Source organism: Haliotis cracherodii, unplaced genomic scaffold, assembly GCF_022045235.1.
Source record: "Haliotis cracherodii isolate W230 unplaced genomic scaffold, xgHalCrac1.p SCAF_4, whole genome shotgun sequence".
In the NCBI taxonomy this organism is placed as follows: domain Eukaryota; kingdom Metazoa; phylum Mollusca; class Gastropoda; order Lepetellida; family Haliotidae; genus Haliotis; species Haliotis cracherodii.
Genome location: NW_027266297.1, coordinates 58,292,310 through 58,436,488, shown reverse-complemented (window position 1 = coordinate 58,436,488; position 144,179 = coordinate 58,292,310). Strand labels below are relative to the sequence as shown.

The window sequence follows — 144,179 nt, the reverse complement described above, 5'->3', positions numbered from 1 at the left end:
TCAAAGGTTTATCTAACTATCTATAAATATGAACATTGTTGTGGCTAACGTGCTCTAACACAAAATATATACATATTATTTTGAGCTTTTAAGCCTTATGAAAAATTGTGAAAATATTTAATAGTTAATTTCACATTATGCCTTCATGTGCCGCAGTAGCTGAGGTTGACAATTACACGTTTTCAAATCTAACGATGCGGGTTCGAACCCCGCGGGTGACACATGTTTTCGGAAAAAAATGAAAATATTCACTTGTAAATAAATGTAAAAAAATAGTTCCGTCTGTTCCAAGTGGAAATTAATTCAAATGTTGCTTCAAGATAATGTACAGTTGACAAGCAACTCTCCATTCCTGAAAAATAATGGAGCGTTCAAACAAAGGAATGTCGTCACAGATGTGTTTTAATCAAATGTATAAAAACAGCTCGTGTAAATACCCAATGAAACTTTTCAGCATGCATAGAAAGCAGCTGTTTTCCGAAACACAATTACAAGCTAATTTACTTTCCAAGTAAAGCCTATATATTCAAAACAGTAATTTACATCTAAAACATTATTTCATTTTTCAAAATCTTAAAATGTTCACTACTTTTGGGGAAAAATCCAATATAGTGGTTACCCAATGGAAAATGTAATAACCCAATTAAAAAAGAAACCCTAGAGTAAAAACTCAGTTGCTCAAAAATTTATCCGGAGCTCTGACTTTAGTTATCAGACTGATGAAGGAATGTATGTAGGAAACAGTGTTCCACATCTAACAATCCTAACCAAAATCTTAAAAAGTTCACTAATTTGGGGAAAAATCCAATATAGTGATGAATAGATGAGTGAAAAAATTGTGGTTACCCAATGAAAAATATAATAACCCAATTAAAAAAAGAAACCCCAGAGTAAAAACTCAGTTGCTCAAAAATGTATCTGGAGCTCTGACTTAAGTTATCAGACTGATGTAGGAATGTATGTAGGAAACAGTGTGCCCCATCTGGGGCATGGATGGCCCCGTCGTCTAAGGCGCCATGATTCGCAGTGCAGAGTTGCTTCCCTTGGGCACGCAAGAGACCTATGATTGTGGGTTCGCCACGATTATGTCTCTAAGTTTGTCAGCACCATACCCGTGCTCGTGGGTTTCACCGATGTGGTAAACGTCTGAGACCTGCATCACTTCATGCTTTCCTCCCACATTAAGCTGACATGCCGCAGTATAACTGTAATACTGTTAAAAGCGGTGTTAAACCCAACTCACTGACTGAGTGTGCCACATCTAACAATCCTAACCAAGCAGCTCACCAGTATGAAAGAAGGAAGCATGCTTGCAAACTCACATGTTCCTCTATGGACATTGTACAAAGGTGTGTCAGGTCACTTCAAATATTGACATGACCTCAATTGTATGTATGTACTTTGTACTAAACCTGTCTCTCCACCAAAACTGGGATATATTAATAGCAAAAAGGCAGTTAGACAGGATTACATCCATCTTCTGTTATACAAGGCTTGTAAAGACCTTTTGTTCAAAATAAATTGCCACCAGAGCTTGCTACGTCAGTTTTAAGAAAAGAAGTCACATTATGCACACAATTTAGCAAGAATCTGAACAGAACTTTGGCTGTTGAAGTGGAAGTAGATTAGTATATGACACAATATAATACATGTTTATATGTAAATACATGTTTTTACAAATGTTGCATAAGACATGGATTTGGCAGTGAAAGAGAATTTGCTTAATAAATGGGTCAGCAGTTGGAAAAGTTTTCTTGACCCTTTGGGATAAGCAGTAAGGTGAGGTGAGGTGAAGTGGGGTTTAAAGTCGCGTCCTAGATTATTCAGCTTATATAGCGATGAATACCCCACTCAGACACAGTACACTGACTCCGAGCTGACCAGTCCTTGTTTTAGCCCCTTAATGCCGAGCGCAAGACAGGGAAACAACAAATACCATCTTTTAACGTCTTTTGGTATGGGCGCCCCAGGATTGAACCCTGGACCTTCTGCTCTCCGGGGTGGACGCTCTACCACTAGACCACAGAGGCGGTCAGTTACAGATAGTTACATAGTGCATGGCAACTTCTGGACATGGTAGCACTCTGAGCGGACTTTTGTGTTTTCCGTAACTTTCCTGTGAAGGTGCTTCCGCTCTCTGGGGAGACGCTCTACCACTAGACCACGATGGCGGTCCATAAACACTGAGGCTGACCAGGTGGAGTTAACCCTAGGCTTACATTAAAAAAATAAAAACTATTACCCATGTATCCTACTTCAGCCTCTTAGGATACATGGGTTAATAATCATTTTAATTCTTTTGTACAGCTATAACATGTATGCCTGTGCATTAAAGGCAAAGTAAAGTCAACATAACCACTTTGTGGATTTTAATACTTTACGGCTTACTTAATCAAAATTGGTGCATGCTTGACCACAAATAAATTTGAAAAACGGAAAACACGTTAAAAAACAAAACTTATTTCCAGATTTAAAATAAATGACATAATGTTCTAAAAATATAGGCTTGACTCGGAAAGTAAATTAGCTCGTAATTGTGTTTCGGAAATTAGGTCCCTTGTACGCTTGCTGAAAAGCTTCATTGGGTATTAACGCGAGCTGTTTTTATACATTAGAGTTTTTCATTTAATGCATGCTTTTCTGTATGCAAGTGAATTGAAAGTAATTGAGTTTTGAATATTTTGAGGGGTATTTTAAGCAAATACGCTGCTTATCTGTAGCTTTGGGTTAGAAAATTGGGTATTATGTGAATATCTCACAAAATATAATGACACAACTACATGTAATAGGTGAATATCTCACAAAATATAATGACACAACTAATAGGTGAACATCTCACAAAATATAATGACACAACTAATAGGTGAATATCTCACAAAATATAATGACACAACTAATAGGTGAATATCTCACAAAATATAATGACACAACTAATAGGTGAATATCTCACAAAATATAATGACACAACTAATAGGTGAATATCTCACAAAATATAATGACACAACTAATAGGTGAATATCTCACAAAATATAATGACACAATTAATAGGTGAATATCTCACAAAATATAATGACACAACTAATTTGTGAACTATATTCACATAAACTGTACTAAGTGAAAACTTAGAAATTTTTTATCAATGAGTGAGTGAACGTATTAATCATTTAAAACGATTTGGGCTACAAAAGGAATTTCAGGCAAGAAACTGTATTCCACTATGGCAAATGTGTAGGTTGTTTTACAGTTTATTCCAAATTTTAACAGTGGTAGGCACATGTTTTTTGCGGAATATGGTTCATGATTAAGACTGGGTGTTCCATGCATTGGAATGTTCCCAAACAGGATGCCCCAAACCACCATTTACACCAACGCTGACCTTGTCACGAAGCACAATATAAACATATCACTGAACAGTGGGTGACACCAATAAATCATGTTAATAGGTGGCTTCCAATCTGTACAAATTCATCTAAATTCATAATACTGTGATCACAATCCAGTTAGTTTAATGCCACCCAAGTAGAAGAAGTTTAAAAATCTAGACAATGCCCATCAGAGGGAGGGGCGCCAACTTCTCCCAACCAGAAACCAGTTAACATTATCACAATGCTGTTTCACTGTTATTTGGACTGTGAAATATGTAAATTTGAGATGTGAAGGAAAAATGTATCTATTGTGTATCTTGTGACGCAAATCGTTATCTATGAGTCACAAGCATCCGCTGGTTCCGTACAGTGTGTGATATGACCCCCCAGCTTAAACAAACATGATTGGATCATTCTTTGACCAGTTGCTGGACAAGTAAGAAGACACCATGTATGGTACCCAACACAAATTTTGGCTAGCTAAGGCAGTTCCTTTTCTGAGTACAGGAAGCTAAACACACCACCTAGTTCTGCACCAAATGTCACCTGCTTGAAAATATCTGTGGTCACATTCAGTCATCATTTTGGAAAAGACGTAACTAAATATGGTAAAAATATGGCCAGTTTAATTACTGGAAATATCTACATTAAAAAAAAAAACAAAGCCATTTAATCACAGCAGCCAGATTTCTGAGTCTCCTCTATGAAAACTGCTGGCCAAACGACTGATTCAGATTTATTGTAGAAGAACCTAACAAATCTGACCAAGGGGAGATAATCCTGTGCTTACATTAAACCAGAAACAAATCTGACCAAGGGGAGTTAACCCTATGCTTACATTGTCACAGCTTATCAGGGGAGTTAACCCAAAGCTTACAAAGCAGAACGCAAAGTCATGCAAGAGTTAGCGTGCTTACCTTGTCATGCAGGTTATCCTGGACACATGGGGACAACTCGTCCGAAGGTGCTGGGTTCAAATGCCATCATGGGATTCGAAAATGTCATGGCCGCTACACTTACATTAACACAACTGACCAAGGGGAGTTGACCTGTGTGTGTGTGTGTGTGTGTGTGTGTGTGCGCGTGGGGAAGATCTACCTGTCGTACAGCTGCCAAAATGCACAAGACCATGACCTTACATGACCTTTGTGATGCAGCTAAGGGGAGATAACCGTGTTCTTCCATTCAAATGATCTTCCGCCCCAAATCCTACCTCCATATTAAACAGTTGACCAAGGGGATATCCTTACTCTCATTTCCACGTACATTTCATCCTGTCAAGGGGGGTAACCCCGCTTACATTAAAAGAGAATAACTGGACCAAACTGGAAGAAAATATCACAAACCAAAACTATAGACATTTATATTCCACAACAACAATTTTACAATCCAAGTAAGTTCGCCTGCGTATACACTTTAACATTTATCAATTTGTCATGTCATAAAAATATTTGTCAACAGGCTATGACTACGAGACGGGTCGGTCGGGCAGCCTAGTGGTTAAAGCGTTCGCTCGTCACGCCGAAGACCCGGTTTCGAATTCCAACATGGGAATGTGTGAAGCCCATTTCTGGTGTCTCCCGCCGTGATATTGCTGGAATATTGCTAAAAGCGGCGTAAAACCATACCCGCTCACTACGAGACTGATGCATTCCTGTAAGACAACAATACTGAAGACACTTCACACATACCTGCCAATTGAAAGCGCAAGATTGAAGAAGTCGTGGTTCTTGCTCTTCTATTAGCCATTAGTCATCGTTGAATAATTCCATGCACAGTGTGTGACAGACAGTGACAGACTGTAGAAGTTACGTCACTAGCAAATCCTAAACAGCCACACACTCTTTTTTTCTTGTTCTTGCGCAAACAACCCGCAGATAGAATTTCTGATTAAGTGTTCCCTTGTCTGGGGACATACTTAACTATAAACTAAATAAAACGCTATCACCTTTACTGTATCTTTTTTTCTTCTTCAGTAAACAATATCCTACTAGATCGCTTTGATGTTTGGGGAACAATAGACCGATGTGTGTCAGGTTTCCCCCAAGCCATTCTGTCACCTGACCGCAAGTTCAGGGTTGTTGCGTACGTAAGCCTTGAGATTGATAGTTTAAATGCCGTACTTGCAAACGAATGTTATCCACAGCCATTTCTGGTTCATCGGACTTTTGTCGTGGAGTCTCTACACCAACAGCAGGACCCCATTGTAGTCATAGCTAATTCTCTTCAGTATCGTCAAACAATATGTGGGGCGGTCGGGTAGCCTAGTGGTTAAAGCGTTCGCTCGTCATACCGAAGACCCGGGTTCGAATCCCGACATGGGTACAATGTGTGAAGCCCATTTATGGTGTCCCCCGCCGTGATATTGCTGGAATAGTACTAAAAGCGGCGTAAAACCATACTCACTCATTCAAACAATATGTTACGTTGTTGTGGAACTGGGTCGGAGTCCATCAAGTGAAAGGGTATCGGATACGTATCACGGAGTAACTAGTGGTCAAGCAAAGATTTGTGCCAGGATCCGAAGATCGTGAGTTCGTCCCGACTGTGGGCCATTGTGTGTCAGATACATATCCATAAATGTCTAAGACCTGCCTCACAATGTTGTATACGTTTGGCGTTATTTCCACCTCACTCGTCACTACTTACCTAAGTATTTATGACTTTTGGGGTAAATGTATTTTTCATGAATATTAAATTCAGTTGTTCATGATAAGTCTAAAGGCAAAGTACTCCCTACCTCGTTCACTTGATTGGCCGCCGTCAATACTTCAGTAAACAATTGTTAAGCCTTTGAAGTCATGGCTCGGATATGGTTTCTTGTGAACGCAACACAACACAAGGTAACGATGTAAGTGGACATTTATTCACAAAATAAGGGCAACTTTGTATATACATTTACACGCAATACAGTAAAATGTTCTGATATAAGTGACCTAATTTCGCAATATACAGCAGTCCTCGAGCAAATCATGTTTGCCGTTAAAGGCGATTATGCTTTGTCGTAAGAGGTGACTAACGGGATCGGGTAGTGAGGTTCCCTGACTTGGTTTATGCAGGTCATCGTATCCCAGTTGCGCTGGGTTGTCTGGTCCAGACTCGATTATTTACAGCCCGCCTTCATAAAGCTGGAATATTGCTGAGTGCGGCGTTAAACTAACAAACAAACAAGCAGTAGTCCTCGCGTGAGGGGCCCTTCAAACAAAGGCAGATGACTCCAAAAACATCTCTTATAGATTTGGCCTTAGAGTGTAATTACTGACTTAGCCGTAATCAAGACATTAATTGTCTCTGTATAGTTAAGATAATCATTAACTTCCAGACCGATATGCGTCATTAAACTTGGGTTAGCAGACAAATTGGTTTAATCGAAGAGATACGGTATTCTGCTAATTAGCTGTCTCCAGAGAATTAGGCCTTGAGTGAAGGAATAACAGTATCAGTGCCAACATTGTGCATCACATGATAGATAGACAATATTAGACATACACACAGCACCAGCAAATACACATAGAGGGGGATGTATGTTTTCAATCTACAGATAGACCTGTGAAGATCCGGGGTACAATAGGTCTTCAGCAACCCACGTTTGCCGTAAAAGGCCACTATGCTTGTTGTAAGAGACGAATAGCGCGTTCAGATGGTCAGGCTCGCTGACTTGGTTGATGCATGTCATCGTATCCCAATTACGTTGATCAATGCTCATGGTGTCAATCACTGGATGGTCTGGTCCAGACTCGATTATTTACAGACCGCCGTCATATAGCTGGAATATTGCGGCGTAAAACAACAAACAAACAAACAAACAAGCTACAGATAAAACTGAAGCTCCAATAAAATCTGTATGTTCGTTCTTGTATTCAACTTCAAAATTCATCCGTGCTTTTATAGCCAGACTCCGTAGACACGAAATAGTCTGAGAATAAACTGTGTAAGTACGCAAAGGTTGGCCGACTTTCTGGTTGCATCTTCCAGCAATGCATCATGACGTCATAGTAGGAATCTGGGAAACTCATCGGTCCGGAGGGTTTGGGCATCCGATAACCCGCTCCAATTTGTCGTATAACTTCGGGATTTGACATACCTACAAGCATACACATACAATATACATGTTAATCACATAGAAAGAGTTGGGTAGATCGGCCAAGACTGAACTAAAGTACACGTGGCTTTCCTTCAAGAATGGACGTCTTCCTTGCATCACTAGTGGGCTGTCGGGTAGCCTAGTGGTTAAAGCGTTCGCTCGTCACGCCGAAGACCCGGGTTCGATTCCCGACGTGGGTATAATGTGTAATGCCAATTTCTGGTGTCACCCGCCGAGATATTGTTTGAATATTGCTAAAAGCGGCGTAAAACCATACTCACTCACTTGGTTGGTTGGTTGGTTGGTTGTTTAACGCCGCACTCAGCAATATTCCAGCTATATGAGGGCGGTCTGTAAATAATCGAGTCTGGACCAGACAATCCAGTGATTGATATCATGCGCATCGATCCACGCAATTGGGATCGATGTCATGCATCAACCAAGTCAGCGAGCCTGACCACCCGATCCCGTTAGTCGCCTTTTTTCGACAAGCATAGTCGCCTTTTACGGCTAGCATGGGTTGCTGAGGACCTATTCTACCCCGGAATCTTCACGGGTCTACTCACTCACTATAGGACGCCTAATAAAACTAACCTGGGTACGGGACACGCCCGAAAGTGACGAGTTCATACAGGAGAACACCAAATGACCACACGTCCGACTTGACGGAGAACTTCCTGTAATTAGCTGCTTCTGGTGCAGTCCACTTAATGGGAAATCTTGATCCTGGAGCAAAATAAATTGTAAAATAGCTGCACGCGGTATTTGTAAAAGCATCGGTCTTAACGTTTCTGCTTTGAATGATTTCTGTGTTTCAGGGCTTTCGGGGAATTAAAACATGATGTATGTATGCATCCATTAAATGTTACTGTTTGTTTGTATGTTATTTTACGCCGCACTCAGCAATATTTCAGCTAAATGACGGCGGTCTGGACCAGACAATCCAGTGATTGATATCATTAGCATCGCTCAAAGCAAATGGAATGCGATAACATGCATCAACCAAATAAGCGAGCCTCACCACCCGATCCCGTTAGTCGCCTCTTACGACAAGCATTGGTTGCTGAAGACCTATTCTAACCCGGATCTTCACGGGTCAGTTCTAACATGTGCCAAGATGCTCATGTACCTAACGGTACATGCCCCTTGGTTTCTGCCAATGGATCACCTTACTTGCATCAGCCGTATAGTCCACTCCATCTTCAAGAATTCTTGCCAGGCCGAAGTCCGCTACCTTGACGTTATGCTGATCTCCGACCAGAATGTTTGCTGTCCTTAAATCTCGGTGAACAAAGTTTTTGCTTTCCAAGTACTCCATGCCCTCCGCAATCTGTGGGGATGTAGACGGTGTGGGCGTTATAAGGTAATCTACTCGACTTCCGCCATCTGTGGGGATGTAGACGGTGTGGGCGTTATAAGGTAATATACTCGACCTCCGCAATCTGTGGGAATGTAGACGGTGTGGGCGTTATAAGGTAATATACTCGACCTCCGCAACCTGTGGGAATGTAGACGGTGTGGGCGTTATAAGGTAATCTACTCGACTTCCGCCATCTGTGGTAATGTAGACGGTGTGGGCGTTATAAGGTAATCTACTCGACTTCCGCAATCTGTGGGAATGTAGACGGCGTGGGCGTTATAAGGTAATCTACTCGACTTCCGCAATCTGTGGGAATGTAGACGGTGTGGGCGTTATAAGGTAATCTACTCGACTTCCGCAATCTGTGGGAATGTAGACGGCGTGGGCGTTATAAGGTAATCTACTCGACTTCCGCAATCTGTGGGGATGTAGACGGTGTGGGCGTTATAAGGTAATCTACTCGACTTCCGCAATCTGTGGGAATGTAGAGGGTGTGGCGTTATAAGGTAACATACTCGACCTCCGCAATCTGTGGGAATGTAGACGGTGTGGGCGTTATAAGGTAATATACTCGACCTCCGCAATCTGTGGGAATGTAGACGGCGTGGGCGTTATAAGATAATCTACTCGACCTCCGCAATCTGTGGGAATGTAGAGGGTGTGGCGTTATAAGGTAATATACTCGACCTCCGCAATCTGTGGGGATGTAGACGGTGTGGGCGTTATAAGGTAATGTACTCGACCTCCGCCATCTGTGGGAATGTAGACGGTGTGGGCGTTATAAGGTAATGTACTCGACCTCCGCAATATGTGGGAATGCAGACGGTGTGGGCGTTATAAGGTAATGTACTCGACCTCCGCAATCTGTGGGAATGTAGACGGTGTGGGCGTTATAAGGTAATGTACTCGACCTCCGCAATCTGTGGGAATGTAGACGGTGTGGGCGTTATAAGATAATGCACTCGACTCCATTGTTGTATTTACTCATATAACCTATATATAATATAATAATATTCTTCTTGGTATTCTCCTGTATGAAACAACCTTTACTTTAAAATCATACTCTTCATTTACCGTGGGATAAAATCAACTATTCCTTGTTTTTGTTCAATGATGAACGCAATTGTTGTTTCTAAATATTGATTCATAAGACTGTTACATAGACTATAAGTATAAGAAATGTGTTAACATAAATAATGATCGTATTTTTACATTAAAATACATAGTGAATAGAGATATACATAATCTTAACTTACGGATCGGTTGGACCAACCATAGCCTTAACTGACTATCATCTTAATCTTAACTTAATCTTGCTGGGGGCAACGGGACCTGCCAACTTAAGTAAACCTGGAAAGGGAGCATTTGAAGCGAGCTCTGTGTAAAGTTCGGGGCCGCCTCCGTGGTCTTGTGGTAGAGTGTCCGCCTGAGAGCGGAAGGTCCGGGGTTCGATCCCCGGCCGCGTCATACCAAAAGACGTTAAAAGATGGTACTTGATGTTACCCTGTCTGGCGCTCGGCATTAAGGGGCTAAAACAAGGACTGTGTCTGAGTGGGGTATTCATGTTAAACTGCAGCATGGTATCTCAGTGAGCTAGCACTATAAATCGACATTAGTCCGGACTAGTACAAGCAGCCACACACACACACACACACGTGCATGCACGTCGCTATAAAAGTGCAATAATCTTGGACGCGACGTTAAACCTCATTTCACCTCACCTCACCTTGTTAGACAGGTCTCCAGAACTTCGTGATATCAGGAGTGTTACCTGGTCTCACTTTCAGTAAGAGTTCACATTGGTTCCGCACGTGACAAGTATTTAGCAAAGTGTACTCCATAGTCCACGCATGGGGTCATGTATTATAGGGATGCTATAGTTAAAACACGTCTCAATGGTTTTACATTTTCACCAAAACTGAAGAAACTATTGGGATACCATACGGTGAACCAATATAGTAGTCGCGGTATAAAACGAATTCGATGATGGACGAAAGAAAGACCACGTGCAGCATGCAGCCAACTGAAGTCATGACATATAAGATTGAACACCCTTTCATCACCTGTCCCGGTGCGCAGTGAGAAGACAGTTACGAAGTGAGTTACAATACTGAACATGATATGTGAGGTTCGATTCAAGTCATGGAACTTTCGTGTGAAGGAAATTGTGACCTTTAGCAAGTCAAAAAGCGACATTAGACGCAAATTTAAATGCTGTTAAAATAACTCAACTGTAACTACAAGGTCCTTCAATTGAAATGTAGAAATTTTCAAGCAGGTCTTACAATTCAAATGCAAAACATCTCAACAGGTTTCGCTTGAAATTAGTACCTATCTAAAGATTACTATGAGTCAGCGAGGTACCTTCAATGCTACAGGCAAAAGTGGCAGTAGGTTTATAGAAACACGCAGACACAAGTTTTCACACGGAGATAATGGAGATAATGATCACATCAACATCCGAAAAATGAGCCCAACAACAGCCGACTCACCTGACTTGCCATATTGATTAAATCGGGGAATTTAATGCTGCTTCCCCTATCCTTCCTGATGTAGTCCAGCAGGGCGCCATTAACCATCAGCTCTGTGATGATGAGGATGGGCTCCTCACTGCTGCACACGGCCCTCAGCTGGACCAGCTTCTTGTGACGCAGCTGGTGCATGATATTAGCCTCCTCCAGGAACGCCTCCGGGGACATCGTGCCCGGCTTCAGCGACTTCACGGCAACGTCAAGAATATTCCACAGTTTGCCTGAAATTGGTAAAATCCTGCCATGCAGTCATAATTTCACTCAGATTATGCCAGCTAATTTGCGATTTGGGTCGTAGAGTGAGTGAGTGAGTTTCTTTGCGCCGCTTTTAGCAATATTCCAGCAATATCACGGCGGGGGGCACCAGAATAGGCTTCACACATTGTACCCATGTCGGGAATCGAACCCGGGTCTTCGGCGTGACGAGCTAACGCTTTAACCACTGGGTCGTAGAAGTGTGCTATTAACACTGTTATGTCGCACAAAGTTAAATCATTGCCCATCAACTTCGCAGTACCCATTCACTCCAAGAGAAAGCCTATTCCAAACTGGGACAGTGAACATTTCTGTTGTACCGAATTCTTCAAACTCTCGCCATGTCGTACTTCATCACCTCTACATGTTCTTAATATAGTGCTCAGCAAAAAGGGTAAAAGAAGTAAGTGTTAATGTATATTTCCTTCGCATGCTTTCAAAAAGAGTTTTTTAGTTGGTCCAGACTCGATTATTTACAGACCGCCATCATATAGCTGTAATATTGCCGAATGCGGCGTTAAACAACAAAGCAAAGCAAACCAAACCAAAAACATCCAACAGGGGTTTTGAATTTTGACCAGTTTTCACCACCTACCCCGAGCCTGACAAATATTTACATTTACATGACAAAATAATTAATGTTAAAGTATACGTGGGTTAATGTACTTGGATTATAAGATGGTTGTTGTACATTTTAAATGTCAAACCCGAAGTCCCCAATGGGCCTCGAAACAAAGTGCAGTAAACTACGTTTATAACGAACACGCATATAACGAACTGTTTTTTCCCCCCCGGGCATTTGCCGTGCATATGTTGTATATGTGCTTATAAGGAACAACGGTTATAACGAACTAACATTAGTGATGCCTTTGAGTTCGTTATAACCGTAGTTTAAGGGAGTCACCTCTCTAGATCGTGCGGTATATGCATTTAATAAGACTCAATAAGTATCAATCTACCTTGAAAGTATTATTGAGTAGATATGGAACACTGTTTCACCAATTAACTTCATGGCCATAAAAAGAACAAATGAATATGTACGTAAAGCAAATATCACATACACACTCCTTAATTGAATTTATTACATTAACACTCCCTACTCATATCGCTTTGCATTACGACTCGTGTTTTACAATATACTATATGACTGACAACTGTCTGGTCCGTTGGTTGGTTTGTTGTTTAACGCCGCTCTCAGCAATATTCCAGCTATATGACGGCGGTCTGTAAATAATCGAGTCTGGACCAGACAAACCAATGAATGACATCATGAGCATCGATCCCAATTGCGTGACTACCCTATCCCGTTAGTCGCCTCTTACGACAAGCATGGGTTGCTGAAGACCTATTCTACCCCGGATCTTCACGGGTCGTCTGGTCTGAATACCGGAATTACAGTGCCGTGATGAATCGGCATGAACATAAACATTATTAATGTGCGATTTATTTCTTACCTTTCCACACCTCACCGAAACATCCTTGCCCAAGCTTTTGTTGTGTCTGTACCGCGCTCCGATCCACCTGTAGTTCCCGGAAGTGAACTGGTGGTGGTAGCTTCGGACACGCCCCTGCCAGCTTCCTGCTTATCCCATCTGGATGTTCTGGTGAATATACAGTAAACAAGACTCATAGGACTGATTGTATGCAGAGTTGCGTCTCCTGGGCACGCCAGAAACCTTTGACAGTACAGCCGTATCATATGCTACGGGGCGCGGGTGACCAAGTCGTGTAAGGCGCCGCAATTCGCTGTGCAGAGTTGCGTCCGGGATAGAGTAGGTCTTCAGCATCCCCCGCTTGCCGTAAAGGCGACTAACGAGATCGGGTGGTCAGGCTCGTTGACTTGGTTGATGCATGTCATCGTATCCCAATTGCGTTGATCGATGTCAGTGATGTCAATCACTGGATTGTCTGGTCCAGACTCGATTATTTATAGACCTCTGAATATTGCTGAGCGCGGCGTTAAACAACAAACAAAGGACAGAGAAAGAATTAATATGGCATAGGGAGTGTTGATAAGATTGATGCTCATGATGTCAATCACTAGATTGTCTGGTCCAGACCCGACCATTTACAGACCGCTGTCATATAGCTGGAATATTGCTGAGTACGGCATTATACAACAAACAAACAAACATCTCGACGATCTCGGCTACAGCGACAAATCATAGAAGGACCTCGGCTACAGTGACACATAACAGTATGGAATGTATTGTAAATAATATCAAATATTTATATATTTCTTTAGGACTCAGAAAAGTATATCTTTTACATGTTACTTATAACGATGCGCCTGGCAAGTTCCACCGGGACGGTTTCATTAAACCTAATATTAAACTGAATATGACAAAATGGACTTGACAAGGAAGACAGCGGAATACATACGTTTATGGTGGTTTACAAGATCTATCATGCTTGTGAATGGTGTCTTCGGGTTGAGAAAGAATTCTCCACTGTCTAATTTCTTTATTCGGTAATGCTTGACACATGGCTTCTTGTGTTGGTCTGTGTCTCGTATAGACAACACGTGGGTCGATTTGTCTGGAACATTAGGAAAACAATGGATGAATGATTTTCCTCCGCTTTTAAACAGTATCTCAGTTATATCACGGTGTTTTTTAGAGGAAAGTCCAAAGTAATGGAGGATCTAGATGTTTAGAAGTGTCTCTTTGGTGAAACCCATGAGTACGGGTATGGTGCTGAAACCCAGAGTTCTAGTCAAATCTGATCATCAGATTCTGGGACCCATGAAGATCCGGGGTAGAATAGGTCTTCCGCAACCCATGCTTGCCGTGAGAGGCGACTATGCTTGTTGTAAGAGGCGACTAACGGGATCGGGAGGTCAGGCTCGCTGACTTGGTTGATGCATGTCATCGTATCCCAATTACGTTGATCGATGCTCCATGATGTCAATCACTGGATTGTCTGGTCCAGACACGATTATTTACAGACCGCCGTCATACAGCTTGAATAATGCCGAGTGCAGCGTTAAACAACAAACAAACAAACATCAGATTCTGGCCCGACTAAGGGTGTATTCTCTTCACGGCGAATTCCGATGCCTCAGACTCCGGGGTAGGTATGAACGACGTAACCTATTCCCCAGTGGTAAGATCGATTTGATTCACACAGCATTGAAGTACGAGTTTCATAGCACATATTTTGTAAAAGACATGTTCGATTTCTTTTTCGTAAGTTATTTACTGAGAGAGAGGACAGGGTCAAGTGTGTGTCCATCTGCTTAACCCCTTAACATTATCCCTCATTTATGTTTTGGAAAATATATCATTTTTAATATTAAAGAGGAAGAGAATAGCAATTAAAACAATACAAATTAAAAACTCCGACCAGTTGCATTATATATTTACATGTAGTGTTCAGAAGGTGTTCGCGCCTCTAAAGCTATATCAATACTGGTTGTATAATCTATGTTCTTTAAATTTGACAACATGGGAAGTAATCGATTTAATCGATCATGCTTTTCGGTGCAATTCTAATACATTCAACATGGGCAAAGTGCATGTTTTGCTGTTTAAGGGTGCTGTGGTATAATGTAGTGGTGAAAGCGTCCGATCGTCACGCCCAAGTCCCGGTTTCGATTCCATGCATAATATTGGTACAATGTCTGAAGTCCATTTCTGGGGTCATCGACTTAATGTCGTTGCAATATTGCTTAACGTGGCGTAAAACCTCCCTCGCTCCTCCACTCACTCACTCACTCACTCACTCACCCACCCAAAGCCCACTCACTCACTCACTCACTCACTCGCGCACCCGCCCGCCCGCCCACCCGCCCACTCACTCACTCACTCACCCAAAGCCCACTCACTCACTCACTCACTCACTCACTCACTCACTCACTCACCCACCCACCCACCCACCCACTCACTCACTCACCCACTCACCCACCCACCCACCCACATACCCACATACCCACTCACTCACTCACTCACCCAAAGCCCACTCACTCACCCACTCACTCACTCACTCACTCACTCACTCACTCACTCACTCACTCACTCACTCGCTTACTCACCTGTGGACTCTCGGATAAGGAATGTTCCGGGTTTGTTGCCAGCATGAAGAAGCATGTCATTCGAATCGTTACGATTAAAATCAAACCACCAACTGAAAAATCAAATATTGAATCTTTTATCAAAATTAGCCCTGAACAGTTCATAAGATATCAGCTATGTTAGATGTTTGAGCTCCATCATTCCATGGCAATGTCTCAACACAACTGTCAGCACCAATCCATGATACATTGGCCTCCTTGCACGTACTGTACGTAATTACTCGTACAAACAAATATACCAACGTGCGAATACATACGACCCGTGAAGATCCGGGCTAGAATTGGTCTTCAGCAACCCATGCTTGCCGTAAAAGGCGACTGTGCTTGACGACTAACGAGATCGGGTGGTCAGGCTCGCTGACATGGTTGATTCATGTCATCGTATCCCAATTGTGTGGATCGATGCTCATGGTGTCAATCACTGGATTGTCTGGTCCAGCCTCGATTATTTATAGACCGCCGTCATATAGCTGGAATATTGCTGAGTGCGGCGTGAAACAACAAACAAACAAATCCTTAGGTGCGGACTTACTCTTGTGCTTGCGACGAATCATCGTCCTTGCACACATAGTTTAAGGGGATGTATCCCTTCTTTCCCGTCACGATGTTGGTGGCCATCCACCAGTCGCTGTCCTGACTGAAACAACAATGTATGAAAATGCAAGTGTCACACAAATGTGGTTACACGAGGAGGTGATGCTGAATTTGCTGAATTTACGAAAGTGCTACAGAAGGTTTGTATCATACGAGGGTGAAATTCTTAAATTCATATAAGTAGTAATCACGTCATAATCCATCATAAATATTTTCTACACTGAAGAAGCAGCATTGTCTGCAGTAGTACTAGAATTGGCAACCAATACATTGTCGTAAAAGGTTGGTTGTTTAAAGCCGCACTCAGCAATATTCCAGCTATATGACGGCGGTCTGTAAATAATCGATTTTGGACAATCCAGTGATCGATATCGTGAGCAATTGAGATACGATGACATGCATCAACCAAGTCAGCGAGTCTGACCACCCGGTCCTGATCCCGTTAGTCGCCTCCTACGACAAGCATAGACGCCTTTTACGGCATGCATGGGTTGCTGAATAACTTTCCTACCCCGGATCTTCACGGGTCATATGGATAATAAAGATAGTTACGAAATCAAATATTCATATTCATATATTGAGTAGTGTCCACCACGTCGGTGCAATATGTCCGTTACATACAAGTTTGCTCTTTGGAATTCACCATTCCATTTGGAAATCATCAGATGCTGAGCAACACCTGTAGACACCTGAGCAACACCTGTAGACACCTGTGTAAACCATATACAGGTACCTGTACATTCCGAAATAGGACGCTAGTGTAAGTGTTTCACACGTGAGACACGCATTGTTATGAGACAAAATAAGCTCGACTGGGATTAACAATTTCATTTGATATCATAAAGTCGTTGTACTCATATCACCGATTCCCGGCCGCGTCATACCAAAAGACGTTAAAAGATGGTACTTGTTGTTACCCTGCCTGGCGCTCGCCATTAAGGGGCTAAAACAAGGACCGGTCGGCTCGGAGTCAGTATTCTGTGTCTGAGTGGGGTATTCATGTTTAACTGCAGCATGGTATCTCAGTGGGCTAGCATAAATCGGCATCAGTCAGGACTAGTACAGCGGCCACACAAACGCAGACACACACGTGCATGCACGTCGCTATATAAGTGCAATGATCTTGGACGCGACGTTAAATCCCATTTCACCTCACCCCACCCGTTGTACTCATATACAATCAGATATTCTAACTTAACACTGTATTTGAACCTTGTTTCATCCACCCGAAAGCGGTCTCCCAGTTTGAAGGGCAAATCGTCTTGATGTGTTCCTTTATAGTCGTACATAGCCCGATATATGGTCTCTGGAAACAGTAAGAAAAGTAAAATAGTAAAAGAAAGCATTTTGAGTTTGTAATTGAAAATTGAGTAAGTGAGTATGGTTTTACGCCGCTTTTAGCAATATTCCAGCCATATCACGGCGGGGGACACCAGGCTTCACACATCGTACCCATGTCGGGAATCGAACCCGGGTTTTCGGCGAGCGAACGCCTATACCACAAGGCTACCCGACCGCCCAAATTGATGTTGATAAATGTGATTAATATGTCTTTTATTGTCTATTGTAAAAAGTAATGTGTGTCTGGTAATTTTGTGTAAAAATAAATGGCTTCAATGAAAAAAGGGATTAAAAATGAATTTGCAACCAGAATACTCCTACCTTGTTTGAAAATTAAATTTGTGCCGAAAAAGCCAAATTTCTTGATTTTCAAAGATAAGCTGTCTGAGTTACCAATCAGCAGATGTGTATACTGCGAAATTGTTTGCAGTTTTAAAAGTTTTCAATCAAATTATATGTTTTAAAATAAATCCATGTTGGGGTATTCTTTGCCTGATGACTAAGCACCATTAGAGTTCATTATTTTCTAAAATACCTTAGACATTTTTAATTGAAAATCAAACATATGATAACATCCACTGATAGGTCCCGGTTCGCCCCGATTATGTTTCTAGGTTTGTCAGCACTATACCCTTGCTCGTGGGTTTCGCCGAAGTGGTAAACGTCTGAGACCTGCATCACTTCGGGCTTTCCTCCCACATTAAGCTGACACGCCGCGATATAACTGGAATACTGTTAAAAGCGGCGTTAAACTCAACTCACTCACTCACTCCACTGATAGGTGTAGTTTCTTTTGCTTCACGGGCTATATGAAACAACGTGGTCATTCTTTTATTACAATCTCAACACACACACACACACACACACACGCGCGCGCGCGCGCGCGCATTAAGCTGACACGGCGTATTACAACTGGAATATTGATGATAAAGCCAACTCACTCATTTAATCAGACACGCTAAACATCTATCATTGAACATGTGGAGATATATGCATGTCTCGCCCATATTGCGAGCTTGAACTGGAAATGGGTGAGTGTTGTTTTACACCACAGTCACCACATACAAAGGCAGACTGTAAATAAACAAAGCTCGGTCAGGAAAACCAGTGGTTGACGGCACGAGCAACGACCCGAGCCGTCGGGGCACAATGACAATAATCAGTAGATGCACTCAGCGGAACACAATCCTGCGCATGCGCCCCTTTCAACAAAGCGATCATAGCTCTACGACTTTTTAAGTCTATGTTAAAGTATGGGAGTTACGATCATCTTTGAGCTACGCTCGCTTTGTGAAACAGGTCCAAGCTGATACTTGTCGGCTCATACTAAAATAATAGGATACCTTTGATCTATTCTATCCAGGAATCACCATGGAGACTCTTGTCTTAATAGTTAAACACGTTTCAGTAAAATTAAGAAACTGAGACATTTTAAAACTACTCACGCTCTTGTTTCGGATAAACAGTGATATCATCCATACTGATACTGTTAAGTTTTCCATCTTTTCGGCACTGACAGTTCCCCATAGTGCCTAAAGAACTGGTTCACAAAATGCAAAACCTGGAGAAAAAATTCTGTGTTTAATATCACTGACGGACACGATAAAACACTAACGCAACAAAATATTAACAAATCATGGGCACTATTATGTGATTAGAAAGGGCGTGTACCATCCAACCATGACCAACGCAAAAAATGGCACAAAGTAAAATAAAATCGATCAATGAATTGGAGCACTTTACTCAAATTATTTTTCCAATATGGCCAATAGCGTTGTATCTATGTGAGCCAACGTTTATTGTGTATCATTGCCTGTATCTATACATGTTTGTTTGTTTGTTGTTTAACGCCGCACTCAGCAATATTCCAGCTATAAGACAGCGGTCTGTAAATTATCGAGTCTGGACCAGACAATCCAGTGATTGACATCATGAGCATCGACCAACGTAATTGGAACCGATGACATGCATCAACCAAGTCAGCGAGGCTGACCACCCGATACCGTTAGTCGCCTTTTACGACAAGCATGCTCGCCTTTTACGACAAGCATAGTCGTCTTTTACGACAAGCATAGTCGTCTTTTACGACAAGCATAGTCGCCTTTTACGGCAATCTTTACAACGGAGATCCATGCCTGTACCTGTTTGAAACAGCGAAATAACCGCGGTGTTTCAATCACATAGTGACCCGGGTTAAATAGGTCCCCACTTCACCATTGACACTCTGTTGTTTAACGCCGCACTCAGCAATATCCCAGCCATATGACGGCGGTCTGTAAATAATCGAGTCTGCACCAGACAATCCAGAGATTGACATCATGAGCATCGATCCACGAAATTGGGATCGCTGACATGTATCAACCAAGTCAGCGAGCCTGACCACCCGATCTCGTTAGTCGCCTCTTACGACAAGCATAGGCGCCTTTTACGGCAAGCATGGGTTGCTGAAGACCTATTCTACCCCGGGTTTTCACGGGTCGGGAGGGGGGTAGGGGGCGTATTGTAGCCACCCTCCTCGAGTTCACATAACCTATATAAAGCTTCCATATACGCGAGAGGCTAACCCTTAGTTGAAATTATCCGAATAACGACGTCCTCCGAGTCGATGTCATATAAACAAGCTATCTACCTACTCATTTACTCACCCAAATATGTCCGTGTTGGGAGACAACTTTCGTTTCATTGAAAGCTTTCGTCCATGGAGGATGTGTGCGTCATATATTGCTACGTGCCTACCTATTACCTGAAGGTAACTGCGGCTAAAACGCAAGTGGGAACTCCATAGAAAACAACGTCCACGTCACTGACTTTATGCAAGTTGGGCGTCTGTAGGTCTTTATTAAGTGAAGTTCGACAGACGCAGTTTGTTGTATGGAGCGAGTGACTGAATAGTCCGGGCGGTAAGAAGGAAGCAGTGTGGTCTTTGTAATAGCTATCGCCAAATAGCTCTTGTATAGAATGGAGAATGTCTTGCAGTTCATGCCTTAAGTTGTATTCTATTGAAAGAGGAAAACATTATCATGTTAATATACGGGTTTGGCACTTCGGTGTATATGCACTCTGCAAAATGGTAAATTGCTCTCTGCAAAAGTTACTTTAGTTCTGATCAAAATATCCCACAGATACTTTAAAAATTATCAAACACGTCTACGTTCTACGCAACTCCATTGTAAATAACGATATCAGAGCTTATTCATGTTTATTTGTTTTGTTTGTTTGTTGTTTAACGCCGCACTATGACGCCAGTCTGTAAAATAATCGAGTCTGGACCAGATAATCCAGTGATTGACATCATGAGCATCGATCCACGCAATTGGGATCGATGACATGCATCAACCAAGTCAGAGAGCCTGACCACCCGATCCCGTTAGTCGCCTTTTACGACAAGCATAGTCGCCTTTTACGGCAAGCATGGGTTGCTGAAGACCCATTCTAACCCGGATTTACACGCTTATTCATGTAAAAAATAATATGACGATGTGTGACTCGGGTGTTGTTGTTTCCTCGAACCCCGGGATTGGCAAATTCTACAACTAAACTGACGGGCAAAAGAAACTATACCAAAGTATTTCTTATTTAAAAAATATCACATCAGCACTGAACTGCAGTTTTCATTGTCAAACAAAATCGCATGAACGCAGCTTCATCATTACCGAGTTTAAAAATCCTGCTTCTTCCCGAATATGGACTTTAGCGAACTTTTTCTATTCAAAATGGGATGCACGTGCATCAAGACAAAATGGCTCGGAACGGTTTAAAATCCGCCAATCTGTATGTTTTACACCACAATCGTACCGTCCACCACAGCTGACATGCCGAGACTGACCGCACAAGAGCGAGAGAGAGAGCAATTGGGATGTTGCAGTTGGAGCACGCCATGCCCATGTTGCTCGCATCTTCAACTGCACCAGGACAACGATAACGAGGCTGCAGACACGACTCACACAAACAGGTCGTACAGATGACAGGCCAAGAAGTGGAAGACCCAGGGTCGCAACCGCCAATGAAGATCGGTACCTCCGCATCTTACATCTACGTCTTCGACAACACGGTATTCGGGCTTACCGGCCCTTTCGCGGGATGACCTTGAGCCGTCGTGACCGATGTAACCGCCTCCATTGGGCAAGAATGGTAAAGCGGTGGCAAAACAGGAACTGGCAACGAATTCTATTCTCTGATGAGAGCAGGTTCCAGTTGTATCGAGCTGATGGCCGCGTGCGTGTGTATCGTCGGAGAGGAGAGAGAACAGCCCAATGTTGTGTTCAGGAGACCGTGCCATTCGGTGGTGGAAGCGTCATGGTCTGGGGTGGGATTTGCAGGGACCGTACAACAGACCTGGTTGTCTTTGACCGCAATTCAAATGCTCAAGTCTACATCGACCACGTATTGCGTCCTGTGGTGCTTCCCTTCCTCCAGAGGAATCCCAGAGTAAGCTTCCAACAGGACAACGCTTTGAGGACGAATATCATTTTGTGCTTATATGCAATGCTTATAGTGATTTAAGTGATTTTAATATATTCCTCCTAAATATTTTACAACCCCTTCTAAAAATAAATTTAATACTCTTATGTCATCCACTAACTTTAAAATAATACGAAATCTAGCAGTCTACGTTTACAAAGCTTTTCGACTTCGTTCATTGCATACAGTCTAAATATTTATTTGTATATATGCATGTGTATGTGTATGAATGCGTATGGCTATGGATCTACATGTAAAATAGTGGTAATTCTTTTTTCTCCCTCTCTCTGTAAATGGTTCTGTGTAATAGGCCTACGGCCTAACACTTTTTTGTGAATAAACAATATAAGTTGTAACAGGACAACGCTCGCCCCCACATCGCCAGGATCACCAGAGACTTCCTAACTGCAAATAATGTAAACCTTTTGCAATGGCCAGTAAGATCGCCTGACTTATCACCCATTGAGCACTTGTGGGACTATCTGGACAGACAAATAAGGGAAAGAAATCCCCCTCCGTCAAGTCGTCAAACGTTGATTCAGGCACTGTTGGAAGAATGGCGAGCCATCCCCAATGACGTCATCAGGGATCTTGTAAACTCCGTGCGGCTACGTGTCCAAGCCTGTATTCAGAGCAATGGAGGCCATACAAGGTACTGACAGTAATGTATTTGTGCAAAAAAATGCGTTTTCTGTTTTCGTTCAGATGATTTGTTTATTTTGCAAATTGTCATTTACCCTCTGTGCCATTCCTTACCTGATATTGAAGTTCCTGTAAATGCCACCTTTGTGGAATTTGAATCAGAACATTGTCAGATACATTTTCTTTCCAACTCGCAACACTATATTTTTGTGATATATTTGATAATGTTGTAAAAACAAACAAACAAACAACACAATTTTGATTTGTTTCTCTCCCGACTTAAATGACCCTTGATGAAAACCAATTCAGTATATTGCAAACATCATTTAATAACAATAAACAAAACAATAACAACAAATGTTTTATAAGCGCTTACCTAGAGAAAATTCAAAGAGAATTGTATGAATGACCCATGAAGATCCGGGGTAGAAGAGGTCTTCAGCAACCCATGCTTGCCGTTAAAGGCGGCTATGCTTGTCGTAAGAGGCGACTAACGGGATCAGGTGGTCAGGCTCGTTGACTTGGTTGAAGAATGTCATCGATCCATTTTTGTGGATCGATGCTCATGATGTCGATCACTGGATTGTCTGGTCCAGACTCGATTATTTAAAGACCGCCGTCATATGGCTGGAATATTGCTGAGTGCGGCGTAAAACAACAAACCAACCAGCCAATGGGCGATATTATTGACATTAATACAACGGGAAAGTGTACGGTATGCCACATATCACGGGTGGCGTATATAACTACATACAATAATTCATACTTGGTACAGTTCGATGTTTAACTACATACAATAATTCATACTTGTACTTGGTACAGTTCGATGTTTAACTACATACAATAATTCATACTTGTACTTGGTAGCCACTTCTTTTATTCTTTATACAACGTTTCAGAGCTGCTCTTGCGTCTTCACCTGGTGAAAGCTTGGTAAGTTCATACACCTGATGAAGGAGCAAGAGTGAGTGAGTGAGTTTGGTTTAACGCCGCTTTTAACAGTATTCCAGTTGTATCGCGGCGTGTCAGCTTAATGTGGGAGGAAAGCCCGAAGTGATGCAGGTCTCAGACGTTTACCACTTTGGTGAAACCCACGAGCACGGGTTTGGTGCTGACAAACCTAGAAACATAATCGGGGCGAACCGGGATCGAAGGAGCAAGATGTAGCTCTCCAACGAAGTATAAAGAATAAAAGAAGTTGCTATCCATAAAAAAGTGTCATGTATTCATGTTCTCCCAATTTCTAAATGCCTATCACGTTTTCTAATTTACCTCATAGATGGGTCATAAAACCGATAGCACTGCCACGAATCATACCAGAATATATCTAACCACGTTGTCTCACTCAATAATCCCACCATTTTTATGGTGTTCAAATCTTCCATCATCATTAGGCAATTTCTCAGCACCAGACTCTGAATCTGATTGGCCCAGAAGACCTGGAATACACAACAACCTCTTCCAGCTGTTGCGTCTATACCCGCATTGTATCAATGCATGTAGCACCTCTGGTGATTTCTTTGAGGAACAAAGGTTAATCCTGGAATTCACATCATTAATTTTCATCCCGAGGGATACACATCTGAATGCAGCGTTCGAATGTCCATCCCTGCATCCCATCCATCAATCTCCTCACAGCGATATCCCGTTTGCGGAGCTCTCAATTACCATCACTGCCACCAGTCACAACTCCCCACAGTGATGGATGACCAAAACCATGCTTGGAGTTGAACTCGTCGCCGATTGACCGTTATGTTTACAAATAGGTGAAGACTGTCGTCATACCGATTACACTTACCCCTGCTAAATTACTTTCTTTGTTTGTCAATTTGAATTTCTATTTCATTAAAACTATCATGTAATTGACAAGGTAAGAATGTAAGGGAGAAGTTGGTTGACTGTCCATTCGTCTGCAATCTCGAACCAATCTGATTATACAAACAACAAAGTAAATTCATCTGGAAAACATGGTCAGTCGTTTACCTTTTCAAAATGAATTTTCAAAATGGCATTCCCAAACACGTAAACAAAAGTAGTGAACGTTACTACATTTGGGGTTAGAGGGCAAATTTCAAGAGTCTTGTAATGGCCGCGCCCACACTGGTGGCAGCGATGTTTACCGAGAGTGTAACGAAGGTGTCACGCGCTGGGATGGAGCTTACCCTTCCACGTGAGGCTTCAGTTGCATTCGTCACCACTCGCCCCTTTCCGTAACCTGCAAGAAGACTCGTCCCCCTATCGATGGAATGTTACGTTCGAAAATACGACAAACCAATCAGAATGCGCTTATGATTTCAAGTTCTTCGTCAAAGAATCCCTCAGAAATATTTTTTGATTTAACATATGTCTTGCATCCAAAATATACCAAATACACAGTTAAATGTGTCAATCATACTGTATAATTCCGCACGTCCCGATGTGCTTTAAATTGCATCTGAAATATATGCAATATATGGTGAAAATGTGTGAACCATTACGCAACGAGTTGACAATTGTTTTAGGTATGCCCGTTTGCGCTAAGACGGAACCCGGTCGCTAAAATGGCCACGGGAGGGGCACGAGTCGCTATTCGGCTTGTCCCGGAATAACACGAGTTGGTCACGAATGACTTCAGTTGATGATCACATAGCATCTGTAGCACTGTATGCCGACTCTGTTGAGACGAGGTAATCAGCAAATAACTCGTGGAGGGATGCGAACGTTGGACGATCGTCAGGGTACTTGTTCCAGCACTTGAGCATGACGTCATAAAAGGAATCTGGGTAGACGATTGGTCCAGTCGGCCTGGGCATCCGGTAGTTACCATTGTCAATCATATTTAGCACTTCGGTTCCCCTCCAACCTGGGAAATATATATATGTATGACGTAATTGTGAACTGAATAGCAATGAGGATAGGCGTCAATATAATCAATACAATTAAGGTAAAATTCTGATGATTTCAGTATATAACCTTAAGTGAGTGAGTGAGTTGGGTTTAACGCCGCTTTTAACAGTATTACAGTTATATCACGGCGTGTCAGCTTAATGTGGGAGGAAAGCCCGAAGTGATGCAGGTCTCAGACATTTACCACTTCGGGGGGACCCACGAGCATGGGTAGGGTGCTGACAAACCTAGAAACATAATCGAACATGGATTCGAACCAACAAGCATAGATTCCTGGCGTGCCCAAGGGACGCAACTCTGCACAGCGAATCGCGGCGCCTTAGACGACTGGGCCACCCGTGCCCCTTATTACCTAAAGCACATGTAGGGTTAACTAACGTGTTTTCAGGGTAAGTTAAATCTTCAGTAGGGCATCCTATGATACTGCTTACTACGTCTTCGACTTGAATGAGTGACGTCGGTTTAAACGTCGCGTTCAAGCTAGCGTGTATGCGTGTGTGCGTACGTACGTGTGTGTGTCTGTCTGCTTGTACTATTTTAATGCCTTTTAGTGCTAGCCCACTGAGATATAATGCCGTAGTTTCACATGCATACCCCACTCAGACACAGTATACTGACTCCGAGCCGACCAGTTCTTGTTTTAGCCCCTTAATTCCGAGAGCCAGACAGGGTAACAACAAGAAACATTTTTTGACGTGTTTTGGTATAGGAAAGAGGGTCCGAAATCACACATCTTTTTGTTTACTGTTTACTGGAATCTACGAGTACAGGGACCACAAGGCACAGCTGTGCAAGGAGAAGGGCGGTGCCCCGTGCCACCCCACCCCGTGCCACCCCACCTCTCCCCTTTATGAGAAAGTGGATACTGACCTGGGTATGGTACCTTTCCAAACGTGATCATTTCGTACAGGACGACACCAAACGACCACACATCCGACTTGACTGAGAACATCCTCAGTTGGACAGCCTCAGGAGCCGTCCACTTGACAGGGAACTTTGTATCTAAACGTGGTAAATAACATTAGTTTTATCTTTCAGTAGTGAACGTATGCAAGGTTTGGTAGTTTCAACCATAGCAAACTTAGTTAACCCCGCCAAGACTAATTTATTTAAAACTATCATCAATGGTGGTTTTCATGAATTTTTTTTTTATTATTTTATTTTATTATTTTTTTTTTTTTTTTATTTTATTTATTTTTTTTTTTTTTTATTTCATCTTTTTATTTATTTATTTATTTATTTATTTATTTATTTATTTATTTATTTAATTAATGTATACGTACATTCTGTGGCCTTGTAGACTTCACCATCTAGAATTCTTGACAGGCCGAAGTCGGCTACCTTGACGTCATAGAATTCTCCTACGAGTACGTTTGCCGCTCTCAGATCTCGATGGATGAAATTCTGACTCTCTAAATACGCCATACCCTCAGCAATCTGTATAGATATGGAAAACATACCGCGTTTTAAAAAGTTTTGAATTTTGTTTATTAATTATAGATACTATCATAACAGAAATTTATCTACACCAGCTTCATGTCGCACTGTTAATCCAATTTCGGTGTGTGTATCTGACCGTAACCCTTGACTCGCACTGACAAAACATGGACCCGTTCAACAAAGCTATCTTAGCTACCGTAAGGCAATGTCACACAAATGGTGACCACAATCGTAGAACTAGGATCGTTTTAATGAACGAGGTCAAGGTCAGCATGGTAAATTATATAAATATACGTCAGACTTTCTCCGCACCTGAGGGGGGCACTGGTGGCCCAGTCGTCTATGGCGCCGCGATTCGGTGTGAGGATTCGAACCCGTTTCTTTGGTGTGACGAGCGAATGCTTGAATCACTAGTCTACCCACCGCCCCATATATGACAGTACAACCGTACCATGTGCTACGGGGGCACAGGTGGCCCAGTCGTCTAAGGCCCCGCAATTCGTTGTGCAGAGTTGCGTTCCTTTGGCACGCCAGAAACCTATGATTGTGGGTTCGAATCCCGGTTCGCCCCGATTATGTTTCTAGGTTTGTCAGCACCATACCCGTGCTCGTGGGTTTCACCGAAGTGGTAAACGTCTGAGACCTGCATCACTTCGGGCTTTCCTCCAACATTAAGCTGACACGCAGTGATATAACTGGAATACTGTTAAAAGCGGCGTTAAACCCAACTCACTCAGTCACTACGCACCTGAGATGCCATGCTAATGATGTTGAGGAATCGAATCTTCTGCCCTTGATCCTTCCTGATGTAGTCCAGAAGGGAGCCATTAACCATCAGCTCCGTGATGATGAGGATGGGCTCCTCCTTGCTGCACACGGCCCTCAGCTGAACCAGCCTCTTGTGACTCAGCTGGTGCATGATCTTAGCCTCCTCCAGGAACGCCTCCGGGGACATCGTGCCCGGCTTCAGCGACTTCACGGCAACGTCGATCCCGTTATATAATTTTCCTGAACACAACAGACAGATAATTGCAATGATTACTGTACATTTTGTTAAGTATTCTTCATCACCAAACGATTAAAGGGAGACTCTCGGCCTCCAGAGTACCACAACCTTGACCTCCAGAGTACCACAACCTTGACCTCCAGAGTACCACAACCTTGACCTCCAGAGTACCACAACCTTGACCTCCAGAGTACCACAACCTTGACCTTTACTCACTCGTTAGAGCGATTCATGAATGTATGTCCAAACTGTGGATTTTGTTTTGAGTACCCTGGGACATGGCTCTTTTATTAATTCAACCACTTCGGAAATGTTCGTGTAAACCAACAAGGCATTAAAGCACCTATGCAGAATAACAATAGAAGATACAAGTACATCAGTAACGTGTAAGACGGTGCAGATCCGGGGTAGAATAGGTCTTCAGCAACCCATGCTTGCCGTAAAAGGCGACTGTGCTTGTCATGAGAGGCGACTAACGGGATCGGGTGGTCAGACTCGCTGACTTGGTTGATGCTTGTTATCGGTCCCAATTGCGTGGATCGACGCTTATGATGTCAATCTCTGTACTGTCTGGTCCAGACTCGGTTATTTTCAGACTGCCGTCATATAGCTGGGATATTGCAGAGTGCGGCGTTAATTAACAAACAAACAAACAGTATAATCTGAACTGACATGCAAATCAAGATATAGTGCACGACCAATACCAGTGAGTGTCATCATCTTGCTTAGAATTAATATATAGTTGCCGAAAAAGGCGACTATGCTTGTCGTAGGAGGCGACTAACGGGATCGGATGGTCAGGCTCGCTGACTTGGTTGATGTCATTGTATCCCAGTTGCGTGGATCGATGTCCATCATATCAATCACTGGACTGTCTGGTCCAGACTCGATTATTTACAGACCTCTGTCATATATCTGGAATATTGCTGAGTGCGGCGTTAAACAACAAACAAAGAACAGAGAAAGAATTAATATGGCATAGAGAGTGTTCAATAAAGCAAAGCGGGAAGATCGTGCGACTTCGTTCTGATGATTCTAATCATTGAAAGGTAATGCAGGAAATCCACCCACCTTTCCAAACCTCTCCGAAGAATCCAGAACCAAGCAGTATTGACGTCGTGACGGCATCTCGCGCTACTTCCAAATCCAGGAAGGCGACGTCGGGTGCGGACTTGGGACACGCCTTCTTCAGCACCAGACACACACCGTCTGCTTGCTCTGGGGAGTAGGCATGAACATTACAAAGTATCCAAATGGTAAACAGTTGGTTGGTTGTTGTTTAACGCCGCAAATGGTAAACAGATGATAACGAGTGAGTGAGTGAGTTCGGTTTTACCCCGCTTTTAGCAATATTCCAGCAGTATCACGGCGGGGACACCAGAAATGGGCTTCACACATTGTACCCATGTCGGGAATCGAACCCGGGTCTTCGGCGTGACGAGCGAACGCTTTAACCACTAGGCTACCCGTCCGCCCGATGATAATGAGACCGTATAGAAGTTCACGTGTGCCCTTATTGCAAAGCTTATGTGTTAGTCGTTATTATATACTGGCGTCTTCACATTCATATTGAAGCATGTATGACATTTAAGAATGAATATATAAATTATCAATGCAAGAGAATAAACAGCCTTGGTATTCTGCCGAAACAAATTCCACTTGTCGTAAAGGGCAAATAGCTGTGGAAATTATATGAATGGACCACAGAAAATTAGTGATGACACCAGGTGTTCGCGAAAAGGGTAAGCGTGCCCTGCCCTACCGGTAGTACCCACCATGCCAAATTGGACTTACTCTTGTGATGGTTGATGAGATCTACCATGTTAGGAAATGTTCTCTTTGTGTTAATGTAGCAGCCGCCATTGTCTAGTTTTCGGATGCGGTAGTGTTTGACACTTGGCTCCTTGCCTTGGTCTCTCACAGATAGCACAAAGGACGTTTTGTCTGAAACAAAGATGAATGATAATCAGTGCCTACTCCTGGAGCATGATGAGAGATTGCGAGGAAAAGTGAGTGAGTTTCTCTACATCGACAACATTCGCATCACAAAGTGAGAAGGCGACTATGCTTGTCGTAAGAGGCGACTAACGGGATCGGATGGTCAGGCTCGCTGACGTGGTTGATGCACGTCATGGACGGATACAGCTTTTTTGAAAAGGGGGGGGGGGGGGGGGGGTGCACAATTAAGATCTATTTATTGTCTTTGGTGGTAATTTATATAGAAATAATGATTATAATGATTGTTTCGAAATAAAGGGGGGGTGCGCACTCCCGCACCCCCACCCCCGCCCCCCCCCCCCCCCCCCCCCCCCCCACCCCTTCTGTATCCGCCCATGCACGTCATTGTATCCCAATTGCGTGGATCGATGCTCATGATGTCAATCACTGGATTGTCTGGTCCAGACTCGATTATTTTCAGACCGCCGTCATATAGCTGAAAAATTGCTGAGTGGGGCGTTAAACAACAAACCAAACCAAAACCACAAAGGGAGAGCTACTACTACCTGTGTGATATTATTGTTCAATATTACTCTATTTACATGTGGGTGTCACGTGCTAAATGTGAGGAATACATGTCCTCAAAGAGACGGCGAACACTTGAACCTGATGCCACTCGAGTAACAGATAATATGGTTAGACTCTACACGATGCTTCACGAGTAACAGATAATGTATTCATACTAAAACTGATGCTTCACGAGTAACAGATAATATGTTCATACTTAGCCTGATGCTTCACGAGTAACAGATAATGTGTTAATACTTAACCTGATGCTTCACAGGTAACAGATAATATGTTCATACTTTGCCCGATGATTCACGAGTAACAGATAATATGTTCATACTTTACCTGATGCTTCACGAGTAACAGATAATATGTTCATAATTTACCCGATGCTTCACGAGTAACAGATAATATGTTTAGACTCTACACGATGCTTCATGAGTAGCAGATAATGTGTTAATACTTAACCTGATGCTTCACAGGTAACAAATAATATGTTCATACTTTGCCCGATGATTCACGAGTAAAAGATAATATGTTCATACTTTACCCGATGCTTCACGAGTATCAGAGAATGGGTTCATACTTTACCCGATGCTTCATAGGTAACAGATAATGTGTTCATACTTTGCCCGATGCTTCACGGGTAACAGATAATGTGTTCATACTTTACCTGATGCTTCACGAGTAACAGATAATATGTTCAGACTCAACACGATGCTTCACGAGTAACAGATAATGTATTCATACTTAACCTGATGCTTCACGGGTAACAGATAATACGTTCATACTTTGCCCGATGCTTCACGAGTAACAGATGATATGTTCATACTTTACCTGATGCTTCACGGACCAGGAACGTGCCGGGTTCGATGCCAGGAGAAAACAGCAAGTTATTAGAATCGTTGCGATCAAAATCAAACCACCATCTGCAAACAAGAACCAGAACATGAGCACGTGGGGAATGTCTTAATGTCTTCACAAACAGACATCAATGATTGGTCGGACATTTGATACGACCATATGAGGGCGACATCGCTTGGTGTTCCTGACATCTTCCTAGGGACATATGCTCCCTCAATAGACATTTGAATATTCTGTCGACTAATAAAGAAGTTCCAAAGGTTAAACAAACTCAAATTTAAATCTAAACGCCATTTTCATATGTCTGTATTCGTTTATATCAAATATGTGTTATTGCTGCAGATATGTTTACTAATCTCTCGTTTTGATGATACAACCATGGACTAGACAAAGTTGCGGCATCCAGCTGAATCCCTCTTGTCTACTGATGATACGAGTGAGTGAGTTGGGTTTAACGCCGCTTTGAACTGTTTACAGTATTCCAGTTATAACACGGCGTGTCATCTCAATGTGGGAGGAAAACCCGAAGCGATGCAGGTCTTAGACGTTTACCACTTCGTTGAAACCCACGAGCACGAGTATGGTGCTGACAAACCTAGAAACATAATCGGGCCGAACTGGGACTCGTGCCCACAATCATAGGCTTCTTGCGTGTCCAAATGACAGCGATATGGACGACTGGGCCACCCGTGCCCCCACTGATTATATGGCCATTGACAACCTGTATGTTTCGCGTCAACTACTTCCCTGTCCAAAGGCCCCACGTTGATACCACATATACTTACTCCTTTGTCTCCTTGGATTGATCGTCCTTGCACACATAGTTGCTGGGAATGTAGCCCGTCTTCCCTGTCTCTATGTTAGTTGCCAGCCACCAGTCGTTGTGCTGGCTGAAATACGTACACACAAAATGGGGAATATGAAATTCACTTTGGCATAGGTTACAGACCGTTATGTAGAATATAGTACTATCATATATCTAACCAATAGGTGATCGCTGTGTATGGTGTCTGGTGCATAATATTTTTGATAAATATGGATGCTTGGTCTTGGCAATGCATTCTAGAAGCGTGGGGGCTTTTTATTATATGGTGAGACATTGATCAGAAAGCATATATATTAAATCAGAAATGAATGACAGACACTACGTCTATTGGTGTTACGTGGATTTTTGCTTGAATCACGAGGGAAAACACCTACAGTTTCCAGAGCACAAGATGCTATTTTTAGCGAACACTCACTGTGTGTTAATGTGGGTTTTTTGTTATTGTTTTGTTTGTTCTTTAACGCCGCGCTCACCAATATCCCAGCTATATGACGGCGGTCTATAAATAATCGAGTCTGAACCAGACAGTCCGGTGATTGACATCATCCGCAACGATCAGCTACGCAACTGGGATACGATGTTTGTTTGTTTGTTTGTTTGTTTCTTGTCTAACGCCGCACTAAGAAATATTCCAGCTATATAACGGCGGTCTGTAAATAATCGAGTCTGAACCAGACAATCCAGTGATTGGCATCGATCCACGCAATTAGGATACACTGACATGCATCAACCAAGCAAGCGAGTCTGACCACCCGATCCCGTTAGTCGCCTCTTGCCATAAGCATTGTCGCTTTTACGGCAAACATTGGTTGCTGAAGACCTATTCTACCCCGGATGTTCACGGGTCTGAAGTAACTATAGACATAGTATAGTTCTCACAAACAGCTGCGAAGACATATGACATACGTTATATGACATGTCACAATATGCATGAATAATCGCGTTTACTCTTATTGTTTGAGGTAACAAAACATTCGCTATGACAAGACTGACAAGAAGCGGTCACAAACCTCGATTCATCAACGTGAAAATAATCTCCTTTCTTGAAGGACAAATCGTCTTCGTTTGTGCCAACAAAACTAAACTGCGCCAAATATTGCAACCCTGCAAACAAAACAAACATATAATTCATTGTGCCTAGTAAATCTTGACATATATTGAATAAATTTCATATTGTCTCAGTTAATTATTTTAAAGTGGTTTGACACTAGCCCTAGCAATATGCTTATTCATCATGTAAAAAAATATAGCAGGAACTTTCCTTATTACATGTATATTCACGATATGAAGGACATAAGATCAATCAATAAGTCAATGTTATTCCTATTTATCCAATGTGTACTACTCAAAAGAAGTTAGGGAACAGCCGATTCTTTCATATTACGGGACCGTCTCCGTGGTTCAGTAGTAGAGCGTTCGCCCGGAGAGCGGAAGGTCCGGGGTTCGATCCTCGACGACGTCATACCAAAAAGACGTTAAAAGGTGGTACTTGTTGTTACCCTGTCTAGTGCTCGGCATTAAGGGGCTAAAACAAGGACCGGTCGGCTCGGAGTCAGTATACTATGTCTGAGTGGGGTATTCATGTTAAACTGCGGTATCTCAGTGAGCTAGCACTATAAATTGACATCAGTCAAGACTAGTACAAGACAGCCTTTTAAACCCAATTTTACCTCACCTCATACTACGATAGCATGGCAGATTAATTATAGTAGTTGGAGTGACTGAGTGAGTTGGGTTTAACGCCGCTTTTAACAGTATTCCAGTCATATCACTGCGTGTCAGCGGGAGGAAAGCCCGAAGTGATGCAGGTCTCAGACGTTTACCCACGAGCCACGGATATGGTGCTGACAAACCTAGAAACATAATCGGGGGCGAACCGGGATTTGAACCCACAATCAGAGGTTTCTGGCGTGCCCAAGGGACGTAACTCTGCACAGCGAATGGCGGCGCCTTAGACGACTTGGCCACCCGTGCCCCCCCCCCCCCCCCCCCCCCCCCCCCCCCCATAGTAGTTGGAAGACTCGAGTGTTCCTTGCCTTCTTTTGAGTAGTATAATAAATCATAAATATATGTCAAGCTGCTTACTCTGAGGCAGGGCCTGGAAGGGGTCGATCAGAGGTAAACTTTGTTTGTTTGGCGCCGACATCCACAGTGCCATCAGGGCGCATCCTTAGTACCAGGATTCGGGTCCTCAGTGCCCACCAGCCGCAGTCTTCTCGGTACCTTGGGGGTTCATTCCACGATTGGTTTCCTTTGATGATTTATTTCCCATTGCCTTTTCGGGTACCGGTTGTTCCCTATAACGAGTTATTATGTTTTACCCAGACAAGCCACGATGCTGCTTGATAAATAACTTATTTAATTTGAAATATGCTTTTCGGGACAGTGTATGTCTTGTGAGTTATGTGTGATATTACATATATGTGAGTCATGTGTGATATTACATATATGTGAGTCATTTGTGATATTACATACATGTGAGTCATTTGTGATATTACATATATGTGAGTCATTTGTGATATTACATATATGTGAGTCATGTGTGATATTACATATATGTTAGTCATGTGTGATATTACATATATGTGAGTAATTTGTGGTATTACATATATTCGAGTCATGTTTGATATTACATATATGTGAGTAATGTGTGATATTACATATATGTGAGTCATGTGTGATATTAGATATGTGTGAGTCATTTGTGATATTACATACATGTGAGTCATGTGTGATATTACATATATGTGAGTCATTTGTGATATTACATATATGTGAGTCATTTGTGATATTACATATATATGAGTCATGTGTGATATTACATATACATATATGTGAGTCATTTGTGATGTTACGTATGTGGGGTTTTTTTTCGAAATTAGTATACAATGAAACTCTCCCACATACACAACAAACAGACACAGGCGTTTATCACAAAAAGTAAAGTGACACGAGATCCTATAATTGTACGAACTTGATTGTGTTAAGTCTTACACGGAACTTTTTTAAAAACATCTAAAAACTTGAGTTTTTCTGTTAACATCATGCTACGCGGATTCATACAGTTTGCACATCGGTTTTTCGATTCATACCTCAATGAACCGAAAAAAATATAAGTCAGTCCTTAAATAAATACCTTTCAACATTGGACAGTAAAACGGTAAATTTCATAGTTTAGGATAAAGCCAACTTCAGATATCAGGTTGTTAGCATTTCAAATTATTATTTCTATGCTTCTCTTAAGGCTTATTTGTTCGAATACTAATTCTCTTCTTAGAAAACGCTACTTAAGTTCCAAGGTTCTAAAATCTCATGTCACGTGGTTGCAACTTACTTCTGATATAATACGATTATTAATTATCAGACACCATCATTAAATACTTACTCGTATCGTATATCTGTATACCTGAATCTCTGCGTGGCAGCGCGGTCTAAAACCCAAGGACGGGATTGTATAGTAAGCTTCAAGTGCGTGTGTATGTGTTTGTGTGTTGGAGGGTGACGGGGCAAGGTATGGCAACAACGGGCGTGACTCATATTGGAAAACCAGGTACTATATATAGTCCACACATTATTCATTGTTACTGCAGTCACGTCACAGCTGTCAGTCAATGTTCGGTGAATATAAAACTCATTTGAAAAAACCTGTAGGTCAAGGCTGACACCAGAGGCACATCCGGGTGAGGATGTGAGAGATATTACGCCGTTGGACGCGGGTTTTACAATGGGCATTCAGTGTGTTATGTATTGCAATTCAACTATCAAATTGAAAGTAACTGACAAAGATTTTATAGTCTTCTCTGTAAGGAGTGTGGCATACAAACAAGCGTATGTTGAAATACACCGTTTAGGTAGCTACTCGGGTTAAACACTCATCCATATATATTATATGTATATAAATATGAATTTAAAACTATTAATATATGTTTTTCGCATGATGTTGTCATTGGGTTTAAGTTTGTGTTTTTTCTTATTTTATCGCTGTGACAGAAATACGAATGACGATTTAATTTGATACACATTTAGGTTAAAGTTGACGATGAACGCATGTATATGTTTGTTTGTTTGTTTTGTTTGTGCTGTTTCACTCAGCAATATTCCAGCTATATGACAGAGGTCTGTCAATAATCGAGTCAGGACTAGACAGTCCAGTGAGTGACATCATGAACATCGAAGGCAATTGGGATACGATGACATACATCAACCAAGTCAGTGAGCCTGACCACCCGATACCGTTAGTCGCCTTTTACGACAAGCATAGTCGCCTATTACGACAAGTATAGTCGCCTTTTACGGCAAGTATAGTCGCCTTTTCCGACCAGCATAGTCGCCTTTTACGTCAAGTATAGTCGCCTTTTATGGCAAGTATAGTCGCCTTTACGACAAGCATAGTCGCCTTTTACGACAAGCATGGTCGCCTTTTACGGCAAGTATAGTCGGCTTTTACAGCAAGTATAGTCGCCTTTTACGACAAACATGGGTTACTGATGCCCATAGGCCAAATAGGGCTCGACATTTTATTAAAGCTATAAATTAATTGATTGAAGTTGAAATGAGTTGGGACCGCCTCCGTGGTCTAGTGGTAGAGCGTCCGCCCGGAGAGCGGAAGGTCCGGGGTTCGATCCCCGGCCGCGTCATACCAAAAGACGTTAAAGACGGCTACCACTATAAATCGGCATCAGTCCGGACTAGTAAAAGCAGCCACACAAACACACACGTGCATGTACGTCGCTATATAAGTACAATAATCTTGGACGCGAAGTTAAACCCAATTTCACCTCACCTCAACTCACCTCGAATGAGTTGCATTATGTGTCATGATACTTGTAGACACGCGTTTATCTTGTAGCAAAACACAAAACTTCAGTTATGAGCAAATGAAGATATTCTCGTCCATGGGAAAGATATCTTTATAACGCTAAAATTAGTTGAATTAAGATAAAATGAGTTGAATTATGTTTCACTTGTAGATACACCGTTATTCATTTCCAAAACAAAAAAAAATGGGTTTTGAGCAAATGAAGATGTTCGCCCATGTCTCAAAACAACCTTTGAGCAAGAGTCATATAACGCTCTTTGAAAGCTTCATAGAAAGAGCATACTCGATTTTACTTCAGAAATCGTGAAATGTAGACACCACAGGCTAGAGCTGGTGGCTACCATGAAACCTCACATGTATAAAGCGATGCTGACACGCCCTATCTCTGTAAAGAATAACTTTTACATTTTATCAAAAGTGTTATCAACAAAGAGCACATATTATTAATTAAATGATGGTTTCCTACCAGAAATCAGAGACTGCCAAAGCGTATTTGAAGTACTTAAAGCCAAAAGTGTTTTATTTCAAAAGCAATGCATAAGAAAGTGAAATTAAACCAAAATGTTATCTAGCACAACCAACTGGGCGTATCCGATCCCGACTTGATCCGTCAGAAAATGAATCGTGTCCATCGACATCTTCATCCCAAGACTCCCTCTGTACCCAACCATCAAGTGATGAGAAGATTATATTTTTATTCAGGCAAGAGATTCCATCTACACCAACGACAAACTTACCACACAAATGATCAACAACAAAGTTTCATTTTCATACATTTATTTACAAAGCTTGAATAACAAATATATTTCCATCAATATTTTAAAACATAATGTCAATATATTATTTCTTCAACATATTTACAGACTAAATTCAGGCTAGATGCATCGAAGCTTATTGGCGTAAAACGTTTAAACCTGAACAAAAATGTCGAACTTGAACGTGACATAAACAAAGTAGCAGTCGCTAGAACACCCTCAATATATACTACTCAAAAGAAGTTAAGGATCACCTGATTCTTTCATATTACTATAGTTAATCTCTCATGCCATGACAGATTAACTTTACCAATATGAAAGAATCGGTGATCATTAACTTCTTTTGAGTAGTATATAAATGCATGTGGTTTTGAGGGCATGGTATAAAGGTATTGTCTATCATATTGAAATGATAAAAAAAATAATCTAAAAGCTTTAACTCGATAGTTTGATGATTATCTCCGAAAACAAATGGTGGATTATTTACTCTTGGCTTTGTCTACCACATAGCATTGATAACGGTATGAATACTCAGTCTGGTTCCACTGTTTTTGTTCCAACTGATGGTTGGATTCGGGTGCATAACCGGACTGTTAGAAAGTTGAATTGAAGCAGAAATATGGAGAGACTTTAAAGGAAACCATCGATCAATAAACAAAGGCTGGAAGACCTAAAGTAACTCGTGACCAAAAACGTCACAATTGAATTCCGTTTCTGCACACGACTCCAGTTTTATAAGTACCATTATGTTTAGAAAAACCCAGTGACGAAGAAACTTTTTCGATAATGGCAGCCTCGTTCTGGGATAACGCGACAAAACCCTTTCCATACCCAGTAGAAATCTCGTCGATTGTACGATTCCGACATATCATGAGCATGTGTTTAGGAACTACTATCAAATAGTAATGATAACAGGTGTTCGCGAAAAACTGAGCGTATCCTGCCCCATCGGTGGCACACGTCACAAATACATGCAAAGGCAAGTCAATTGTTCGCCTGAAAAAACACGGACACATGAAGCATTTTTGTCACTGATGCGTCAGATTTGAATATACAACTGATGGTTGTTCTGATAATATATGCTTAAATTCACGCAATGTGTTTGTTTAATTATAGATTCTTGTAATTGTATATTACTAATTCAACCTTATTATATTATGTTTTAGGGAATTATCATCCAAAACCATATTGTGGTGGAATCTCCATTCATAAGAAAGCTCTGCTAAAAGCCGAGTCGGGTGTACGTTTCCTACTATTCCATAATCTAATTGAAAGGAACTATTTGACTCCTGTAACCCTACAAATCATTAACGTCCTTTTACCAAGCTGACTTACTGTGAATTAACTAGACAAGTAACCTTTTGGGAATACATTAGGAGGCGTGGCTTTTTTGGTAGATGTCAACGACTGAGGCATCCAAGACATATATACCCGATTTGTTTTTCATTTTGCTACAGTTACTATGTCATGGCCATGACAGACTAACTATAGCCATGTGAAAAAAACGGGTGTTCTTTAACTTCTTTTGAGTAGTATATTTTCGATTCCGAACCTAACAAATAGTGGTTGATATTGCAAACTACGTTCAGCACCATTGAGGTACGATGGTAGGTAATCAACCAACTCACCACGCCTGACCAACCGACTCACATTAGTCAACTCTTGGGCAAGGAAAAGATTCCCAGGATCCAATCTAATCCGGGCCCCTATCCATGGGGTAAGAAGATTGTCGACACATAATGACGTCAATAGTTAATCTGCACTTCCGCAGGGGAGGTAACTACAGACGGAACGACTTACCTCCCTTCTTTCACTGATCATATTTTGTAACCCGAACAGAAATGGTGTCCAAACATAGTTCCTACAACATGACTTTGTTGATTATTCGGTTTTGTGCAAGGGTTACAACCTCTAATGAACCCATTTCCAATACGGATCCTTCCAAACGCTAGCCTCGAAGACGCCATCTTTCCGAGGCAAGGGAGTTTTGCGACTATAAAAGTCCAGTTTCCACCCTTGACGAACTAGGCAGGAAATATGGAATTATATTTTGGTTGGACTAACGAGTCTATGCATAGTCCAATCAAAATCGACGCCCGCTTCGTAAACTCTAGTGCTGATTTACGTCGATTGCAGGTTTAGCAAAGCAGTTGTACAGTCAACTTGGTGTCAATAGATACTTTCCTAAACTTTTCATAATCATGGCGCTCAAGTAATCTGATGTTCTTCGTAAGGTAAGACCCGTTTAGTAACAATATAGATCTTGATTATGGATCAAATCGTCCTTACTGGGGGCCACCATCCTGTTTGAAGCAAATGCAGGCAATATTATAGCTGGAATCAGATTGGTCAAAAGGAAGGACATAAAAGGGACAAATTTCGAAATAGACACTGGTGGAAATTGGACTTCAGTCAGTTAACTCCCTTGCCTCGGGAAGATGAGATGTCGTACGGGACAGATGAGTGGGGTGGGTAGTTTCTCTTCGGATTGCTTGTCCGACATGATTTGACAAGATAGAACTGTTTCTCTTAATCAGTGTTACACCGTTACAGCTATTATTCTGACCTTTATCGTATGGTATTATTACAATATGTCTGATATATAAGAATGATTTGATAAATTACCCAAGTGATATAAACATAAAAAACACCTAAATACAGACGTGTAATACTTTAAAACAAACTAACACAAAATAATCTAACAATGGATGTGCTTATGATGCTTGTCATGGCTGATTTCAAAGCATGCTGTCTCCCTGAACCTTCTGATTTGGTTAATAACATATGCGCGCACCAATCAAATCTCTCCACAGCCATATTGCATATGGATTATCGTTCCTTCTGGCATAGTCTATTGTTTTTTGTAGGGGTGACAGGGCGTCATCACATGGCTCCTGTCTCGTTGTAGCTGTTTTCAGTTGACACAATGAAGTCGTCAAACACATCATGCAGATACGCGAACGTTGGACGATCTTCGGGTTTTCTGTGCCAGCACGTGAGCATGACGTCATAGTACGAATCATCGTAGCTGATTGGCCCCGAGGGTTTGGGCATCCGGTAGCCTTTATCAACCTTGTGAAGGACCTCCGAACCGCCCATACCTACGGAATGTGAATGTATCAAATCATCGAAGGCAAATCATTTCAGGCTGTAGCACATGATACGGTTGTAACTGTCATATACGGGGCGATGGGGTAGTTAAGTAGACCCGGGTTCGATTCCCGACATGGGTACAATGTGTGAAGCCCATTTCTGGTGTACCCGCCGTGATATTGCTGGAATATTGCTAAAACCGGCGTAAAACCATACTCACTCAATGTCATATACATACTGTACTGTTAGGGCATATCAAACAGTTTCAGTTTTGATGCGTTGCTCATCAATTTTATGCTTCAAAATTGTTTCGGCTGCAACTCAAATAGTCCGTGTCGTGAGAGTCTAAAGTTGCCCTGAACAACAATGTCTATAGTTGCCCTGAACTACTGATTTCTGTCGGAACTGTAGCAGGATTGTTGAATAGAACATATTCCACTTGGCTTTGTTGGGTGAACTTTGAAGACCGACAGCGCACTAGTAGTTTAGGGAACACTCACCAGGGTAAGGACCACTCACCAGGGTAGGGACCACTCATCAGGATAGGGACCACTCACCAGGGTAGGGACCACTCACTGGGGTAGGGAACACTCACCTGGGTAGGGACCACTCATCAGGATAGGGACCACTCACCAGGGTAGGGACCACTCACTGGGGTAGGGAACACTCACCAGGGTAGGGAGCACTCATCAGGATAGGGACCACTCACCAAGGTAGGGACCACTCACTGTGGTAGGGAACACTCACCAGGGAAAGGACCACTCATCAGGATAGGGACCACTCACCAGGGTAGGGACCACTCACTGGGGTAGGGAACACTCACCAGGGAAAGGACCACTCACCAGGGTAGGGACCACTCACCAGGGTAGGGACCACTCACTGGGGTAGGGAACACTCACCAGGGTAGGTACCACTCACCAGGGTAGGGAGCACTCACCAGGGTAGGGAACATTCACCAGGGTAGGGACCACTCACCAGGGTAGGGAACACTCACTGTGGTAGGGACCACTCACCAGGGTAGGGAACACTCACCAGGGTAGGGAACACTCACCAGGGTAGGGAACACTCACCAGGGCAGGGACCACTCACCAGGGTAGGGAACACTCACTGTGGTAGGGACCACTCACCAGGGCAGGGACCACTCACCAGGGTAGGGACCACTCACCAGGGTAGGGACCACTCACCATGGTAGGGAACACTCACCAGGGTACGGAACACTCACCAGGGTACGGAACACTCACCAGGGTAGGCAACACTCACCGGGGTAGGGACCACTCACCAGGGTAGGGAACACTCACCGGGGTAGGGACCACTCACCAGGGTAGGCAACACTCACCGGGGTAGGGACCACTTACCAGGGTAGGGAACACTCACCAGGGTAGGGAACACTCACCAGGGTAGGCAACACTCATCAGGGTACGGAACACTCACAAGGGTAGGCAACACTCACCAGGGTAGGGAACACTCATCAGGGTAGGGAACACTCACCAGGGTAGGCAACACTCATCAGGGTACGGAACACTCACAAGGGTAGGCAACACTCACCGGGGTAGGGAACTCTCCCGAAGGTGACCAGCTCGTACAGGAGGACACCAAATGACCACACGTCAGACTTGACAGAGAACTTTCTGTCCAGAGCAGCTTCTGGTGCTGTCCACTTGATGGGGAATTTTGTATCTGGAAAGTACATTATATATCACATTCCAAACGATAACATAACATAAACTGACAACCTCTATTTGGCCTAGTCTATTGTTTTTGTAGGGATGACAGGGCGTCATCAAATGGCTGCTATCCCGTTGTACATATTTTCAGTTGACACCATGCAGTCGTCAAAAACATCACGTAGATACGAGAACGTTGGACGATAGTCGGGGTCTCTGTGCGACCACGTAAGCATGGCGTCATAGTACGACTGATTGTAGTCGATTGGCCCCGACGGTTCGCAATTGTTTTACATTTTTTGTTCTCCTCTTGATAAACAAGTCTCATCATGTGTCATGTCGTCTTAAGGGAGAAACGATGGGTGACGAAGGGCAGCCGCATAATGTGGATGGATGGACAGATCTTTATAGCTTTATGTACACTGTTTCAGTCAGTCGTTGAGGAATAAGCGGCATGTCTCAACACAAATAAAGTCAATAATGGAAATTGCTCACATTAAACAGTGTCATTTAGGTGATCAAGCCATATTCCACGTTTCGGAGAGGTTATTTGTGTATGTTTGTTGTGTAACGCCGCACTCAGCAATATTCGAGCTATATGACAGCAGTCTCCAAATAATCCAGTCTGAACAAGACAATCCAGTGATTGGCATCATGAGCATCGATAATTGGGATACGATGACATGCATCAACCAATTTGCAGGAATAATCACGTTTATTCTTATTGTTTGAGGATCTTCATGGGTCTGTCAGCGAGGAAATGTGTTTTGATGATGACTACAATTTTCTAATAGTCAACTTTCCCTTCATATTAAGCAATATTCCTGCAGCTGCAGTCTACATCTCACATTTGTGGTACAATGGAGTTTTATGGTAGGCATATGAAGGACTTTTCCAGTGACAAATATGATGTTCGATGCAATTCCCTATTCTGACTTGTGCCCATGTTTTTTCTGGTGAATAATTAAATTTGCAAATGCCTTGTTTGAATGGTCTGTAATGAAATAATTCCATCAGTGCCAGTGGTATTTACGTTGTTTACTTACTCTCTGTGGCCTCATAAATATCCTCATCTTGGAGAATTCTCGCCAGACCAAAGTCAGCAACCTTGACATCATTGTTCTCCCCAACGAGGATGTTCGCAGCACGGAGATCTCGGTGGACAAAGTTCTCCTTCTCCAAGAAAGCCATTCCGTCTGCAATCTGGCCACATAAAATGAAAAGGCCGTCAGAAGAAAAACAGAGAATGCTTGTCTCAGTATCACCTAATAAACCATAAGGAAGAACTGATGTAAACGTTGCTTCAAGTGAGACCATGAAAATTTGAAGATACAGTAAACTTCGGTTATAACGAACTCAAAGGGACCACCAATTTTAGTTCGTTAAAACCGTAGTTCGTTATAAGCATATATACAGCATATGTACAACAAATGGCCGGGACTGAAAATAAGTTCGTTATATCGGTCAGTTCGTTATAAGCGTGTTCGCTATAACCGTCGTTTACTGTAGTGAAGTATAGACTTTTAGATAAGTGAACATGGTGAACATCGGTACACAAGACAATTCCACAAAGTTCGCAAAAGTTTCGAGAAGAATGACGTCATAGACGAGAACTATTTCATGAAAATGTGACTCGTGACATTCTGGCAGATTGTTTTATAAGTAATCATTCAAAGACTTTCTGGTCCCATGTCAGGCACTTTAGTCGCCAGACAACTGTGATGGTGCCTTCAACCGATCCTTCAGATCAGATTGTCTATGTTACGACTGTATTGAATATGCAGGACACAATTGAGAATGACTTTGTTAGCTTTGGGAGTTAGGAGTTTATTGCTGCTCACGAAGCACGGGCTGCTAGCGGTGATGTCTGTTATAATGATGAGTTTTAAACAAAGACATAAGTTTGATAGAGACTGAATCCTCGTTCAGTGAACTTATATTTAAGAAAAGTCTTGGTCTTGATGGCGTACCGCTAGAGATGTTGAGATATAATTGGTATGTCCGTTCCTCCTATCTATTTAAATTATTTAATTATATTTTGAAATAAGGTAGTTTTCCCGAGCAATGGACCAGAAGTCTTTGAAAGGCATTTAGAATTGATTTCACCTGATGAAGGAGTAAGTGTATACTCCGTAACGCTGTGTTCCTCACAATAAAGAAGTTGCCATCTATAAACTCCCCTCCTTAATGGTCCAGAAGTATACTATTTCCATTACAATATTAACCTTCGTGGTGTAAACAATTATCGTGGAATATCCCCCATGGATGTGTGTGGTAAAGTATTTACTTGTATTTTAAATAATCGTTTGAAACATTTTGTTGAGTGGTTTGATATGTACCCTGAATGTCAGGGAGGTTTTCGCCAAAGATATTCAACCATTGTTGACATTTTTACATTGCAAAGTATTATGTCTAAATCTAAAGGTCGTTATATTTTATAGTTGTTGATTTCCATAAAGCCACTTGATTCAGTTAACAGAGATCTTCTTTGATATGTCATGTTATCAAGTAATATTCATGGTTATATGTTATATCTTGATGAAAATGTATTGATAAACCAAAGCAAGTGTTAAATTATCAAGATCTACTATTTCAGAACCCGACTCTCTTAGGGGGGTACGTCAAGGATGCATTTTAAGTCCGTTTCTCTTTTCATCATTGGCGACAAAGGTGTATTTATTGGTCTAGAGTTTATGGAAATATATTTGTTATTATATGCAGATGATCTTTGTTAGATTGCTGATTATGTCATCAGTTTGCAGAGAAAGATTAACACTCTTGCTCAATTTTGACAAAAAGGGGTTTAACTATCAATTTAATAAAACGGAAGCGTTGGTGTTCGGAAATGGTGGTACGTTAAGGAAACATGAAACTTGGTATTTTGGAGATAGAAGGTTAAACATTTCAACATAATATAATTATTTGGTTTGCTCTTCAAGCAGACCTTTTTGGTCAATTGCAGTTCAATTTCTCGTTAAAAAGGCCAATAAGGCACTGTCTTCACTTGACTTCTGAATATATCTCCTTTAGTTCCATCTAGAATGTTTGATGTTCACATAGAGCCTATTGCTCTGTATGCATCTAAATGCTTCAGAAATGGGCAGTTATGGAACAGTTTTATGTGACGTTTAGCAAGTATGTAATGGGTATAAGTAATAAATGTACAAATGTAAAATATTGGTTTAACCTCCTGGAACTGTAGGAGGATAGATACCAAAAACAATGCTATTTTATGTTGTGTAATTTAGATCAAGTTGGGGGTGGAAACTTGGGTTTATTATGTTAAAAATATTCTGTTCAGTTATGGAATTGGATTTGGCTGGGAATCCCAGGGAGTTGGTAAATAAAGCAGCTCAACGAATTGTACTGATGGATAAATGATTGTTAAGTGCCGTCTATCTTCCCTGATGTCCAAAGTTGTTCTTTTCTACATATGTATTCCAAGATTATGCATTCCTTTTGTATTGAACATTATCTGTTAAATATGTAATCTAAAGAGTCACGACTTGGTGTTTTACCTTTACACAAAAATACGGGAATACGGGAAGAGGTTCCCAGATAATATCGGATTTGTGTAATATGTAGCGAAAACATTGTTAAAAATGAATTTCATTTTTCATATGAATGTCAGGCATATCATGACTTATTCCAAACAACTTTACTGTGTACATTGATAAAAAATACATTATTGAAAACTTGCATCGTAATAATTTATCAACGCAAACGAACTCTTCTAGCTATTTTAGAGATGCATAGGCAGCATACCTATGACAACACATTTCTAGCATGTTTGATCACTCTATGTTATAATTAATGTTTATTTTACTTTGTACGTGGGCCCTAGGCTTTATACGAAATAAATTGATTGATGGCATTAAAGCCTGGTATCTCGTTGATAAAATATGTAAACAACATATCCTTGTCTCAATGAGGTAATAAATTATATCAAGCAAAGAAGTATTATCTTGTGGACCCTGCATCATTTTGAAGGACAAAATTCAAAACGTTTTCAACCCTTCGCTTGCAAGCTTAATTGAACCGTTTCAGATTCACAGCATTAGACAAGAGATGTTTCATGTTACTTAAAGTGTCGTAGATTTGTACTGTGAAGGAGAGTTACGACAGACAAGTTCAGTAGATGTGTTTGACCTTTTGATAGAATGGATCAGTTGGAGTACCAGTGGCGTGATATAATTCATATCAAGCAAATATTCGGCTGAGAATTGATCGAGGAAATATAAATATTGGAAACAACGGACATAAAAAGTATGCTTGGTTGTGTAAGTGAACTGAAACACTTTGTTAACACATAATCAGCTTTAACTTGAAATAAGAAAATATATGTTTTCTACCACCATTACCAAACACATTAAATGAGATTCGAACCCGTACGTCATTGTTATATTTGATTATCTCCTGCATAAGTGAGTGAGTGAGTTGGGTTTAACGCCGCTTTTAACAGTATTCCAGTCATATCACGGCGTGTCAGCTTAATATGGGACGAAAGCCCGAAGTGATGCAGGTCATAGACGTTTACCACTTCGGCAAAACCCACGAGCACGGGTATGGTGCAGACGAACCTAGAAACATAATCGGGGCGAACCGGGATTCGAACCCACAATCATAGGTTTCTGACCTGCCCAAGGGACGCAACTCTGCACAGCGAATCGCGGCGCATTAGACGACTGGGCAACCCGTGCCCCCTCTCATGCATAATTTACGAGAACAAATTAAATTATTTTTGTGGCCTTATTGCCAAATATTATCAAAATTCGAATATTCAAAGTGTTTCCGCATATACGAATCATCAGGTTAGTTAGCTTGGCTTTCTAATATGATGCCAGTTGTATTACTACAAGAATCCATGTTAATGGTATCCTTGATTACCTGACATGATGCCAGCCCAATATAAAAACAAATCGACACGTCTAAGATACGCGTGGTTATCCAACATGATGCCAGGCCTACAATGGGAATCAGCAGACATTATAAGCAGCACACTGGTTGCCTCATACGATACCCTCCTACCCACCTGAGACCCGTGAAGATTCCGGGGTAGAATAGGTCTTCAGCAACCCATGTTTGCCGTAAAAGGCGACTATGCTTGTGGTAAGAGGCGACTAACGGGATCGGGTGGTCAGGCTCGCTGACTTGGTTGATGCATGTCATAAATCCACGCAATTGCCTGGATCGATGCTCATGACATTAATTACTGGATTGTCTGGCCCAGACTCGATTATACAGACCGCCGTCATATAGCTGGAATATTGCTGAGTGCGGCGTTAAACAACAAACCAACCAACCAACCAACCTACCTGGGAGGCCATGTCGATGACGGTGGGGAATCGGATCAGTCTGCCCTCGTCCTTCCTGATGTAGTCCAGCAGGGCGCCATTGGCCATCAGCTCCGTCATGATGAGGATGGGTTCCTCCTCGGTGCAGACAGCTATCAGCTGGACCAGCTTGGTGTGGCGAAGCTTGTGCATGATCTTCGCCTCGGCCAGGAAGGCTTCCGGTGACATTGTGCCAGGTTTGAGGGTCTTCACGGCAACGTCGATCACATTCCGCAGTATCCCTAGAATAAATCGAGCTTGCGACGACGTTCATACAATGTTTGGCCCTCACTCTATGAAGGTTCATACTCCAATGAACTCTCACAAAGTGAAGGTCAATTCTTATAAAAAATTTATCACAATTTCTTACCTCAAAAGTTGTAGGCCTAGATCTAAACACAATTTTATTTAGTACGTGTGACTTCATGTTTACACTGACAGCCATACAACAACCAGCTAAGATAGACAAAAAAAATTATGGATAACAACTTCTTTAATACTGTTGTTATCCATAAAAAATTGTGTCTATCTTGTCATCCGTCAACTTCTAAGTAATGCCTATCAAACAAAACAAAAAAAACCAGCTATATCGCAGAGTAAAATAATTCCTCAAAAGAGAGGTGACATGGGCGTATGGATGCACGACTTGCTCTCCAGAAACATCTTACGCAGCACATGTGTTCAAATCATATCCTCATTAGATGAGAAAGGTCTGTAAAGAACTACCTCAGTAAGTCAGTCACAATGACAGCGCGTCGTAATACATTTACATCAAGTACAAGACGTCAAAATGGCCGACACGATAAACGTGACTGGAGAGATTTCCGAAGTTGTTGATGAACCTTTGGCGGTTACATGTGTTAGTCATCATTGATCAACTGGCCGATCATTGAAAGGAGATTAAAGATGCGTCAAACAGACACAAAGGTAAATTCATAGATTGATGGAGACGGTCAATGTCAGCCTAGGCACGGATCGAGTCGATACTACGATAGTTTAGATGTGCATTTCTTCGTTTGTTCATTAGGATGGGCCGTAGCGAGGATATTCGTGAACAATCATGCAGTCACGCTCTCTGACATTTCTCAAAGTATACTGAAACGCTGAGACCAAGAATAAAGGTTCTAAATGATCAGAAAGAACGCTTATGCATGTTTTCGTGCTCGGGAATTCCCAGGGGTTTCCCCAGGAATGTGGAAGTAGTCAGTGTTCAAGAACACGGTCTCGTGAAAAACGTATGAACGTCAAATTGTGTCATCATACACTTATGAACGTCAATTTCGCGGTCATGTGACCGACCTCTCGTCCAATGGAAAAGCCTTATATCGTGTAAACTTCAAATTAAAAAATTATTTTCAATTGACTAATGTAGTTGGTAAAGCGCTAGTTCCAGGTGCTAACCAGGTGCGATGTCCCACAAAGGTACAAACTGTAAAACACATTTTTGGTGACTCTCGCAGAGATATTGTTAAAATCCAACTCAATAATTACTGTTTGTTCGGAAGTAATTGCAAGAGCGCATGTTTCATGCGCTTGACAAGTCAGAAATACACATCACGGGTGTATACTTCCGTGGGCAGATATGTATTCTGAGTTTATACTTGACACAAAGGCATTTTTCCAATACCATCTGTTTTGTACCTTTCACTGAATCAAAGACGTCGTATATATGAGGATTCTTTTAATTGAGAATTTATACATGCAGGGAAATCGAAAAAGCACAGACCTCTTTGCCAGTCTATGTCGGCTCATGATAAAGATAGAATCGTACAATGGACTCTGCTTTTAGCAGTGTTTTTTATGATTATGGAACCGTTTTGTCGCTTTTGTTTACTGCCAAATAAATTGACCCCTAGCTGGTAAGTTTAAGATATAACTTGGTACTCCTCAGAGCATCTGTCTGGGACGGTGGTGTAGCCTAGGGTAGGTGAGGTAAAATTGGGTTTAACGTCGCGTCCAAGATTATTGCACTTATATAGCGACGTTCATGTACGTGTGTGTGTTTATGTGGCTGCTTGTACTTGTCCGGACTGATGCCGATTTATAGTGCTAGCACACTGAGATACCATGCCGCAGTTTAACATGAATATCCCACTCAGACACAGTATACTGACTCCGAGCCGACCAGTCCTTGTTTTAGCCCCTTAATGCCGAGCGCCAGACAGGGAAACAACAAGTACCATCTTTTAACGTCTTTTGGTATGACGCGGCCGGGGATCGAACCCCGGACCTTCTACCGGACGCTCTACCACAAGACCACGGAGGCGGTCGTAGCCTAGGGTAGAGTGAAACAAGTCACTGGACAACCAATCCATTTTATCCGACTTTTACGACAAGTATATGTTACTGGGAACAATTCTATCCTAATAATACCCACGGCGAAGCTATCGTAACCATAAGCAAGAAATATATACTGTTCACTAAGAGACTACTATTTACATAAACACTTCAGGTCTGGTCGTCAAATATACCTGAAATCCTGCAAAAGGATCTCTTCTACGAAAAAACGTGTTGTTTGTTTGTTTGTAGTACAATACTCCAGCTTTATGACGGCGGTCGGTTAATAATCGAGTCTGGACAAGACAATCCAGTGATTGACATCTTGAGCATCGATCCACGCAACTGGGATACGATGACATGCATCATCCGAGTCAGTGAGCCTGACCACCCGATCCCGTTAGTCGCATCTTACGACAAACATAGTCGCCTTTTACGGCAAGCATGGGTTGCTGAAGATCTTTTCAGTCCCGGATCTTCACGGGTAATGTATTGTAATAATATTGATAACAAAAAATATTTCAAAAATAAAACTCATAATAAGGAAAAAATCTTTGCCAAACCAAAGAATATAAACCGAGTATATTTCAAGATAAATCTCAATGAACAGATATGGAATTGAACGTCCGGGCATAACCACTGATAGAATCTGTTATTCATAAAATGGTCGAATTTAAGCTTCCACGGGGGTTTGAAATGTTGACCAAGATAGGATTGTCATCCACAGATTTGTACCTACCCTTCCATACTTCGCCAAAACACCCAGCGCCAAGTTTGGCAGCCATCTTGACCGCATTTCGGGCCACTTCTAGGTCCCGGAAGTGTACAATCGGTCGGGTCCTAGGACACGCTTTTGTTAGCACTGCGCACAGCCCATCTGCATTCTCTGGCAATAATGCATTGACACATTCCAAAAACATGTTCTCTCAAAATGTAAAACAAGGCCAGAAAACCCTTTTTTTCTTATAACGAACATGTCCGTCTGGAGACATAGGAATAAAAACGTTGTTTTTTTTCTAAATGAAAATTGAAATCTGGAAATGAAATCACCAGTTCAATGAATAACCAACACTTCCATAAGCTGGATTGAGTGAGTGAGTTTGGTTTAACGCCGCTTTTAACAGTATTATAGTTATATCGCGGCGTGTCAGCTTAGTGTGGGACGAAAGCCCGAAGTGATGCAGGTCTCAGCCGTTTACCGCTTCGCTGAAACCTACGAGCACGGGTATGATGCTGACAAACCTAAAAAACATAATCGGGGCGAATCGGGATTCGAACCCACAATCATTGGTTTCTGGCGTGCTCAAGAGACGCAAATCTGCACACCCGTGCCCCCTTCATAGGCTGGAGCTCAATCCAGTAACAAAAGATCGTTTACTCCAATAAATACCCCCCTGCATAAGTATCCGACAAACCCTCCAGATCAATTTAAGCAAATGAGCGCGGAGGCTTCTATATTCTGCGTACCAGATAATGAAACATTCACAACAACATGTCTGATTTCTGTATCACGAAAACGAAAATAAACGGGCAGTTACGAATGACCATAATAACAGTTGTGCTATTATATTGCCATGAATCTACAGCCTGTTGTTTCTGAGCGCCATGCTATCTACACACGTAATGATGTACTATCGAGGGTACATTTACATGTGTGTTTTCCCCACGCTGAGAGGCATAAAATCAAATTTAAAGATCTTAGTACAAAATAGATCAGTAGCAAAAAAGAATTGTTTCTGACGCCTGATAACAAAGCAATAACCAATGTCAATCTTTGAATCATTCAGATATGACAAATCCATAATTGTACTTACTTTTATAGTGGTCTATAAGTTCAATTACATCAGGAAATGTTCTCTTTGTGTTGATGTAGACGCCCCCGTTATCCAACTTCCGCATACGGTAGTGTTTGACACTCGGGACGTTGTCTCGCACCGACAACACATGGGAGGACTTGTCTGCAGCAAACAGAAGACTGGGTATGTGAGAGCAGGACCATGTATGGAACCGTATTAGTGCCACATTCTAAAAATAAATATCTTCTACGTAGATGAAAGTTTTTAGAATAAGGCACTAATACACTTCCATACTGATGGTAACCATGGGATTCCCAGCTTAAAACAGATCCCCGGTATCATGATTGTAGTAAGTGGCGACTACATGAATCGAATAATATGTAAGAGCAGGAAACATATCTCCATAGTAACGCTGCACCCTGTATGGAAGCATATTAGGGCCACATTCTAAAATAAATATCGTCTACGTAGATGAAAGTTTTTAGAATATGGCACTAATACACTTCCATACTGATGGTAACCATGGGATTCCCAGCTTAAAACAGATCCCCGGTAACATGATTGTCGTAAGTGGCGACTACATGAATCGAATAATATGTAAGAGCAGGAAACATATCTCCATAGTAACGCTGCACCCTGTATGGAAGCATATTAGGGCCACATTCTGAAATAAATATCTTCTACGTAGATGAAAGTTTTTAGAATATGGCACTAATACACTTCCATACTGATGGTAACCATGGGATTCCCAGCTTAAAACAGATCCCCGGTATCATGATTGTCGTAAGTGGCGACTACATGAATCGAATAATATGTAAGAGCAGGAAACATATCTCCATAGTAACGCTGCACCCTGTATGGAAGCATATTAGGGCCACATTCTAAAATAAAAATCTTCTACGTAGATGAAAGTTTTTAGAATATGGCACTAATACACTTCCATACTGATGGTAACCATGGGATTCCCAGCTTAAAACAGATCCCCGGTATCATGATTGTAGTAAGTGGCGACTACATGAATCGAATAATATGTAAGAGCAGGAAACATATCTCCATAGTAACGCTGCACCCTGTATGGAAGCATATTAGGGCCACATTCTAAAATAAATATCTTCTACGTAGATGAAAGTTTTTAGAATATGGCACTAATACACTTCCATACTGATGGTAACCATGGGATTCCCAGCTTAAAACAGATCCCCGGTATCATGATTGTCGTAAGTGGCGACTACATAAATCGAATAATATGTAAGAGCAGGAAACATATCTCCATAGTAACGCTGCACCCTGTATGGAAGCATATTAGGGCCACATTCTAAAATAAATATCGTCTACGTAGATGAAAGTTTTTACAATATGGCACTAATACACTTCCATACTGATGGTAACCTTGGGATTCCCAGCTTAAAACAGATCCCCGGTATCATGATTGTCGTAAGTGGCGACTACATAAATCGAATAATATGTAAGAGCAGGAAACATATCTCCATAGTAACGCTGCACCCTGTATGGAAGCATATTAGGGCCACATTCTAAAATAAATATCGTCTACGTAGATGAAAGTTTTTACAATATGGCACTAATACACTTCCATACTGATGGTAACCATGGGATTCCCAGCTTAAAACAGATCCCCGGTATCATGATTGTCGTAAGTGGCGACTACATAAATCGAATAATATGTAAGAGCAGGAAACATATCTCCATAGTAACGCTGCACCCTGTATGGAAGCATATTAGGGCCACATTCTAAAATAAATATCGTCTACGTAGATGAAAGTTTTTACAATATGGCACTAATACACTTCCATACTGATGGTAACCTTGGGATTCCCAGCTTAAAACAGATCCCCGGTATCATGATTGTCGTAAGTGGCGACTACATGAATCGAATAATATGTACGAGCAGGAAACATATCTCCATAGTAACGCTGCACCGTGTATGGAAGCGTATTAGGGCCACATTCTAAAAATAAATATCTTCTACGTAGATGAAAGTTTTCAGAATATGGCACTAATACGCTTCTATACTGATGGTAACCGTGGGGGTCCTCGCCTAAAACAGAACCCCGGTATCATGATTGTCGTAAGTGGCGACTACATGAATCGAATGGTCAGCTGCGGTGACTTGTTTTTGATTGTGTGCCATTATACCAAAACGGAATGCTCGTAATATGAGTCACTGGTTTTCCAGGTCCAGTCAACTTCAGTGAAGACAAGATTTATACACTGTTGGGTGGGTGGGTGGGTGGGGGTGGGGGTGGGGGGGGGTCTGAGAGAGGGTGACGAACTGAGTTCCGATTGAAATAGGGTACGGCCAATTTTGGGAATCAAACATAAGGAGAGATTAATCAATCCTATAACCACTGAGGTCCCTGTCATCTTCATCATCCTTATTTGATATTCCACCTTGGTGAGTGAGTGAGTGAGTATGGTTTTACGCCCAATTTAGCAATAGTCCAGCAATATCACGTCGGGGACACCATAAATGGGCTTCACACATTGTACCCATGTCGAATCGAACCCGGCGTGACGAGCGAACGCTTTAACCGAAAACAGCAGAATCACCATTCTAGTGACCTTGACAGAGACTTTGACCTTCATTATTAGTTGCAAGTATTTCAAGAACATCAAAAAGGTTATCTAGCACATAAAGCAAATATGATAACCCCGGACAGAGTTCTATGGAACAACAAAAAATGTTACTCAATGAAAGTAGGTCCCCGTTACCTTCCATTGTATCATCACATTGTCATCACTTTTTTTTAAAAACTATTCAGCTAATACAAAATATACATGCATAAGACTTTTAAAAAAGCATCATAGCGAAACAACCTTGATCTTGAAACTTACTTGATCTTACAGGTACGAAATTCCATTGACTACAGTAAATATTTCTCAAGTTCGGAGGTCAAAACTCCTTTCAGGCTATGGCCTTCATGGTGACTTTGACACTTGACATTTCAATATGTCAAAACACATTCACAGTGCTCTTGAGGGGATACACATAATACCCCGTGCTTCAAAATGAAAGTACGGCACCGGTCAAATTCAAACCCTTAAAACGTTCCTTCCCCATTTACATTGGTCTGCTTAATTACGTAATACTTTCACTGTCCAAACCAAGGACAGACGTTTCACTGCTTTGTAAGAACATAGGATTTTAGGTGAATTACCGTATTCGACGTAATAAGCGCTCCGCTCTAAAAAGCGCCCACGGCGATATTTGTCAATATATTGGGAAGTCAGCAATCGCTGTTAGCACCCCTTTCGATTGATCAATGTGCTCAAGACTTATATATTCGTGTATAACACGTGTGTTATATGCATTCTTAATTTTGGGAAATTAAATTCTGGAAAAATATATCTGTCGTATATAAACATTTCAGGCTGTCAGCATAAACCACGAAATTAACGATCTTTCAACTCTGTTGTTTTTCACCAAAATAATATTCTAATAAGAGCCCCCTTTTTCTAATTGTGAGAACGCCCTGGGCGCTTATTATGTCGAATACGGTAACAAGATGAAATGTATTAGTAAGGCAGGATCCCTTATTTGTCTATGCTGGTGCGTCATGCCAAGTTCAAAAACGCGTTGGGGACGGACAAGTGACTCTGCTCACCTGTAGACTCTCTGACCAGGAAAGTGCCAAGTTTGTTGCCAGGAATCAGCAGCATCTTGTCGGCCTCTTTTCGGTCACAATTATACCACCAGCTGTGGAAACAGAGAGCGCGCTATATGTGAACATATGATCATAACCCATGTAATATATTCCATTTGAATATCTGTTTACCAATACGTCCTAGCATGTTCCCAAACGTTAGATGAATGTAACAGTCACATTTAACCCAGTACCATAACCCAGCAAGCATTATTGATATAAAAGGACAAAACATTTCCATTTTCATAAGAAATCTGTGCTGAAAAGAGATCCATTGAACGATTCCGACAGTGTCATCAGCATGGTTATGAATCAAATCGTGATGATGCCAGGCGTATAAAAGACAAGCCCGAAGTGCTACATCTTCCGGAAGCAAGCGAGTTAACGGACTATAAAAGTCCAATATCCAACCTTGCCGAACTAGGCTGGTATTATGGAGTTACAATTTGGCTGGATTAACGAGTCTGTGCATTGTCCAATCAAAATCACGTAAAATCGATGAAACAACGAAAGGGCGGTAATTCGAGAATATATATCACAGCTATAAGGAGTGTGTCAGGAAAAAGTGACAGTTCTATATTTACAAATAAATATATATTAATTTGGACGTTATATAGGAACTGGTCATTTATTGTAGGGAGGGGGTCATGTTATGTGTATGGGGGGCGGGCATAAAAACATGTCACCACAAAAAGGGCTGTATAATGAAATATGGACCCCTCTCGCCACCTATGATAAATAACCAGTCCCTATATGAATGATGGGCACAACTTACTCTTGTGCTTGTGGAGACTCGTCGTCCTTACACACGTAGTTTCTGGGGATGTACCCCTTCTGTCGAGTCAGTGCATTGGTTGCCACCCACCAGTCACTGTTCTCTTGGCTGAAGTACAGAAATCACCACATAGTTAATTACACATCTCTATGTACATATGCAATCTCTACTTCAACAGACCACCTCCGTGGTCTAGTGGTAGAGCGTCCGCCCGGAGAGCGGAAGGTCCGGGGGTCGATCTCCAGCCGCGTCATACAAAAAGACGTTAAAAGATGGTACTGGTTGTTACCCTGTCTGGCGCTCGGCATTAAGGGGCTATACCAGGCTATACCTGAGTGGGGTATTCATGTTAAACTGCGGCATGGTATCTCAATGGGCTAGCACTATAAATCAGCATCAATCCGGACTAGTACAAGCAGCCACACACACACACACACACACACACACACACTCACACACACGTACATGCACGTCGCTATATAAGTGCAATAGTCTTGGACGGGACGTTAAACCCAATTTCACCTCACCTCACCTCAACTACTTCAACATATTTTTTTATATGTGGTCTTCGACAAACATTACTTGTCGTAAGAAGCGACTAACGGGATCAGGTGTCAAGCTCGCTGACTCAACATACCATCGTATCCAGTTCCTTAGACTGATGCTCATGCTGTCAATCACTGGATTGACCATTTTTAACAGATCGCCGTAATATAACTGGAATATTGCTAAGGGCGTCGTTTAACAACAAATAAATAACCGCTTTAAGTGCACGCATGGGGTTGAGTGAGTTGGTTACGAGTGAGTGAGTACTAAGTAAGGTTAAGAATATATGGATGAACAACTTCTTTATTACAATTAAGAGCGACGTTTCGGTGTAGGTTCTAACACCGTTATCAAGCAAGAAGGAGTATATGAGTGAGTGAGTGATTTGGGGTTTAGGCGCGTTTAACTTTATATCAGTTATGTCATGGTATTTATGCCTGTCTTAGACGATTACCACTTTAGTGAAACTCGCGATCAAGGGAATTGTGCTGACAAACCAAGAACCATAATCAGGGAACAGCAAGTTCGAACACAACATCAGCGGATCGTGGAGCTGGCTGAGGGGAATTACAGTGTTTCACTAGACAACCATTGATACAGATTTGGTGGAGATCTTGATGTGGTTTTACATGTATTCTGTAGTCAGCTGTATCTCACGCTTAGATCAATGGTACACAGTGGTACAGATTTGGTTGAGATCTTGATGTGGTTTTACATGTATTCTGTAGTCAGCTGTATCTCATATTTACATCAATGGTACACAGTGGTACAGATTTGGTGGAGATCTTGATGTGGTTCTACATGTGTTCTGTAGTCAGCTGTATCTCATATTTACATCAATGGTACACGGTGATACAGATTTGGTGGAGATCTTGATGTGGTTTTACATGTATTCTGTAGTCAGCTGTATCTCATATTTACATCAATGGTACACGGTGATACAGATTTGGTGGAGATCTTGATGTGGTTTTATATGTGTTCTGTAGTCAGTTGTATCTCACGCTTACATCAATGGTACACGGTGATACAGATCTGGAGGAAATCTTGATGTGGTTTTACATTTTACATACTTCAAGACGATCCCTTTCTAAATCATCATGACAACATACCTTCCCTCGTCAACTTCAAGACGGACCCCTTTCTAAATCATCATGACAACATTCCTTCCCTCGTCAACCTCAAGACGGACCCCTTTCTAAATCATCATGACAACATACCTTCCCTCGACAACTTCAAGACGGACCCCTTTCTAAATCATCATGACAACATACCTTTCCTCATCAACTCCAAGACGGCCCCCTTTCTAAATCATCATGACAACATACCTTCCCTCGTCAACTTCAAGACGATCCCCCTTTCTAAATCATCATGACACATACCTTCCCTCGTCTACTTCAAGACGGACCCCTTTGTAAATCATCATGACACATACCTTCCCTCGTCTACTTCAAGACGATCCCCCTTTCGAAATCACCATGACAACATACCTTCCCTCGTCAACTTCAAGACGGACCCCTTTGTAAATCATCATGACAATATACCTTCCCTCGTCAACTTTAAGACGATCCCCCTTTGTAAATCAGCATGACAACATACCTTCCCTCGTCTACTTCAAGACGGCCCCCTTTGTAAATCAGCATGACACATACCTTCCCTCGTCAACTTCAAGACAATCCCCCTTTCTAAATCATCATGACAACATACCTTCCCTCGTCATCTTCAAGACGGACCCCTTTGTAAATCATCATGACAACATACCTTCCCTCGTCAACTTTAAGACGGACCCCTTTCTTAATCATCATGACACATACCTTCCCTCGTCAACTTTAAGACGGACCCCTTTCTAAATCATCATGACAACATACCTTCCCTCGTCAACTTCAAGACGGACCCCTTTCTCAATCATCATGACAACATTCCTTCCCTCGTCAACTTCAAGACGGACCCCTTTCTAAATCATCATGACACATACCTTCCCTCGTCTACTTCAAGACGACCCCCCTTTTTAAATCATCATGACAACATACCTTCCCTCGACAACTTCAAGACGGCCCCCTTTCTAAATCATCATGACAACATACCTTCCCTCGACAACTTCAAGACGGCCCCCTTTCTAAATCATCATGACAACATACCTTCCCTCGACAACTTCAAGACGGACCCCTTTCTACATCAGCATGACAACATACCTTCCCTCGTCAACTTCAAGACGATGCCCCTTTCTAAATCATCATGACAACATACCTTCCCTCGTCAACTTCAAGACGACCCCCCTTTCTCAATCATCGTGACAACATACCTTCCCTCATCAACTTCAAGACGGCCCCTTTCTAAATCAGCATGACAACATACCTTCCCTCGTCAACTTCAAGACGGTCCCCCTTTTTGAAGGATAGGTCATCATCATTTACAGCGTCAAAATCATACATGGCCAGGAACTTGATGACCTCTGCAAAACATATGGGATGCACCAAAGTTAAATTTAAAGTCAACACTTTTAAAAGCATTGAACCATTTTTTTTTTATTTTGAGAAACATACATCGCATAAAAAGATAAAATTCCACTTTTTTGAAAGGTTGGAGCTGCTGGAAAATTCCTCGACAAAATGGGAAATAATCCTTCTTGTCACACAGTCTTGTGGATATGTTTTGGACACCATGAATCGTTTATTTACATTTATTTACAAATACTGAGCAGGTTCAGCATGTGTAATAGTTTTACGAAAAGTATCACTGGTTTCCATGAAGAAAACACCACTGAATGTATATATATAAGTCTTACGTTGAAGTGACGGCAGCGGTGGCAGGCTCCGCTTCTTGGTGGACATCGTGGCATCGTTGTAACTTGTAGAGGGCTGTGTGGTCGGGTCTAACGTACCGGCATTCAGCTGGCTGATGGAGGGAGGGAGCTTGGGGATATCCTCATTCCTCGATACACATTTACCCATCTCGGTGAAGGGAGGCTAGCGGCACCTGAAGCAGTCCAATGTCAGCATTGTTCTCTGTTGGACGTAACGAGACACACGTAGCACTACGTACCTGGGTCCCGATCCACAGAGCACTACGATATTCGTAAGCCGATGTTAAAACACATCTGTGACGTCATTCTATTGTTTGAACGCTCCATTATTTTTCAGGAATGGAAGTTGTTTGCCAACTATAAATTATCTTGAACCAGCATTTGAATTAATTTCCATTTGGAAATGACGGAACTATTTTTTACGTTTATTGACAAGTGAATAATTTCATGAATGTATGGTATGAAATTAACTATTAAATTTTTTCATAATTTGCATAATGTTTAAAACCTCAAAATAATATGTATATTATTTGTGTTAGAGCAGGTTACCTACAACACTGTTCATATTTACAGCAATTAGATAAACCTTTGACGAGAAAAAACAAATCAGATAATATATACTGAACCGCAAAAGAAACGTCACCCCAAGAAACATTGCACGAAAAGTTGTCATTTAAATATCTTGGTAATTTTTGTGAAAGTTTTTCAAATTTAACATTACCTTGTCCGGAAAAATGAAATTTGATGAGAAAAAAACAAAGCAGATGACAATAAAACGCATCACGGCAACGTCCATGGTAACCCGATGCACGTGAGTTCCGTGCAAATTGAAATGCACATGCGTTCCCCCCTTTCTTGCCCTATAAAAGTCCACCCAGATCGGATAACATTCATTCGTTATTGAATTGCTACCACATGCCAAAATTGACAAGAAATCAGCGACACCAAGCCCTTGAACGATTGCAAGCTGAACAAACCGCCCGGCAAGTAGCCAATGCATTTCAAATCGACGTAAGGACCATATACAGGCTCCAGTAACGGTAGCAGAACACCAACACTACAGATGACCGACCACGTAGTGGAAGACCAAGGGTCACCACCTGACGTCAAGATCGTCAGATAGTGCGACAGTATCTTCAAGATCGCTTTGTTTCTGCTGCGGAAACTGCTCGACAGAACATGGGGACACACCAGCGACACATTAGTGCGGACACCGTGCGTCGACAATTGACGAGCAGACACCTCCATTGTCACAGGCCACACCGAGGACCCATTTTGACACCACATAATCGCCGGGATCGTCTTCAGTGGGCAACACAGCACCAGCATTGGCGCCACCAGCAGTGGAGAAGAGTCCTCTTCTCAGACGAGAGCTGTTACTATATCTCAACAGCAGATGACAGAGAGAGAGAGAGTCTGACGACGCCGCGGGGAACGTTATTCGGATGCTTGTGTTGTTGAGAGAGACTCATGGAGTGGTCCGAGCAGCATGGTGTGGTGTGGAATTGGTCTTGCCCTGTGGTCTTCCAGAACATCGGTCCAGGGAGAGGCAAAGGTGTCACAGCAGCTCGGTACATTGATCAAGTCTTGAGACTACACGCCATACCTCATTGGGCACGTCGCCGCAACCACGAGTTTCAGCATGATAACGCCCGTGCCCACACTGCCAATGCAACAAGAGACTTCCTCCAGCAGAATGGTATCAGAACCATGCAGTGGCCTGCCCTCAGTCCCGATTTTAATCCCATTGAGCACCTGTGGGACGAGATTCAAAGACGGCTGAATAACGTCCGACCAAGGTCGACAACTGCAGCTGAACTGCGTCAGGCGTTCCTCACAGTGTGGGCTCAAGTGCCAGTGGCCTTCATCAACCGCCTCATCCATTCAGTTGCAGTAAGCAGTAAGCAGCTTGACATATATTTATCATTTATTATACTACTCAAAAGAAGGCAAGGAACACTCGAGTCTTCCAACTATGGGGGGGGGGGGGTGCACGGGTGGCCGAGTCGTCTAAGGTGCCGCGATTCGCTGTGCAGAGTTGCGTCCCTTGGGCACGCCAGAAACCTATGATTGTGAGTTCGAGTCCCGGTTCGCCCAAAGTATGTTTCTAGGTTTGTCAGCACCATACCCGTGCTCGTGGGTTTCACCGAAGTGGTAAACGTCTGAGACCTGCATCACTGAGGGCTTTCCTCCCACATTAAGTTGACACGCCGCGATAAAACTGGAATATTGTTAAAAGTGGCTTAAACCCAACTCACTCACTATATAGTTACGATAGGTCGAACGTTACGATAACTTTGTGGATCGGTACCCTGGACGTTCTTAAAGCGGCAACAAATGAAAGCGACAAAAAAATATATAATCATATTAAGAAATCTATGTTATACCATTCCGACTATTATAAGCATATGTGTATGAATCAATATCAGTTATTTTGATTTCTCTGTTTGTTGTTATGTTTCTAGATTTCTCAGCACCATACCCGTGCTAGTGGGTTTCACTGGAATACTGTTAAAAGCGGAGTTAAACCCAACTCACTCACTCACTCCAGCTTATGGAAGTGTTGGTTATTCATTGAACTGGTGATTTCATTTCCAGATTTCAATATTCATTTAGATAAAAACAACGTTTTTATTCCTATGTCTCCAGACAGACACGTTTGTTATGAGAAAAAAGGGTTTTCTGGCCTTGTTTTCCGTTTTGAGAGAACATGTTTTTGGAATGTGTCAATGCATTATTGCCAGAGAATGCAGATGGGCTGTGCGCAGTGCTAACAAAAGCGTGTCCTCTGTTTGTTGCCTAACGCCGCACTCAATCCAGTGATTGACATCATGAGCATCGATCCACGCAATTGGGATACGATGACATGCATTAACCAAGTCAACTATCCTGACCACCCGATCCTTTTTACGACAAGCATGGGTTGTTGAAGACCATTTCTAACCCGGAATTAATTAGTGATGATACAAGGTGTTTCCGAAGAGTTGGGCAAAACCTGCCCCACCCGTGGCACCTTTCACAAACACATGAAAAGGCAAGTCAAGTGTTCACCTGGAAAAAACACGGGAAAATACGGTACAAGTAAAAAAATATGGAACTGATCGGACATCATTCTGGTCAAAGTTTCAAAACATGTCCTCCACGTGTATAGTACCATAAAAGGCTTGGAAAGAAATCCTTATTAAATCCTTGTACGTTGTAACGCTGATCAAGCACCTTTTGAACAAGAGTCGTATTACGCTGATAAATTCTTCAAAGAAAGAGCATGCTTGATTGTCCCTTGAAAGTTGTGAAAAGTAGATATCAAGGTGAGGTGAAATGGGGTTTAACGTCGCGTCCAAGATTATTGCACTTATATAGCTACGTGCATGTACGTGTGTGTGTTTGTGTGGCTGCTTGTACTAGTCGATTTATAGCTAGCTAGCCCACTGAGATACCATGCCGCAGTTTAACATGAATACCCCACTCAGACACAGAATACTGACTTCGAGCCGACCAGTCCTTGTTTTAGCCCCTTAATGCCGAGCGCCAGACAGGGTAACAACAAGTACCATCTTTTAACGTCTTTTGGTATGACGCGGCCGGGACCCCGGACCTTCCGCTCTCCGGGCGGACGCTCTGCCACTAGACCACGGAGGCGGTCTGTAGACATCAAAGGCTGGAGCTACCGGACATAAAGGGAAACTTGACTGTTCGAAAGCCACCCCGCGTACCATGCAGTACCCTATTGTCGCTCTGGGGCCCGTTCCACAAAGCTATCTTAGCGCTACGACTACCGTAAGCCTATGTTAAAGTATGGGAGTTACAATCATCTTAGCGCTAAGATTGCTTTGTGGGACAGGGCCCTGGATCTTTATGCATAGCTACAAATATCAGTGAGTGGCTATGGTTTTACGCCGCTTTTAGCAATTTTCCAGCAATATCACGGCGGGGGACACCAGAAGTGGACTTCACATATTGTACCCATGTCGGGAATCGAACCCGGGTCTTCGGCGTGACGAACGAACGCTTTAACCACTAGGCTACCCAAAAGATTAGGTAGTTTCGCTGGTCTCTTTCAGTTCGGGATCAGGTTGCTAAATCAGTGGAAGGGATTTGGCTATTTGACATTATTGAATGATATGTGATCATCCATATACCTGAAGCTTTAGTTAAACATCTTGGCAAAATTCCAATTTTGTTTTTTGTTTTGATTTTGATAATCCGAACAGAAAATCCTATTGATGTACATAAAGAAACAGATCAGCAAGGGGGGAGGGGGATCAGGTGGGGGTGAAGAGAGGGGGGAGGGGGGGAGATTACAATTTGTGACCGTGGGGGTGCCTACTTCAAGTGACTTGATGTTCTATTTCTAAATTTCAAATATGTTATGTATAATGAAGTCCAGCATTTCACCAATAGTCTTAAACCTTTAAAGATGAAGGTACGCCATATGGTCATCGCGTTTAGTGGCCGATGTCGCATGGGTCAGGAATGATGTATTTTCTTTAGTTTGTCGTGTGGGATGGTGGTGGAAAAACTTGAAAAGATTGACTATAATTCTTAATAGAATCAAGGAAAGTTTCCTTTATATTCAAATAAAGTATTTCAGACAGGTGGAATTAATATCATATGGAGTCAGGTGGGGCAGGATACGCTTAGCGTTTCGCTAACACCTAGTACCATGACTATTTGATAGTGAATCATAAACAGTTGCTTATGATATAGTCGGACTCTGTTTTGGAGCGAAGATTTCTGATGATTGAAACCAATCTCTCCTGTGTACTTGTATCCTTTCGCCTCCTTTCTCCAATTCATATACATGGTAAAAAGGCAATATTGCTTCCTTTTGAAACATTTAAGAACCATATAAGAACTGCTTAAACGAGATATGTTATTGTTTTTGTATTAAATTGAAATGCAGAGATTTCTCAAACATTGGGTTAGCACTCGGAAATTTGTGTGTAAATTTTGAGAACATTTTGAGGAAATGTGTGTCTAGGAATGTTATTTCTGTTTTTCATGCTTATTTCTGAAATTTGGAGCAAATTGGAAAAAACTGGCGGCCATATTGAAAATGGCGGCCAAAATGACATTTAGCTGGACATGTGGGATGTCCATCGTGTGATTTCATGTAGTTTGGACATCAAGCTATCTGACAACCACAATGGAAATTTGTCCCTCCATTTGGTAGTCAAACATAAAAATCAGGGGTCTGGCTCATGGACTATTAAGAGTGTGTTCACATAAGCCAATAAATGTCCATGCAATTGCGGCGCCGAAGATAATCGAGCAGTCCTTGCCCCTGCATAAAAAGGATCAAAGTTTAACATCTCAAGTTGGAATAGATGGCCTTACTTGCCGAGGGAATCATGCAGCGGTTATATAGCTATGTTCATAATCATACCACATACAATATCTAACATCTCAGGTTGGAATAGAGGCCTTACTTGCCGAGGGAAACATGCAGCCATTATATAGCTATGTTCATAATCATACCACATACAATATCTAACATCTCAAGTTGGAATAGATGGCCTTACTTGCCGAGGGAAACATGCAGCCATTATATAGCTATGTTCATAATCATACCACATACAATATCTAACATCTCAAGTTGGAATAGATGGCCTTACTTGCCGAGGGAAACATGCAGCGGTTATATAGCTATGTTCATAATCATACCTCATACAATATCTAACATCTCAACTTGGAATAGATGGCCTTACTTGCCCAAGTAAACATACAGTCATTATATAGCTATGTTCATAATCATACCACATACAATATCTAACATCTCAAGTTGGAATCGATGGCCTTACTTGCCGAGGGAAACATGCAGCCATTATATAGCTATGTTCATAATCATACCACATACAATATCTAACATCTCAAGTTGGAATAGATGGCCTTACTTGCCGAGGGAAACATGCAACCATTATATAGCTATGTTCATAATCATACCACATACAATATCTAACATCTCAAGTTGGAATAGATGGCCTTACTTGCCCAAGTAAACATGCAACCATTATATAGCTATGTTCATAATCATACCACGTACAATATCTAACATCTCAGGTTGGAATAGATGGCCTTACTTGCCGAAGGAAACATGCAGCCATTATATAGCTATGTTCATAATCATACCACATACAATATCTAACATCTCAAGTTGGAATAGATGGCCTTACTTGCCGAGGGAAACATGCAGCCATTATATAGCTATGTTCATAATCATACCACATACAATATCTAACATCTCAAGTTGGAATAGATGGCCTTACTTGCCGAGGGAAACATACAGTCATTATATAGCTATGTTCATAATCATACCACATACAATATCTAACATCTCAAGTTGGAATAGATGGCCTTACTTGCCCAGGGAAACATGCAACCATTATATAGCTATGTTCATAATCATACCACATACAATATCTAACATCTCAAGTTGGAATAGATGGCCTTACTTGCCCAGGTAAACATGCACCGGTTATATAGCTATGTTCATAATCATACCACATACAATATCTAACATCTCAAGTTGGAATAGATGGCCTTACTTGCCCAGGGAAACATGCAACCATTATATAGCTATGTTCATAATCATACCACATACAATATCTAACATCTCAAGTTGGAATAGATGGCCTTACTTGCGCAGGTAAACATGCGGCGATTATATAGCTATGTTCATAATCATACCACAGACTAGCGATTATATAGCTACGTTCATATTCAAACTACATGCACAATTTAACATCTCAAGTTGGAATAGAGGCCTTACTAGCTCAAGTCTACATGCAGTGATTATATTGCCATGTCCATGATCAAACTACATAAAAAATGCAATTTATAAATGAGTTGAACACTTACAAAACAAACCACTTGTAATTGAGGAACAGCCAAGCAGGATGGCGTTTTAATGCATATTTTTGGTCAAAACAAAAGACAAGGTTTTCCTTTCAAACTGATACATATCTACAACAGGGAATGAAAATATACCAGACGTGTCGAGAACGGAAGTACAAATATTTAAAGTATAAAATAGTAAACTTTAAAAACCTGTGGGGGTCCACTTTCAACACGATAAAACGACAGAACACCTTAATTTTTTTAATGAAGTTTTCAGATATATGTTGCTGAAAGATCACAGTATGATGATTACGGTCATCAATATTTCATATATTTTCAGAAATTACTATTAACTACATCAAAGTGATCGCAAAGTTAGGACACAGTTGCAACGAATCTGGTTAGCGACAATACGCACGTTTTACTGATGAAACCGGTTCCTGTTCCACAAAGCAATGGCAAGTGTTCTGTATGTTCTAAAGTTCTTAGCATGAAATTACTATGGATGCTTTACAGTGCTGGATACTCTGGAGTGGAATTCTACTAAATCATGATAGAAAATGGCTCAAGTCTCCAGATATTATGCGTGAGTTACATTGCTGCGAGAAACGTGAGTTTGGATATGATTCAGACCGTCTTAGGCCTTGGTGAATATCTATCTCAAATAATGAACATTAAGAGATTGTGAATTTATAACTGTAATTTACACCTTCCTATGCAATACGCAGGGCCTGAATTCGCAGGGCCTGAATACGCAGGGTCTGAATACGCAGGGCCTGAATATGCAGGGTCTGAATACGCCGGGTCTGAATACGCAGGGCCTGAATACGCAGGGGCTGAATACGCAGGGTCTTAATTAGCAGGGCCTGAATATGCAGGGGCTGAATACGCAGGGGATGAATACGCAGGGGCTGAATTCGCTTGGCCTGAATACGCAGGGTGTGAATACGCTGGACCTGAATGCGCAAAGAAACCAAGGTTGGTGAGCAATTTAGTATAACTGATATCCATTTCCTGGTTACGAGTATTTACACATCAGGAATATGATTATCTCAGCACAGAAACAAGTCGCTGTTCGGCTCAGAAGGCGCCTATAATGATAATACACGCGAATTATGATCACTACAGTGTCATGTCGAGCCGCTGTGTACGAACACAAGTGTCTGATCGAAAGACATACCTGTAGTCTCAATCAGCATGTGTGATCCGTCCCGAGCCAAGCTGCGTATATCCCACTATTCATGTCAGAGGAAAAAATTGACACTTTGTGCATTTACAAACAGCAGCAATGTACATCCGCGTTGTCAATATCACTGTCATTGAGTTGCTAGCTCGGTCACATGTGACATAATGTGTTGACTATATCACTGTCATTGAGTTGCTAGCTCGGTCACATGTGACATAATGTGTTGACTATATCACTGTTATTGAGTTGCTACCTCGGTCACATGTGACATAATGTGTTGACTATATCACTGTTATTTTGTTGCTAGCTCGGTCACATGTGACATAATGTGTTGACTATATCACTGTTGTTTTGTTGCTAGCTCGGTCACATGTGACATAATGTGTTGACTATATCACTGTTATTTTGTTGCTAGCTCGGTCACATGTGACATAATGTGTTGACTATATCACTGTTATTGTATTGCTAGCTCGGTCGCATCTGACATAAGGTGTTGACTGTGTCACTGTTATTTTGTTGCTAGCTCGGTCACATGTGACATAATGTGTTGACTATATCACTGTTATTTTGTTGCTAGCCCGGTCACATGTGACATAATGTGTTGACTATATCACTGTTATTTTGTTGCTAGCTCGGTCACATGTGACATAACGTGTTGACTATATCACTGTTATTTTGTTGCTAGCTCGGTCATATGTGACATAATGTGTTGACTTTATCACTGTTATTTTATTGCTAGCTCGGTCACATCTGACATAACGTGTTGACTATATCACTGTTATTTTGTTGCTAGCTCGGTCACATGTGACATAATGTGTTGACTATATCACTGTTATTTAATTGCTAGCTCGGTCACGTGCCAAAAACGTTCTGACAAAATCACTGTTATTGAGTTGCTAGCTCGGTCACATATTTCATAATGCGTTGACTATATCATTGTTATTGAGTTGCTAGCTCGGTCACATGGGACATTAAGTGTTGACTATATCACTGCCATTGAGTTGCTAACTTGGTCACATGTGACATAATGTGTTGACTATATCACTGTCATTACGTGACTCGCTCGGTCACATGTGACAAAACGTGTTGACTATATCTTTGTCATTGAGTTGCTAGTGCGGTCACGTGTGACATAGCATCACTGTTACTTTGTTGTCAGCTCGATCACATGTGACATAATGTGTTGACTATATCACTGTCTTGGTGAAGCTAGCTCGATCACATGTGACATAATGTGTTGACTATATCACTGTCTTGGTGAAGCTAGCTCGGTCACATGTGACATAATGTGTTGACTATATCACTGTCTTGGTGAAGCTAGCTCGGTCACATGTGACATAATGTGTTGACTATGTCACTATTGTATTACTTACGAATGTCAGGATCACCACTCAGAAGGCGTAGGTGTGACCCTCTTCATAAAGCCAGTTTTTATTGTCGGACGCTCTGTCGTTTCCGTCATTTTCTGAGTACGGCGTTAACCCTTCTCTTGGTGATAAAATCGTACACAAAGTATATCTACTTCCTTGTCTTAATGGCATTGATCCTGTGTGGCACATGCAGACTAAACACGTGATGGCCAACATATCTAATTGGATATGCGTCAAAGCGGCAAACTGCCACACTGCCTGTACACACGCTGACTCGGAGTCCAGGAAACTAGTGAATCTCATGAATATTCCACGGTGACGTTATCTGCATGAAAGGCCTTGACTGGGAATACTAACATTGACGGTAGTACAGTAACACTGACATAGTTGACAACTGTTGCCTGTTTATATGTACTGTAGAGTTGTGCTCTGACATAGCCGTGGGTTGTGTTACATGTGCTGTTTTACAGGAACGTAGATCAGAGAAGTCAATTTCCTGACGAATCGTTTGTTTGTTTGTTTGTTTGCTTGGGTTCTTTTTTTGTTGTTTAACGGCACACTAAGCAATATTCCAGATATATGACAGAGGTCTGTAAATAATCGAGTCTAGACCAGGCAATCCAGTGATTGACATCATGAGTATCGATCCACGCAATTGGGATGGATGACATGCATCAACCTAGTCAGCGAGCCTGACCACCCGATCCCGTTAGTCGCCTCTTACGACAAGCACAGTCGCCTTTTACGGCAAGCATGGGTTGCTGAAGACCTATTCTACCCCGAATCTTCACGGGTTCTCAACACACTGCAGGGGATTAACAGTTACTGTGGTAATACAAGCACAGGGGTCAAGCCAAAGGTGGCGGCAACTTCGGGAGACCCAGAGGGGGTAAAACACAACAATAACATGGGATGTCATAACTCACAAAATCTAAAGTCACGTAGCTCATGACACAATGTGTCTGCTGTCCACATGACATAAATCAAATGTCACTCATCACCTACCCTAAGTCAAGAAGCTGTCGAAGGGGCATTGATGACTTTATCCATCAACACAAACTCCCGAGACACCGCCTACACCGCTACATCCTAGGCAAATTGAGAGAGAAATACTTCCCTGTCGGGGAACACACGCCAAGTCTATCCTATACTGATAACGAGCGTGGCCTATTTCTGAATTTTTAAGTCTAAAATCATATTCATGAAATCACACGTTCTATTGGATATGATCTCTGCGGGCATGTCAGATAGCGTTATTATTTCTTTTATCGTGATAGGAAGGTTAATATCCTCCTTCTAACGTAACAATGGCCGACAAAGAGATTGACGTCATTTCACAAGAGTATTTTTCCTGGTTCAATATAAGGCATTGTTTAGTCTTATACCAAATGGGCATGGGCGTTCTGTGTGATGTGTTAGATATGGAATAGCGTATGGGACATTTTCGTGTTCTCGTATTCTCGCACTTTGGGCATATATACCTTGTTTCCGAGCTCTAGATCGTGACGACACGTGAACGTCGGAACGCGAGAATGTCCCTTACAGTATTCCATAGTTAGACAAACGTATTGATGGACAAAACTGACAACCGACGAGTATGGATAACAGAGGGTGTAAAACATACAAGCTAAAAGTCCCCATTGTAACGCTGATGCGGTAAATGTGTTTCATTGTATTGTAAAGCGGAAGGTCGTCACTTCATTCTATTTTTAAAGTTTAGTTGTATTGTACAGCTGAAAGTGATCAAATTGAAATATATCGTGAGTGAGTGAGTGAGTGAGTGCGTGATAGAGTGAGTGATAGAGTGAGTGAGTGAGTGCGTGCGTGCGTGAGTGAGTGAGTGAGTGTGAGTGAGTGAGTGAGTGAGTGAGTGAGTGACTGAGTGAGTGACTGAGTGAGTGAGTGACTTTATGGACTTTCGCAAGAATCGACATAATAAATGTTTGAACGAGCACTGAAGCGTATCGACAGGTTGGATATATTTCTGTACCGTCCACTTCCGGGTGCATGTGCTACGCCAATGCCGAAACCGTTATGGATAGTTCATTCATTGCACGTTCATTGTACAAAGTACTGCTTTTATCAGAAGACGAATACAGCATTTCCATTTTTCCTTTGTTGAAGACAAGGTCCGCGGGCGAGGGGGCCTTACGGTCTGGTGTTCATTTCTGATAAAGCATCTGATATAATCATGTACATGCAGGTCAACATAAAGTTCCCACAATAATCTTAATGTATGGGAATAAATAGAAATATAGACAACTCACGAGTATTAATGGCACTTTCATAGCCCTTGTTTAATTTCTCAGAGCTGAAAAGGTGATGAGAGTAGGCTGCGAGAGTTGAGAATGGACTGGTTGGTCGGTTGGTTTGTTTAACGCCGCACTCAGCAATATTCCGGCTATATGACGGCGGCCTGTAAATAATCGAGTCTGGACCAGACAATCCAGTGATTGATATCATGGGCATCGATCCACGCAATTAGGATCGATGACATGCATCAACCAAGTCAGCGAGCCTGACCACCCGATCCCGATAGTCGCCTTGAGAATGGGATGGGAATGGATTGGGGGTTGTTGAATAGATGTTCTGGGTCTGTAAGAGAGACATACATATATCATGAGTATCGATCCTCGCAATTGTTGGGATACGATGACATGCATCAACCAAGTCAGCGAGCCTGACCACCCGATCCCGTATATACACATACATACATAGATACATACATACATAGATACATACATACATAGATACATACATACATACATACATACATACATACATACATACATACATATATATATATATATACTAGGCAAAAGAAGTTAAAGACCACCCAATTCTTTCATATTACTATAGGTAATCTGTGATGCCTTGACAGATTAAATATAGTAATATGAAAGAAGTGTGCTGTCCTTAACTTCTTTTAAATAGTAGTATAAATCATACAATTTGAGTAACAAAGTTCGTTCTCAGCCTGTTGAATCAAACTTGGCCCGAAACAAGGCATTCTTTATGCCACAAGGTAAGAAAATCTCTTCTAATATTGCTTTCAACAAACGTAAATTCACAAGATGGGCTACGTTGCTAATAGACCATTTATCAGGCCGCATCTAAGACTTCATCCAACCGTCAGCAGTTCTGGGAAGCAAGAGGATGCCACTCCAGCCATTCAGGACACCCTAAACCACCCATCCTAATCCTCCCTTAATGTACATGATTTAAACTGCTAGAACCCAACAACTATTTACTTCTCACACCAGCATCAGATCTCCCGGGACAGGGAGTGACGGATCCAGTCTTGTTGCAAACCGTCAACCCGTGAACATCCGGGTTAGAATAGGTCTTCAGCAACCCATACTTGTCGTAAGAGGCGATCAACGGGATCGGGTGGTCAGGTTCGCTGACTTGGTTAATGCATGTCATCGTATCCCACTTTCTTAGATCGATGCTAATGATATCGATATTTGGTCCAGACTCGATTGTTTTACAGAACGCCGTCATATAGCAGCTGAGTGCGGCGTAAAACAACAAACACAATGGAAAAACGTCATACTTTGTGAGTAGTGATCAAGTCTGGGAGAGGTATTCTAGCGGTTGATGCAATGAGAAACGATTCAATTCTACCAGCAACTATTCAAATCAGTTTCACTCGGCTGTTGTGAGTGGATTACACCGACTTTGTGCCAGCAACATTCCAGCAGGGCCCTCCAGGAATAGGCTTCATACATTGTAGAATCAAAACCCGTTGGGATGAGCCAGTTCTCCATGGCGATTCCGTGGAAGAAAAGGCCCCCCAGCAACCTATGCTGATCGTAAGAGGTGAGGTGAAATGGGGTTTAACGTCGCGTCCAAGATTATTGCACTTATATAGCGACGTGCATGTACGTGTGTGTGTGGCTGCTTGTACTAGTCCAGACAAATACTTGTTGTGTAACCCAGTGGTTAAAGCGTTAGCTTGTCACACCGAAGTCCGGATTCGATTCCCCACATGAGTCCCATTTCTGATCACCCTCTAAGATAATGTAACACCACACTTATGGACTCTTATCGTTATAAGATGGATATGTATTTACCCGCTGATGCGATCTTGATTACCTGGTTTGCTCGCTGAAAGTACAAATGCATTAAACACGAGTTGCATCAATGCCTAAAAACTACATTTGTATATAGCGACGTGCATGCACGTGTATGTGTAGCTGCTTGTACTAGTCCGAACTTAGCCGATTTATAGTGCTAGCTCACTGAGATACCATGCCGCAGTTTAACATGAGCACTCAGACACGGTATACTGACTCCGAACTGACCATTCTTTGTTTAAGCCCCTTAATGCCGAGCGCCAGACAGGGTAACAACTTCCATATTTTAACGTCTTTTGATATGACGCGGCCGGGGATCGAACCCAGGATCTTCCGCTCTCCGTGCGGACGCTCTCCCGCTAGACCACGGAGGCGGTCCTGATCAAAAGAGGCTCGGTGACTTGGTTAATTGCGTGTTCGTACCCGACGGCGTGGATCGTTGCTCACAATATCGTTCCCTAAATTGCCTAGTCCAGACTCAATTATTTACATGCTGCCGTCATATACCCAGGCTGGAATATTGCCGACCACGGTGTTAAACAACACACAACCATAAAATAAGTCAACACCTTAACTGCGAGGCTACCCTGCTTTTGTGACATGCACAGAGGGAAGCTGGTAAAGCTGGTGAAGCTGGCCGAAGGATGTAGCTGAACTGGCTTTCGATGTTTTCATATTTAGGACTGAGTGAGTTGGGTTTTCCGCAGCTTTTAACAGTATTCCAGTTATATCAAGGCTTGTCAGCTAAATGTGGGAGGAAAGCCCGAAGTGATGCAGGTCTTAGACGATTACCACTTCCGTGAAACCCACAAGCAAGGGTATGGTGCTGACAAACCTAGAAACATAATTGGGGCGAACCGGGATTCGAACCCACAATCACAAGTTTCTGGAGTGCCTAAGGGAAGCAACTCTGTACAGCGAATCACGGGCGGGGAACTGAGTCTGTTTCCCCACTGGGTTAAACCCCAAATCAACAAACCCACACCCGCACAAACTAACCGACCTCTCATGTCTGTCTGACATCGACTAGGAATATAGACAAACAACTGGTTGAATCTTTCTCAAGTTTATTTACAAAGCATGAATGACAGTTTAAAAGATCATATGCTAGTAATGGAAGTATAACCCCGCAGCGAAACACAGTATAAACAACCTAAAATGTCCATTACAAAGCTCTGTTGCACACAAAGTATACTGTCCACAAAATACTTACTAAAACCTTGCATAAAATAGTCTAAAACAGAATTTCAAAGAATATTTAGTCCATATAAGTACTAAAACACATATATTTGAATGGCGAAATATACACATCTAATCAGATAAGGAAATGTCTCTGATTGTCAAGAGTTTTGAAAATTATATTTGCACATTTTTATGTTGAATCATGCAGTATGATCACAATGAACTCTTTCTCAATCACAATATGACCTGAAGGTATTTAGAGCCAGTCAAAATGTGGGCATGCCAGACCCCATGTTGTTTTTCTTGTTATACGATTTCAATTTTGTCAAAAGTATGCAAAGTCAAATACAAACTTTATATATTTTTCTATTCTGTGAATGAAGAGCCTTTAAAGATGAATGGGAACAGTCAACCAGTGACCTATTGGCTAATAACCTGGTAATGCAAGGGCTGTTAGAGTACTGGCATTGGAAGTGTAAAACAAGACTTACACTTGATAAATCTTTGCCTTTAAGATACGCATGGCATCCAAAGTATGCTGGCCAAAACACTTCCTAATTGTTTGATAACAGTTTAAGAATCTACATCGAAATGCACTATATGCCATAAGTTGTTATCCATGAAGTTGAACGTTTTCTGACAATACGCTTCCTGACTAATGGCGGAAAGTTATGATCCTGTTGTCACGGCAACAGCACATAATTGAAATAAAATGGACACTGATCAAGCAAGTAAAAATAAACTTGGAACATGTGTACTATGTTGGTATATGAAATTAATGTTATACCATACGGCTGTTTGACTAAACAAATAGATCCCTTGAAATAACAGAATCTTTGAATCATAAAGATACATGTATATATTATTAATACATTCAAAACCATCCAGACTATTAAAAAAGTTGACAAATACTGATTAAGTAAGGGTTATAGACAAAAGCAAGGACGGTCATGTTGACAGAACAATCAGAAGCAAACAGGGACACCCTCTATGTCATTGTCCTCGTATCCTTTTCAATCAAAATTTTCAACTTTTGTGAATATAATTATAATGAATAAATAATATGAAAGAGTTAATTAAGAAAAGGTATTGCCATTCTACGGTTTAACTAGATGTTTCACACTGATCAAACAAATCATTTTTTTACCATAATGGTTTCAACATACATAATAATAATAATATAATAAGGATAATAAGTCGAAGGGAAATATCCTATTTCTTTGTCTGTGCAACTGTGATTTCATCACATGCAATTCAAGTTATAATCCTCAACTAAGGGGCTGTGACAAAAACTCGCACATAATTTTGAAACTTTCTTGTTCTGTACAACCCTGGACAATGACCTACCCATTCAAGTCAAATTTGTAAAATTGTACCCTTTTTTTAATTTAAAAAAAAAAAATTTCCTCTTTCTACCACATAAAACAGACATGGCCGGTAAGGTTTGCACCACTAAGCAATGTTCAAGAATTATCACAGCAGAAGACACCACACATATAGAGACAGCGATATACGGTATCAATATTAGAGCCAATCAAGTGAGTGAGTGAGTGTGTTGGGTATAATGCCACTTTTAACAGTATTACAGTTATATCATGGCTTGTCAGCTTAATGTTGGAGGTAAGCCCGAAGAGATGCATGTCTCAGACCCATGAGCACAGGTATGGTGCTGACAAACCTAGAAACATAATCGGGGCGAACCAGGACACAAATCCACAATCATAGGTTCCTGGCGTGCCCAAGGGACGCAACTCTGCACAGCAAATCGCCTGTCAAGTGTACGTGTACAGTCTGTCCACACATACATAGAAGCCTGTCACTGAGAGTTCTCTAATTCCAAACTTTGTCTTCAAAAGAAAGAACACAACTTTAGACACAACCCCCAAGTAGAAGAAAGGCACTCTATGGATATCATACTGAGTCATTAATTGATGTGTTTGTTATTGCACATAGCACATAGTTGAGATACTGACAAAAACAGACATACAACAGGTTAATGCATTGTTTTCTGTAAAACACAAACTGAAACAAACCCAATCTCATTAAAATCAGACCTCAGTTCTCGCTACCGCTCAACAAAGATCTGAGGACATCCCATTACAGGTCACGTCAGAACGACCTTGCGCGAACTTTGACCGACCAATGGAATGACCAATCAGAAGGCAGCTCTCTCGTGCTTTCCGGCACTAATTTCAAATTGGCGATTACGCTTCGAAACATATTTTGACAAATTCTCGATTACAAATTTGAAACCTGAACAACAGAACATTTTGGAATGGCTAATAGATGGTCCAGATTGTATGGATTCAGTCGTTAAACCCGTAACTATCGTTCGGAATACCCTGTGTAAAAGTTTTCGAGGTTGCATGATTAGATTCCGACTGTCACTTTAAAATCTGGTAAACGACGCTCTGATTGATCGAATGAAAGGTTGTTCTGACGTGACCCCTAATGGGATGTCTTCAGATCCTTTTTTATCGGTAGCGAGAACTAGGATCTGATTTTAATGAGATTGAAACAAACCAGTCATATGCTCAAGGCACTTACAGAAATCACAAAACCTCAACCTCTCAAGCATGATTTTCTATCTTTAGTAAATCATATATTTGGCAAGACTAATAATATATGTATGTTGAAAAAACAAAACATATTTATATTATGTCTAAATGGGATATATAACCACACAAAGGAACACACTATACTCTGTTCTTTATAAAACCCTTGCCATAGGTATAGTCTTGTGACCTGCACTTGATAATTGTGGACAAAATATCATGACATTGACCAATAAGCAAAACCACAGAAAACAGATATATTTCAGATAAAAACAGGCTGTGCTATGCAAAAGTTAAGTTTGAATAATAGTGAAGCCCTCCTAGATGTAGTATGGAATGTGGGTGTACATTCTCATTAAAATCAGATCTTAGTTCTCGCTACTGCTAAACAAAGATCTGAGGACATCCCATTACGGGTCACGTCAGACCGACCTTTCGCGAACTCTGACCGACCAATGAAATGACCAATCAGAAGGCAGCTTTCTCGTACTTTACAACACAAATTTCAAATTGGCAACTACCCATCGAAACATATTTTGACAAATTCTCGATTACAAATTTGAAGCCTGAACTAAAAAACATTCTGGAATGGCTAACAGATGGTCTAGATTGTAAGGATTCAGTTGTTGAACCCGTAACTATTGTCGGAATACCCCATGTTAAAGTTTTCGAGGTTGCATGATTAGAAATCACATTCCGACTGTCACTTTCAAAATCTGGAAGCGCTCACTGATTGGTCGGATGAAAGGTCGGTCTGACGTGACCCCTAATGGGATGCCTTCAGATCTTTGTTTAGCGAGAACTAAGGTCTGATTTTAATGAGATTGGTGGGGTGTAGAGATCTACAAAGTGTTACTAACCATTGGAAAGGTGAAGTCTGATGCAGGCTAAAATAAACAAAAACGTGATGCTAGTGATCATACTGCCACATTTCCCAGGGACGAAATGAACCCAAGGAAAGATTTTGCACAAAATACGACAAATATTTTATAAATATTATAGTAGGTACAATTAGCAATCATATTGTTGGAAGAATGGCATCAAATTATTGCTGTGCCTGTGTTCAAGTTTGGTGCATCATTGCAGGAACAAGCAGTAGATTAAACAGAAGTCGGTCAATGGATACATCACTTCTCTGCCATGTGTTCTACAGTAAAAGTCTCTCTGAGCAAATTTGTAAAAAAACAGGCGCTTGACGTTTGTTTCATGCTGCTGTTTTCAAACAAAGACAGATTGTAAATAATGCAGTCTAGACAAACTAGTGGATGATGGCATGAACACCAATCCATCAGAGTTCAATGACAAACACAGAGCCATGTATAAATAAACCATTTGCAAGAGATTTTGTGACAACTGATTGGCTAACAAAGCAATTTCTTTTGCATTCATGTTTCCGTAATCCTAAAAGTGGGCCATGCCCACTAACGGCCGACTGTTTTCTGATTGGTTGATAATGGAATGTGCAGGGCTTGAGTCACATTACTGTGCTAAAGGATGCCACTGATTTTGGATTGTTGTCTCAGTTTAAATATAAGCTGTGTGTCTTCAGTCTGTGAAGTTCATATATTTACATATTTACTTATAAGATTGACTTCAATATGTGTTTGCATTTATGGCGTCACAAACATAAACATGGGTGTGGACACTTTGAAAAAAATCCTCTTTGCAGATTTACACAGTATCCAGATAATTTTTTTGTTAATACCTCCATAAACGCAAAATGGACAATTCCTAAATAAATTGCAACCAATTAATCAATTTGGCTCTTACATCAAAGTGATAAAACTCCTGTAGCACATAGATGAATGAAAGAAAATCAGTATCATCTGAACTGATTTTAATTAGTAGCTCACGGAGCTTTATGACGAAATCTAGACCCGACATCACTTTCACCTTGGAATGAAAGAAGAAAGAAATCACACAGAAATGCTTCCCGAAACCACAAGTGATGAGGAGTGTGATTATCAAAGGAATAACATAGACATCAGAAAAATGAGAAACAAACTAAAATCTCTTCAAATCACTCAGGAATGAACATACTTTTGGGGATATCTCAGAATGATTTTTTCCCCTGTAGTGTCCTAAGGTTTTATATACTTTTTTATTTGCTTTATGAGACCAACTGACAAAAACCTGAATTTTTTATTTTGGCTGAGAGGTGAAATGATAAAACTTCAAGATTTTATCACTGCTGTTTGTAAGAAAAGGTGAATGTGAACAAAAATCTTTATTCTAACAAAAAACACAATCATTCTTTCAGTAAATTCAATATCTTGCCATGTTGTTGTTTTACACAGATTAGTGTTAATCTGGAAGTTGAAAATTATTCATATATTTTCAACCCTCAACATTGAAATTTAGGCTAAATATTTTGTAAACTAACTAATACAAAAAAGGCCTTACAAAAACATATGCAACTTGATGGTAACCATGGTAATGGGAAATCCCTGACAAGCGAGCTGAGAATGGGTGTGGTTAGTCTTATGCTGCCTTTAGCAACGGTGTACAAATATGGCAGAGGACACCAAGAATATACCTGAAAGAATCAAACCTGAACCTTTAGTGTGTTTAGTTAACACTCTAGCCACTGTGCTATTAACCCATCTTCACTCTTGGTCACATGACTAAGCTGATGAAGTGAATATTACATCAGCAGCATTGACAACCCTCCACACAGCCAGTCAACTCCAACCCTGTTATATTTTTTCAACAAAAATTACAAGTTGTCAGGATGACAGTATACAATTATCAACAACACTTCTATGTTCACATGTAATAATTTCCTTTTATTGTCTTTATTGTAAGTAATTGTATCTCAATCCGACAAAAACTATATATTTCCAATATAAGGAAATGAACTTGAATCTCCAAACTCATCCCTCCAACAACTCCCTCTGATGTGGAAGTAAAATTTGGAAGATAAAAATGACGAAACTTTCTGCTAAAAATGAATTATCCCCATGAAAATGAAAACTGACGGAACACAAATATGAGAGACAAACAATATACAAGACTCTGAACATCATCAAAGCATACTCCTCTGGTTACTCCGACGCTGTCAGAGAGGCCAGACATTCGGGGTTTGGTCAAGAAGACATTGAGCATAGTAAGGTACAAAAGACACATTATGTCAATAAGACAATCTCATGAAGTTCGGAATGAAATGACAACACTGATGGAATTATTATTAATAATCAAGAAAGGCACTTGTTCTACTCTTTCTAAACACAAACAATCATTTGCACCAAGATCACTGCATTGAATGGGCAACAGTACATTCACTTCAAAGGGAGATAACTACAACGATGTAGTGACTTACCTCCCTTCTTCAACCACTTGGTGATTTCTATGTACCAATCACTACTTTTCATGGCTGAACTGTTCTTTCCTCATCAGTGCTTCATCTATTCCTCTGAATTTTATCATCTGTTGACAGTTCACAATTTGAACATACGAAAATATATATCTACCATTAAGGTGACATCAAAGTAAAAAATTCAAAAATAGTACCTCGGTAACTTGAAAGGGAGGATCCAAGCCGGATGTCATACTTTGTATGATATCATATAAAACTGATCTATATATGTCCATAAAATTGATTTTAAATATATACAAGTGATAAAAAATATTTCATAAAATTTAAACACTGTACAATTTGAATAATAAACACAAAAATCAAAAACGATGAATTTGATATGGGAAAAAATCGAACATGGCAGATGTGGTTAACGTTGTCTGCCATGGGTGATTGCATCGTATGTGGCCGCACTGCAGCAACTGATTAAGTGAATTCCATTGGTTACAAATATATCTGCATGCACCAATCAAATCGTAGATGGCATTCATCAACATTCATGTATTATGCCGGAAGATTCCTGCTGGCCAAGTCTATGTTTCCACGGTGACAGGGTGTCTGTCATCACATGTCATCAGCATCTCGGTAGTCGGGTTCCGTGGCTACGAAGTAGTCATCAAATAAATCATGCAGGTATGCGAACGTTGGCCGATCCTCGGGTTTTCTGTTCCAGCACTTAAGCATGATATCGTAGTAGGAATCGGTGTAGCTGATTGGTCCAGTGGGTTTGGGCATCCGGTAGCCTTTATCCACCTTGTGCAGCACCTCGGAGCCTCCCATACCTACAACAGACACAAGTGTAACGCAAGCATTCCTTAGGATTATCCTACATCAGCATTTGACATGTACAAACAATTTCATTAAAATCTGATCTTAATGCTCCCTACCACTACTGGCTAGCGACCAGTTATCGCAGAGCACCAATTATCGCCCACTCACTGTTATAGGATTACATGTACAATAAGCAAGCTCGTCTCAAACGTAACTCAGTGTCACTTGGTTAATTGACTTCTCACGAATCAAAGGATTACCACCAGCGGAAGTGTATTGTCCGGGTAAGTGAGACAATTTTGTGTGCATTTCAGTGTTTTGTGTATGAAAATGACCATCCGGTTCCGGAAACTGAATTTCAATACATACGGGTAAATTTAAATAGTAATTATTTTTCGTTTTGAATGAAAATCGTCCGGGAACCGATGTTTCCGGATATCTGAAGTCCGTATAAGCGGGGCATGACTGTAACTATAGCGCTATAAGCCTCCTGAGTACTTCTCAGTAAAGTTTTTACATCTATTTAAAACAGAAGACTAGTGTATTGGGCTGCAACACTTGACAACATATCTGAATGTCAGTCAGGGTTTCAAAAAGGTTCTTCAGCGTTATCTTTCATGTAAAGGAGGAAAATTTTATGTAACATTTATTGATTTCTCTAAAGCATTTGACTCCATTCAGCGTCATCTTCTATGGCAGCTATTGTACAAACATGGTTTGAGTTCTAAAATGGGTAAAATGTTACAATCCATCTACAGTAATGTAAAAGCTTGTGTTCGTTAAAACCACAGAGTATCTGGTACATTTGAGTGCTTCATGGGAGTCAGGCAAGGGTGTATGCTTAGTCCTTTTTTGTTTCGGATTTTTATAAACGAATTGGTTATGGAAATGGAACAAAATTGTCGTTTTGGTGTTCAGTTACATCCGGAATGTATTCATATTTTTCTACTTCTATTTGCGGATGATCTTATTGTGTTTGGCAATACTGTCAACAACTTACAAATGAAGTTAAATATCTTGCATGACTACTTTTGTAAATGGGAAATGTCAGTGAATCTATCGAAAACAAAACCAGTTGTTTTTAAAAATGGGGGAGGTTTCACGTTATGAAAAATGGTATTATGATGAAAATGCGGTTGAAGTAGTTACGGGATACAGTTATCTTGGTTTGTATTTTAGCAATAGATTACTGTGGTCGAATGCTTTAAGTAATATTGCAATTCAGGCATGAAGGTGTTCGTGGTCTTTTAATTAGTATACATTCCTTGAAACCATACTCGCCTCACTTTTACTTCAAATTATTTGATGCAAAGATAACACCTATAATTTTATACGGGGCTGAAATTTGGGGTTCAGTGACAGAGAACCACTAAAAAAGTTCAATTGTATGTGTCTTTTAAATGTAAAGTTATCAACTTCGAATAATGGGGTGTTGGGCAAGTGAGGTAGATACTCTATCCAGTTGCTTGCTGTTTTGAAATGTGTCAAATATTGGCTGTCTCTTTTAAATATGCGGGAATCCCACTTACCCAAAAAATGTTACAATAGGGTAGGGACCACTCACCAGGGTAGGGACCAGTCACTAGGGTAGGGACCACTCACTAGGGTAGGGACCACTCACTAGGGTAGGGACCATTCACCAGGGTAGGGACCAGTCACTAGGGTAGGGACCACTCACCAGGGTAGGGACCACTCACTGTGGTAGGGACCACTCACCAGGGTAGGGACCACTCACCAGGGTAGGGACCATTCACTGGGGTAGGGACCATTCACTGGGGTAGGGACCACTCACCAGGATAGGGAACACTCACCGGGGTAGGGAACGCTCACCAGGGCAGGGACCACTCACTGGGGTAGGGACCACTCACTAGGGCAGGGACCACTCACCAGGGTAGGGACCACTCACCAGGGTAGGGAACACTCACTGGGGTAGGGACCACTCACCGGGGTAGGGAACACTCACCAGGGTAGGGACCACTCACCAGGGTAGGGAACACTCACTGGGGTAGGGACCACTCACTAGGGCAGGGACCACTCACCACGGTAGGGAACACTCACCAGGGTAGGGAACACTCACTGGGGTAGGGACCACTCACCGGGGTAGGGACCACTCACCAGGGTAGGGAACACTCACTAGGGTAGGGACCACTCACTGGGGTAGGGACCACTCACCAGGGTAGGGACCACTCACCAGGGTAGGCAACACTCACCAGGGTAGGGACCACTCACCAGGGTAGGGACCACTCACTAGGGTAGGGACCACTCACCAGGATAGGGACCATTCACTGTGGTAGGGATCACTCACTAGGGTAGGGACCACTCACCAGGGTAGGGACCACGCACTAGGGTAGGGACCACTCACCGGGGTAGGCAACACTCACTAGGGTAGGGACCACGCACTAGGGTAGGGACCACTCACCAGGGTAGGGACCACTCACTAGGGTAGGGACCAGTCACTAGGGTAGGGACCACTCACTGTGGTAGGGACCACTCACTGTGGTAGGGATCACTCACCAGGGTAGGGACCACTCACCAGGGTAGGGACCACTCACCAGGGTAGGGACCACTCACTGTGGTAGGGACCACTCACTGTGGTAGGGACCACTCACTGTGGTAGGGATCACTCACTAGGGTAGGGACCACTCACCAGGGTAGGGACCACGCACTAGGGTAAGGACCACTCACTGTGGTAGGGACCACTCACCAGGGTAGGGAACACTCACCAGGGTAGGGACCACTCACTGTGGTAGGGACCACTCACCAGGGTAAGGACCACTCACTGTGGTAGGGACCACTCACCAGGGTAGGGACCACTCACCAGGGTAGGGACCACTCACTGTGGTAGGGACCACTCACTAGGGTAGGGACCACTCACCAGGGTAGGGACCACTCACCAGGGTAGGGACCACTCACCAGGGTAGGGACCACTCACTGTGGTAGGGACCACTCACTAGGGTAGGGACCACTCACCAGGGTAGGGACCACTCACTGGGGTAGGGAACTCTCACCGGGGTAGGCAACACTCACCAGGGTAGGCAACACTCACCAGGGTAGGCAACACTCACCAGGGTAGGGAACTCTCCCGAAGGTGACCAGCTCGTACAGAAGAACACCAAACGACCACACATCCGATTTGACTGAGAATTTCCTTTCCAGGGCAGCTTCTGGTGCTGTCCACTTGATGGGGAATTTTGTATCTGGAAAACACATCATCAAATTACACATCTTCAACGGTTTGAAAATATTGTAACGCTCCGTATATCATTTTTACTCAAGAGGAAAGTCAAGAGTCAAAACAGTTTCTCTTGAAGTCACAACAACTTGAGGTTACATACTCAATGAAACATTTTGAGGCTTCAATATTTCTAAATATGCATAACATATTTGCTTGACATGAGGAACAACAGATGCTGGTATCTAATAATTGTTCTTAAGTATCCTTTGTTTAAATAGCCAACAGGGACCAGAGACAGTACAAATTATATCAAATTGGAACTTGAGGGCCCATATAAATCTGTCATTCTACTTATGACATTCATAAAAGAAAGTGGGAGTTGTGTTTCACGAACAAGGGAACTAATGTATACATATATTTATCACATTAACTTCGGCTGAAGGCCATGCAGACAGGATTAACCTCCCTGAAGGCCATGCAGACAGGATTAACCTCTCTGAAGGTCATGCAGACAGGATTAACCTCCCTGAAGGCCATGTAGACAGGATTAACCACAGCTGAAGGCCATGCAGACAAGATTAACCTCCCTGAAGGCCATGCAGACAGGATTAACCTCAGCTGAAGGCCATGCAGACAGGATTAACCTCTCAGAAGGTCATGCAGACAGGATTAACTTCAGCTGAAGGCCATGATGACAGTATTAACCTCGGCTGAAGGCCATGCAGACAGGATTAACCTCCCTGAAGGCCATGCAGACAGGATTAACCTCAGCTGAAGGCCATGCAGACAGGATTAACCTTCCTGAAGGCCTTGCAGACAGGATTAACCTCCCTGAAGGCCATGTAGACAGAATTAACCTCAGCTGAAGGGCTTGCAGACAGGATTAACCTCAGCTGAAGGGCTTGCAGACAGGATTAACCTCGGCAGAAGGCCATGCAGACAGGATTAACCTCAGCTGAAGGCCTTGCAGACAGGATTAACCTCAGCTGAAGGCCATGCAGACAGGATTAACCTCAGCTGAAGGCCTTGCAGACATGATTTACCTCTCTGAAGGTCATGCAAACAGGGATAACTTCAGCTGAAGGCTGAATGATGACAGATGCAAATCTTGGAGGTACAGCAATAACAAGCTCAGTTTTGTATATGATATTGTAGATCAGTGTTGGTTCACATACTGGTACTGATCAATTTTTACTTTATTACATAAAATATTAAATATTCCATTTGATTATGGTTTGATGTTTCCTCAAAACAGCATAAACAGTTGACACACAATGGTAATCGATACCATGTTTCTTAATTCACTATTGCATCAAAAACAACAGTTTTACCTGAAAGCATGCTTGTGAGAAAAGTATGTATTGGCTATTATATAAGCCTGTAAATTCCATACCATTAACGTTCGCCTGGTGCCAAGTCATAAGCCTTCCGACATAACCCCTATGATAATAAACTAAGAATGTGTAAGGTAGCCGAGTAGTTATGTATGGATAGTGTGAAAATTCTAAATCAAGTTGACCCAAACACTGTGTCAATAGCATCCTTACAGCTGCAATATGAAATGGTATGTATGTGTCCTCCACCAATGCTAGTACTTACTCTCTGTAGCCTCATAAATATCCTCATCTTGGAGAATTCTCGCCAGACCAAAGTCGGCAACCTTGACATCATGGTGTTCACCGACAAGGATGTTGGCGGCACGGAGATCTCGGTGCACGAAGTTCTCAGCCTCCAAGAATGCCATGCCCTCGGCAATCTGATCAAACAAACCAAAGACACCACCGTGATTGCGATCTAACAACAGCTGAATCTTTATCATTATTAGGTGAGTGACGCATTATTTCAATTATATCATGGCATGTCAGCTTGATGTGGAAGCAAAGATTGAAGCGAAGCAGCTCGTAGAGATTTCTAGAAGGATTCCAAGGTGTTCATAGGTTTCTGGCATGAGTCAGAGAAGCAACACTTGCACTGGTAATGAGACAGTATTATTAAAACATTGTTAAACAGACAGTTGGTGATCTGTTGTCACACAATGTCTACACAAATCTTCACACGACCTTGTCATATTTCAGCAAGATGGGAAAGGTACAGTATCTGCGGTAATGCATGCTTTGCAGTGCTTTTCAGTATGACCGGTACAGGGATGGTCTACTGACATGCATCTTGTGACCTGGTTTTTGTTTGTTTGTTGTTTAATGCCGCACTCAGCAATATTCCAGCTATATGACGGCGGTCTGTAAATAATCGAGTCTGAACCAGTGATTGTGATTGACATCATGAGCAACGATCAACGCAGTTGGGATACGATGATATGCATCAACCAAGTCAGCGGGCCTGACCACCCATTCCCGTAAGTCGCCTCTCCCAACAAGCATAGTCTACTTTTACGGCAAGCATGGGTTGCTGAGGACCTATTCTACCCTGGATCTTCACGCTCCGTGTGACCTGATGACGACCTACTGGACCAAACTCGTTATTGTGAGTAACTGCAAGGTTGCAATGCATGACAAGGCACATAGTGGAGAGCCTTTTGCACAACAAAAAGACACTAGAATCCTTTCTTAATGGTTGCCTGAATCCAAGAACCAATTACTCAAAAACAGATCGGCACTGCAAGGGTAGACATCACTGGTCATATTCAACCAGTCTGACACTTATTTCAGACATGGTCATGTAAAATAACTAGATTTGGGAAAAGACAACTAGATTGTCACAAGTCTCAGATTAACAGAACAGTGGTCGTGTCTGTCCCTGGTTAGCATCATACGATGCCATCCTACCCACCTGGGAGGCCATGTCGATGACCGTGGGGAATCGGATCAGTCTGCCCTCGTCCTTCCTGATGTAGTCCAGCAGGGCGCCATTAACCATCAACTCCGTCATGATGAGGATGGGTTCCTCCTCGGAGCAGACAGCTATCAGCTGGACCAGCTTGCTGTGACGCAGCTTGTGCATGATCTTCGCCTCGGCCAGGAAGGCTTCCGGGGACATGGTGCCAGGTTTGAGGGTCTTCACGGCCACGTCGATCACATTCCGGAGCTTACCTGAAACAAATATGTTTATCATAATCCATGTCAGAACGATGAGATCTGATTAGTCCACATGATCTTGATAAAATACTGTGTAACCTGCCTTGGAGGGACATAAATATCTTATACCCCGCCACAAGCAATACAGTCTGCATGTGGATTTCTCAGAGGCAGAATAACTACCTATACCCTGCTTCAACGAAAAAAACAACCCATGCTTTTTTTTCGACTCAATGGAAGTCACATGATCTCAGCTCAATCGAACAGCTGTTTTCTATCAGTTTTGAATTTGTGTCAATTCTTTTACAATGTCACCTTAAAACATGTTGGAAAGATAAATTCGCCTCCTGCTTGTGGTATAAAACCTAACATGGGGCGCGTAAAACCCCATGTACCCGTCATGATCCTGCTACAATGCGATCCTGTTATGACTTTCTTTAATAACATGTTGTTCAATTATTTTGGGAATCAAACCCAGGTCTCATGCAAGATGAGCAAACACATTACCCACAGAGCTACTACACCATGTCCACACGATGAGTGAATTCCATAGCATGACATTTACTAGAGTTTAACCTCACCTTTTCTGTTTTATTTCAAGCCTCTTTCAATTTTCGAGTGTCTGAATTAATTCAAATCCAATAAAGTATAATGATACCAAACCAATATGAGTACGTTTTGATTGTAACCTTGTTAGAACTCAAAATCATAAGCATTAATTATACACAATGCAATTCACATGAAATGCTGTCAAGTAACTGCACCAAAACATCGAAATTGAGTTAGGTGATTGGTCCATATCGCCAGTAGAAGCCAATCATAACAAGGCATGGCCAAGCTGCCTTCAGTCAAACAGGGGGGCACAGGTGGCCCAGTCGTCTAAGGCGACGCGATTCGCTGTGCAGAGTTGCTTCCCTTGGGCACGCCAGAAACCTATGATTGTGGGTTCGAATCCCAGTTCGCCTCAATTACGTTTCTAGGTTTGTCAGCACCATACCCGTGGTTGGGGGTTTCAACGAAGTGGTAAACGTCTGAGACCTGCATCACTTCGGTCTTGCCTCCCACCTTAAGCTTACACACCGTGATATAACTGGAATACTGTTAAAAGCGGTGTTAAACCCAACTCACTCACTCAGTCAAACAGATTGCCAGGAGTTTTTCATTCTTTTCAAAGAAACGAAAGACAAATGATGCTCATGGTGGAACTGATAATCCTAAGTACAGATCCTTTCTGTCATTTGATTTATTAACTGTAAATAAGTAAACAACTATAAATAAGCATACATGTAAATCTATGGGAGAGTTGTTCTAAGTTGTGATAACTTGTGCCCAATCCTTTTCATGAGAATATGTTTAAACTAATAGATAGATAGATTGCAAACTAGCCTGTCAAGTGAGGACCCCGAAATTAAGCATGACATCTCTTCTAGGCCTGGGATGAGTCCAAATTTACTACCCGGGTACTCACATAAGGTCTCAAGAGCTGGGTACAAAATAACTGATTGTTTTACCGCAGCTCTGGCAATAACTATTTACATACATGTATCAAACGATCAGATCATGCTTACACAGAAGTTGACTGAAGCGTTATCTTTACTCAAACATATACAAGTCAAAAGGAATGTATGCATGCATCGTCAGAAAGAAATGCGAACATTAGCAACATGTTGTGTAACCATTGTGCTATAGTGGGTTTTTGTCATTAAACAATATATCACGCAACTAACCACGGGTCTGGGTAGTCCTGTTACCCTTCCCAGCCCTAATTTCTTCTTCTTGATTCAAATAAGTACAGTTCTTTGTGCTTGTGATTGGCATTTGGATGTATCATGTATATTATCATCAGATTTCTGAATGGCAGCCATTTTGAAGGTTAAGTCGGCCATGGGCCCACTTTTTGTCAAGTCCAGGATAAACTCGGGGCAGCTAAGAAGTGTTGACACAGTGACATAATATGAGCATTTTTGGGGTCAAGTGAAAAAACAAACTAAATTCTAACCCTGTTGTACCTACCCTTCCATACTTCTCCGAAACACCCGGCTCCAAGCTTGGCCGCCATCTTTAATGAATCTCGGGCTACTTCCAGCTCCCGGAAGTGTACAATCGGTCGAATCCTTGGACATGCTTCTGTTAGCACTGTGCACAGCCCATCTGTGCTTTCTGGAAGCAATTTATTAACAAACTACCAATGTACTGAGCACACAGGAACAAAGTTACCTTTAACAAAAGAATTGTCTCAAATGGCTAACGGTAGACTTGCTTAGAACTGTTGGTTGGTTGGTTTGTTGTTTAACACTGCACTCAGCAATATGACGGTGGTCTGTAAATAATCGAGTCTGGGCCAGACAATCCAGTGATTAATATCATGAGCATCGATCCACACAATTGGGATCGATGACATGCATCAACCAAGTCAGCTAGCCTGACCACCCGTTCGTCGCCTATTACGACAAGCATAGTCACCTTTTACGGCAAGCATGGGTTGCTGAAGAACTATTCTACCCAGGAATCTTCACGGGTATTGCTTAGAACTGACAGTTGTTATTTCATGACATGCATACAAGCATATCCATGTGGGTCCATAGGCTACACTATATATAGGTTGTGCCAAGGGGTCGGCCAGTGCATGGTGTTACTGGTATACCATGCAGTGGAAGCACGAACATCAGGTTGTGGAATGGTGGCCAGGTCTAAATGTCAGTTGCTACTTACTTCTGTAGTGATCTATCAGATCGATCATGTTGGTGAAGGTCCTCTTCGGACTGATGTAGAAGCCGCCATTGTCCAGCTTACGTATTCGGTAATGTTTGACACAGGGTTCGTTGGCCTTGTCATGGTCTCGCACAGACAGCACGTGGGAGGATTTGTCTGGAACAGAGGGAGAGTATTCATTGAACAGACAGGGATTATAGACCGCACAAAACTGGTGGAGAGCTAGAAATAGAAGGGGCTACTTTCCCTCAGCAGTGTGGTAGCCATGTCATGAAGGGAGACAAAGAAATGGCCATGCTCCAAATCTCTTTTTACATGATAAATTCCAAATTTTAAGATATGTCAAATATCAGGCTAATGTATCAAAGTGATGTCTAACCTAATCCACACTGTGTGGATTCCTGGTTAGAATAGGTCCCCAGTAACCTATGCTGGTCTTACGAGGTGACTCAATGGATCAGGCAGTCAGACTCTGTGACTTGGTTCAGTGTCCGAAATAACTGCCGGCCTGTCACCCCGTGGCTGGTAACTTTTTTACCTGACTGTCTGGCAGATCATTTTTAGACTACCTGCATATTCAATTTTATTATACGTCCTCGTAGATTCTAAAGCAATTGTTTGCATTATTTCCATTGAATCAAGACACCATTTGTTTCTTTTTTTTTCTACTATTTTCAATATGTCTAATGTCTTAATGCGGGCAGGTAACTTTGAAGATGGGCTAATATGTATGGTGCTGACAAAAGGATCCTGATCAGGGTGCATCTGAACCTTCTATCAGCAGATCCTGGCATGATAAAGGGACACAACTCTGCAACCTGTGCCCTCTGCATATGTTTGTCTGTTCAATGTGCCATGCCCCTGGACACAATAACACATTTTCAGCCAGATCGGAGGTCAGAGGCAGGACACAAGGACATTGCCCAATATTTCCTGATACCAGACCACAACTTTAGCCACTCGTCTGAAGCCTGTGTCTAGTCAAGTTTTGATAAGGTCCAGTAAACTCAGTTCATAAATACTATAGTCCACATCAAAGACATTTAACTCGATTGAAGTTCAGGCTATTTGTCTCAAGAGTCTTTTCACAGACTATGATATTGGTAGTTTTTTCCCAATCAATGATGGGAAAACAATTAACTAAAAATGTAGAAATCATAAAAGAAATTTCTTTCCCATGTTTCTAAAACACTGAAGGCATTTGATAAGAAATAATTTCTTAAGGAAGAAGGCTTTCAATTATTCAGAAGGGAATTATTTATGTTACAAAATACAACTTTCTGTATATCTTTCTTCATAGGGAAATGAGAAGTGCAACCGAACCTTGTATCACTGATACCGGGCTTCTTGACACTCATGCATGACTGTCTTCAGGAAAAATAATTTTCTTCACAATACATGTTTAAACAAAGACAAAACCTAGGGCTCTGATGATGATTCATGATTCAACAAAATATTGCTGCATTAACATCACATGCAATCAATGTCAGCGAAGAATCATGTTCGTATTCAAGGAAACATAAATCATTCAACTGAATAATAATCACTACTGCACAGAGTTTTGTTAATGTGTGTTATGTCGGATTAATATCTGTTGTGTCCGATTAATGTCTGTTGTGTCCAATTAATGTCTGTTATGTCTGATTAATGTCTGTCGTGTACGATTAATGTCTGTTATGTCCGATTAATGTCTGTTGTGTCCGATTAATGTCTGTTGTGTCCAATTAATGTCTGTTATGTCCGATTAATGTCTGTTGTGTCCAATTCATGTCTGTTGTGTCAGATCAATGTCTGTTGTGTCAGATTAATGTCCGTTGTATCAGATTAATGTCTGTTGTGTCAGATTAATGTCCGTTGTATCAGATTAATGTCTGTTGTGTCAGATCAATGTCCGTTGTATCAGATTAATGTCTGTTGTGTCAGATCAATGTCCGTTGTATCAGATTAATGTCTGTTGTGTCAGATTAATGTCCGTTGTGTCAGATCAATGTCCATTGTATCAGATTAATGTCTGTTGTGTCCAATTAATGTCCGTTGTGTCAGATCAATGTCTGTTATGTCCGATTAATGCCTGTTGTGTCCAATTAATGTCTGTTGTGTCAGATTAATGTCTGTTGTATCAGATTAATGTCTGTTGTGTCAGATTAATGTCCGTTGTATCAGATTTATGTCTGTTGTGTCAGATTAATGTCTGTTGTATCAGATTAATGTCTGTTGTATCAGATTAATGTCCAAGGAAGACCCAAAGGAGCAGAGGATTGTAATAAGGACAAGCAACAGATCCTGACATGGCAAAGGGATGTAACTCTGTACTTCACCTTAATGAGTGAGTGAGTGAATATGATTTTACGCTGCTTTCAGCAATATTCCAGCAATATCACAGCAGGGGACACCAGAAATAGGCTTCACACATTGTGCCTATGTGGGGAATCGAACCCGTGTCTTCAGGCTGCCCAGACGACACTTTAACCACCAGGCTACCCCACTGCCCCTACTTCACTTTAAGCCCCTGAGGGTCACAAGAGTGAGTGAGTATGGCTTAAAGCTGCTCTTAGCAATATTTCAGCAATATCATGGCAGGGGACCCCAGCAATTGGCTTCACACATTGTACCCATGTGGGGAATCAAACCTGGGTCTTCAGCATGACGAACGAACACTTTAACCACTAGGCTACCCGGCCGCCTTAAACAACAAATAAACAAACAAACGAAAGATATGTACTGGTCATGATGGTAGGTCAAGAGGTTGTTACACTTGCAACATGAACTGAACTTGACTGGGTGTCTGTCTTCCCGTCCCATCAACACAAATGTCTGCATAGATGAAACAATGACAACAGGAGCAATACTGACACACATTTCTAAAAGACTAAGCCGACGATCTGAATCAACCAATACTTCCCTTTTCTTTATTTAATGGTTTGTAAAATTTCATGACTCCAAAGCTCTGAACCATGGTTCAACACCAGTAAAGAATCGGCTTGCCCAGCTTGTAAAGACTACTGGACACGGGCATCAGGCAATAGTATTTTAACCTCTGTAAAGGTCCCTCATGGTTAACTAGTTCAATGTGAACCCTCACCTGTGGACTCTCTGACCAGGAAGGTGCCAACCTTGTTACCAGGGAGAAGCAGCATCTTGTCGGAGTCTTTGCGGTCAAAATTAAACCACCAACTGTAAAAGCAGGGAGAGAATTATTGAAATATACCATTCAACAGGTGTAAGAGAACACCCAATTCTTTCATATTTCTACTGTTAATCTTGCATTGCTGGTCGCTATAGTATCACAGTCTTCCAGCATTTTTAAAAGGGAGGGGTCCAATATTTCAAAATACTCTCAGCAATATTCCAGCAATATCACGGCGGGGGACACCAGAAATGGGCTGCACCCATTGTACCCATGTCGGGAATCGAACCCGGGTTTTCGGCGTGACAAGCGAACGCTTTAACCACTAGGCTACCCGACCGCCCCAGCCTTTTTTTTTACTCCTTCCGGAACAGTCAAGGCCATGGATTACACCTTGCAACATCTCACCATCTGCTTATGGAGGCGTGGTATGTATAGACTCTTCTGTTCAATTTGGTAGAAAATTCACATCGGCGCTTAACACAAGGGAGATAACTCAGTGGTTATTTGGCTTAAAAAAATTAATGAATTGGTTCCCGGGCAATGACTTTTGAAAATATAGTGTGGGCTGTGGTTTTGTTTTGTTTTGTTTTTTTGCTTGTTCAAACTATTATGAACCAAATAAACAGTTGTGTACCATCAACCTGGGAAAGGGCCTTCCTACATAAACAAGCATACAAACTCCTATCGCCGCCATGACCATAATACAAGATGCGCAGTAAATCATGTGCGCATGTAAAGGGAAGTAACTGCGTGCTATATTGGATCACACTGTGTTAAAGTATTACAAGTTTTATATTCCTTTAAAAATGAAATAAAAACAAAATGTGGGCAGATTTTATGATGATTTAGGCGGTGCCTGAGAATCAAGACTATTATTATTTTTAGCCTTAACTATAAATAGCTGGTATAGAAATCCTTTTCGTCAAAGTGTTTAGTTTATAAGTGTGAAGACTACTTATGTTTCAGGAATTGTTATACATTTTTAAGGCCTTTTCAAGGGAAAATCTTTAATCAAAGACGTTTCAAGACAGACCTCAAAGCTAAAGGCCTCAGTATGTTGCCACACTGCAGTGAGTGGAGGGATGAATGTGGACGACTTACTCTTGTGCTTGTGGGGAGTCATCATCCTTGCACACGTAGTTGCTGGGGATGTAGCCCTGGTGCCCCGTCTTCACATTGGTCGCTATCCACCAGTCACTGTTCTGACTGGAACACAAATACCTTGGGGTTCAAATTAGCTGATAACACACACATGATACGCATACATATACCTCATCCTTTCGATCTATCTCCACATCGACTATTGAGCGTGAGTGAGGGAGGGAATGAGGAGTGAGGGAGTGAGGGACTTTTATTCTTTTCTCATTGGTAAATGTAAACTTGGCCTTGGCCAAAGCAAAACAGATCATATCAAATTACTCTCAAGAATAATTTTGAAAGAATTCTTTTCAGCTTTCAATGAATGTATTGTTTCATTCACGCTTGGCTGGACTTCCAGTAGAACACGGATAAGACGAACTGTTTAAAAAGCCCTGATTTATCTCATATATATTATTATATAAAATTTACGTACATAACGAACTCTCTACAGCCAACTAACGTATATAGCCAACTGATATGTGATCCCTGACAATCCCAAATACCACTAACTAGTGAGTAGGACCCAGATACCCACAGGACTACCCGGTCTTAAATTAAGACAAGCATCAGGCAACTTCAGTGTATGCAGGTCCAGATCATTTTATACGTGTATCTGAGTACTTTTTGCAAAGGCTCCGGGAAAACATTTCCCAAGCAGCCATTTTGAATGCAAAAGGGTCAGGTAATAGGGGTTTGGGGACTTGGGTAGCAAATTATGACTAGTCCCAGCCCTAAATAGGTAACATAGAAAGGTAGAGAACTTGGGCAAGTCTAGGTACATATCCTGATCACCCACCTGGCTTCATCGATCTCCAGACGATCCCCCTTCCTGAAGGACAGGTCATCTTCATTAATACCCTCGAAATCATACATAGCCAGGAATTTGATGACCTCTGTGAACAGGATAAAACAAAGAACAGCTTGGTTACACTTACATACTCTGAACAAGTTTAATAGTTCCCGAGCAAAACATTTTTCATAAATACTTTCCAAGTGGCTTTTATGGTTTCTGAGGATTAAGATTCTTGGAAAAAATTATTGGTTCTATAACTTTACAGTGAGAATTCCTTTGTCTTATACAAAACTGGCTCCAAGCCAATTTCTGAAACATAATGTAAGGGTCTGGTTGTCAATTTTCAAAGCGCCTGATGCACTTATTTTGGCTAATACATTATGGCATTGTAATTAAGTTAATTTTCACATTAATAATGTTGTTAGCATCATTCATTTCTCACGTTTTGATGGCGGCAGTGGCGGCAGGTCCCGCTTGAAGCCCACGCTGACATCATTAGGGCTGGTTGGCGGACTGCTGTGGTCGACAGGACCGCCATTCAGTTGGTTGATGGAGGGCGGCAACTTGCCCAGGTCCTCCTTTCTGGATAAACAGTTTCCCATTTCTCCTGCAGGAGGCTAGCTTCACCTGGAACAGAATCACGCATGTGAGTCAAGGACGTGTAGTGTGAGTTAGGACGTGTAGTGTGAGTCAAGGACGTGTAGTGTGAGTCAAGGACGTGTAGTGTGAGTCAAGGACGTGTAGTGTGAGTCAAGGATGTGTTGTGTGAGTCAAGGACGTGTAGTGTGAGTCAAGGATGTGTTGTGTGAGTCAAGGACGTGTAGTGTGAGTCAAGGACGTGTAGTGTGAGTCAAGGATGTGTTGTGTGAGTCAAGGACGTGTAGTGTGAGTCAAGGATGTGTAGTGTGAGTCAAGGATGTGTAGTGTGAGTCAAGGACGTGTAGTGTGAGTCAAGGATGTGTTGTGTGAGTCAAGGACGTGTAGTGTGAGTCAAGGATGTGTTGTGTGAGTTAAGGACGTGTAGTGTGAGTCAAGGACGTGTAGTGTGAGTCAAGGACGTGTAGTGTGAGTCAAGGACGTGTAGTGTGAGTCAAGGATGTGTTGTGTGAGTTAAGGACGTGTAGTGTGAGTCAAGGACGTGTAGTGTGAGTCAAGGATGTGTAGTGTGAGTCAAGGATGTGTTGTGTGACTCAATCTTGAATTATGTGAGTCAAGGTTGTGTTGTGTGAGTCAATCTTGAATTATGTGAGTCAAGGATGTGTTGTGTGAGTTAAGGACGTGGTTTGTGAGTCAAGGACGTGTTGTGTGAGTCAAGGATGTTGTGTGAGTCAAGGACGTGTTGTGTGAGTAAAGGATGTGTTGTGTGAGTCAAGGATGTGTTGTGTGACTCAATCTTGAATTATGTGAGTCAAGGTTGTGTTGTGTGAGTCAAGGTTATATTGCGCAGTGAAGAGATTGTTGTGAGTCAAGATTGAGCAGTGCAAGTCAAGGTATACTTTGAAACAAGGTTGTGTTGTGTGAGTCAAGGTTGTGTTGTGTGACTCAATCTTGAATTATGTGAGTCAATGATGTGTTGTGTGTATCAAGGTTGAGCTTTGTGAGTCAAGGTTGTGATGTGTGATCACTAAAGGTATTCAAACATATCATACACTGTTGGTATGCACTGTATTTCTGTGTGTGTATGTTCATTAACATATGTGAATATTTGCCAAAAGATCTTATTTTCATTGAGGCACCCAATATGAAAAAAAAGTTGCATTTAATTTAACTTAACACTGCCTTTAAAGAACAGACGAATGTTCTTTCTGCATATTCAAAATTACAGTGTGATAAAAGATGTCCCAGATAGTCTATGTGGTCTGTACTTGCAAACATTTCCACTGCCCCAGGAGCCAGTGACAACATGGAATGAAATACCGGGAATCCTGAAAATGTTAGTTTGATGTTTTGGACATTGCACCTTTAAAGTCGTTTGGTTGACATCATCGAGTCACTACTGTGAAGCATTTAGGTATGTCAACACCCAGTTAAGGAAGCTACTAAGCTAAAGTATCAACTTAATATTTGTGGTGAGATTGAAATACCAAACCATTTCCTTGCTGCGTACAAATTTAATTAGACAATGGTTTGGGTCCATTCTGAATGCTTAACTTACGGCTATAAGAAACTGATCACCATGATTACAAGATACAGTTGTGGTCTAAGGCACTTGAAATCAAGGTACAGACTTACTTCCCTTACATGTGCCAGGATCTGCTACTTGGGGGTTCGAAACCTAGAATTGCTACATTATGAATAGTACAATAACCGTACTCATTGTTAAATCATAACAAGTCACATTGAACAATTGATATGTCAGTATTGAAATTTCATCTTCATGATCATCATAACAGCACTTGCAGTATAGTGTGAAGCCCAATTCTGGTGTCCCCCATTGCGATTTTGCTGGAATATTGCTAAAAGCGGCATAAAACAATACTCAGTCACTCACTCATTTCAGTATCACATAAACTGACAGAGAGAGAGAGTGGATGAGTGAGTGAGAATAAATACATTTTTCAGGGACTTATCTAGGATAAACTAAGTGCCCTTGGCAGGCAAAATGGGAAAACTTCTTATACATTTAAAACTGGAAAACAAATATAGGGTTTTTTTTCCTAGATTGAAAGGTAATTTAACATTTAATTTTAACATTGAATCCAATGCAATAATGTTCAACTATTAGCATTGTAGCCTCTTCTCCTATATTGATCCCGTTGTCAGTGAAATCCAGGTCACCTCAAGAAGCCATAACAGTAGTCATAAATATAATAATATAATATCCCATGAATTCCAATCCCATATCTAATTCCAATTTGGGAATTATGACTGACATTTGCTGCCGACCTAGGGACAAATATCGACCTCTAATCCGGTCCAGATAAATCACTGTTTTTTTTCAGAAACCAAAACTGGTTCCTCAAAACTTTGGCTAGACAACTATGAATCATCAATTTCAAACAATATAACATAATTATATTGCAATATTCCATCAATGCATGTTCCTTCATTCTGTTTAGGCAGATAGTTTAGAAACTAGCACTTGAATTTTGCATTTTCACTTTTCAGTTGACATCGTACCTGCATTCGTTGAGTGTACCACTATACATGTCATACATATCCTTAGTAAAATGGCATTTACCTAACAATGATTGTCCAATTTGTACAAAACAGCCTAGGGTTTTTTATCCATTTCAAGGAAACCAACCTACTGTTTATTATATCATGTATATCAACATATACATGACATAAATATTTTAACAACGAAAGAATCCATCCCCAACCTCGAATCCATAAATTAGAACCAATTATGTCTGACTTATGTTCGAATGAAAACCATGCACAGTGTCATCTCTTTCAAAATAACACTGGCAGAATGGTTACAATGAGCTCTCAGCCACCACGATAAAAGCCTGGACTGTTTATTACCTCACCATTGTCTGGTTGGGTAGTTAGGAAGCAATTTCTGATTCACTTTAATGTTTCCTTTTATCTATACAAACGCAGATACTGAGAAATTACCACTAGTAATAGCATCTATTTGATTTTTAATGTATGGGATTTTCCTGCTCACTACCGAATAAATGTGTTGATTATCATGCCATGCCGTAAAGGATGTTCAGTATTGTGTTGCCATGGCGACACTGTTGGATCATATTTCAATACCGTATTCGACGTAATAAGCGTTCAGGGCTCAAAATTAGAAATAGGGGCTCTTATTAGAATATAATTTTGGTGAAAAAAAAGATCGTTGAGTTTTTCGGTTTATGTACCTGAAATGATACAAAAGAAAAGTCTGTGCATATTATTCACGACAGATATATTTTTCCAGACTTAAATTGTCCATAATTAAGGGTTCATATAAGACATGAGTGTGTATTACACGCGAATAAATAAGTGTTGTGTACATTGATCAATCGGAAGAGGTGCTAATTGGGATTGTTCACTAGCCAATATATTAGCAAATATCACCGTAGGCGCTTATAACGTCGAACACGGTACTTGCTTGGTACCATGTGATACTGCAGTAATAATGGTCATATTATCTCTTCATAATAGAAAGTGTTCAAAATGTCACAATTTTAAGTGAATTCAACCTCAAAACATTGCAATAAAAGTAATTAGTGAGAATTGATAAATTAGTAAGGGTTTATCAGCAATAAAACTAGGAGTAAACTGTCTGTAAAAACATCTAATTCAGCTCATATTGAGAGAATTAAAAAATCAATGGCACAAATGTATGAAGTGACAGAAATACCTGTAGGGTTAGCACTCAAGGTGGTATAAATTGTCTTGTCCACACAGGTAACAAAACAGCCAGGCTGAGTGTATTTGCTCACAGCAAAAGAAGACAACAAACATTTGACAACAGCGTAGGTGATGGTGCTGTGGTGGAGATGCTGATGATGACGGGGGCGAAACGGAGGTGAGACGGCCCAGGACATGAGACAACATCATGTGACTACACACACTAACACCAGGGCGACACATTTTTACACGACACAGGTGTCAGTACACACTAAACTCTGGTGTGAATGGTGTCGTTGAACGGAGGAGCCGGTTTGAAGAGCCAAGGTCCAGTTATACATGCAGTTCCTGCTCGTCATGGCTTCATAACATCTAACAAAATAAACAGTTTAGCTCCACGGCAACAGATTTCGAAATAATTGTTGATAATGGGATATAATCTTTGTTAAACATATATAATGTATAAAAATATCCATAGGTATTTTAAAACCGGAAAAAGTTTTATCAAGTCTTTGGATGGCATTTAGAAGTGATACACATCAGGAAGAGAGTTTATGGATGTCAACTTCTTTTATAATGAAGGACACAATGTTTCGGATTATACTTACTCAATCATGTGATGAAGGAGTAAAGTATATACTCCAAAACCATGAAAATGTTGTCTTCCACATAATAAAGAAGTTGACATCCGTAAATGCTCTTCCTCAGGTAAACGTTGTTGTCTATTTGACACACAAAGGTAAACTGTCAGTCTTCATATTGTGATTTTTCAGAAACACTTCACTAAAATCTTTATTTAATGGAGCTTAATTGGACCCTTGCATGCCTTTGGCTTCTGAAAATATTTTATTTATTTTTTCAAATTAAAGTTTAAAAAATGTAAAATTAAAATTCTGACCAGAAATCTTGAACTTTTAAGCAAATTCTGTTGAAATGATTATTTACATTCCTCATTACAGTTGTACGCCAGATTGAATGGGAAATTGTTGATTTGAGTTACAAATGTGCTATTTGATATCAAAAGATGTTTGTGGAGGTCCACTATCCATTATTTACTGTGAAACTTCCTTCACAAAAGACGACCGCTTCCATGGTCTACTGGTAAAGCATCCGCACGGAGAGCAGAAGGTCCGGGGTTCGATCCACGGCCACGTCATACCAAAAGACGTTAAAAGATGGTACTTGTTTTTACCCTGTCTGGCGTTTGGCATTAAGGGGCTAAAACAAGGACTGGTCGGCTCGGAGTCACTATACTATGTCTGAGTGGGGTATTCATGTTAAACTGCGGCATGGTATCTCAGTGAGCTAGCACTATAAATCGGGATCAGTCCGGACTAGTACAATCACACACACACACACACACACACACACACACACACACACACACACACACACACACACACACACACACACACACACACACACACACACACACACACACACACACACACACACACACACACACGGCTATATAAGTGCAATAATCTTGGACGCAGAGTTAAACCCAATTTCACCTCACCTCACTACCTTCACAAGAGGACAAGAATCGCAAACATGGCTGACAATTGTCTTTCAAACCTTATGCTAGTTTAAAAACAGATTCTGTTCTAAGCTATAAAAAGTATTCAGGATGGATTATAAACAACTTCATATAAGCCTGAAAACAATGCATGGGACATCCTGAAATGAAAACAAGAATTACTTTCAAAAGCTACAACTGTCATCACTTCATATTGAGTGACAGCAGGGCCCTGAAAACAGCTGACAGGAGGGATCATCCAGTCTGACAGCAACACGAGGCGTGTCAAATTATCTCCAACACACAATTCATATAATCATGATACATTCAGTGAGGTCTGGATCCCCAGCAGCCTCATCTTCAACATCCGGTGATTATACTACTCAAAAGAAGTAAAAGAACCCCAAATTTGACAAGTGACCATAGTTTATCTGGCTAGGTATGACATATAAGCTGTAGTTATATGAAAAAATTTAGCATTCTTTAACTTCTTTTGAGGAGTATATATCTCCATTCTTATATATGAGATGGATAAACTAACAGTTTCAAATACAATTCCTCCGATCGTTGCATCAAAACTCTATGAAGTTATATAATTGTCTATTTTGTGACTGAATCACCAGCAGATTGGCACGTGATTGCTGATCCCTGCTTATACTCTTAAGACCCGTGTAGATTCCGGGGTAGAATAGGTCTTCAGCGACCCATGCTTGCCATAAAAGGTGACTATGCTTGTCGTAAAAGGCGACAAAGTGGTCAGGTGGTCAGGCTCACTGACTTGGTTGATGCATGTCATTGATCCCAATTGCGTGGATCGATGCTCATGATATTAATCACTGGATTGTCTGGTCCAGACCCGATTATTTACAGAAACAAACAAACCAAACCAAACCAAAACCTGCTTATACTCAGTAATCTTAATTTCTGCCTATAAAACAATGCATAGCAGAACTGGAAAAACAATTTTAATGGCGAATCATCATGTCTACTGATATTTTATCTTAAATTTCACATTTTTATTGACCAATTGAAGTTTATCATCTGTAGTTTTATTTACAGCGCATATGATGTTGACCAATAGCGCTCGATCACCCCTTTATGTCGCATATACACGAATCAACAACAAAAACACATGTCAGTCTAGCTGCACCTATATATCGATTGTTTATGCAATCCGGTCCACATCATATGGGTCTGAGGTTTTAATATCTGGCAAGTACTTTCCCGAAAATATCCGTTTGGCAAATTAAAACTGACCAGTTTGGACTATTTCAAATTGGACATATTGCAGTTATCACCCAACAAAGTATATATATATGTGATGCCTGCATTCGATCAGTAAATAAACATATTCATGTAAGCAAGCGAAAAAGGCTACCCTGGCTAAGTACATAGTGTTTTTCATCTATTCTTTACCGTGTTATGCATATTTGCACGAAGCAACTCATGGTTGAATTGGGTTATAGTGATTTACTGTGTGTATGTGACGCAAACCCGCTGCTTATCTGCAGCTCTGTATAAATCATTCCTGGCCCCAATCATTTGTAACCTGGGCTTTGTCCAGTGGACAGGGTAGTGGTTCGACCCTGCCATTGCTCCTTTGGTCACAAGCTTTACAAATCTATTCACTTTCCAATTAAAATATATCCTTAAAAACTAATCCCACCCTTTAATATCGCTTAATTTACATGAATAAAAATATGTCCCAAACCAGAAATGTCCACCCCAAATTGAAGCATTAGCAATGTGGAATATTTAGTTTAATTGGGGTCTAAACTTAGTAATGTAGCTAAATATATCAGTAATCACTGTTAGCCATCTTACTGAACTTAAACGCTCAAACTTTGCACACTTCCCCCGTCACAAGCTAATAATAAATTGATTGTAGATCTGCCCCAAACTGACATTTACAGGGATCTATCATACACCTGAGCAGACCATATTAAGCATCCATGTACACCGTCATCCTTTCACATTGTCATCCTTGTACAAATATCATCCATATCATCCTTGTAAACTGTCACCTTTGTACACCGTCATCCTTTCACATTGTCATCCTTGTACAAATATCATCCGTATCATCCTTGAACACAATCATCCTTGTACACAGTCATCCTTTTACATTGTCATCCTTGTACAAATATCATCCGTATCATCCTTGAACACAATCATCCTTGAACACAATCATCCTTGTACACCATCATCCTTGTACACATATCATCCATATCATCCTTGTAAACTGTCATCCTTGTACACCGTCATCCTTTCACATTGTCATCCTCGTACAAATATCATCCGTATCATCCTTGAACACAATCATCCTTGTACACCGTCATCCTTTCACATTGTCATCCTCGTACAAATATCATCCGTATCATCCTTGAACACAATCATCCTTGTACACCATCATCCTTGTACACATATCATCCATATCATCCTTGTAAACTGTCATCCTTGTACACCGTCATCGTTGAACACAATCATCCTTTTCATACCGTCATCCTTGGTACAAAATCGTCCTTGTACACAGTAATCCTTGTACACTATAATCCTTGTACACCCTCATCCTTGTACACCATATTCTTTGTACACCATGATCAATTCCCACACTGTTGCCACAACTGCTCCATACAAGGCCATAACTGGTTCAGTCAGTAGAGGTGCACCGACTGATCAAACTTTCAATACATCACAGGTCTTCATGGACTGACAGTAATAAATCGATGACAACATCAAATACCAAAACATAAATACCGCCAAACACCACCATTAGTAAATAGCAAGGTTGAAATGCAGTATGAACAGACACAACATAATATTAGTTTCACTGACAATATAATGACACACATCAGTCGAAATTGATAGATATTGATTCATAAATTGCTTAATTATCTGGACATTGAGTCTTCAAACTAGTACTGATCGATACTTTGGATTTATCATATGAAGCCTCACAATCATTCAGTATTTGTGCCGCTTAAAATAACATTTAGATTTGAAATACACAAAAATACTTGTTGATAGCAATTGAAGTGGCAGAAACTAACAGTTCTCGTCTACTACTCCTTATAGTGAGTGAGTGAGTGAGTATGGTTTTACGCCGCTTTTAGCACCGCCTCTCTAGTCCTCTCTAGTCCTTATAACCTTAACTATCACTCAGTTTGGCAAGTTTGCTAAGCAATTTTAATTATCATGTCGTCCCAGTTGTGACACTTTTGAAAAGTGAGATTCCCATTCAACCCAAAGACTCACAGCCGCACATGTTGGTAACAATTCCCAAATTGGACAAGAGTTTGTGTGAGTGAGTTGGGCTTAACGCCGCTTTTAACATTATTCCAGTTATATCACAGCGTGTCAGCTTAATGTGGGAGGAAAGCCTGAAGTGATGCAGGTCTAAGGCGTTTACCACTTCGGTGAAACCCACGAGCACGGGTATGGTGCTGACAAACCCAGAAACATAATCGGGTCAAACCAGGATTCAAACCCACAATCATAGGTTTCTGCTGTGCTCAAGGGACGCAACTCTGCATAGCGAATCGCAGCGCCCTAGACGACTGGGCCACCCGTGCCCCCAAATTGGACAAGAGATGACTGAACGTGTACGTGAAACAGGACCCTGACTACCTGTCAATGGACCCCTGATTACTGCATGTAGCACAAAAACTTCTCTACAAGTGTTACTTATGAAAATAAAACAAAATTAAGCACATTATTGACCATTATTGAATGACATGAAAAAATATCATAAGAATAATAATAATCGGTCCAAATTGGAGAAAAATGCGCAAAATTTGAGCAATATATTCTGTTTTTGACAGCGAATTTCTCCTATGTGCATATTTTTCAGAAACTTACAGTTCGTATTTTCTGTATTTCTCAAATGATGTCACACACGTTACCGTTGAAACTGGAGTTACAGCCATGTAGAGGTTGAGGTGACTGATGTTGTGATGACAACAGGACAAAGGACATGCTTAGTTTGACACTACTGCACTGAATGCAATGCTACCATGTCAAAATACATGGGAATTTAGGAAAATAAAAACTATTCACAAGCTGCATAAACAAAATTATATTTTTCCCCAACTCACCTACCAAGGGCAGTTAGTTAGGTGATAGATAAATCCCTGGTGTTTGTTGTGTCGTGTATACAAACATCGTGATCCTTGTTTATTTACACAATGAAGATGTCAAACAAACGACATCAAACAACTTAACATAAACAATAGCTCCGGGTACATTCTCTCACGAAGTAAAAACCCATTAATGCTGCTTGCATATTTCCTTCAGGCAACTGAAAGAATATTTGTGTCAAAGTCTATTTAGTTGGAGTGAGTGAGTGAGAGTAGTTTGGTTTGGTTTGGGTTTTTTTCTAACGCAGTCTATAAATCATCAAGCCTGGACCAGACAATCCAGTGATTGACATCATAAGCATCGATCCACGCAATTGGGATGTGATGACATGCATCAACAACAAGTCAGCAAGCCTGACCTCCGGACCCGGTTAGTCGAATCTTACACAGTAAGTGAGTGAGTGAGTGAGTGAGTGAGTGACATATGGTTTCACACTGTGTTTAGCAATATTCTTAAAGGGCTTCATACACTGTACCCATGTGGGGAACTGATTGCTGTCAAGCAAACCCTTTAACCAGAAGGCTACCCCACTTATTTCTCAGTACAAACCAAAAGTAAATTTATAGTATTGATTGATCACGCATTGGTGGTCACACACCAGGTGAGACCACAGTATCACATCAAAAATTACAGGAAAAACCACCTCTGACGTTCTGAAAGAAATATGCAGTTTAAATCTAATGATGTCAGTCTTTATTTCCGCTTGATCGGGCGACTAACGGGATCGGGTGGTCAGGCATGTGACTCGGTTGATGCCCGTCATCGTATCCCAATTGCGTAGAACAATGCTCATGATATCAATCACTGGATTGTCTGGTCCAGGCTTGATGATTTATAGACTGCTGTCATACAGCTGGAATATTGTTGAGTGCAGCACTAAACAACAAACAAACTTGTCACCAATAATACACAGCTGATGGGGGGGGCACGGGTGGCCTAGTCGTCTAAGGCGCCGCGATTCGCTGTGCAGAGTTGCGTCCCTTAGGCACGCCAGAAAACTATGATTGTGGGTTCGAATCCCGGTTCGCCCCGATTATGTTTCTAGGTTTTTCAGCACCATACCCGTGCTCGTGGGTTTCACCGAAGTGGTAAACATCTGAGACCTGCATCACTTCGGGCTTTCCTCCCACATTAAGCTGACATGCCGCGATATGACTGGAATACTGTTAAAAGCGGCGTTAAACCCAACTCACTCACTCACAGCTGATAGTTATGTAACCAAGTCACTAAGCCTCATCACACCCCTTCCATCAGTCACCACTTGCTGAAGACCGATTCTAACCAGGACCTTCACAACATAGGCTGCTGAGGATCCATTCTTACCCAAGATCCCCGAAGGACTGGTCCACTTACAAAGAGAACAAATTTCTACTGTACTCCCTTGACACAACAGACGACCCAGGCTGTTTAGTGGTTGGTAGAACAGTGACCAAAGCATACCTTACAGTATAGGGCCACAAAGTTCGGTCAAATCAACAAGCAATAAAAACACAGGCCAAGTTAAGGGTGAGAAGACACTGACCCTGTCATTAATCATATCAGACATGTCAAACATGTCAAGGCAGGATGGACGTAAAAAATACATAAAATGAAACTGAATTTTTTCATAGTTAGGCCAGGCGTTTTATATTTTTCGGATCACAGACACACCAACTCTAATTTTTGAGAAAATGTAAACAAAAAAAATCAGATTTCCATTTTTTTTCCCCCGCCGAAAGCCTTTTAATAAAAAACATATGAATTTACCATTGTAAACTAGAAAAGAGACACATAATCGATCTTTGTTGATCTCGAAGCCGAACACGAATAGCCTCCCTTGACAATTGTCCATGTTGTAAGTTGTAGAATTTGTATTGTTACAAGGGGCTTTATCTTCACAAATGGCGGTCTTTTGAGCACAGAATATGTTCATAAGGTATGCCAGATGCAAAAAAAATGCATCTTGGCTTCTTTATGAATTTTTTTTCCCCTCCTCCAACCCTGGATTTTGGGCTGAAAAATCCGCAATCCTAAAAATTAAAAAAGCGTGGCCTTAGGCATTTAATCTTTTATGTTTTGGTTTACAGATTAGAGAAACATAGCAACTTTAAAATCAAATCAAAATGACTTTTCAGATATTGTTATAAAACCACTGACTCTAACATGTCTAGAAATAAGTTAACATGAAATATTAGTTTGTGTTGAAAGGAGGATTCATTGCGAAATATGAAACACATAGTGAAGTGTTAACCGCAAAGTTTGAGTGAGTGAGTGAGTGAGTTGGGTTTAACACCGATTTTAACATTATTCCAGTTATGTTAGGCATGTTAGCTTCATGTGGGAGGAAAGCCCGAAGTGATGCAGGAATTGCAGCACCTTAGACGACTAGGCCACCCGTGCACGTCACAAAATTTGAAGCGAAATAGACATACAGTTACTGCCCTTCCATATCCAAATCCACCTGTGCAGTCATTTAGCATGTTTAGGTGGGAAAATGGCGACATTCATCTGCCTCATGAGGGCAGTCAAGAGATTTGTTTTTGCAACCACCGACATTGTAGAACAAAATATATTTCCATAAACAACCAAACAACAAAATAATCATAACATTGAGCTTTAGTCGCGACAATAACCTACCATGCTACCGTCCACACCACAGTGCTCATCAAGGGATGAAACCAACACTGAATTAAACAATGCAGGAAATTAAACAATTTCAACAAAATAGTACCGGACATAAAAACTCCCAGCAAGCCTCAAAGTGATGCCAATCTGTAAAAAACATTTCCTCATTTAGACCTTATGATCCAAAAAGAGGCCGAAAAATTACTTTAAAATCCAAAGGCCTATACTCATGTCAAGTTGAACTATACCTGATGAAGAGGGAAGAAGTCCCGCTGAAACGTCACAAACAATTGTCATCCCAAACAATCGTCATGTCTTCGTATCTTTATGTCAATACAGATATAAGGAAGAAACTGAAGTCATAGACACAACCACTCTGTCCCTTGAGAAGCGCCCTGTGCTTCCATCCTAACTTGGAGCACTGGGTACGGAATGTGTGGAGTGCAGACACTGTGGCCGAGATAAGGCCAATCTGGAATGGGTCATCTCTGGGACTGCACTGTTCTTCTGAAGCTAGGCTGAGACATTCATGAAGTGGGCAGACGCTGCTGTTTATCAACTGACCTCAGCTAACCTGACGTGCTCAGGGTTGAACCTAACAGTGTCCAAAATAACTGCCTGTAGATCCGCCTGCCCTTAGTCTGTCATACAGACCCTGATACAAATATATCCAGTATAGACAATGCAAGTCTATAATGTTTGACAAGACCAGATTACTGCAGTATCTGAAATTTAAGCGAGTCTCTGGGCTCCTTTTTATTATATTTTTGTCAAGAAAATTTAACAACTGTTTTTTTCTGTAAGATATGTTCATTTCAGAGACGAGGTGTTAGTCCAGCCTGCCTATGCCTGGTTTCTCTTATGTCTGGCTGCATGAAATTTTCCTCCACCTGTCCGCCAGATAATTTTAAGAATGCATATTTATCAGTTTTATAATAACTCCTTGTAGACTTTCCAATCATTGTTTGCATCCTTGATACTGAATCAAGACAAGACATATCTCTTAGTTTTTGCGATTTTTCAATATTTATAATGTCTTAATGGGGGGGGGGGGGGGGGGGATCTTTGAAGATGGGCAGGCAATACTCATGGTTCACCTGAGCGCCCGACTGTCTTGTTGGGTTTTAAGATTATTTCAAACACTGGAACCTAATGTTTTATGTATCTACAGATGGTTCCTTTGAGCTGTTTTTCGCACAGAGGCTGGTTTGTTTTTCTAATCATGTTGAGACAGGTCACAAATACAGTATAAGTCAACAATGTACAACATAATTGTACATAACCATGACAACAATGGTTGTCAGGGCACCCTCTGGTTTTCTGTGCAATCTAAAATATAAAGTCCCCGACATACTTATCGATCACTTCTTTCAATGTCATCACGACAGTTTCCACCAAATTCTTTATTAACTTTATTCATGCAATACTGCTTCCACCACCAACTTCATTTTACAAATGAGTTCAGACTACTCTAAACTTAATATCCAATCAAACTGCTTGGAACTGTATAGGTGTGAGAAAAACAATCGAAACTTAAACATTAAAACATACATACTCAGTAAGTGTTGCTTTTTTCGCTTCCTTGTGAATTCCTGTTACTCGACAGACACAATTAAGTACATCCAACATATCCTCATCCAATCACAAAACCGTAACCATGGTGATACGATAAAGTTACTCTTCATTTAGTCTTCGGTACCCGAGAGAAGCTTGGCACTCCTGGGTGATACATACACAAGCATCCATGTCCAATTACCAGAATCGGAAAAAAGCCTGAGCAATTTCAACTCCATCCATTGAACAAAAGGAGGAAGTTTCTCCTCATGCAATAATTAGGAAACACGATCCAGCTTATAAAACAATCTCTCAGATGTCTGATATGGAGCAAGCCCAGCAATATCAGGCACACTGCATCTGGCCAGCGTTAATGAACCCAGGTCTGACGCAGGTCAATGAATAGGCTTCACTGGGTGGGTGGGACGAACATGCGCGGGAGTTTTTGCCACGATGTTCCTTCAAGCCTGGCTGCCTGAATATTGATCAGTGACACTCACTCACCTGATGTAAACGGGATGTGTTGATTCAAGATGTGAAACAATAGAGTAATTGATCAGGAGAGCTGTGAAAATAGTTGACACAAATCATTCATTTACTGATATTAAACAGTGGTGCTATTACCAAGGTGTGAAACTAACACATTAGGGCCAAAAATCAAAAGAAGGGAATTTAAAAAGTGTTTGAAGAAACTAACAAGGGTCATGTTTTTTATGTCAGTTTTATAGGGCCATCATGCAGCCTGATGAGAGAGAAGAGAGAGAGAGAGAGGGAGGGGAGGGGGAGAGAGAGGGGAGGGGGAGAGAAAGGAGGAAGAAAGAATAAGAGAAAGAAAGAAAAAGACAAGAGAAGAAGAGAGGGAGGGAGAGAAAGGAGGAAGACAAAGAGAAAAAAGACAGAAGAGAGAAAGAAGAGAGAGAGGAATAGAGAGGGAGAGAGGACTAAAAAGAGCGAGGGAGAGAGAAAGGACTAAGATAACTTTCAGGATTCAGCCTCTGGGTAAAATATGAAGTTGAAAGAGTCAAGGGCCCTGGGACACAGTTTCGTACGGGGCAAGTAGCACTGATATAGGATTGATACCCATTGTGTTTAACTACAGAAATTGGAAGTAGATGTGGGGTGGAGGTTGTGGGTATGTGTGCCGAGGTGGGTGGGTGGGTGGGTGGGGTGACAATAACAGTCCTTGGTTATGGTACACAGTTTCCAACAAAAGCCAAGCCATGGCTGACTGTCTCCCTGGTTGTGCTAATTGTACCTAAGTATAATATCCATCGTAAATCACGACAGTCTGTGAGGATTCCGGGTCAGAATAAGTCTGAAGCACTCAAGCTTGTCATTACACTTGGCTGAGTCGATCTGGCTCATGGTGTCAATGTGTCTGACTGAGTCGATCTGGCTCATGGTGTCAATGTGTCTGACTGAGTGGATCTGGCTCATGGTGTCAATGTGCCCTGACTGAGTCGATCTGGCTCATGATGTCAATGTGTCTGACTGAGTGGATCTGACTCATGGTGTCAATGTGCCCTGACTGAGTGGATCTGGCTCATGGTGTCAATGTGCCCTGACTGAGTGGATCTGACTCATGGTGTCAATGTGCCCTGACTGAGTTGATCTGGCTCATGGTGTCAATGTGTCTGACTGAGTCGATCTGGCTCATGGTGTCAATGTGCCCTGACTGAGTGGATCTGGCTCATGGTGTCAATGTGTCTGACTGAGTGGATCTGGCTCATGGTGTCAATGTGCCCTGACAGTGGATCTGGCTCATGGTGTCAATGTGTCTGACTGAGTGGATCTGACTCATGGTGTCAATGTGCCCTGACTGAGTGGATCTGGCTCATGGTGTCAATGTGCCCTGACTGAATGGATCTGGCTCATGGTGTCAATGTGCCCTGACTGAGTGGATCTGGCTCATGGTGTCAATGTGCCCTGACTGAGTCGATCTGGCTCATGGTGTCAATGTGCCCTGACTGAGTGGATCTGGCTCATGGTGTCAATGTGCCCTGACTGAGTGGATCTGGCTCATGTCAATGTGCCCTGACTGAGTGGATCTGGCTCATGGTGTCAATGTGTCTGACTGAGTGGATCTGACTCATGGTGTCAATGTGCCCTGACTGAGTGGATCTGGCTCATGGTGTCAATGTGCCCTGACTGAGTGGATCTGACTCATGGTGTCAATGTGCCCTGACTGAGTGGATCTGGCTCATGGTGTCAATGTGCCCTGACTGAGTGGATCTGACTCATGGTGTCAATGTGCCCTGACTGAGTGGATCTGGCTCATGGTGTCAATGTGCCCTGACTGAGTCGATCTGACTCATGATGTCAATGTGCCCTGACTGAGTCGATCTGACTCATGGTGTCAATGTGCCCTGACTGAGTCAATCTGGCTCATGGTGTCAATGTGCCCTGACTGAGTCGATCTGACTCATGATGTCAATGTGCCCTGACTGAGTCGATCTGACTCTTGATGTCAATGTGCCCTGACTGAGTCGATCTGACTCATGGTGTCAATGTGCCCTGACTGAGTCGATCTGGCTCATGGTGTCAATGTGCCCTGACTGAGTCGATCTGACTCTTGATGTCAATGTGCCCTGACTGAGTGGATCTGACTCATGATGTCAATGTGCCCTGACTGAGTCGATCTGACTCATGATGTCAATGTGCCCTGACTGAGTGGATCTGGCTCATGGTGTCAATGTGCCCTGACTGAGTCGATCTGGCTCATGGTGTCAATGTGCCATTTAAATTAGATTTTAGTTTTCGCTATCACTAAACAAAGATCTGAGGACATCCCATTACGGGTCACATCAGCACGACTTTTCGCAAATTTTGACAGACCAATGAAAAGACTGACAAGAAATCGAAATTGGCCAATCACAAGGCAGCTTTCTTTAGCTTTATGATACTAGTTTCAAACTGGCGACTATGCTTCGAAACATATTCTCGATTAAAAAATATAAAAATGATAAGAACATTCTGGAATGGCTGATACATGGCCTAGATTGTATGGATATAATCATAAAACCCGTAACTGTCGTTCGGAATACCCTGTGTTAAATATATAGTGGTTGCATGATTAGAAAACACATTCCGACTGTCACTTTCATGATCTGGTAAGTGACGCTCTGATTGGTTGGATGAAAGGTCGTTCTGACGTGACCCGTAATGGGATGTCCTCAGATCTTTGTTTAGCGATAGTGAAAACTAAAATCTGATTTTAACGAGATTGGCAATGGCCCTGATGGAAACTGAAACATTGTGTCTTGACATTATCCGAAGAAAATCATTAACTGCTTGGTTGATATAAATCATAAAATGTTAGCAGAAACATCAATTAGTGTTTGAATGACTGGAATTAAACTTGCTGGGGCTGTCACACTGCCAGAGCCAAGCACCCCTTTAACACTCAATAGCCTCTGCACCTTGTCACTTCGTAGGAATAACTATTCATGTGAACAGGAATATATTCAGATTTTCCACCAATACATGTACACAACACATGCAGTAATTCACTTCCGTGTTGACAGTGGCCATGTTGACAGTGGCCATGGTGAGAGGGGCATGTACTTATCAGGAAGATGGTCCATGGTCTTTACAAAGCGATATCTACCAGGGCGACATTGACTTCATCTCACTGTGTAGTTGGGTCATCATTAAACTATAAATACACATACACATCATCATATTGCCGGGGTCGTCTGTTTGTCTGGATATGAATGATGGTAATCTCCACGTCAGGCCCATCATTAGCTGAATCTATCAGCTGTTTCATCATTTTACATACATGCTCCTCTGTTCTGTCCCCAACAATAAAAAAATCCAAAAAGATATTCATGAGCTCTAACTTTAACATGTTTAATTGTTCCGAATAAATACATATTCATATTCATATTTTTTTTATTTATTTTTTTTCAGGGCTTAATTTAAGGAACGTGTTTAACATGCACTAAGTTTCGCCGAAGAGAGAGAGGGGGAGGAGGAAGAGAGAGAGGTAGAGGGGAAGAGAGAAAGAGAAGAGAGAAGAGGAAGAGAAGAGGAAGAGAGGGGAGAGGAGGAAGAGAGAGAGGGAGAGATGAGGAAGAGAGGGGAGAGGAGGAAGAGAGGGAGAGAGATGAGGAAGAGAGGGGAGAGGAGGAAGAGAGAGAGGGAGAGAGATGAGGAAGAGAGGGGAGAGGAGGAAGAGAGAGGGAGAGAGATGAGGAAGAGAGAGAGGGAGAGAGATGAGGAAGAGAGAGGAGAGGAGGAAGAGAGAGAAGAGGAGGAAGAGAGAGAGGGAGAGAGAAGAGGAAGAGAGAAAGAGAAGAGGAAATGAGAAGAGGGAGCGAGAAGAGGAAGAGAGAGGGGAGAAAGGAGGGAGAGAGAAAGAGAGAAAAAAAGGACAAGTCAAAGAGAGAGTGAGAGAAAGACATTGCATGGTAATCACATGGTACAAACACTTGATCATGATTTACCCATGATAACCTTGAAATTTCACGTGTATCGCACTCATTGCATTAGAGAGTACTGTATGTTTCATAGGCTAGGCCACTGGTGTGATAATTTACGGACATTTTACTGGTTTTACATGTGACAGATTGAGAAACTGTCTCTTCTCCTTCTTTTAATATCATGTAAACTAAGTAGGTGGGAATAGCAAGGTATTTCCCCCTCCTATCATAGTCAAGACATTCGCTCGTCACACTTGAGAACTTGAGATAATCTCTACATCCATACAATGCACCCAGCAATTTCTGACGCACTTCGCTTCAACACGATTGATATTGATTGAATTGTGGTTAGTCCATTGAACACATCCAACGAGTCAACAATTACGTTTAACTAGTGGATAATGTAACAAAACTAGACCAGAGGATGTGTGTAACACCATTGACAACAGACAAAAGGAAGTGCAGTACACCGTGGTACACTATTCCATACTGAAACGATGAATATGGCCTGTTAAGTCCAGTGTATATAATACACAGAAAATCCACAAAGTTATTGAACAAATCAGTTTATAATCAACATCTATTTACAAATCTGAAAACCATCAAATTTAAATAAACTGTCTACAAGTATTAATTCTTTTATGCTCAGCAACTCAAACCAGGAAACAAGTGCATCACAATACTGACATTTTCTGGTTATCAATCATAATGAATAATGATTTCACCCTCTTGAAAAGCCTTACGAGGAAACATTAAAAAATTTAAACTGTCATAAACAAGGGCAAAAGTGAGTGTGGCTCACTAATACCCCCAACCCACATAGTATGCATAGTGTGTCAGTAGTTTCAAATTAAATAATGGATAGGGTTTGGGTTTGAAAAATTCCTAAAAAAATGGAAAATCAATAAAAACAATTTTTTTCTTTTGACTGCACCCCTCCATATGACACAGATTATATGAACTAAGTTTGAGATGAATCCACTGAATAGTTTAAGAGAAATCGCGCGGACAAAGTTTTTGGACGGACGGACGGAACCTTGGTATAACTATATACCCCCAACCTAAAAAGTTGGGGGTATAAAAAACATAGCTAAAAACCTAGAGCATTTGGTGCACACGTAAGGAAACAGATTTTTATGAAATATGATCTGGTATTGTGTCACATGTAAATATAATATTCCAAATAAGGTCCAAACACGATCAGAAAACCCTTTAGATCTTAAATAGTTATTAATTGATCTAAAACCAGTTATTTATTTCAACTTCCAAATCTCTTCATCATTTCCATCCTTCTGGAGTTCTGCATGAAGAAAAAAACTTTCTTCTTATTCTTTTTTTCTTTCTTTTTTTTTTTTTGGGGGGGGGGGGGGGGGCGCGTGTGTGTGTGTGTGCCACCTGGGGATTTTACTAGTTATGTCCCTTCTGTGCCTCTTCTATTGACCAATCAGACTCTACCTGTCGTAGACTAACATTATGTCTCTGAAATCTTATATTACACAATATCCTTCTTGACTCTAAAAATATAAAAAAATTCCTTATGCTGATTTCATGGAATAGAGCTAGCTTGAGCTGGCTTGACTTGCTTTTGTATGCATTTCTAGACTTCTTTTTTTTTCATAAAATAAATATATTCCACAGTCATTGTGCAGGACTATACCTCTCGTATCACTTGCATTTGCTTCAAACAAAATGGCAGTGCCCAGTCAGGATGAGCTCTTGGATAATCAAGATCTATGTTGTGATAAAGCGAGTCTTACATCGCGAAGTGCATCAATCACTTGGGCAACTTGATTAAAAACATGTAAATATTTGGACAATATCTGCTGACGCTGAGTTGTCAGTGCACATGCTTTGCAAATCCTGCAATCGACCAACATCTGCACGACAGTTTACGAACCGGATGTCGATTTCTTTATTCGATTTTGATAGGACTACGGCTATACTTGTTAGTCCAGCCAAAATATAAGACCATAATACCAGCCAAGTTAGGCAAAGGTGGAAACAGGACTTTTATCATCACTTAACTCCCTTGCCTCTGGAAGATGGTTTACTGAGGCTGACTGTTAAATCCAACCCTGCAATGGTGGCAAACACTATAATGATTATTGTCCAAGCAAACAGTTAATAAAGAGTATAACTATAAGCAGCTGATGTTATCAATGCCTTGGCATCCATATATCCGGTATTCTCTACACTGACACTTTGTTTCCTAGTGTACAACAACATCAATAGCCTGAGGATATAACAGATAAACATCATGAACTTAGCAATAAGACAGAACCACACATTAGCAGCCTGTGGATATAACATTTCTTTGTTTGTTTGTTGTTTAACCCTCATCGTGCCTGGCGGTCAGCTGGCTTTGCATACCGCTCAGTGCCACAATCAGCAATATTCCAGCTATATGACGGCGGTCTGTAAATAATCAAGTCTGAACCAGACAATCCAGTGACTGACATCATGAGCATCAATCTACGCAATTGGGAAACGATGACATAAATTAACCAAGTTAGCAAGCCTGACCACTAGGGCTGTTATGATTCACTCGTGTTTCGGTGAATCGAACCGTATTCATTCATGAATTGAATTCGTTATTCGTAGCCACTAGAATCGAATATTTATGAATATGCAATCATGTGCATTTACATACCCTGTACCTAAAAATATCCATAAAAGTTTATTAAAACATATTAAATGCATAGATTTCTTCAAAAACAACAAATTATAATATTCAATTTGACAGTATTGTGGTCACTGGTCATTGTCGCATTTGAGCAGAAACTAGTTCCTGGATAAGTGCAGTATATAAATGTTTAATATAATAATAATTAACAAACCATGTCAAATAATTAATGTTATTGTTTCACTTAATATAACAAATAATACATCAACTAGTAATTGTATTCGTGAATTAATATTCATATTCGTTACCCTATATTCGTGATACAAATCGTATTTGCCTCATAGTGTATTCGTTGCAGCCCTACTGACCACCCGATTCCTTTAGTCGCCTCTTACGACAAGCATGGTCACCTTTTGCGGCAAGCATGGGTTGCTGAAGACCTATTCTACCCCGGATCTTGATGGGATGGGGACAACAGAGAGTCAACACGGTGATGTTGTTCATAAAACAGGACTATACAACAGCAGCCTGTGGAAACGACAGATGTACAACATGGTGATGTTGTTCATAAAACGACACGAGTACACAACAGCCTGGTGATGTAAATGATAACAACATAGTAATATAAGGGTAACGCTATTTTTCAGGGCATTATCATTTGCAGAAGCCTGAGGTTTTCCATTAACTGCCCGACGAAGGAGGGCAGTTGAAAAGACCGAGGGCTTCTGCAAATGATAATGCCCTGAAAAAGAGCGTTACAGTTATTATAGCTAAAATGGATGGAATTTGTTATTAAGTAAAAAGAAACAACAACATCGGTTTTGAAACATTTACTGCAATCAACACGAATGTCACTGACCCACTTTTACAAATATGGAAACGTCATAGAACAAACCAGATGACGTCACTATAATACGTGACGTCATTTTCTCTACCCTATGACGTCACCTAACAACGGGCTTGATAATAGTCCGTCGTCAAGCAATATGAGGGCATTATCAAGTTACAGTGGCCCGCTCATTTCTGATAACGTGCGGGCAGTTTAATGATAATTCTATCCATTTTAGCTATAATGTCTGTTATACAACACAACACTGAAACGACAGATGTACAACATTGAGATGTTGTTCATAAAACGACACAAGTACACAACAGCCTGGGGATGTAAACGATAGACAACATAGTAATGTCTGCTATACAACATAAAAATGAAACGACAGATGTACAACAGTGAGATGTTGTTCATAAAACAACACGACTACCGTATTCGACGTAGTAAGCGCCCCGTTCTAATAAACGCCCACGGCGATATTTGCTAATATTTTGGCTAGTGAACAATACCAATTAGCATTCCTTTCCGATTGATCAATGTACACAAGACTTATTTATTCTTGTATAATACGCACTCGTGTGTAATATGCATTCTTAATTATGGGCAATCAAATTCTGGAAAAATGTATATGTGTCAGCATAAACCACAAAATTTATCTTTCAACTCTCTTTTTTCCACCAAAATAATATTCTAATAAGAGCCGCCTATTTCTAATTTTGAGAGCGCCCTGGGCGCTTATTATGTCGAATAGGGTATACAACAGCTGATATAAAAGATACGTTGTTCGTAAAACAAACAACTGCACTGCCGACTAACACAAATCAGTTACTGATGACCTACCCAACACGAGAGGAAACTCTTGTCAACGACAGAATGTTACCCATTTATACTGCAGGCAGGGAGACAGACACCTGCAGCGTGTACAGTCATGCTGGCACAGCCAGGGTCAGCAGATCTACTTCCCTGTTGGAGCTAAATGTGTGCCAGGTCTTTTGTGTGCTGATAAGCTTGGTACAATCCAAACCAGTCCTCAGATTATTTCAGACCAGCAGTGGATATATTATTAAATTTGGGGGGGGGGAATCAAAAGTATTCATCCCATAATTTCAACTGTCTCAGAAGAAAATGACCTGTGGCCATTATTATGTAACTTACAGTGTTACCATGGTTACATTTTGTTTTGTTTTTTAATTTGTTTGTTGTTTCACGCCGCACTCAGCAATAACCCAGATATGTGACGGCAGTCTGTAATTAATCAAATCTGGACCAAAAATTCCAGTGATTGACATCATGAGCATCGATCTACGCAATTGGGATACGATGACATGCATTAACCAAGTCAGTGAGCCTGATCACATGATCCCGTTAGTCGCCTTTTACGACAAGCATAGTCGTCTCTTACGACAAGCATAGGTCCCTCTTACAGCAAGAATGGGTTGCTGAAAATCTATTCAACCCCAGATCACGGATCTTAGGGTTTTATAAGACTAGTTCGGAGGACTAGTGGAAGCTGTATTTGACATGTCCTCAATTTGTAGTTAGTTCTGCTTGAATAATAAAAACATGTTTACATTTTCTGTCAGTAATAGTTCCAATTTGATTTGTTTTTATGTTTGATTGTTTGTTTAAAGCATCACTCAGCAATATTCCAACTATGTGACGGCGGTCTGTAATTAATCAAATCTGGACCAAAAATTCCAGTGATTGACATCATGAGCATCGATCTACGCAATTGGGATACGATGACATGCATTAACCAAGTCAGCGAGCATGACCACCCGATCCCTTTAGTTGCCTCGTACGACAAGCATAGTCGCCCTTTACGGTAAGCATGGGTTGCTGAAGACCTATTCCAACCTGGATCTTCACAGGTCCCCAATTTGTAGCAAAATCAGACATCAATGAGAACTGGTTTTAAAGCAATCAAATGCTACTTGCCTATGAGGACTACCATCACTGGAAGTTTATTTGTTCTCAGCACAATTTGGTAGTCTCGGGCTAGCAGACTAGAGTGAATTTCAAAGGCTGTGGAGAAACACTTTTATTTATAGCCATGAGTGGTCCATTTCTGAGTGAATGAGAATGGTTTTACGCCGCTTTTAGCAATATTCCAGCAATATCACGACGGAGGACACCAGAAATGGGCTTCACACATTGTACCCATGTCGGGAATCGAACCCGGGTCTTCGGCGTGACGAGCGAATGCTTTAACCACTAGGCTACCCGACCGCTCCGTCCATTTCTGAACACTTTAACATGGTCAAACATGATGTAGTCATACATATGAGATCATTTCTAGAGGAACTACTAATTCTGTGTGTGACATCATATGGTGGTATTTTCATCCTGATCTGAAGTTCAACATCCTGTTGTTGTGAAGTGACAGTATTCCACAAAGAGCATGACATTATTATACGTAATATCTTCCGTGTCTCCTTGAAACCAGTGTACAATCTATCATAGCACCATCAATACTTCATGTTTTTTAATACACAACGTTCCTCCCACACCTATGAATAAATACAGCCAATATGAGGTGTAGTCGCTATTTTTATAACCAACAAATGAAACCAGGGAATGGTTTCACAAAATGGAAACCAGCAAGAAGGAAAAGCAAGGGCTCTGACCAATAAGCGGTCAGGTTACAATGCACAAATGGCCATATTTCTCCTGCATCATGTTTCCTGCTCTTTCGGAAATCTTTCTTCACATTGTTTCTATATCAGTGACTGAGTATGGTTTTACGCCGATTTTAGCAATATTCCAGCAATATCACGGCAGGGGACACCAGAAATGGGCTTCACACATTGTACCCATGTCGGGAATCGAACCCGGGTCTTCGCTGTGACGAGCGAAAGCTTTAACCACTAGGCTACCCGACTGCCCCTGTTTCTCTATCAGGCAACAGTAAAGGTCGCACAAAATTCATGCAATTTGGAGTAGGGCCCATTTGGATACCAGGGGTCATGTGCTTATCCACCTACTATGTATATAACCAATACTTGCTACATGTGAAGCTGCTATAGGATATTACACAATTATTTCGTGAGGGACATTATATTTTATTAAATGCCACTGATGCCACATATAAATAGTATTATTGTTCAAGGTAAGTACATATGAAAATAGAACTGGGAAGATCCGGGTTAGAAAAGGTCCCCAGCAACCTATGCTTGCCGTAAAAGGCGACTATGCTTGTCGTAAGAGGCGACTAAAGGGATCGGGTGGTTGGGCTCGCTGACTTGGTTGATGCATGTCATCTTATCCCAATTGCAAAGATTGATGTTCATGATGTGAATCACTGGATTGTCTGGTCCAGACTCGATTATTTAAAGACCGCAGTCATACAGCTGGAATATTGCTGAGTGCAGCGTTAAACAACAAACAAACAAACATATAAAAATAAACAAGGCCTTAAGGACTGATTTAAAGGCTCTGTTTATCTGGATGGTTTTCTGCTTGAATTTACAAATATTAGCTAACTGAAACATTCCTGCAGCCTTCATTTAAGTAATCTGAGCAGGATTGAATCAATCACGGAGTCTCTTGTAACAAGTTGTCATGACAACACTGATATTGCAATGGTGATTAACGTTGGTACACGACTGACAAAACCTCTGCTTAATTTTGAACAGTGAGCAAGGCTGAGCATGATGTACAGATGATGTTTCAGAGGAAGAGAAATAAGACTAACTGAAGCAGTAGCTTCCGATGGGGCATCCAATGTCTACTACAAGGATGAAATTGCAGTAACTCACCAGGGAGAGTTTAACCATGACAAGCTTCTTACTTGATTGTTTCAAACTGTCACTAGTATGTACTTGTGAGTAGGGCTGGGACGATACACCACCTGTGCGATCCGATACGTATCACGATACGTATAACGATACCTGGCTCACGATACGATACGTATCGCGATACTTGCATGAGCACTTATCTGTGGTGTGTAAGCCATCTTTCTTATAGACAGGATTGACAAATACTTGGCACACTAATCATTAACAGTTGGCAGTGTCAGGTATGGCGCAATGGATGAAAATATTTACCTTTTCACTACTCATTTTCACTAGTAATCAGTGTTTGGTGTAACATTTATTCAAGAAAACATTTAAGATAAGAATCGATACTTTTTACATACTGTGATCGATACTTGTATCAAGAAGTTAGAAATTGCGATCCACGGATACATTGGTGTATTGTCCTACCACTACGTGTGTGTGAGTAGGATTTTACTCTACTTTAAGCAATATTCCAGCCGCTGATTACTCTGGGTGGACCTGAAATGGGCTTTATACACTTCTGCACCTATGTGGGAATCAAACCCAGATCTTCACTACCCACTCCACTACCTCATGCCTACATATGTAACACACAGGCCACATAATGACAAACACTTTACTTATACATTGTAAGGTGACACAGCTGTCAATGACATAACCCAGCCCTCGAAGTAGCAACCACTTTGCATGCTTTGTTGCCAAATGCGACTTAATTCTATGATGGGCGACCTAAATTTATCTACTGCTCACCACTTGGATACCTTAAAGTAATTATAACTGGCAACAATATCTGTTGGCTCCTAAAAACTTAGGTTTGGCTCCTGAAATATTTATGTTATGTGCCAAGGACCCTAAAAATAAAACGAACTTAGAGGTCTGTAATCAATACTTTGAGTGAGTGAGTATGGTTTTATGCCGCTTTTAGCAATATTCCAGCAATATCACGGCGGGGGACACCACAAATGGGCTTCACACATTGTACCCATGTCGGGAATTGAACCCGGGTCTTTGGCGTGACAAGCGAAAGCTTTAACCACTTGGCTACCCGACCGCCCCCTGCTTTTTAAAAAGACAAAAAACAATCATCCAAAATAAGCTGTTTGACGTGCATTTTATTTTTTTAAATTAAGCATGAAAATCCAGCGGTTCTTGTCATTTTCATTGATGATGGATATTTAGGGGGAGCCTAGATTCAAACACTACAGGAACAAACCTCAAGGCCCCAGGACCACCTCTAATTTCAAACACTGACGTAAGAATCCTGTAACTTGAGGACCAGGTAACCACAATGTGTGAGTGTGTGCAATGATGATCTGCCTACCCCCTACCGAATATTTACAAGCTGCCGTGAAAAAGTTGACACTCTGACGACATCAACTCCTGCTGAAAAATGTTTGCGGTGATCACGATTCTTTTATCAGATTACTATAGCCATTAATTGTGACGCACAACTGCAAGAAAATAGCTCAGAATACAGTAGAAAGACATAAACAAACACATATAGACATGGACTCCGACAGCCAAGCTCACACCATTATTCAGACTCAGAAAAAGTCCAGACCTAAACACTCCTATTCAAGGATAGCAAGCAGCGAAAAACTCCACAGCAAATAGGTTTTCCACAATTAGATTAGGATGCGTGGGTATCCCTTGTTTTAGATGAATTGAGCGACAAGACAAATGTTATCGGAATGTTGTCGGAAATGCAAAGCCTCCGACAACACCGGTTGAATAAACATCTCCCCTTCTGCACCACGACTGCCATACAAGGAGCTCTCTACCCTACACAGAGGCAGAACCCAGTTGACTGTGTCCAAGTCACACTCCACTGCTCAGCGACATGGGAAGCTTGTCACGTATTGCGTATTGTTGGGGCTGGCTGATGTCGGCAGTGGTTGATGTGTGAGGTTGCTGTGTCTGTTGGGGAACTGTGACGTCCTCTGATCTGTCACATACATGTACGGCCTGCTGGTGAACAGCTCACCTGCCTGCTCAGTGTGAGAGGAATTTGGGGGTGAATAGAAACAGAATTTGGGGGTGAATAGTTTGTCAGAGATGAAACTTTGGACCAAGGGCAATGACACCGGGTTCACCAAAGTGCTGCCCTTCCCGGAGAAATCTACTCACGGGTTTCACAATTGAACAGAATTATTTCATCAGGTGTAGGGAGTAATATTTCCTTGAAAACAATCTGCGACTTTAGCCACTAGACCAAAGCCCACATCTAGTAAAATTATGTTCAGTCTATTAATGAGTCAGGGAGTATGGTTTTACGCTTTTAACAATATTCCAGCAATATCACGACGAGGGTCACCAGAAATTGGCTTCACACATTGAATCCATGTCGGGAATAGAACCCGGGTCTTCAGCGTGACGAGCGAACACTTTAGCCACTCATCTACCACACAGCCCCAGGTTCAGTCTAGTAAAATCAGCTAATAAAATATATGATAACCATGATAACACCAAAAAGTACTAAATTATGCTGTTTTGGGCACAGACTGTGTATACATCTTGAGTGAGTGAGTGAGTTTTAACAGTATTCCAGTTATATCATGGCGTGTCAGCTCAATGTGGGAGGAAAGCCCGAAGTGATGCAGGTCTCAGACGTTTACCACTTCGGGGAAACCCACGAGCACGGGTATGGTGCTGACAAACCTAGAAACATAATCGGGGCGAACCGGGATTCGAACCCACAATCATAGGTTTCTGGCATGCCCACGGGACGCAACTCTGCACAGAGAATCGCGGCGCCTTTGACTGGGCCACCCGTGCCCCCTGTACACATGTTGAAGGGTGACTTTACCATGCTTACTGATGGAACAGCATTGCAAGACTTACAAGAAGACAGAGTCATCTGTATCCCGCACCCACTGCCTGATCTTGACGAGAATGACTTGTGCAAAGATAGTGACATTGCAAATATTAACTGGTTTGCCCACCTGCTCACGGAAGAGGTTGAATACAAGACCTACTATATGGCATCTTCGGAAAGTTTGTAGGTAATATGGTGCAGTTTCCTTGCATTATTTGTCTAACATGTCCAACACTTTCTCGATTCAGATGCTGGGGAGTTTAAATGAGCGGGTGTGTTGGGCTTAATGCTGCTTTGAACAGTACTCCACTTGTACGGCATGTCAGACTGATGTGGGAGGAAAGCCCGAAGTGATGCAGGTCTCAGACAATAGCCACTTTGGTAAAACCCATGAGCAATGGTAAGGTGCTGAAAAACCTAGAAACATAATCGGTGCAAACCAGGATTTAAACCCACTATCATAGGTTTCCGATGCTGGCCTGTCAACCAAGTCACCCAGTCTGACCAGTGACCACTCAGTCTGACCAGTCACCATCCAGTCTGACCAGTCACCACCCAGTCTGACCAGTCACCACCCAGTCTGACCACTGACCACCCAGTCTGACCAGTGGCCACCCAGTCTGACCAGTGACCACCCAGTCTGACCGGTGACCACCCAGTCTGACCGGTGACCACCCAGTCTGACCAGTGACCACCCAGTCTGACCACTGACCACCCAGTCTGACCAGTGGTCACCCAGTCTGACCAGTCACCACCCAGTCCGACCAGTCACCACCCAGTCCGACCGGTCACCACCCAGTCTGACCGGTGACCACCCAGTCTGACCAGTCACCACCCAGTCTGACCAGTGACCACCCAGTCTGACCACTGACCACCCAGTCTGACCAGTCACCACCCAGTCCGACCAGTCACCACCCAGTCTGACCACTGACCACCCAGTCTGACCAGTGACCATCAAGTCCAATAAGCCAGCTCTTACAACAAACGTAAGTTGCCAGGGACCAATGCTAACCCTGAATCTCTAGGATGGATATTTTATACACTGAGTCACAGGATGATTCACAGACCTCAAAAAGAAATTCAGTCCCCGGTCAACTTTAGTATGTGCTTAAGTTCAAAGTTCCAAATCTGTAAATATATGGACATGAAATACTATAAATAGAGACTGTTACTCTTGCATGTGTGTCATACTGATGTTTCGAAACAAATGTCAGAATTTTTTAATTTCACGAGCAAGAGCACATGAGTTCTAACAGTTTTGAAAGAGTTTAGTAAAATCAGTATGACACACATATACGTGAGTGTAATAATTTCTTTATTACCTCTCATTCCTTAATCCTATTCAGCTCCCCTTTAGAAAAATGCACTGACAAGGATCGCCATGTTAGAAAACCACAATTGTCGAATGACTTCAACAATTTTCAGCTGTACCATCTTTTCTGGTGTGATGTCACTCTGACCTTACGTCACAATAAGATTTGACTAACTTCAACAATACCGTCCACATGACGTAAACAATACACTGGTGTGTGCGAAGTCTTATTTGGCCTGGGGCACATACTATTTTTTACGGAATTAGTTATTTCTAACCCTGTGGGTAATAAATCGAAAACATAACCAGTTCAATAAACATGACATTGTGGAGCTGGAAGGAAAAATGTTCATCAAATTCATCAAGTCCTCTGCAGAATTTAAGGATTTCTCAAGGCCATATCTAATTTTTGTATGTCTAAAAATACTGACAAAACCGACAGTTTGACAGATACATATGAAACCAAAAACTTCCTGGCCGCACAATTAAGCAAATATGCAACAGAAACAGGTTTCTTTTAGCTTGTTTAACCTTAGCCTGAAGAATTGTTGACACACTTCTAAGCACTGCCTGCTGGATTAATTTTAACATAACGTGCTGCAAAGAGGGTGGGTGATTTCAAACATTTGAAGCTTCACTAAACATTGGATGAATGAACCAAAATTTGAACTTTTATTCCTGAGACGATATATAGAAAATAAACATTATTATCAAAAAATATCCAACATTTTCAACCATACTGAGGTTAAGACCAAGTTTGATAGAATCCAACACAACACAAGTAAAGGTACCGGTACTTCATTTCTCTACATGAAAATAAATCTGAAGATATTAGGGGAGACACTGTGAGTTCAATCAAACAGCTTATTTACAAACTATTATTTTGCGTAAAATGACTTGTTTATAAAAAAGATGTGTCTTTCCAGATTTACAGTAGTATAATGCCAAGCAGACTAGCTACTGTGTCTAACCATAATTGCTAACTGGGAATCCCAACAACGACTCTAGTCAACAACATATAAATATTTTTAAATCTAAAAAGATGAATGCTGATTAACATCTTCCAAATGCATTTTCAGTATGTGAACACTAAATTCTTTGGACAATGTTGGATAACTATTCAACAGCCTTACAAATTCATTTTAAGACTACCCCAGATGAATTGTGGAACCCTTACTTCATTGGTTCTCAGAGTTTGAAGCTTGTCCTGCTTGGACAAGACAAACATGTTTACTTTGTTCACATATTCTATCAGTTTTATTCAGTTCCAATTTTTAGCCACATTGTGTGGGTGAGTTGGGTTTAACGCCGCTTTTAACAGTATGTCAGCGGCGTGTCAGCTTAATGTGGGAGGAAAGCCCGAAGTGATGCAGGTCTTAGATGTTTACCACTTCGGTGAAACCCACGAGCACAGGTATGGTGCTGACAAACTTTGAAACATAATCAGGGCAAACCGGGATTTGAACCCACAATCATAGGTTTCTGGCGTGCCCAAGGGACGCAACTCTGCACAGCGAATCACGGCGCCTTAGACGAATGGGCCACCCGTGCCCCTGTAGCCACATTGAAACACTGAGAGCAGGTTCAGAATTATACCCGTAAATGCTACTGTCAACAAGGACTACCATCATTGGAATTTTACTTGTCCTCAGCACAATTTAGCAGTCTCAGGCTAGCAGACCAGCATGAATTTTGAAAGCTGTTCAATCAATTAACTGATAGTACAGTCCTCTGCATTTTTAAGTTTTGACTTGAGGTCACAAAGAATGCCAGCAGTCTTGGTCAAAGTCATGGCAACACGCCTTCAAGGCCACACATCATTTATAACAACCTGTCACCAGTCATCGCATACTGACTATGATATAACCAGGTAATGTCTTTCAGGAAATACTAACAGGGCAACATCAATGATCAGATATGGGATAACCAAAAACATTATCAACTAATAAAACTTATCTTCCACTGTTGACACATTGTGTGCTTTATCCTCATCAATCAAACTGTAACCTTGACCTTTGCACTTTAATCGGCTGCTTCATTCTGAAGGTGTGTCAGTGAACTCCCACCCAAATCCATTTACTATGTAATGTGGAGCAGTTTCTTTGCCTGGAGAGATCAATCATCATCCTCTGGAATTCCAACCTGTGTATCTCTTACTCTTGATCATACACAGAGATTTATCTAGGACTGAAACTTGGTACTGACATTATACCTGTGAAGTTCTGGGTTAGAATTGGTATTCAGCAATTTATGCTTGTCTTAACAGGCAACTATGCCTGTCATAAGAGACAACTAACAGGATCGAGAGGTAGGGATCACTGACTTGGTTGATGCATGTCATCCTATATCAATTGCGCAGATCGATGCTCATGAAGTCAATCACTGGATTGTCTGGTCCAGACTCAATTATTTACAGACCGCTATCATATAGCTGGAATAATATTTGCTGAGTGTGGCGTTAAACGACAAACAAATGGTACAGACATTAATCATACATAGGGGTTTATTTAGGATGTTATATCAGTGCTTTCTCAAGTGATTTCACTGATTTAAGAAAGTTTAACTAAAGTTGCAAGTCATTAACCAATGACTGCACCATCTTTCCTCAGACATAAACTGCATATCTCTGTTACCTCGACCTGTGAGAATATATTGATGGTATCTCATTTAATACCCACAGCAGTTATATCTCCTAATGGACGAACAACCATAGGTTAAAACAGTTATTGATGGCTTCATCTGTAGCCATGGTAACATGTAGACTTCTGGGATGGAGCCACTGCATAGATGTCCATCTCCCACGTCACTATCTGCCTCATCCCTGACGTCTAGAGGAGATACAGAGAGAAAGACACACAAACACTATCACACAGAGATATTCAGATCAAGTACTTCGTGTAAAGTATGTTTGTTTGTTAGAAATTGGCACTAGTCCTTTAGTCCTTGCCAAACTGCCAAATTATAGAGAAGGTATCAGAAGGACAAGTAAAAATTTGCCATTTTTTAGGATTTTGCCATATGTTATCATTATAAAGACTAGTAGAGTAAAACTGTTAGTTTCTATCGCTGGACTGCACAGATGGATGGATGGATGGATGGATGGATGGATGGATGGATGGATGGATGGATGGGATAGATAGATCACTTTGGGTTTCAAAGTCGTAATAAAGAAGCGAACAAGAATAGAGTTGTCTGTAAACTGTGACACAACAAACTGCCCTTCTGGGGTAACACAACTATCATACGAGGGTGCACACGTCATGACTTGAACAGAAATCAATGTCACTGAACAGAGATGACATGGTTGAATATAATACCAAAGACATCAGTCATGCCAGTTCTTATCTCATAAGATCTTAGAGAACGATTTCAATAAATATTTAGGTTTTCTAAAACATAATCTCTTTATTCAGAAAATTTTGAGCTGTTGAAAAAATTGTGAAAGATGCATTTGAATCTGCACAGGTGTATATTTCAGATCTATACCATTAATCAATATATTGACAGCGGTAGAAATTGGCACTAGTCCTGTAGTCCTAGCCAAACTACCCAATAGTTAAAGTATCATAATGACTAGTAGAAATTTGCAATTCTAAGGGTTTTCTATATCTTATCATTATAAGGACTAGTGGGCGAAAACCGTTAGTTTCTACCGCTGATTGATAATGCAATATTCCAGCTATATGACAACAGCCTGTCAATAATTGAGTCTGGACTACACAATCCAGTGACTGATATAATGATCATCATTTCACTGTTGGGGGTACGTTGACATGCCATCAACTACGTCACTAAGCCTGACCACCCAATCTATCTCGTCACCTACAAGCAGCATAGGTTGCTCGGAACCAAGCCTAACCCAGGTGTGCAATGTATTCCCAATTTAGTCGCCTCTTATGACTGGCAATTGGTCCCTAGGGGGTCCAAAGACTGATTGCTGTGAAATATTTCTGTAAACTTTTTTCAGAATTAAAACACACATGACATATTTTGGGTTTGTTTGTAAGGTATTGACCATGTGTACAAAGTTAACCTGCTATAAATATTTGTGTTCTTAGTCTTATCACTTGGTTTTTTTAAATACAATACCACAGGGTCACTGGTCAAACAATACATAAAACAAATCTTCAAAACATTTTACTTTAAGTAACAAGAATTGTCAGTCAAGACCACTGAAATGTGACTAGTTCTTACTGAATGTTAATGGTCCTGGACTAGCAGACTAATAATAACTTCTAATAGGGCTGGGACGAGTCCAAATTTACTACCCGGGTACCCACCCCCCTATTACCCGACCCTACCCGGGTACCCACTGTAGGTCTCAGGAGATGTCTCAATATGTCTGACTGGGAACATTTTTAGCATAGCCCTGGCAAAACGTACTGGGATACATGTATTAAACAATCTGGTCATTCATACATTGAAGTCGAATTAAGTTAGATCTTTATTCAACAATATGAAAAAACAGAAGGAATGGGTGCATAGTCAGAAAGAAATGCGAACATTAGTGACTTGTAGTGTAACCATAGAGTTCTAGATAATTTTTATCATTAAACAATATATCACGGGACTAACCACAGGTCCGTGTAGTCCTGTACCCAGGTCCTACTCAGTACCCACCCGACTCGGGTACCCGAGTTACCCGTCCCAGCCCTAAATTCTAACCCTGTGTTGTAAGTCTTCATGATTGATCAATTTTGATCATTTGTTCACCCAAACCACTGACAATCTATGGTTACATTGATTGCTGTGACTCAATCGCTAGGCAATGATACAAAAGGAAAAAGAAAGAAATAACCTTCTCTCTTTTTGTCATACAAGGAAATAATTGGCCTGATTACACATCAGACTTGCAATGAATTTGTTTTTATGAATTTGTTGCACGTTTATTTTGAGGTGATGGGGGAATATGGGGTGAACATTCTCCATAATGTTCAACAGTAAAATTTATTTCCACAATTTTTGTTGAAATGTATTCATTCTGCACAGTATTTCATTATGAAAATGTGTGTTGGAATTCTTGGATGCTTATCACTAATTCACAATAATATATCAGATACAAAACCCAAATAACCATATCACTTGTTACCAATGTCAACACTTCAGATAGCCTAAATACAATGAACACGTTCTTATCAGCATGATCAGGAATTATCAAACTGATTCATGAAAAAATTGAGATAGTGAGCAAATATGTGAGCCTGCAACCTAGCACGAAAAGAATGTTGCAAACAAATCTTGAAATGGTGTGCACAAATCGTACAATCTGATCCCTTGTCTTAAATGCCTTTGCTTGCCTTTCCACTTATCGATAGCTCCGTTTACTTTCAAGATAGACACAATTTTTTATGGATAACAACTTCTTTAATCGACGTTTCGATATAGATCCTTATACCGTTGTCTTGCTTGACAACGAACGGTATAAGGATCTATACCGAAATGTCTCTTTTTACAGTATTAAAGAAGTTGTTATCCATAAAAAATTGTGTCTATCTTGTCATCCGCCAACTTCTAAGTTATGCCTATTGTACTGTCTTCCCCAAACGTGGTTTAGGTTCTAGCAGTCATCAGTTTACCGATCCAACACTGAGGCACAGTCTTGTAAAATATTGGACAAAATTGAGTTTCAAGATTTTTAAGTTTATTACTTCTGCGCACGCCAGTGTGCATGGATGCATTTGGTAAAAGGACTATGGATGGCTGAAGTTCGACTTGATATAGCATGCAATGCCAAAAACCAATGTGGGGAACCCACGGACCAATGTCACTGTTGCGACCGACGAACGTTCTAAAACTAGCACTTCCGGTCCTAAGCGAAGCGCATGATTGAGAACCAGTGGAATAAAAAATCACTGTTACTTGTAACGGCACACTCCCCGCTTGATATATTACAAATATATCACACATACAATTATGCATGAATAACACAATAGACACTTGAGTACGTTAAGCAAAACAATACAATGTTCATAAAGTCATTTGTTTGACTTCTCTGCAGACAGCAGCACCACCATCTCTGAGATTGGACGTGTATATGTTGTTGCCGATTTCTCACGGATAACACGGACAACAGCCTTTCGCACTTTGCCATCTGTACTTGGAATAGCCTTCTCTATTACACCAATAGGCCATTCATTTCTTGCAGTATTCTTTTCCTTTAAAAGAACAACATCGTCTTGTGAGACATTAGGTTCATCTGAAAACCATTTGTGTCTACGCTGCAAGGTATGAAGATATTCATTCTTCCACTTTCCCCAGAACTGATCAGCAAGGGACTGTACTTGTCTCCATTGTGACTTATATAAGTCTTTTATCTGAAAGTCTGACACCATTTCCTCTACATGTTCAGTTTTCAGAGTCAACAGAGTAGAGGGTGTCAGTATGCCTGGCGATTCTGGGTCTGATGAGATAGGTACGATTGGTCGTGCATTCACAATTGCACAAACCTCAGCCATTAATGTTGTCAACACTTCATGTGTAAAGTTTTTCGATGACACATCAGTGAGCATGGAGTCGAGAATTCTTCGTGAAATGCCGATCATTCGTTCCCAAACTCCACCCATATGCGATGAATGTGGAGGATTGAAAATCCAACTGGTTTTGTTTTCACTCAAAAAGCTCTGAATCTGCTCGTCCTCAACATTGATAACATGTACATTGAGAATGCCTGCTGCGCCAATGAAGTTGGTTCCGCGATCTGACCGGAATTCTTTTACTCTACCTCTGATAGATGTGAAGCGCCTCAGAGCGTTGATAAAAGCAGAGGTGCTCAGTTCTTCAATAACTTCAATGTGAATTGCTCTCACAACAAGGCAAGCAAACAGTAATGCCCATCTCTTACTGTTTGCTTGACCTCCTCTTGTGCGCCGTGTGACAACATTCCAGGGGCCGAAGGTGTCAACTCCGACATACGTGAAAGGTGGACTCTGTGTCAGGCGGTCAACTGGCAGATTGGCCATCTTCTGCTGGGCTTCTCGACCACGTAGTTTCCGACATTTCACACATTTGTAGATCAAAGAATTGATCAAACGTTTTCCACTTGTAACCCATAGACCTGCAGCTCTTACAGCTCCTTCAGAAAAGTGTCGGCCCTGATGTTTAACTTGTTCATGATAATGGCGAACGAGGAGAGTGGCAATGTGATGATGACCAGGGATAATAAGAGGATGTTTGTGACCAGTACTCAAATCTGCTTGACCGAGACGTCCACCTACTCTCAGCATACCTTCCTCATCAATCACTGGATTCAATGTCCTTATTGAACTATCCTTCGGCAAAGGAGATTTGGATCTGATGCAGTCTATCTCTGTTGCATAGACTTCATGCTGAACTCGTTGAATGATAAAATGTTCAGAGGCCATGTAAGCGTGGCTGCCAACAATACCTGTGCACACATGTTTTGATTCACGTTTCGTTTTCCAGTTGTGATTCCTCACCAATTGACGAAGACGTGCTATGGCTTCAACAAGTTTCTTCCAGTTTGAGAATTTCTCATATCTGTGAGAATCTAGCTTTTCATGTTTGTGTACAACACTGGTAACACATGAGGTCACTTCTGTCAACAGTTCTGTGCTATTTTCCTCGTCTTCGCTAAACTCTGTGTGTTGATCTTTCTCAGGGAGTTGAGACGGACCTTGAAGCCATGAACTGTTTCCAACTAAGTTGGCTGAAATTGATCTTGTTGCACAATCTGAGGGATTTAAATCTGTTGCAACATAATTCCACTGTTGTGAAGATGACAATTTTCTGATTTTGGCTACTCTATTGGATACATAAACAGAAAATCTTCTGGTCTTGTTAGAAATATACCCAAGTACAATTCTGCTGTCTGTGAAATAATTGACAGATGTCAATGGAATGTTTAAGCACTCACACACAAAATTCCCAATTTCTACCCCTAGCACGGCTGCGCTCAATTCCAAACGAGGAATGGTGTGTCCATGGGTCGGAGCGACCTTCGTCTTGCCTAACAAAAATCCCATCTGTCTTTTTCCAGTCTTCTCACCCGCCATCAGATAAGCTACAGCCGCAATAGCCTTTTCGGATGCATCACAGTATACACATACTTCTTTCTTCTCATATTTTTGAAGAGACATCGGCAAGAACTTCCGAGGAATCTGTAACTGCTCGAGTAACCTCAAAGAATCTCTCCAGTTCTCCCATTCCTGTCGAAGTTCCTCGGGCAACATGTCATCCCATTCCAATTTCTGTGATATGAGCTCCCTGAGGAGAATCTTTCCTTTGATAATTACAGGGGCGACGAAACCCATTGGGTCATACAGGCTATTGATGGTTGAGAGCACTCCACGTTTAGTGTAAGGTTTTGCCTCATCTGACACTCTAAATGTAAATGTGTCAGATTTCACATCCCAGGACATCCCCAGGCTACGCTGTAAAGGGAATGTGTTTTCCTCAAAGTTCAAGTCTTTGAAATCTTTAGCAAGATCCTCAGATTGGAATGCTTCCACAACTTGTGAGCTGTTGGATGTAATTTTGTGAAGTCTTAGGTTTCCAAACTCTTGCAAGGTTTGCTGTGTTCTCTTCACAAGATCTACAGCCTGGTCTGCATTTGGCGTAGACGTGAGTCCGTCATCAACATAGAAATCTTTCTTGACAAACTGTTCAACATCTTCTCCAAAAGTATTTTTTCCAGTTTCTACTGTTTTTCGAAGCCAATAAGTGGCAATAGCTGGAGATGGGCTGTTTCCAAACACATGCACCGTCATTCGGTATTCGATCAGCTCTCTGTTGGGGTCATTGTCTTTGTACCACAAAAATCTGAGGTAATTTCGATGTTCCTCTCGGACTTGAAAGCAGTAAAACATCTGCTGGATGTCTCCCATTACTGCCACATCATGTTTTCTGAATCGGATAAGAATGTCCAGCAAACTATTTGTCATATCTGGTCCTTGCAACAGAACGTTGTTTAATGACACTCCGTTGTACTGAGCCGAGGAATCAAATACGACTCGCACTTGATTCGGTTTTTTGGGGTGATATACGCCAAATAATGGTAGATACCAACATTCTTCTCCGGATTTTAGAGGAGGGGCAATTTCTGCATGCTTGTTTTCAAATATCTTTTCCATGAAATCCAGCATATGTTTCTTTTTCACTGCATCCTTTGTGATACTACCGTCCAATGTGTTGGCTCGTTTGATAGCCTGAGGTTTGTTGTTAGGAAGGAGTGGTCTTGGGGACTTGAAGGGAAGTGGTGCGACCCAGTTTCCACTTGTGCCTCTATACATTTCCTGGTCCATGATTTGAAGAAATTCGTGATCTTCGACAGATAATCCAGGTTTGTCATCATTTTTGGTGACCTCAAATACTGTCCTTCCTAACATCTCTTCAGGCGACAGAATATCCTGTGAAATATTTATTTTCAGATCAAACGAGTTCGGACACGGCTTGAAAAGAGACGTGCGTCCATTTTTCAAGAGGTATGTCTTCTTAACATTCACAATGTCAGGTTCGTGCACCTTGCCTATGCAACTTTCACCAATGATCACCCAACCTAAAGGTAGCTTTTGAGCATATGGGGTTTTGCCTTGTCCAATGCGGTGGTCATAGACATGGTGTGCCTGAATCAAGTCTCTACCAATGAGCAATAGAATGTCAGCAGATTCATCAACTGGGGGAATGTTATCTGCAATGTCGACGAGGTGCGGATAATGCAAAGCTACATCAGGGGTGGGTATCTCATCCCTCTGATTAGGAACTGAATTGCACTCTATGACCGTTGGAAGATCAAAACTGACCCCGCTGTCTACTGATTCAACTACAAAACCACTGCCTCTCCTTCCTGAAGTCTCCACTACACCTGCACATGAGGAAAGTGTATAACGCACTTTATCACTGTCAATGTTGAATATCTCAAAGAACTTTGATCGTGCCAAGCTTGAGTTACTTTGGTCATCAAGTAACGAATACATCTTCACTGATAATTCAGGTTGGCCCTTTGGATACACATTCACCAGGACTGTTTTGGCACAAGATTTACCACTGAATGCTTCCCCACATATCTGTGTACATTTGGAGGAAACAGGATCTCTTATCCCACCTTTAACTATTGTCTGATCCTTCTCCCCGCTATTGTCATCCATCAGTCTATCACTCTGGACAGGGGGAGGATAGTCTATGTGCAGGGCTGTTGCATGTCTAGGGTCATTGCACACAGAACATTTTCCTGGCTGTTTACACATCCTGGCAATGTGTGTTGTTGCCATGCAACATCTGTAGCAAAGTCGATGTCTTTTGATAAACTCCTTCCTCTCTTCAATAGTTTTTTCTCGAAAAGCCTTGCATTCATTTAAAGAATGTTTCGTCTTGTGCAAGGGGCACAAAGCTACTTCTTCTGTACTATTTTCTTTCTGCGACTGTTGAACTTCTGTCTTCCTTGACGAGATCGCAGGCTTTATTGTTTTCTGTGTCAGGTAGGGTTTTTCTTTCTGGAGTGAAACACTCTGGCCTGACTCATACACAAAACTCGGATCATTTCTGACCTTGCTTGACTCCTGCACAAACTCGACAAAAATTGCGAAAGGTGGAAAAGAGACACTGTGGCGTTCTTTATACCTGAATGCTTGAGTCGTCCATCTTTCTTGTAGAGAATACGGCAACTTGTGTACAATCGGATTCACCCCTGTGGATGAATCAAAGTAAGCAAGCATTGAGCTATACTTCTCACAGCTCTTTACTGATTCTATCTCACAAAGTAAATCTGCAAGTTCATAAAGTCTCTTGTTATCTCTGTTTGTCAACTTCGGAAAGTTGGTCAACCTAGATTTAAGAGATGCTTCCACCATCTCAGGTGACCCATATCGCTCATCAAGTCTTTGCCACAATCTTTCAAGTCCCTTCTGGGGGTCCTGAGCATTAGATGCTCTTAGACTTAGGGCGTGTTTTGTTGATTCTGGACCCAACCATTTTACTAATAAGTCCAGTTCCTCCATGTGTGTTACTCTCAATTCGCCCATCACACTCTGAAATGCATACTTCCAAATACTGTATGATTCTGGCTGGTCATTGTAATATCGCAGTCTAGACAGCAGCAAATCTTTCTTTAAAAGAAAGTGTGAAAAGTCTTCAGCTTGACACTCTTGAGTACTTACAAATGGTGCAGCTGACTGAAAAACTGGAGCATTTGGGTCAAGTGGTCTATTCCTTGGTCTAGTACTAGCTTGACGATCAAGCAGTGACTCTGCACCAGCACGGTCACGTTGTGTCCGATTGTTCTGATCTTGTGACATTTGTCTAAGCTGTGATACATACACTCGTGTCCGTTCCTGTGAATTTTCAGCAGGTAACTGAATACTTGACTTCTGTACATCACTCGAAACTGAGGTGGCACGTAAAGCGTTAACTTCTGCCTCAGCTTGTGCAGCTTCCTTTCGTTGCTGTAAGAGTTTGCACTCTGCTTGGAGTTCAGCTTTCTTCCTTATGGCCTGAGCTGCGGTTACTTGCTGTTGTTCGTCAATCAATGCTTGCTGCCTAAGAATGTCTGCCTCTTTTACTGCAAACTCAACAGCTGCCTTTGCAGCTTCAGCCTTTGCAAGTGTTTTAGCAAGGAGTGAACTACCTGTTGACGAATGAGAATCAGATCCTTTTGACTTACTCTCCGATTTCGTTTTGCTAGTCCGATGTGAGAACTTTTCCAATGCTTCTTGAATACAGCTGTCAACGTGTTTAGCAGCACTGTCCACTGATAACCTCAAGCTGTACACTTTCAGATTGTGAGAATCTAAATCTTGCTTACTCTCTTCTGTACCTGTCCTGGACAAATAAGCAGCAAGTTCATTTGCAAGTTCTTGAAACTCAGCAAAGGATTTGGTTAGCTCTTTCTCACAAATTCTTAATAATATGAGGTCACCATAACATGCATTGCTATTGTCAATTTGAAGTTGAACATCTTTCCATAATGTTTCAAGTTTAATACTGAGCTCTTGTCTGGTCGATTCATAAAGAATTTGTCCCTTTTCAGTCAATATCCTCTTGCGTTTCTCATCTTCGACATCACTTTGTTCATCGGCTTTGCCTTTAAGGGTGTCTACACTCTGTTCCATAACTGTAGTTTCCATCCGTCTTCAGCAGTTGTCGAAGTCCTTTTACTGTACTGTCTTCCCCAAACGTGGTTTAGGTTCTAGCAGTCATCAGTTTACCGATCCAACACTGAGGCACAGTCTTGTAAAATATTGGACAAAATTGAGTTTCAAGATTTTTAAGTTTATTACTTCTGCGCACGCCAGTGTGCATGGATGCATTTGGTAAAAGGACTATGGATGGCTGAAGTTCGACTTGATATAGCATGCAATGCCAAAAACCAATGTGGGGAACCCACGGACCAATGTCACTGTTGCGACCGATGAACGTTCTAAAACTAGCACTTCCGGTCCTAAGCGAAGCGCATGATTGAGAACCAGTGGAATAAAAAATCACTGTTACTTGTAACGGCACACCTATCAAACAAGTTATCCATTTACTTTGTCAACCAAATATATTTACTGAACTCAACAAGCTTCCATCATAAAGAAAAAGATTTGGTGATTGAAATTTAACATTATCAATCATGTAGAAATATGAATGAACATGAATAAGAAACATGATAAACATACGCATTAAAATATTATAGGCCCTGGGTATAAATCGTTATCTGGTCGTTGCATCAATGCTTATCTTCATAATTACGACGAAGCTGTAACAGTGGCTAATTTATGAGGTTGTTTGTTTGTTTGTTTGTCTGACTATAACACCGGTAGAGATAAACAGATATTCGAGCAACTTCAGCGACGACCGTCCCTGTTGCGAAAGATTCACCTGTCTGTTTTGCCTGACACGGGGAACGAACTCCGCCAGGCTGGAGAAGGGCTGGGCTCTCTGCTTCAATGGTCACACGGATTGTCACAGCAGAAATACTGTAGACATCTACATTTCTGAACAAATTTCCCAGCAATACAACAAACACACCTTGTAAAATAAACAAACATAAATAGTTGTCTTCACCTCAAAATAGTTCCCCATCTATCAAACCTGATCATGGGGCATGGCACTCAGTCAGTCGAAATTCCCTAAAGCCCGATGTCCCATGCGGATAAAACACCATATGATTCGACATTAAGTGTTAAAATGTGAGACAAAATGTCACATTGTAATATCCGTGGCTAATATCACCTTACCTTGAACGAAACTCCACTTTGATAAAGTTTGAACCTACAGTGGTTGTCATAATTTGAACAAGGAAGTAAGACTGACGACCCTTCTCACAAACGTCACAAACATTCTCGCGAGAGGTCAGGTGCGCATTGATGATTTCGATTAGATGAACCGGTATAGACCACGGCATAACATTATGCATTGGTGTATGTTGGTGTCAGATATCAAACAAGTTAACACAAACCTGACGTTCATGTGTTGGTGAGGTGTATATATATTGTTATGATGTCAAAAATTTCCGTTAAGTGGAATTTCGGAAGAGAAATTGTTCGAGTTGAACAAAATGTCAGCTTGTCGTTTGAGGAAGGGCGGGTTGTACCATACCGAATAGGCCCGCTATTTTACTTCCGGGAGGGGACATGTAAACTTTTTATATGGCGCGAAATCTCTGAGTATTCGTTCAATTATTACACAGAAGATGAGAATATATAATGATATGTTCTTACACAATATGAAAGTGATTCGTAATATGAGAAAATAAAGCTATGAATTTGAAGCTATGAAGGGTTGAAATGTCTGGCTCTAATATTATTCTTTTCCGCGAATTAAGAATGTTTTCTTTTTATCTTTGAAATATAAAACTATAAACCTTCTGAAGAATATATAGTAAATGTCCTCTTTTAGATCATATCGTGATATAGTTTATGTGTACGGACATGTTTTACGTAAAAGTTTGGAAGGTCGTATATTTTGTAAAATACGGTATTTTCTTGTACCCGACCATAGAGAGACATATGGCATTATTCGTTGCACAGACAAAAGATAAGTTCATATTCACAACTCTTTAAAAAAATCAGAACATCTGCAGTCAACGGTTAGCATATCTATCTAGCACACATGCATGTACTTAATGTCATATCTCGTAATATCGACCCGTGAAGATTCCGGGGTAGAAAAGGTCTTCAGCAACCCATGCTTGCCGTAAAAGGCGACTATGCCTGTCGTAAAAGGCGACTAACGGGATCGGGTGGTCAGGATCGCTGACTTGGTTGATGCATGTCATCGTTTCCCAATTGCGTGGATCGATGCTCAGTTGCAGTATCAGTATCGATATGACCACCATTCCATTAGCAGTGATCCGTGAAGATCCGGATTAGAATAGGTCTTCAGCAACCCACGCTTGCAGAAACAGGCGAGAGGCGACTAACGGGATCGAGTTGTCAGGCTCGCTGACTTGGTTGATGCATGTCATCGTATCCCTATTGCGTAGATCGAGATGTCAATCACTGGATTGTCTGGTTCAGACTCGATTACTTACAGACCGCCATCATATAGCAGGAATGTTGCTGAGTGCAGCGTTAAACAAACAAACAAACAAACAATTATCAGTGACAATGTCTCCCAATACCCTATGTTCCCATTACCGATGTCAGAACGTTGAACAATACACGCATCTGCGTGACGTTACATCCGACGTCGATAAACACGCTGACGCCCATCACCGCTGTCAAGATTAAACCTACAGACTTCTCTGTGAAGAGGACTAACCACCAGGTCCACTTGCACAAAGCGATCTTAGCGCAAAGATGATCGTAACTCCCATACTTTAACATGGGCTTACGATAGTCGTAGCGCTAAGATCGCTTTGTGCAAGTGGTCCCTGTCCTCGTACCTCAGACGTTGTTTTGACCATGCCATGCGTGCTGTTCGATGCCGTGGCGGCAAAATTTGACGTCCAGCTGAACGTCGTAGTCGATCGTTCGTAATCGGGGGCACAGGTGGCCTAGTCGTCTAAGGCGCCGCGATTCGCTGTGCGGAGTTGCGTCCCTTGGGCACACCAGAAACCTATGATTGTGGGTTCGAATCCCGGTTCGCCCAGATTATGTTTCTAGGTTTGTCAGCACCATACCCGTGCTCGTGGGTTTCACCGAAGTGGTAAACGCCTGAGTCCTGCATCACTTTGGGCTTTCCTCCCACATTAAGCTGACACGCCGTGATATAACTGGAATAGTGTTAAAAGCGGCGTTAAGCCCAACTCACTCACCCACTCGTTCGTAATCGATTCCTCACGTAGTCCTTGCACTTATCGGACGTAAGCCAGGGATAGGTCTCTACGGGCTGTCAAAGTTGCAGTCTGAAACCGATTTCGCAGGTGAACTGGACGGATAGGATTATCTTGACGTGACCGTGGACGTCTTGAACGTGGTCGTTCGCTGCAAGGTGTTGCCGGTCTGTTGTACCGATCCCAGGCTTGACTGTAAGGCGATGTACACCAAAACGCCAACAACGTTTTATACAACTGCGGTTCAAGCACACCAATTGCACGCAACCGTATAGGCATAACGTTTAAGAGGTTTGAATGGACTCAGTGCCACGTGTACTGTTCTTACTCATGGGATTGTAAGCATTCAATGACAGCGATGCAGGTGCATTTACAGTTTCATCAAGGTAATCATGATATAAAAGCGTTTGTACACACGTGATTACCATGTTTTCTTGCTTCCCCCCCCCCCCCCCCCTCTCTCTCTCTGACTTCTGTCTTTCTCTCTCTCTCGTCCTCCTCTCTCTGTCTGACGTCTCTCTCCCCCCCCCCCCCCCCCCCCCCCCCCCCCCCCGCCTCTCTCTTTTAACATTTGATATAAAAAGACACGTGGGTGACTTTCCGTTAATAAGCCATATCTTATTATCCAACTTTTTCAGTTTGTAAACAGTCACAAGCGGTCTCAGTGAGTGTAAAAAGTACTGCTAACCAGCTTCAGTAGCTGAGGGATTGCCGGGACGGCACGTTTTAAGCCATGGGCTTGATTACGGATTTTGCACATTTAAATTGAGTAACATTTAACCCAAATTTAAGCTCAAGGCTTAAAAACGAAAAAGGTCGAAAACAGGATAGGAAGAATGAATATCCCACTTGTAATGAAATATCGCAGTTATGCCTGTTTGCCATATGCGTTTAGAATGTCACACTAAATATCTAGAATATCACCTGCATTAAGGGTCCAACGTGCCTTGTAAAAGTGGAAACCTCAAACTGCGCTTAAGATGCAAAATTTGGTGAAAATTGGCTATACAGAAGCGTACTACAACACATGTTGAAGAATAGCCGGAACGGAAGATCAATCAACTTTTTAATTTAATTTAAGCCCATGGGCTTAAAAGCCTTTTGTGTTTCCGTCTTTAGGCCCATGGGCAAAATAACGAGGGGCTTAATTATGTGCAGTCCCGGTAGTGATTTGATTGTGACGTCATGGTAACCTATATGAAATCACAATAGCGATATACATCCCGTGGAGGCCAGTTTTGGAGGATAAATCTGTGTTTATGGTATGACAAACAGAATGATGATTAAATTGAAAGGGCCGTTACATATTAGTGGACATCCGAGCAAACTATGTGGTTTGGTAACTTCTGTCCAACGTCAGGCAGGGTAACAACAAGTACCATCTTGTAAGGTCTTTTCGTATGACGCGACGAAGAAATCAAACCTCCGACCTTCCGCTCTGCGCGGGGAGACCCTGTCCACTACACAACGGTGGCGGTGCGTAGCTGACGATCCGATGTGTATGTATAAACTTGAATAAACAAATGTCTTGTTTCTTATACTTTTCAAAACAACTTTATTTGTATCTGTCCAAATAATATTTCAGTAACCTTTTTGTTTGTTTGTTTGTTTGTTGTTTAACGCCGCACAGCTATATGACGACGGTCTGTAAATAATCGAGTCTGGACCAGACAATCCAGTGATTGACATCATGAGCATCGAGCAATTGGGATACGATGGCATGCATCAACCAAGTCGGTGAGCCTGACCACCCGATCCCGTTAGTCGCCTCTTACGACAGGCATATTCGCCTCTTAGGGAAAGCATGGGTTTCTGAAGACCTATTCTAACCCGAATCTTCACGGGTTTCAATAACCTGACTGTGAGCATCACGAAAGCGTGCACCTCTTCATGGAACACACTGTAAAGTTGGTGGGTCATGTGAAATTAGCAGCTGAGAATACTAATCAGGGTTGGCAATTAATATTAGCGTCGGGCTGCGATGAAACACAAGAATATTTGAATTCGCCTCGTCCCCTGCTCAGCGGCAGCGTGTTGCCTCGTATGTGTACATAATGGCGTTATTTCCAACATGACTCACACTTACACCGGAACATGCAGTTATATCAGACCGGATCGTTCATCGTTTATGATTAAGGCAAAACGAATTTCCTGACATACGTGCTGATTGTCTGACACAGACAGTGGTGTTTGTTATGGAGCCAACGTTCTCTGACTATTGATGTCCAGTGCCTTCTATCAGTCAAGCCTATTCCCGTAGTCGTCATCACACTGACCGAGGTGTGCGTAGCCCCCTGGTTAAAGTATTCACTCTACACAACCCAGGTTCGATCCCCCAAAATGGTACGATCTGTGAAGCTCTTTCTTGGTGTCTCCTGCTGTGATATTGGTAAACCCGTCGATGTCATATTCAGCCTGATATCGTCATCACCTGATTGTCATCTTGCATTCATTCGACTTGCGTCATCATCGTGCAGTCATCCTGTTAGTGTCATCTTCTTGCAATCACCCTGATTACAAGCGTCTTTTTCTTGCAATCATCCTGCCCGTGTCTTCTGCAATCATCCTTCTAGCGTCAATTCTTGGAATCGCCCTGCCGGTGTCTTCTTGCAGTCATCCTGCCGGGGTCATCTTCTTGCAATCACCCTGCTCACATAACTTCTTGCAATCACCCTGCTTACAGCACTTCTTACAAACACCCTGCTTACATCACTTCTTACAATCACCCTGCTTACATCACTTCTTACAAACACCCTGCTTACATCACTTCTTACAATCACCCTGCTTACAGCACTTCTTACAATCACCCTGCTTACATCACTTCTTACAATCACCCTGCTTACATCACTTCTTACAATCACCCTGCTTACAGCACTTCTTACAATCACCCTGCTTACATCACTTCTAACAATCACCCTGCTTACATCACTTCTAACAATCACCCTGCTTACATCACTTCTTAAATCACCCTGCTTACATCACTTCTAACAATCACCCTGCTTACATCACTTCTTACAATCACCCTGCTTACAGCACTTCTTCCAATCACCCTGCTTACATCACTTCTAACAATCACCCTGCTTACATCACTTCTTACAATCACCCTGCTTACATCACTTCTTACAATCACCCTGCTTACAGCACTTCTTACAAACACCCTGCTTACATCACTTCTTACAATCACCCTGCTTACAGCACTTCTTACAATCACCCTGCTTACATCACTTCTTACAATCACCCTGCTTACAGCACTTCTTACAATCACCCTGCTTACAGCACTTCTTACAATCACCCTGCTTACATCACTTCTTACAATCACCCTGCTTACAGCACTTCTTACAATCACCCTGCTTACATCACTTCTTACAATCACCCTGCTTACAGCACTTCTTACAATCACCCTGCTTACATCACTTCTAACAATCACCCTGCTTACATCACTTCTTACAATCACCCTGCTTACATCACTTCTAACAATCACCCTGCTTACATCACTTCTTACAATCACCCTGCTTACAGCACTTCTTCCAATCACCCTGCTTACAGCACTTCTTACAATCACCCTGCTTACATCACTTCTTACAATCACCCTGCTTACAGCACTTCTTACAATCACCCTGCTTACAGCACTTCTTACAATCACCCTGCTTACATCACTTCTTACAATCACCCTGCTTACAGCACTTCTTCCAATCACCCTGCTTACAGCACTTCTTACAATCACCCTGCTTACAGCACTTCTTACAATCACCCTGCTTACAGCACTTCTTACAATCACCCTGCTTACAGCACTTCTTACAATCACCCTGCTTACAGCACTTCTTACAATCACCCTGCTTACAGCACTTCTTACAATCACCCTGCTTACAGCACTTCTTACAATCACCCTGCTTACATCACTTCTTAAAATCACCCTGCTTACATCACTTCTTACAATCACCCTGCTTACATCACTTCTTACAATCACCCTGCTTACATCACTTCTTACAATCACCCTGCTTACATCACTTCTTACA

General features: G+C 41.5%; 5 protein-coding genes and 1 pseudogene across 7 annotated transcripts; 1 reads left to right on the top strand and 5 right to left on the bottom strand.

Annotated features, from left to right (window-relative positions):
* Nucleotides 1-6,292: 6,292 nt before the first annotated feature.
* Nucleotides 6,293-20,331, bottom strand: LOC139478695 (proto-oncogene tyrosine-protein kinase Src-like). 2 transcript variants are annotated; one of them, XM_071261273.1, is made up of 11 exons: nucleotides 20,248-20,331; nucleotides 19,048-19,163; nucleotides 17,474-17,567; nucleotides 16,200-16,304; nucleotides 15,629-15,720; nucleotides 13,978-14,133; nucleotides 13,050-13,196; nucleotides 11,302-11,561; nucleotides 8,623-8,779; nucleotides 8,044-8,175; nucleotides 6,293-7,449 (listed from the first exon to the last, which is right to left on the bottom strand). In XM_071261273.1, the coding sequence occupies exons 2-11, from the start codon at nucleotides 19,127-19,129 to the stop codon at nucleotides 7,232-7,234; spliced, it is 1,443 nt and encodes a 480-aa protein (XP_071117374.1). In that variant the 5' UTR covers nucleotides 19,130-19,163; nucleotides 20,248-20,331; the 3' UTR covers nucleotides 6,293-7,231. The 2 variants fall into 2 exon arrangements, with proteins under 2 accessions (XP_071117374.1, XP_071117375.1); XM_071261274.1 differs by lacking the exons at nucleotides 19,048-19,163; nucleotides 20,248-20,331 and having other exon boundaries at nucleotides 16,200-16,300; nucleotides 17,474-17,545.
* Nucleotides 20,332-23,081: 2,750 nt separating this feature from the next.
* Nucleotides 23,082-34,527, bottom strand: LOC139478809 (tyrosine-protein kinase Lyn-like; annotated as a pseudogene).
* A 3,305-nt stretch (nucleotides 34,528-37,832) lies between these two features.
* LOC139480474 (tyrosine-protein kinase yes-like) lies at nucleotides 37,833-70,247 on the bottom strand. 2 transcript variants are annotated; one of them, XM_071263564.1, is made up of 12 exons: nucleotides 70,151-70,247; nucleotides 67,770-67,824; nucleotides 59,735-59,925; nucleotides 59,305-59,401; nucleotides 56,407-56,514; nucleotides 55,593-55,684; nucleotides 51,988-52,131; nucleotides 50,913-51,059; nucleotides 47,879-48,138; nucleotides 43,610-43,766; nucleotides 42,445-42,576; nucleotides 37,833-40,907 (listed from the first exon to the last, which is right to left on the bottom strand). In XM_071263564.1, the coding sequence occupies exons 3-12, from the start codon at nucleotides 59,898-59,900 to the stop codon at nucleotides 40,690-40,692; spliced, it is 1,521 nt and encodes a 506-aa protein (XP_071119665.1). In that variant the 5' UTR covers nucleotides 59,901-59,925; nucleotides 67,770-67,824; nucleotides 70,151-70,247; the 3' UTR covers nucleotides 37,833-40,689. The 2 variants fall into 2 exon arrangements, with proteins under 2 accessions (XP_071119665.1, XP_071119664.1); XM_071263563.1 differs by lacking the exon at nucleotides 67,770-67,824.
* A 5,561-nt stretch (nucleotides 70,248-75,808) lies between these two features.
* On the bottom strand, nucleotides 75,809-138,211 carry LOC139480331 (proto-oncogene tyrosine-protein kinase Src-like). The gene is made up of 11 exons (XM_071263393.1): nucleotides 138,125-138,211; nucleotides 95,512-95,696; nucleotides 95,073-95,169; nucleotides 94,238-94,342; nucleotides 93,089-93,180; nucleotides 90,007-90,162; nucleotides 89,308-89,454; nucleotides 87,050-87,309; nucleotides 85,862-86,018; nucleotides 84,153-84,284; nucleotides 75,809-81,098 (listed from the first exon to the last, which is right to left on the bottom strand). The coding sequence occupies exons 2-11, from the start codon at nucleotides 95,669-95,671 to the stop codon at nucleotides 80,881-80,883; spliced, it is 1,524 nt and encodes a 507-aa protein (XP_071119494.1). The 5' UTR covers nucleotides 95,672-95,696; nucleotides 138,125-138,211; the 3' UTR covers nucleotides 75,809-80,880.
* On the top strand, nucleotides 112,651-113,476 carry LOC139479526 (octapeptide-repeat protein T2-like). The gene is made up of 2 exons (XM_071262370.1): nucleotides 112,651-112,714; nucleotides 113,127-113,476. Exons 1-2 carry the CDS (start codon nucleotides 112,651-112,653, stop codon nucleotides 113,474-113,476), a joined length of 414 nt encoding a protein of 137 aa, XP_071118471.1.
* Nucleotides 130,928-137,014, bottom strand: LOC139479525 (uncharacterized). The gene has a single exon (XM_071262369.1). It carries the CDS (start codon nucleotides 137,012-137,014, stop codon nucleotides 130,928-130,930), a length of 6,087 nt encoding a protein of 2,028 aa, XP_071118470.1.
* Nucleotides 138,212-144,179: the final 5,968 nt, after the last annotated feature.

Excerpts from the sequence above, each read along its gene's own strand:
- LOC139478695 (XM_071261273.1), bottom strand. The coding sequence starts at position 19,129 with ATGGGGAACTGTCAGTGCCGAAAAGATGGAAAACTTAACAGTATCAGT. Across the intron at positions 14,134-15,628 it reads CCTTATCCGAGAGTCCACAG|ACAAATCGACCCACGTGTTG; the intron begins GTGAGTAAGCGA and ends CTAATGTTCCAG. Across the intron at positions 7,450-8,043 it reads CGGGCGTGTCCCGTACCCAG|GTATGTCAAATCCCGAAGTT; the intron begins GTTAGTTTTATT and ends GTATGCTTGTAG.
- LOC139480474 (XM_071263564.1), bottom strand. The coding sequence starts at position 59,900 with ATGGGTAAATGTGTATCGAGGAATGAGGATATCCCCAAGCTCCCTCCC. Across the intron at positions 59,402-59,734 it reads ACCGCTGCCGTCACTTCAAC|AGGTCATCAAGTTCCTGGCC; the intron begins GTAAGACTTATA and ends TATGTTTTGCAG. Across the intron at positions 40,908-42,444 it reads CGGGAGAGTTCCCTACCCCG|GTATGGGCGGTTCGGAGGTC; the intron begins GTGAGTGTTGCC and ends CACATTCCGTAG.
- LOC139480331 (XM_071263393.1), bottom strand. The coding sequence starts at position 95,671 with ATGGGAAACTGTTTATCCAGAAAGGAGGACCTGGGCAAGTTGCCGCCC. Across the intron at positions 95,170-95,511 it reads GCCACTGCCGCCATCAAAAC|AGGTCATCAAATTCCTGGCT; the intron begins GTGAGAAATGAA and ends TCCTGTTCACAG. Across the intron at positions 84,285-85,861 it reads TATTTATGAGGCTACAGAGA|ATACAAAATTCCCCATCAAG; the intron begins GTAAGTACTAGC and ends TGTGTTTTCCAG.
- LOC139479526 (XM_071262370.1), top strand. The coding sequence starts at position 112,651 with ATGTACACAACACATGCAGTAATTCACTTCCGTGTTGACAGTGGCCAT. Across the intron at positions 112,715-113,126 it reads CCATGTTGACAGTGGCCATG|AGAGAGAGGGGGAGGAGGAA; the intron begins GTGAGAGGGGCA and ends GTTTCGCCGAAG.
- LOC139479525 (XM_071262369.1), bottom strand. The coding sequence starts at position 137,014 with ATGGAACAGAGTGTAGACACCCTTAAAGGCAAAGCCGATGAACAAAGT.